The 142711-nt window shown below is 50.3% G+C and overlaps 2 protein-coding genes and 1 long non-coding RNA gene across 15 annotated transcripts; 2 read left to right on the top strand and 1 right to left on the bottom strand.

Moving 5' to 3' along the window:
* The first annotated feature begins 53090 nt into the window (after positions 1–53090).
* On the top strand, positions 53091–56126 carry LOC121005101. Of its 13 annotated transcripts, none has more exons than XM_040437651.1 (7): positions 53091–53683; positions 53734–54088; positions 54200–54369; positions 54456–54755; positions 54856–54905; positions 55017–55166; positions 55217–56126. In XM_040437651.1, exons 1-7 carry the CDS (start codon positions 53289–53291, stop codon positions 55354–55356), a joined length of 1560 nt encoding a protein of 519 aa, XP_040293585.1. In that variant the 5' UTR covers positions 53091–53288; the 3' UTR covers positions 55357–56126. The 13 variants fall into 13 exon arrangements, with proteins under 13 accessions (XP_040293585.1, XP_040293579.1, XP_040293581.1 ...); XM_040437645.1 differs by having other exon boundaries at positions 54200–54394; XM_040437647.1 differs by having other exon boundaries at positions 53734–54083; positions 54245–54394; positions 55017–56126.
* An 843-nt stretch (positions 56127–56969) lies between these two features.
* On the bottom strand, positions 56970–114315 carry HSPA12A (heat shock protein family A (Hsp70) member 12A). Its single transcript, XM_040435613.1, has 12 exons — positions 114276–114315; positions 91417–91505; positions 88410–88537; positions 87635–87821; positions 87412–87516; positions 76613–76729; positions 65079–65229; positions 61960–62046; positions 61633–61737; positions 60757–61015; positions 58109–58212; positions 56970–57758 (listed from the first exon to the last, which is right to left on the bottom strand). The coding sequence occupies exons 1-12, from the start codon at positions 114301–114303 to the stop codon at positions 57124–57126; spliced, it is 1995 nt and encodes a 664-aa protein (XP_040291547.1). The 5' UTR covers positions 114304–114315; the 3' UTR covers positions 56970–57123.
* On the top strand, positions 105022–126712 carry LOC121003739. Its single transcript, XR_005779595.1, has 4 exons — positions 105022–105033; positions 116482–116485; positions 124260–124265; positions 126559–126712. It is a non-coding gene; the product is annotated as an uncharacterized LOC121003739 (long non-coding RNA).
* The last annotated feature ends 15999 nt before the right edge of the window (positions 126713–142711 follow it).

The following is a 142711-nucleotide window of genomic DNA, read 5'->3' as shown; positions in this document are numbered from 1 at the left end:
TCTCTCTCTCTCTATCTGCGGAGTCCGTCTCTCTCTCTCTCTCTGCGGAGTCCGTCTCTCTCTCTCTCTCTGTGGAGTCCGTCTCTCTCTCTCTCTGTGGAGTCCGTCTCTCTCTCTCTGTGTGGAGTCCGTCTCTCTCTCTCTCTGTGGAGTCCGTCTCTCTCTCTCTCTCTCTCTCTCTGTGGAGTCCGTCTCTCTCTCTCTCTGTGGAGTCCGTCTCTCTCTCCCTCTCTCTGCATAGTCCGTCTCTCTCTCTCTCTCTGTGGAGTCCGTCTCTCTCTCTCTCTCTGTGGAGTCTGTCTCTCTCTCTCTCTGTGGAGTCCGTCTCTCTCTCTCTGTGGAGTCCGTCTATCTCCCTCTGTGGAGTCCGTCTCTCTCTCTCTCTCTGTGGAGTCCGTCTCTCTCTCTCTGTGGAGTCCGTCTCTCTCTCTCTGTGGAGTCCGTCTCTCTCTCTCTCTCTGTGGAGTCCGTCTCTCTCTCTCTCTCTCTGTGGAGTCCGTCTCTCTCTCTCTGTGGAGTCCGTCTCTCTCTCTCTCTCTGTGGAGTCCGTCTCTCTCTCTCTCTCTCTCTGCGGAGTCCCTCTCTCTCTCTCTCTCTCTGTGGAGTCCGTCTCTCTCTCTGTGGAGTCCGTCTCTCTCTCTCTCTGTGGAGTCCGTCTCTCTCTCTCTGTGTGGAGTCCGTCTCTCTCTCTCTCTGTGGAGTCCGTCTCTCTCTCTCTCTCTCTCTCTGCGGAGTCCGTCTCTCTCTCTCTCTCTCTGCGGAGTCCGTCTCTCTCTCTCTGTGGAGTCCGTCTCTCTCTCTCTGTGTGGAGTCCGTCTCTCTCTCTCTCTCTCTGTGGAGTCCGTCTCTCTCTCTCTCTGTGGAGTCCGTCTCTCTCTCCCTCTCTCTGCGGAGTCCGTCTCTCTCTCTCTGCGGAGTCCGTCTCTCTCTCTCTCCGTGGAGTCTGTCTCTTTCTCTCTCTCTGTGGAGTCCGTCTCTCTCTCTCTCTTTGGAGTCCGTCTCTCTCCCTCTGTGGAGTCCGTCTCTCTCTCTCTCTCTGTGGAGTCCGTCTCTCTCTCTCTGTGGAGTCCGTCTCTCTCTCTCTGTGGAGTCCGTCTCTCTCTCTCTCTCTGTGGAGTCCGTCTCTCTCTCTCTATCTGCGGAGTCCGTCTCTCTCTCTCTATCTGCGGAGTCCGTCTCTCTCTCTCTCTCTGCGGAGTCCGTCTCTCTCTCTCTCTCTGTGGAGTCCGTCTCTCTCTCTCTCTGTGGAGTCCGTCTCTCTCTCTCTGTGTGGAGTCCGTCTCTCTCTCTCTCTGTGGAGTCCGTCTCTCTCTCTCTCTCTCTCTCTCTCTCTGTGGAGTCCGTCTCTCTCTCTCTCTGTGGAGTCCGTCTCTCTCTCCCTCTCTCTGCGGAGTCCGTCTCTCTCTCTCTCTCTGTGGAGTCTGTCTCTCTCTCTCTCTGTGGAGTCCGTCTCTCTCTCTCTGTGGAGTCCGTCTATCTCCCTCTGTGGAGTCCGTCTCTCTCTCTCTCTCTGTGGAGTCCGTCTCTCTCTCTCTGTGGAGTCCGTCTCTCTCTCTCTGTGGAGTCCGTCTCTCTCTCTCTCTCTGTGGAGTCCGTCTCTCTCTCTCTCTCTGTGGAGTCCGTCTCTCTCTCTCTGTGGAGTCCGTCTCTCTCTCTCTCTCTGTGGAGTCCGTCTCTCTCTCTCTCTCTCTGCGGAGTCCCTCTCTCTCTCTCTGTGGAGTCCGTCTCTCTCTCTGTGGAGTCCGTCTCTCTCTCTCTCTGTGGAGTCCGTCTCTCTCTCTCTGTGTGGAGTCCGTCTCTCTCTCTCTCTGTGGAGTCCGTCTCTCTCTCTCTCTCTCTCTCTGCGGAGTCCGTCTCTCTCTCTCTCTCTCTGCGGAGTCCGTCTCTCTCTCTCTGTGGAGTCCGTCTCTCTCTCTCTGTGTGGAGTCCGTCTCTCTCTCTCTCTCTCTGTGGAGTCCGTCTCTCTCTCTCTCTGTGGAGTCCGTCTCTCTCTCCCTCTCTCTGCGGAGTCCGTCTCTCTCTCTCTGCGGAGTCCGTCTCTCTCTCTCTCCGTGGAGTCTGTCTCTTTCTCTCTCTCTGTGGAGTCCGTCTCTCTCTCTCTCTTTGGAGTCCGTCTCTCTCCCTCTGTGGAGTCCGTCTCTCTCTCTCTCTCTGTGGACTCCGTCTCTCTCTCTCTGTGGAGTCCGTCTCTCTCTGTGGAGTCCGTCTCTCTCTCTCTCTCTGTGGAGTCCGTCTCTCTCTCTCTATCTGCGGAGTCCGTCTCTCTCTCTCTCTCTGCGGAGTCCGTCTCTCTCTCTCTCTCTGTGGAGTCCGTCTCTCTCTCTCTCTGTGGAGTCCGTCTCTCTCTCTCTGTGTGGAGTCCGTCTCTCTCTCTCTGTGGAGTCCGTCTCTCTCTCTCTCTCTCTGTGGAGTCCGTCTCTCTCTCTCTGCGTAGTCTGTGTCTCTCTCTCTCTCTGTGGAGTCCGTCTCTCTCTCTCTCTGTGGAGTCCGTCTCTCTCTCTCTCTGTGGAGTCCGTCTCTCTCTCTCTCTGTGGAGTCCGTCTCTCTCTCTCTGTGGAGTCCTTCTCTCTCTCTCTCTCTCTCTGTGGAGTCCGTCTCTCTCTCTCTCTGGAGTCCGTCTCTCTCTCTCTGTGGAGTCCGTCTCTCTCTCTCTGTGGAGTCCGTCTCTCTCTCTCTGTGGAGTCCGTCTCTCTCTCTCTGTGGAGTCCGTCTCTCTCTCTCTCTCTGTGGAGTCCGTCTCTCTCTCTCTCTCTGTGGAGTCCGTCTCTCTCTTTCTCTGTGGAGTCCGTCTCTCTCTCTCTCTCTCTCTGTGGAGTCCGTCTCTCTCTCTCTCTCTCTCTGTGGAGTCCGTCTCTCTCTCTCTCTGTGGAGTCCGTCTCTCTCTCTGTGGAGTCCGTCTCTCTCTCTCTCTCTCTCTGTGGAGTCCGTCTCTCTCTCTCTCTCTGTGGAGTCCGTCTCTCTCTCTCTCTGTGGAGTCCGTCTCTCTCTCTCTCTCTCTCTCTGTGGAGTCCGTCTCTCTCTCTCTGTGGAGTCCTTCTCTCTCTCTCTCTCTCTCTCTCTGTGGAGTCCGTCTCTATCTCTCTCTCTCTCTCTCTGTGGAGTCCGTCTCTCTCTCTCTCTCTGCGGAGTCCGTCTCTCTCTCTCTCTCTGTGGAGTCCGTCTCTCTCTCTCTCTCTCTCACTGTGGAGTCCGTCTCTCTCTCTCTCTGTGGAGTCCGTCTCTCTCTCTCTCTGTGGAGTCCGTCTCTCTCTCCCTCTCTCTGCCGAGTCCGTCTCTCTCTCTCTCTCTGCGGAGTCCGTCTCTCTCTCTCTCCGTGGAGTCTGTCTCTTTCTCTCTCTCTGTGGAGTCCGTCTCTCTCTCTCTCTCTGTGGAGTCCGTCTCTCTCCCTCTGTGGAGTCCGTCTCTCTCTCTCTCTCTGTGGAGTCCGTCTCTCTCTCTCTGTGGAGTCCGTCTCTCTCTCTCTGTGGAGTCCGTCTCTCTCTCTCTGTGGAGTCCGTCTCTCTCTCTCTGTGGAGTCCGTCTCTCTCTCTCTCTCTCTCTGTGGAGTCCGTCTCTCTCTCTCTCTCTCTGCAGAGTCCGTCTCTCTCTCTCTGCGGAGTCTGTCTCTCTCTCTCTCTGTGGAGTCCGTCTCTCTCTCTCTCTCTGTGGAGTCCGTCTCTCTCTCTCTCTGTGGAGTCCGTCTCTCTCTCTCTCTCTCTGTGGAGTCCGTCTCTCTCTCTCTCTCTCTGTGGAGTCCGTCTCTCTCTCTCTGTGGAGTCCGTCTCTCTCTCTCTCTCTGTGGAGTCCGTCTCTCTCTCTCTCTCTGTGGAGTCCGTCTCTCTCTCTCTCTCTCTGTGGAGTCCGTCTCTCTCTCTCTCTCTCTGTGGAGTCCGTCTCTCTCTCTCTCTGTGGAGTCCTTCTCTCTCTCTCTCTCTCTCTGTGGAGTCCGTCTCTCTCTCTCTGTGGAGTCCGTCTCTATCTCTCTCTCTCTCTCTGTGGAGTCTGTCTCTCTCTCTCTCTGTGGAGTCCGTCTCTCTCTCTCTCTCTCTGTGGAGTCAGTCTCTCTCTCTCTCTCTGTGGAGTCCGTCTCTCTCTCTCTCTCTCTCTGTGGAGTCCGTCTCTCTCTCTGTCTCTCTGTGGAGTCCGTCTCTCTCTCTCTCTGTGGAGTCCGTCTCTCTCTCTCTCTCTGTGGAGTCCGTCTCTCTCTCTCTCTCTGTGGAGTCCGTCTCTCTCTCTCTCTCTGTGGAGTCCGTCTCTCTCTCTCTGTGGAGTCCGTCTCTCTCTCTCTCTGTGGAGTCCGTCTCTCTCTCTCTCTGTGGAGTCCGTCTCTCTCTCTCTCTGTGGAGTCCGTCTCTCTCTCTCTCTCTCTCTGTGGAGTCCGTCTCTCTCTCTGTCTCTCTGTGGAGTCCGTCTCTCTCTCTCTCTGTGGAGTCCGTCTCTCTCTCTGTCTCTCTGTGGAGTCCGTCTCTCTCTCTCTCTGTGGAGTCCGTCTCTCTCTCTCTCTCTCTCTGTGGAGTCCGTCTCTCTCTCTCTCTCTCTGTGGAGTCCGTCTCTCTCTCTCTGTGGAGTCCGTCTCTCTCTCTCTGTGGAGTCCGTCTCTCTCTCTCTCCGTGGAGTCTGTCTCTCTCTCTCTCTGTGGAGTCCGTCTCTCTCTCTCTCTCTCTCTGTGGAGTCCGTCTCTCTCTCTGTCTCTCTGTGGAGTCCGTCTCTCTCTCTCTCTGTGGAGTCCGTCTCTCTCTCTCTCTCTGTGGAGTCCGTCTCTCTCTCTCTGTGGAGTCCGTCTCTCTCTCTCTCTCTGTGGAGTCCGTCTCTCTCTCTCTCTGTGGAGTCCGTCTCTCTCTCTCTCTCTCTCTGTGGAGTCCGTCTCTCTCTCTCTCTCTCTGTGGAGTCCGTCTCTCTCTCTCTCTCTGTGGAGTCCGTCTCTCTCTCTCTCTCTGTGGAGTCCGTCTCTCTCTCTCTCTCTGTGGAGTCCGTCTCTCTCTCTCTCTCTGTGGAGTCCTTCTCTCTCTCTCTCTCTCTCTCTGTGGAGTTCGTCTCTCTCTCTCTGTGGAGTCCGTCTCTCTCTCTCTCTCTCTCTCTGTGGAGTCCGTCTCTCTCTCTCTGTGGAGTCCTTCTCTCTCTCTCTGTGGAGTCCGTCTCTCTCTCTCTCTCTCTGTGGAGTCCGTCTCTATCTCTCTCTCTCTCTCTCTCTGCGGAGTCCGTCTCTCTCTCTCTCTCTGGAGTCCGTCTCTCTCTCTCTCTCACTGTGGAGTCCGTCTGTCTCTCTCTCTGTGGAGTCCGTCTCTCTCTCTCTCTTTGGAGTCCGTCTCTCTCTCCCTCTCTCTGCGGAGTCCGTCTCTCTCTCTCTCTCTGTGGAGTCCGTCTCTCTCTCTCTCCGTGGAGTCTGTCTCTCTCTCTCTCTGTGGAGTCCGTCTCTCTCTCTCTCTCTCTCTCTGCGGAGTCCGTCTCTCTCTCTCTCTCTGCGGAGTCCGTCTCTCTCTCTCTGTGGAGTCCGTCTCTCTCTCTCTGTGTGGAGTCCGTCTCTCTCTCTCTCTCTCTGTGGAGTCCGTCTCTCTCTCTCTCTGTGGAGTCCGTCTCTCTCTCCCTCTCTCTGCGGAGTCCGTTTCTCTCTCTCTCTCTGCGGAGTCCGTCTCTCTCTCTCTCCGTGGAGTCTGTCTCTTTCTCTCTCTCTGTGGAGTCCGTCTCTCTCTCTCTCTGTGGAGTCCGTCTCTCTCCCTCTGTGGAGTCCGTCTCTCTCTCTCTCTCTGTGGAGTCCGTCTCTCTCTCTCTGTGGAGTCCGTCTCTCTCTCTCTGTGGAGTCCGTCTCTCTCTCTCTCTCTGTGGAGTCCGTCTCTCTCTCTCTATCTGCGGAGTCCGTCTCTCTCTCTCTCTCTGCGGAGTCCGTCTCTCTCTCTCTGTGGAGTCCGTCTCTCTCTCTCTCTGTGGAGTCCGTCTCTCTCTCTCTGTGTGGAGTCCGTCTCTCTCTCTCTCTGTGGAGTCCGTCTCTCTCTCTCTCTCTCTCTCTCTCTCTCTGTGGAGTCCGTCTCTCTCTCTCTGCGTAGTCTGTGTCTCTCTCTCTCTCTGTGGAGTCCGTCTCTCTCTCTCTCTGTGGAGTCCGTCTCTCTCTCTCTCTGTGGAGTCCGTCTCTCTCTCTCTCTGTGGAGTCCGTCTCTCTCTCTCTCTGTGGAGTCCTTCTCTCTCTCTCTCTCTCTCTCTCTCTCTCTCTCTCTGTGGAGTCCGTCTCTCTCTCTCTGGAGTCCGTCTCTCTCTCTCTGTGGACTCCGTCTCTCTCTCTCTGTGGAGTCCGTCTCTCCCTCTCTCTCTGTGGAGTCCGTCTCTCTCTCTCTGTGGAGTCCGTCTCTCTCTCTCTCTCTGTGGAGTCCGTCTCTCTCTCTCTCTGTGGAGTCCGTCTCTCTCTCTCTCTCTCTCTCTCTCTCTCTGTGGAGTTGTCTCTCTCTCTCTCTCTGTGGAGTCCGTCTCTCTCTCTCTCTCTGTGGAGTCTGTCTCTCTCTCTCTCTGTGCAGTCCGTCTCTCTCTCTCTGTGGAGTCCGTCTATCTCCCTCTGTGGAGTCCGTCTCTCTCTCTCTCTCTGTGGAGTCCGTCTCTCTCTCTCTGTGGAGTCCGTCTCTCTCTCTCTGTGGAGTCCGTCTCTCTCTCTCTGTGGAGTCCGTCTCTCTCTCTCTCTCTGTGGAGTCCGTCTCTCTCTCTCTGTGGAGTCCGTCTCTCTCTCTCTGTGGAGTCCGTCTCTCTCTCTCTCTCTCTCTGTGGAGTCCGTCTCTCTCTCTCTGCGGAGTCCCTCTCTCTCTCTCTCTCTCTGTGGAGTCCGTCTCTCTCTCTCTCTCTGTGGAGTCCGTCTCTCTCTCTCTCTCTGTGGAGTCCGTCTCTCTCTCTCTCTGTGGAGTCCGTCTCTCTCTCTCTGTGTGGAGTCCGTCTCTCTCTCTCTCTGTGGAGTCCGTCTCTCTCTCTCTCTCTCTCTCTCTCTCTCTGTGGAGTTGTCTCTCTCTCTCTCTCTGTGGAGTCCGTCTCTCTCTCTCTCTCTGTGGAGTCCGTCTCTCTCTCTCTCTCTCTGTGGAGTCCGTCTCTCTCTCTCTCTCTCTGTGGAGTCCGTCTCTCTCTCTCTCTGTGGAGTCCTTCTCTCTCTCTCTCTCTCTCTGTGGAGTCCGTCTCTCTCTCTCTGTGGAGTCCGTCTCTATCTCTCTCTCTCTCTCTGTGGAGTCTGTCTCTCTCTCTCTCTGTGGAGTCCGTCTCTCTCTCTCTCTCTCTCTGTGGAGTCCGTCTCTCTCTCTCTCTCTCTGTGGAGTCCGTCTCTCTCTCTCTGTGGAGTCCGTCTCTCTCTCTCTGTGGAGTCCGTCTCTCTCTCTCTCCGTGGAGTCTGTCTCTCTCTCTCTCTGTGGAGTCCGTCTCTCTCTCTCTCTCTCTCTGTGGAGTCCGTCTCTCTCTCTGTCTCTCTGTGGAGTCCGTCTCTCTCTCTCTCTGTGGAGTCCGTCTCTCTCTCTCTCTCTGTGGAGTCCGTCTCTCTCTCTCTGTGGAGTCCGTCTCTCTCTCTCTCTCTGTGGAGTCCGTCTCTCTCTCTCTCTGTGGAGTCCGTCTCTCTCTCTCTCTCTCTGTGGAGTCCGTCTCTCTCTCTCTCTCTCTCTGTGGAGTCCGTCTCTCTCTCTCTCTCTGTGGAGTCCGTCTCTCTCTCTCTCTCTGTGGAGTCCGTCTCTCTCTCTCTCTCTGTGGAGTCCGTCTCTCTCTCTCTCTCTGTGGAGTCCTTCTCTCTCTCTCTCTCTCTCTCTGTGGAGTTCGTCTCTCTCTCTCTGTGGAGTCCGTCTCTCTCTCTCTCTCTCTCTCTGTGGAGTCCGTCTCTCTCTCTCTGTGGAGTCCTTCTCTCTCTCTCTGTGGAGTCCGTCTCTCTCTCTCTCTCTCTGTGGAGTCCGTCTCTCTCTCTCTCTCTCTCTCTCTCTGCGGAGTCCGTCTCTCTCTCTCTCTCTGGAGTCCGTCTCTCTCTCTCTCTCACTGTGGAGTCCGTCTGTCTCTCTCTCTGTGGAGTCCGTCTCTCTCTCTCTCTTTGGAGTCCGTCTCTCTCTCCCTCTCTCTGCGGAGTCCGTCTCTCTCTCTCTCTCTGTGGAGTCCGTCTCTCTCTCTCTCCGTGGAGTCTGTCTCTCTCTCTCTCTGTGGAGTCCGTCTCTCTCTCTCTCTCTCTCTCTGCGGAGTCCGTCTCTCTCTCTCTCTCTGCGGAGTCCGTCTCTCTCTCTCTGTGGAGTCCGTCTCTCTCTCTCTGTGTGGAGTCCGTCTCTCTCTCTCTCTCTCTGTGGAGTCCGTCTCTCTCTCTCTCTGTGGAGTCCGTCTCTCTCTCCCTCTCTCTGCGGAGTCCGTTTCTCTCTCTCTCTCTGCGGAGTCCGTCTCTCTCTCTCTCCGTGGAGTCTGTCTCTTTCTCTCTCTCTGTGGAGTCCGTCTCTCTCTCTCTCTGTGGAGTCCGTCTCTCTCCCTCTGTGGAGTCCGTCTCTCTCTCTCTCTCTGTGGAGTCCGTCTCTCTCTCTCTGTGGAGTCCGTCTCTCTCTCTCTGTGGAGTCCGTCTCTCTCTCTCTCTCTGTGGAGTCCGTCTCTCTCTCTCTATCTGCGGAGTCCGTCTCTCTCTCTCTCTCTGCGGAGTCCGTCTCTCTCTCTCTGTGGAGTCCGTCTCTCTCTCTCTCTGTGGAGTCCGTCTCTCTCTCTCTGTGTGGAGTCCGTCTCTCTCTCTCTCTGTGGAGTCCGTCTCTCTCTCTCTCTCTCTCTCTCTCTCTCTGTGGAGTCCGTCTCTCTCTCTCTGCGTAGTCTGTGTCTCTCTCTCTCTCTGTGGAGTCCGTCTCTCTCTCTCTCTGTGGAGTCCGTCTCTCTCTCTCTCTGTGGAGTCCGTCTCTCTCTCTCTCTGTGGAGTCCGTCTCTCTCTCTCTCTGTGGAGTCCTTCTCTCTCTCTCTCTCTCTCTCTCTCTCTCTCTGTGGAGTCCGTCTCTCTCTCTCTGGAGTCCGTCTCTCTCTCTCTGTGGACTCCGTCTCTCTCTCTCTGTGGAGTCCGTCTCTCCCTCTCTCTCTGTGGAGTCCGTCTCTCTCTCTCTGTGGAGTCCGTCTCTCTCTCTCTCTCTGTGGAGTCCGTCTCTCTCTCTCTCTGTGGAGTCCGTCTCTCTCTCTCTCTCTCTCTCTCTCTCTCTGTGGAGTTGTCTCTCTCTCTCTCTCTGTGGAGTCCGTCTCTCTCTCTCTCTCTGTGGAGTCTGTCTCTCTCTCTCTCTGTGGAGTCCGTCTCTCTCTCTCTGTGGAGTCCGTCTATCTCCCTCTGTGGAGTCCGTCTCTCTCTCTCTCTCTGTGGAGTCCGTCTCTCTCTCTCTGTGGAGTCCGTCTCTCTCTCTCTGTGGAGTCCGTCTCTCTCTCTCTGTGGAGTCCGTCTCTCTCTCTCTCTCTGTGGAGTCCGTCTCTCTCTCTCTGTGGAGTCCGTCTCTCTCTCTCTGTGGAGTCCGTCTCTCTCTCTCTCTCTCTCTGTGGAGTCCGTCTCTCTCTCTCTGCGGAGTCCCTCTCTCTCTCTCTCTCTCTGTGGAGTCCGTCTCTCTCTCTCTCTCTGTGGAGTCCGTCTCTCTCTCTCTCTCTGTGGAGTCCGTCTCTCTCTCTCTCTGTGGAGTCCGTCTCTCTCTCTCTGTGTGGAGTCCGTCTCTCTCTCTCTCTGTGGAGTCCGTCTCTCTCTCTCTCTCTCTCTCTCTGCGGAGTCCGTCTCTCTCTCTCTCTCTCTGCGGAGTCCGTCTCTCTCTCTCTGTGGAGTCCGTCTCTCTCTCTCTGTGTGGAGTCCGTCTCTCTCTCTCTCTCTCTGTGGAGTCCGTCTCTCTCTCTCTCTGTGGAGTCCGTCTCTCTCTCCCTCTCTCTGCGGAGTCCGTCTCTCTCTCTCTGCGGAGTCCGTCTCTCTCTCTCTCCGTGGAGTCTGTCTCTTTCTCTCTCTCTGTGGAGTCCGTCTCTCTCTCTCTCTTTGGAGTCCGTCTCTCTCCCTCTGTGGAGTCCGTCTCTCTCTCTCTCTCTGTGGAGTCCGTCTCTCTCTCTCTGTGGAGTCCGTCTCTCTCTCTCTGTGGAGTCCGTCTCTCTCTCTCTCTCTGTGGAGTCCGTCTCTCTCTCTCTATCTGCGGAGTCCGTCTCTCTCTCTCTCTCTGCGGAGTCCGTCTCTCTCTCTCTCTCTGTGGAGTCCGTCTCTCTCTCTCTCTGTGGAGTCCGTCTCTCTCTCTCTCTGTGGAGTCCGTCTCTCTCTCTCTCTCTGTGGAGTCCGTCTCTCTCTCTCTCTCTCTCTCTCTCTCTGTGGAGTCCGTCTCTCTCTCTCTCTGTGGAGTCCGTCTCTCTCTCCCTCTCTCTGCGGAGTCCGTCTCTCTCTCTCTCTCTGTGGAGTCCGTCTCTCTCTCTCTCTCTGTGGAGTCTGTCTCTCTCTCTCTCTGTGGAGTCCGTCTCTCTCTCTCTGTGGAGTCCGTCTATCTCCCTCTGTGGAGTCCGTCTCTCTCTCTCTCTCTGTGGAGTCCGTCTCTCTCTCTCTGTGGAGTCCGTCTCTCTCTCTCTGTGGAGTCCGTCTCTCTCTCTCTCTCTGTGGAGTCCGTCTCTCTCTCTCTGTGGAGTCCGTCTCTCTCTCTCTGTGGAGTCCGTCTCTCTCTCTCTCTCTGTGGAGTCCGTCTCTCTCTCTCTCTCTGCGGAGTCCCTCTCTCTCTCTCTCTCTCTGTGGAGTCCGTCTCTCTCTCTGTGGAGTCCGTCTCTCTCTCTCTCTGTGGAGTCCGTCTCTCTCTCTCTGTGTGGAGTCCGTCTCTCTCTCTCTCTGTGGAGTCCGTCTCTCTCTCTCTCTCTCTCTCTCTCTCTCTGCGGAGTCCGTCTCTCTCTCTCTCTCTCTGCGGAGTCCGTCTCTCTCTCTCTGTGGAGTCCGTCTCTCTCTCTCTGTGTGGAGTCCGTCTCTCTCTCTCTCTCTCTGTGGAGTCCGTCTCTCTCTCTCTCTGTGGAGTCCGTCTCTCTCTCCCTCTCTCTGCGGAGTCCGTCTCTCTCTCTCTGCGGAGTCCGTCTCTCTCTCTCTCCGTGGAGTCTGTCTCTTTCTCTCTCTCTGTGGAGTCCGTCTCTCTCTCTCTCTTTGGAGTCCGTCTCTCTCCCTCTGTGGAGTCCGTCTCTCTCTCTCTCTCTGTGGAGTCCGTCTCTCTCTCTCTGTGGAGTCCGTCTCTCTCTGTGGAGTCCGTCTCTCTCTCTCTCTCTGTGGAGTCCGTCTCTCTCTCTCTATCTGCGGAGTCCGTCTCTCTCTCTCTCTCTGCGGAGTCCGTCTCTCTCTCTCTCTCTGTGGAGTCCGTCTCTCTCTCTCTCTGTGGAGTCCGTCTCTCTCTCTCTGTGTGGAGTCCGTCTCTCTCTCTCTCTGTGGAGTCCGTCTCTCTCTCTCTCTCTCTCTCTGTGGAGTCCGTCTCTCTCTCTCTGCGTAGTCTGTGTCTCTCTCTCTCTCTGTGGAGTCCGTCTCTCTCTCTCTCTGTGGAGTCCGTCTCTCTCTCTCTCTGTGGAGTCCGTCTCTCTCTCTCTCTGTGGAGTCCGTCTCTCTCTCTCTCTGTGGAGTCCGTCTCTCTCTCTCTGTGGAGTCCTTCTCTCTCTCTCTCTCTCTCTGTGGAGTCCGTCTCTCTCTCTCTGGAGTCCGTCTCTCTCTCTCTGTGGAGTCCGTCTCTCTCTCTCTGTGGAGTCCGTCTCTCTCTCTCTCTCTCTGTGGAGTCCGTCTCTCTCTCTCTGTGGAGTCCGTCTCTCTCTCTCTCTCTGTGGAGTCCGTCTCTCTCTCTATCTCTGTGGAGTCCGTCTCTCTCTTTCTCTGTGGAGTCCGTCTCTCTCTCTCTCTCTCTCTGTGGAGTCCGTCTCTCTCTCTCTCTCTCTGTGGAGTCCGTCGCTCTCTCTCTCTGTGGAGTCCGTCTCTCTCTCTGTGGAGTCCGTCTCTCTCTCTCTCTCTCTCTGTGGAGTCCGTCTCTCTCTCTCTCTCTGTGGAGTCCGTCTCTCTCTCTCTCTGTGGAGTCCGTCTCTCTCTCTCTCTCTCTGTGGAGTCCGTCTCTCTCTCTCTGTGGAGTCCTTCTCTCTCTCTCTCTCTCTCTCTCTGTGGAGTCCGTCTCTATCTCTCTCTCTCTCTCTCTGTGGAGTCCGTCTCTCTCTCTCTCTCTGCGGAGTCCGTCTCTCTCTCTCTCTCTGTGGAGTCCGTCTCTCTCTCTCTCTCTCTCTCTGTGGAGTCCGTCTCTCACTCTCTCTGTGGAGTCCGTCTCTCTCTCTCTCTGTGGAGTCCGTCTCTCTCTCCCTCTCTCTGCCGAGTCCGTCTCTCTCTCTCTCTCTGCGGAGTCCGTCTCTCTCTCTCTCCGTGGAGTCTGTCTCTTTCTCTCTCTCTGTGGAGTCCGTCTCTCTCTCTCTCTCTGTGGAGTCCGTCTCTCTCTCTCTGTGGAGTCCGTCTCTCTCCCTCTGTGGAGTCCGTCTCTCTCTCTCTCTCTGTGGAGTCCGTCTCTCTCTCTCTGTGGAGTCCGTCTCTCTCTCTCTGTGGAGTCCGTCTCTCTCTCTCTGTGGAGTCCGTCTCTCTCTCTCTGTGGAGTCCGTCTCTCTCTCTCTCTCTCTGTGGAGTCCGTCTCTCTCTCTCTCTCTCTGCAGAGTCCGTCTCTCTCTCTCTCTCTGCGGAGTCTGTCTCTCTCTCTCTCTGTGGAGTCCGTCTCTCTCTCTCTCTCTGTGGAGTCCGTCTCTCTCTCTCTCTGTGGAGTCCGTCTCTCTCTCTCTCTCTCTCTCTCTGTGGAGTCCGTCTCTCTCTCTCTCTCTCTCTCTGTGGAGTCCGTCTCTCTCTCTCTGTGGAGTCCGTCTCTCTCTCTCTCTCTCTGTGGAGTCCGTCTCTCTCTCTCTCTCTGTGGAGTCCGTCTCTCTCTCTCTCTCTCTGTGGAGTCCGTCTCTCTCTCTCTGTGGAGTCCTTCTCTCTCTCTCTCTCTCTCTGTGGAGTCTGTCTCTCTCTCTCTCTGTGGAGTCCGTCTCTCTCTCTCTCTCTCTCTCTGTGGAGTCAGTCTCTCTCTCTCTCTCTGTGGAGTCCGTCTCTCTCTCTCTCTCTCTCTGTGGAGTCCGTCTCTCTCTCTGTCTCTCTGTGGAGTCCGTCTCTCTCTCTCTCTGTGGAGTCCGTCTCTCTCTCTCTCTCTGTGGAGTCCGTCTCTCTCTCTCTCTCTGTGGAGTCCGTCTCTCTCTCTCTCTCTGTGGAGTCCGTCTCTCTCTCTCTCTCTGTGGAGTCCGTCTCTCTCTCTCTCTCTGTGGAGTCCGTCTCTCTCTCTCTGTGGAGTCCGTCTCTCTCTCTCTCTCTGTGGAGTCCGTCTCTCTCTCTCTCTGTGGAGTCCGTCTCTCTCTCTCTCTCTCTCTGTGGAGTCCGTCTCTCTCTCTGTCTCTCTGTGGAGTCCGTCTCTCTCTCTGTCTCTCTGTGGAGTCCGTCTCTCTCTCTCTCTGTGGAGTCCGTCTCTCTCTCTCTCTGTGGAGTCCGTCTCTCTCTCTCTCTCTCTGTGGAGTCCGTCTCTCTCTCTCTCTCTGTGGAGTCCGTCTCTCTCTCTCTGTGGAGTCCGTCTCTCTCTCTCTCCGTGGAGTCTGTCTCTCTCTCTCTCTGTGGAGTCCGTCTCTCTCTCTCTCTCTCTCTCTGTGGAGTCCGTCTCTCTCTCTGTCTCTCTGTGGAGTCCGTCTCTCTCTCTCTCTGTGGAGTCCGTCTCTCTCTCTCTCTCTGTGGAGTCCGTCTCTCTCTCTCTCTCTGTGGAGTCCGTCTCTCTCTCTCTCTCTGTGGAGTCCGTCTCTCTCTCTCTGTGGAGTCCGTCTCTCTCTCTCTCTCTCTGTGGAGTCCGTCTCTCTCTCTCTCTCTCTGTGGAGTCCGTCTCTCTCTCTCTCTCTGTGGAGTCCGTCTCTCTCTCTCTCTCTGTGGAGTCCGTCTCTCTCTCTCTCTGTGGAGTCCGTCTCTCTCTCTCTCTCTGTGGAGTCCGTCTCTCTCTCTCTCTCTCTCTCTGTGGAGTCCGTCTCTCTCTCTCTGTGGAGTCCGTCTCTCTCTCTCTCTCTCTCTCTGTGGAGTCCGTCTCTCTCTCTCTGTGGAGTCCTTCTCTCTCTCTCTGTGGAGTCCGTCTCTCTCTCTCTCTCTCTGTGGAGTCCGTCTCTATCTCTCTCTCTCTCTCTCTCTGCGGAGTCCGTCTCTCTCTCTCTCTCTGGAGTCCGTCTCTCTCTCTCTCTCACTGTGGAGTCCGTCTGTCTCTCTCTCTGTGGAGTCCGTCTCTCTCTCTCTCTTTGGAGTCCGTCTCTCTCTCCCTCTCTCTGCGGAGTCCGTCTCTCTCTCTCTCTCTGTGGAGTCCGTCTCTCTCTCTCTCCGTGGAGTCTGTCTCTCTCTCTCTCTGTGGAGTCCGTCTCTCTCTCTCTCTCTGCGGAGTCCGTCTCTCTCTCTCTCTCTGCGGAGTCCGTCTCTCTCTCTCTGTGGAGTCCGTCTCTCTCTCTCTGTGTGGAGTCCGTCTCTCTCTCTCTCTCTCTGTGGAGTCCGTCTCTCTCTCTCTCTGTGGAGTCCGTCTCTCTCTCCCTCTCTCTGCGGAGTCCGTCTCTCTCTCTCTCTCTGCGGAGTCCGTCTCTCTCTCTCTCCGTGGAGTCTGTCTCTTTCTCTCTCTCTGTGGAGTCCGTCTCTCTCTCTCTGTGGAGTCCTTCTCTCTCTCTCTGTGGAGTCCGTCTCTCTCTCTCTCTCTCTGTGGAGTCCGTCTCTATCTCTCTCTCTCTCTCTCTCTGCGGAGTCCGTCTCTCTCTCTCTCTCTGGAGTCCGTCTCTCTCTCTCTCTCACTGTGGAGTCCGTCTGTCTCTCTCTCTGTGGAGTCCGTCTCTCTCTCTCTCTTTGGAGTCCGTCTCTCTCTCCCTCTCTCTGCGGAGTCCGTCTCTCTCTCTCTCTCTGTGGAGTCCGTCTCTCTCTCTCTCCGTGGAGTCTGTCTCTCTCTCTCTCTGTGGAGTCCGTCTCTCTCTCTCTCTCTCTCTGCGGAGTCCGTCTCTCTCTCTCTCTCTGCGGAGTCCGTCTCTCTCTCTCTGTGGAGTCCGTCTCTCTCTCTCTGTGTGGAGTCCGTCTCTCTCTCTCTCTCTCTGTGGAGTCCGTCTCTCTCTCTCTCTGTGGAGTCCGTCTCTCTCTCCCTCTCTCTGCGGAGTCCGTCTCTCTCTCTCTCTCTGCGGAGTCCGTCTCTCTCTCTCTCCGTGGAGTCTGTCTCTTTCTCTCTCTCTGTGGAGTCCGTCTCTCTCTCTCTCTGTGGAGTCCGTCTCTCTCCCTCTGTGGAGTCCGTCTCTCTCTCTCTCTCTGTGGAGTCCGTCTCTCTCTCTCTGTGGAGTCCGTCTCTCTCTCTCTGTGGAGTCCGTCTCTCTCTCTCTCTCTGTGGAGTCCGTCTCTCTCTCTCTCTCTGCGGAGTCCGTCTCTCTCTCTCTCTCTGCGGAGTCCGTCTCTCTCTGTGGAGTCCGTCTCTCTCTCTCTCTGTGGAGTCCGTCTCTCTCTCTCTGTGTGGAGTCCGTCTCTCTCTCTCTCTCTGTGGAGTCCGTCTCTCTCTCTCTCTCTCTCTCTCTCTCTCTGTGGAGTCCGTCTCTCTCTCTCTGCGTAGTCTGTGTCTCTCTCTCTCTCTGTGGAGTCCGTCTCTCTCTCTCTCTGTGGAGTCCGTCTCTCTCTCTCTCTGTGGAGTCCGTCTCTCTCTCTCTCTGTGGAGTCCGTCTCTCTCTCTCTCTGTGGAGTCCTTCTCTCTCTCTCTCTCTCTCTCTCTGTGGAGTCCGTCTCTCTCTCTCTGGAGTCCGTCTCTCTCTCTCTGTGGAGTCCGTCTCTCTCTCTCTGTGGAGTCCGTCTCTCCCTCTCTCTCTGTGGAGTCCGTCTCTCTCTCTCTGTGGAGTCCGTCTCTCTCTCTCTCTTTGTGGAGTCCGTCTCTCTCTCTCTCTCTGTGGAGTCCGTCTCTCTCTCTCTCTGTGGAGTCCGTCTCTCTCTCTCTCTCTCTCTCTGTGGAGTTGTCTCTCTCTCTCTCTCTGTGGAGTCCGTCTCTCTCTCTCTCTCTGTGGAGTCCGTCTCTCTCTCTCTCTCTGTGGAGTCCGTCTCTCTCTCTCTCTTTGTGGAGTCCGTCTCTCTCTCTCTCTTTGTGGAGTCCGTCTCTCTCTCTGTGGAGTCCGTCTCTCTCTCTCTGTGGAGTCTGTCTCTCTCTCTCTCTGTGGAGTCCGTCTCTGTCTCTCTATCTCTGTGGAGTCCGTCTCTCTCTCTCTCTATCTCTCTGTGGAGTCCGTCTCTCTCTCTCTCTGTGGAGTCCGTCTCTCTCTCTCTCTCTGTGGAGTCCGTCTCTCTCTCTCTGTGGAGTCCGTCTCTCTCTCTCTGTGGAGTCCGTCTCTCTCTCTCTCTCTGTGGAGTCCGTCTCTCTCTCTCTCTCTGTGGAGTCCGTCTCTCTCTCTCTCTGTGGAGTCCGTCTCTCTCTCTCTCTCTCTGTGGAGTCCGTCTCTCTCTCTCTCTCTCTGTGGAGTCCGTCTCTCTCTCTCTCTCTCTGTGGAGTCCGTCTCTCTCTCTCTCTGTGGAGTCCATCTCTCTCTCTCTCTCTCTGTGGAGTCCGTCTCTCTCTCTCTGTGGAGTCCTTCTCTCTCTCTCTCTCTCTGTGGAGTCCGTCTCTCTCTCTCTCTGTGGAGTCCGTCTCTCTCTCTCTGTGGAGTCCGTCTCTCTCTCTCTGTGGAGTCCGTCTCTCTCTCTCTGTGGAGTCCGTCTCTCTCTCTCTGTGGAGTCCGTCTCTCTCTCTCTCTCTGTGGAGTCCGTCTCTCTCTTTCTCTGTGGAGTCCGTCTCTCTCTCTCTCTCTCTCTGTGGAGTCCGTCTCTCTCTCTCTCTCTGTGGAGTCCATCTCTCTCTCTCTCTGTGGAGTCCGTCTCTCTCTCTCTCTCTGTGGAGTCCGTCTCTCTCTCTCTCTCTCTGTGGAGTCCGTCTCTCTCTCTCTCTGTGGAGTCCGTCTCTCTCTCTCTCTCTGTGGAGTCCGTCTCTCTCTCTCTCTGTGGAGTCCGTCTCTCTCTCTCTCTCTCTCTCTCTGTGGAGTCCGTCTCTCTCTCTCTCTCTGTGGAGTCCGTCTCTCTCTCTCTCTGTGGAGTCCGTCTCTCTCTCTCTCTGTGGAGTCCGTCTCTCTCTCTCTCTCTCTCTGTGGAGTCCGTCTCTCTCTCTCTGTGGAGTCCTTCTCTCTCTCTCTCTCTCTCTCTCTCTGTGGAGTCCGTCTCTCTCTCTCTGTGGAGTCCGTCTCTATCTCTCTCTCTCTCTCTCTGTGGAGTCCGTCTCTCTCTCTCTCTTTGCGGAGTCCGTCTCTCTCTCTCTCTCTGTGGAGTCCGTCTCTCTCTCTCTCTCTCTCTCTCTCTGTGGAGTCCGTCTCTCTCTCTCTCTGTGGAGTCCGTCTCTCTCTCTCTCTGTGGAGTCCGTCTCTCTCTCCCTCTCTCTGCGGAGTCCGTCTCTTTCTCTCTCTCTGTGGAGTCCGTCTCTCTCTCTCTCTCTGTGGAGTCCGTCTCTCTCCCTCTGTGGAGTCCGTCTCTCTCTCTCTCTCTGTGGAGTCCGTCTCTCTCTCTCTGTGGAGTCCGTCTCTCTCTCTCTGTGGAGTCCGTCTCTCTCTCTCTGTGGAGTCCGTCTCTCTCTCTCTGTGGAGTCCGTCTCTCTCTCTCTGTGGAGTCCGTCTCTCTCTCTCTCTGTGGAGTCAGTCTCTCTCTCTCTCTCTCTCTGCAGAGTCCGTCTCTCTCTCTCTCTCTGCGGAGTCTGTCTCTCTCTCTCTCTGTGGAGTCCGTCTCTCTCTCTCTCTGTGGAGTCCGTCTCTCTCTCTCTCTCTCTCTGTGGAGTCCGTCTCTCTCTCTCTCTCTGTGGAGTCCGTCTCTCTCTCTCTCTCTGTGGAGTCCGTCTCTCTCTCTCTCTCTCTCTGTGGAGTCCGTCTCTCTCTCTCTCTCTGTGGAGTCCGTCTCTCTCTCTCTCTCTCTCTCTGTGGAGTCCGTCTCTCTCTCTCTGTGGAGTCCGTCTCTCTCTCTCTCTCTGTGGAGTCCGTCTCTCTCTCTCTCTCTGTGGAGTCCGTCTCTCTCTTTCTCTGTGGAGTCCGTCTCTCTCTCTCTCTCTCTCTGTGGAGTCCGTCTCTCTCTCTCTCTCTCTGTGGAGTCCGTCTCTCTCTCTCTCTGTGGAGTCCGTCTCTCTCTCTGTGGAGTCCGTCTCTCTCTCTCTCTCTCTCTGTGGAGTCCGTCTCTCTCTCTCTCTCTGTGGAGTCCGTCTCTCTCTCTCTCTGTGGAGTCCGTCTCTCTCTCTCTCTCTCTCTCTGTGGAGTCCGTCTCTCTCTCTCTGTGGAGTCCTTCTCTCTCTCTCTCTCTCTCTCTCTGTGGAGTCCGTCTCTATCTCTCTCTCTCTCTCTCTGTGGAGTCCGTCTCTCTCTCTCTCTCTGCGGAGTCCGTCTCTCTCTCTCTCTCTGTGGAGTCCGTCTCTCTCTCTCTCTCTCTCACTGTGGAGTCCGTCTCTCACTCTCTCTGTGGAGTCCGTCTCTCTCTCTCTCTGTGGAGTCCGTCTCTCTCTCCCTCTCTCTGCCGAGTCCGTCTCTCTCTCTCTCTCTGCGGAGTCCGTCTCTCTCTCTCTCCGTGGAGTCTGTCTCTTTCTCTCTCTCTGTGGAGTCCGTCTCTCTCTCTCTCTCTGTGGAGTCCGTCTCTCTCCCTCTGTGGAGTCCGTCTCTCTCCCTCTGTGGAGTCCGTCTCTCTCTCTCTCTCTGTGGAGTCCGTCTCTCTCTCTCTGTGGAGTCCGTCTCTCTCTCTCTGTGGAGTCCGTCTCTCTCTCTCTGTGGAGTCCGTCTCTCTCTCTCTGTGGAGTCCGTCTCTCTCTCTCTCTCTCTGTGGAGTCCGTCTCTCTCTCTCTCTCTCTGCAGAGTCCGTCTCTCTCTCTCTCTCTGCGGAGTCTGTCTCTCTCTCTCTCTGTGGAGTCCGTCTCTCTCTCTCTCTCTGTGGAGTCCGTCTCTCTCTCTCTCTGTGGAGTCCGTCTCTCTCTCTCTCTCTCTCTCTCTGTGGAGTCCGTCTCTCTCTCTCTCTCTCTCTCTGTGGAGTCCGTCTCTCTCTCTCTGTGGAGTCCGTCTCTCTCTCTCTCTCTCTGTGGAGTCCGTCTCTCTCTCTCTCTCTGTGGAGTCCGTCTCTCTCTCTCTCTCTCTGTGGAGTCCGTCTCTCTCTCTCTGTGGAGTCCTTCTCTCTCTCTCTCTCTCTCTGTGGAGTCTGTCTCTCTCTCTCTCTGTGGAGTCCGTCTCTCTCTCTCTCTCTCTCTCTGTGGAGTCAGTCTCTCTCTCTCTCTCTGTGGAGTCCGTCTCTCTCTCTCTCTCTCTCTGTGGAGTCCGTCTCTCTCTCTGTCTCTCTGTGGAGTCCGTCTCTCTCTCTCTCTGTGGAGTCCGTCTCTCTCTCTCTCTCTGTGGAGTCCGTCTCTCTCTCTCTCTCTGTGGAGTCCGTCTCTCTCTCTCTCTCTGTGGAGTCCGTCTCTCTCTCTCTCTCTGTGGAGTCCGTCTCTCTCTCTCTCTCTGTGGAGTCCGTCTCTCTCTCTCTGTGGAGTCCGTCTCTCTCTCTCTCTCTGTGGAGTCCGTCTCTCTCTCTCTCTGTGGAGTCCGTCTCTCTCTCTCTCTCTCTCTGTGGAGTCCGTCTCTCTCTCTGTCTCTCTGTGGAGTCCGTCTCTCTCTCTGTCTCTCTGTGGAGTCCGTCTCTCTCTCTCTCTGTGGAGTCCGTCTCTCTCTCTCTCTGTGGAGTCCGTCTCTCTCTCTCTCTCTCTGTGGAGTCCGTCTCTCTCTCTCTCTCTGTGGAGTCCGTCTCTCTCTCTCTGTGGAGTCCGTCTCTCTCTCTCTCCGTGGAGTCTGTCTCTCTCTCTCTCTGTGGAGTCCGTCTCTCTCTCTCTCTCTCTCTCTGTGGAGTCCGTCTCTCTCTCTCTCTCTCTGTGGAGTCCGTCTCTCTCTCTCTCTGTGGAGTCCGTCTCTCTCTCTCTCTCTGTGGAGTCCGTCTCTCTCTCTCTCTCTGTGGAGTCCGTCTCTCTCTCTCTCTCTGTGGAGTCCGTCTCTCTCTCTCTGTGGAGTCCGTCTCTCTCTCTCTCTCTCTGTGGAGTCCGTCTCTCTCTCTCTCTCTCTGTGGAGTCCGTCTCTCTCTCTCTCTCTGTGGAGTCCGTCTCTCTCTCTCTCTCTGTGGAGTCCGTCTCTCTCTCTCTCTGTGGAGTCCGTCTCTCTCTCTCTCTCTGTGGAGTCCGTCTCTCTCTCTCTCTCTCTCTCTGTGGAGTCCGTCTCTCTCTCTCTGTGGAGTCCGTCTCTCTCTCTCTCTCTCTCTCTGTGGAGTCCGTCTCTCTCTCTCTGTGGAGTCCTTCTCTCTCTCTCTGTGGAGTCCGTCTCTCTCTCTCTCTCTCTGTGGAGTCCGTCTCTATCTCTCTCTCTCTCTCTCTCTGCGGAGTCCGTCTCTCTCTCTCTCTCTGGAGTCCGTCTCTCTCTCTCTCTCACTGTGGAGTCCGTCTGTCTCTCTCTCTGTGGAGTCCGTCTCTCTCTCTCTCTGTGGAGTCCGTCTCTCTCTCCCTCTCTCTGCGGAGTCCGTCTCTCTCTCTCTCTCTGTGGAGTCCGTCTCTCTCTCTCTCCGTGGAGTCTGTCTCTCTCTCTCTCTGTGGAGTCCGTCTCTCTCTCTCTCTCTCTCTCTGCGGAGTCCGTCTCTCTCTCTCTCTCTGCGGAGTCCGTCTCTCTCTCTCTGTGGAGTCCGTCTCTCTCTCTCTGTGTGGAGTCCGTCTCTCTCTCTCTCTCTCTGTGGAGTCCGTCTCTCTCTCTCTCTGTGGAGTCCGTCTCTCTCTCCCTCTCTCTGCGGAGTCCGTCTCTCTCTCTCTCTCTGCGGAGTCCGTCTCTCTCTCTCTCCGTGGAGTCTGTCTCTTTCTCTCTCTCTGTGGAGTCCGTCTCTCTCTCTCTCTGTGGAGTCCGTCTCTCTCCCTCTGTGGAGTCCGTCTCTCTCTCTCTCTCTGTGGAGTCCGTCTCTCTCTCTCTGTGGAGTCCGTCTCTCTCTCTCTGTGGAGTCCGTCTCTCTCTCTCTCTCTGTGGAGTCCGTCTCTCTCTCTCTATCTGCGGAGTCCGTCTCTCTCTCTCTCTCTGCGGAGTCCGTCTCTCTCTGTGGAGTCCGTCTCTCTCTCTCTCTGTGGAGTCCGTCTCTCTCTCTCTGTGTGGAGTCCGTCTCTCTCTCTCTCTCTGTGGAGTCCGTCTCTCTCTCTCTCTCTCTCTCTCTCTCTCTGTGGAGTCCGTCTCTCTCTCTCTGCGTAGTCTGTGTCTCTCTCTCTCTCTGTGGAGTCCGTCTCTCTCTCTCTCTGTGGAGTCCGTCTCTCTCTCTCTCTGTGGAGTCCGTCTCTCTCTCTCTCTGTGGAGTCCGTCTCTCTCTCTCTCTGTGGAGTCCTTCTCTCTCTCTCTCTCTCTCTCTCTGTGGAGTCCGTCTCTCTCTCTCTGGAGTCCGTCTCTCTCTCTCTGTGGAGTCCGTCTCTCTCTCTCTGTGGAGTCCGTCTCTCCCTCTCTCTCTGTGGAGTCCGTCTCTCTCTCTCTGTGGAGTCCGTCTCTCTCTCTCTCTTTGTGGAGTCCGTCTCTCTCTCTCTCTCTGTGGAGTCCGTCTCTCTCTCTCTCTGTGGAGTCCGTCTCTCTCTCTCTCTCTCTCTCTGTGGAGTTGTCTCTCTCTCTCTCTCTGTGGAGTCCGTCTCTCTCTCTCTCTCTGTGGAGTCCGTCTCTCTCTCTCTCTCTGTGGAGTCCGTCTCTCTCTCTCTCTTTGTGGAGTCCGTCTCTCTCTCTCTCTTTGTGGAGTCCGTCTCTCTCTCTGTGGAGTCCGTCTCTCTCTCTCTGTGGAGTCTGTCTCTCTCTCTCTCTGTGGAGTCCGTCTCTGTCTCTCTATCTCTGTGGAGTCCGTCTCTCTCTCTCTCTATCTCTCTGTGGAGTCCGTCTCTCTCTCTCTCTGTGGAGTCCGTCTCTCTCTCTCTCTCTGTGGAGTCCGTCTCTCTCTCTCTGTGGAGTCCGTCTCTCTCTCTCTGTGGAGTCCGTCTCTCTCTCTCTCTCTGTGGAGTCCGTCTCTCTCTCTCTCTCTGTGGAGTCCGTCTCTCTCTCTCTCTGTGGAGTCCGTCTCTCTCTCTCTCTCTCTGTGGAGTCCGTCTCTCTCTCTCTCTCTCTGTGGAGTCCGTCTCTCTCTCTCTCTCTCTGTGGAGTCCGTCTCTCTCTCTCTCTGTGGAGTCCGTCTCTCTCTCTCTCTCTCTGTGGAGTCCGTCTCTCTCTCTCTGTGGAGTCCTTCTCTCTCTCTCTCTCTCTGTGGAGTCCGTCTCTCTCTCTCTCTGTGGAGTCCGTCTCTCTCTCTCTGTGGAGTCCGTCTCTCTCTCTCTGTGGAGTCCGTCTCTCTCTCTCTGTGGAGTCCGTCTCTCTCTCTCTGTGGAGTCCGTCTCTCTCTCTCTCTCTGTGGAGTCCGTCTCTCTCTCTCTCTGTGGAGTCCGTCTCTCTCTCTCTCTCTCTCTGTGGAGTCCGTCTCTCTCTCTCTCTCTGTGGAGTCCATCTCTCTCTCTCTCTGTGGAGTCCGTCTCTCTCTCTCTCTCTGTGGAGTCCGTCTCTCTCTCTCTCTCTCTGTGGAGTCCGTCTCTCTCTCTCTCTGTGGAGTCCGTCTCTCTCTCTCTCTCTGTGGAGTCCGTCTCTCTCTCTCTCTGTGGAGTCCGTCTCTCTCTCTCTCTCTCTCTCTCTGTGGAGTCCGTCTCTCTCTCTCTCTCTGTGGAGTCCGTCTCTCTCTCTCTCTGTGGAGTCCGTCTCTCTCTCTCTCTGTGGAGTCCGTCTCTCTCTCTCTCTCTCTCTGTGGAGTCCGTCTCTCTCTCTCTGTGGAGTCCTTCTCTCTCTCTCTCTCTCTCTCTCTCTGTGGAGTCCGTCTCTCTCTCTCTGTGGAGTCCGTCTCTATCTCTCTCTCTCTCTCTCTGTGGAGTCCGTCTCTCTCTCTCTCTCTGCGGAGTCCGTCTCTCTCTCTCTCTCTGTGGAGTCCGTCTCTCTCTCTCTCTCTCTCTCTCACTGTGGAGTCCGTCTCTCTCTCTCTCTGTGGAGTCCGTCTCTCTCTCTCTCTGTGGAGTCCGTCTCTCTCTCCCTCTCTCTGCGGAGTCCGTCTCTTTCTCTCTCTCTGTGGAGTCCGTCTCTCTCTCTCTCTCTGTGGAGTCCGTCTCTCTCCCTCTGTGGAGTCCGTCTCTCTCTCTCTCTCTGTGGAGTCCGTCTCTCTCTCTCTGTGGAGTCCGTCTCTCTCTCTCTGTGGAGTCCGTCTCTCTCTCTCTGTGGAGTCCGTCTCTCTCTCTCTGTGGAGTCCGTCTCTCTCTCTCTGTGGAGTCCGTCTCTCTCTCTCTCTGTGGAGTCAGTCTCTCTCTCTCTCTCTCTCTCTGCAGAGTCCGTCTCTCTCTCTCTCTCTGCGGAGTCTGTCTCTCTCTCTCTCTGTGGAGTCCGTCTCTCTCTCTCTCTGTGGAGTCCGTCTCTCTCTCTCTCTCTCTCTGTGGAGTCCGTCTCTCTCTCTCTCTCTGTGGAGTCCGTCTCTCTCTCTCTCTCTGTGGAGTCCGTCTCTCTCTCTCTCTCTCTCTGTGGAGTCCGTCTCTCTCTCTCTCTCTGTGGAGTCCGTCTCTCTCTCTCTCTCTCTCTCTGTGGAGTCCGTCTCTCTCTCTCTGTGGAGTCCGTCTCTCTCTCTCTCTCTCTGTGGAGTCTGTCTCTCTCTCTCTCTCTCTGTGGAGTCCGTCTCTCTCTCTCTCTCTGTGGAGTCCGTCTCTCTCTCTCTGTGGAGTCCGTCTCTCTCTCTCTGTGGAGTCCTTCTCTCTCTCTGTGGAGTCCTTCTCTCTCTCTATCTCTCTCTCTGTGGAGTCCGTCTCTCTCTCTCTGTGGAGTCCGTCTCTATCTCTCTCTCTCTCTCTGTGGAGTCCGTCTCTCTCTCTCTCTCTCTGTGGAGTCAGTCTCTCTCTCTCTCTCTCTCTCTGTGGAGTCCGTCTCTCTCTCTCTCTCTCTGTGGAGTCAGTCTCTCTCTCTCTCTCTGTGGAGTCCGTCTCTCTCTCTCTCTCTCTCTGTGGAGTCCGTCTCTCTCTCTGTCTCTCTGTGGAGTCCGTCTCTCTCTCTCTCTGTGGAGTCCGTCTCTCTCTCTCTCTCTGTGGAGTCCGTCTCTCTCTCTCTCTCTCTCTGTGGAGTCCGTCTCTCTCTCTCTCTCTGTGGAGTCCGTCTCTCTCTCTCTCTCTGTGGAGTCCGTCTCTCTCTCTCTGTGGAGTCCTTCTCTCTCTCTCTCTCTCTCTCTGTGGAGTCCGTCTCTCTCTCTCTGTGGAGTCCGTCTCTATCTCTCTCTCTCTCTCTGTGGAGTCTGTCTCTCTCTCTCTCTGTGGAGTCCGTCTCTCTCTCTCTCTCTCTCTGGAGTCCGTCTCTCTCTCTCTCTCTCTGTGGAGTCCGTCTCTCTCTCTCTCTCTCTGTGGAGTCCGTCTCTCTCTCTCTCTCTGTGGAGTCCGTCTCTCTCTCTCTCTGTGTAGTCCGTCTCTCTCTCTCTGTGGAGTCCGTCTTTCTCTCTCTCTCTGCGGAGTCCGTCTCTCTCTCTCTCTGTGGAGTCCGTCTTTTTCTCTCTCTCTGCGGAGTCCGTCTCTCTCTCTCTCTGTGGAGTCCGTCTCTCTCTCTCTGTGGAGTCCGTCTCTCTCTCTCTCTGTGGAGTCCGTCTCTCTCTCTCTCTGTGGAGTCCGTCTCTCTCTCCCTCTCTCTGCGGAGTCCGTCTCTCTCTCTCTCTCTGTGGAGTCCGTCTCTCTCTCTCTCTCTCTGTGGAGTCCGTCTCTCTCTCTCTCTCTCTGCAGAGTCCGTCTCTCTCTCTCTCTGTGGAGTCCGTCTCTCTCTCTCTCTCTGTGGAGTCCCTCTCTCTCTCTCTCTCTCTCTGCGGAGTCCGTCTCTCTCTCTCTCTCTGCGGAGTCCGTCTCTCTCTCTCTCCGTGGAGTCTGTCTCTTTCAAATTCAAATTCAAATTCAAAAAGCTTTATTGGCAGGACCAGATACATGTTAGCATTGCCAAAGCAGTTGAGTTTGCATAGGAAAAGGGGAAGGGGGTAATATAAAGGGGAAGGGGGTAATATAAAGGGGAAGGGGGTAATATAAAGGGGAAGGGGGTAATATAAAGGGGAATGGACATAAGTCTTTGAGAGTCCTCAGTTTCTCATGTCCCTCTCAGTCTGTGACACGCTGTCACATATTGGGCAGCTCTCTTCACCATTGGCTCCTCTTCTCCCAGTAGAATTTGGAGTTTCCTCTTCTCTTCTGTAGAATTGAAGTCCGGGATGAGAGCGGAGAGTCTCTGGAAGTGAGTGTCCCTCAGCGCTGAGTACTTGGGGCAATGTAGCAGGAAGTGTTCCTCATCCTCCGGGACCCCCTGGTCACATTGCTGGCACAGTCTCCTCTCTCTGGGCTTGTAGGTTTGTCTGTGCCGCCCTAATTCCATCTCCAGGCTGTGGGCGCTCAGTCTGTACAGGCTCATTGTCTGTCTGTCTTTGGGGTCTTGTAGCACCTCCAGGTACGGGGCCAGTTTGTAGTCTCTCTGCAGTGACTGGTAAATCAATAGTTTTTTGGAGTTTGTTATTTCGTATCTCCATTCTCCAACATGTTTTACTTTGGAGTTATAAATTATGATTTTTATTTGAGATTTTGTCAGGCCGCATTGTTGAGAGTTTTGGGGAGACAAGGTGTTGATAAGTTGATGCAGGCCACACGGCTTGGACTGGTTCTTACTGTCCAGTAAGGCTTTATGGTGGTAGGAGTTGGGACTGCTGTTTTGTAGGTGGTCCCAGTATGATAACGCCCTCTTCTGTACTGCGAGAAGTAAGGGAAATCTGCCCAACTCGGACCGGCAAGCACTGTTGGAGGTGCTCCGATGGACTTGGAGGAGGTGCTTGCAAAATTCCAGATGGAATGTTTCTGTTGGGCTGGGGTCCCATTTGGATGGGTCTGGGTAGGTGACAGGACCCCAAACTTCACTGCCATAAAGAAGAATTGGGGCGATGACGCTGTCAAATATTCTGAGCCACACTCTCACGGGTGGTTTTAGGTGGTACAGCCGTCTCCTGATGGCATAGTAGGCTCTGCATGCCTTGTCTTTTAGTGCCTCTATGGCTGGCTTGAAGCTTCCTGATTGGGTGATGTCTAGGCCGAGGTATGTGTAGCTGTTAGTTTCATCCACAGTGCAGTTGTTTATTGTGAAGGAAGGGCTCTTTGTTTGTTTTGTATTTTTCTTTTGGAACACCATGGTTTTTGTTTTGCTCGAGTTGATTGGTAGTGCCCATGTGGCGCTGTATTTCTCCAGAACTTCCAGGCTGTCTTGTAGGCCTTTCTCTGTTGGTGACAGAAGTAGGAGGTCATCCGCATACAGCAGGAACTTCACCTCGGTGTCATGTAGGGTCAGTCCTGGTGCTGGGGAGGATTCTAGAGCTGCCGCCAGTCCATTGATGTAGATGTTGAAGAGGGTTGGACTTAGGCTGCAGCCCTGTCTGACTCCTCGGGCCTGCCGGAAGGGTTCAGTTCTTTTCCCATTCACCTTTACGCTGCAGCTGTTCTCAGTGTATGAACTCTTGATGACGTCGTATGTTTTCCCTCCTATTCCGCTCTCCAATAGTTTGAGGAACAGGCCTGGGTGCCACACTGAGTCAAATGCCTTCTTAAAGTCCACAAAGCAGGCGAATATCTTCCCATGTTTTGTATGGTGGACATGGTTCTTGATGAGGCTGTGCAGGGTGTATATGTGGTCTGTAGTGCGATGGTTTGGCATGAACCCCGCCTGACTTCTGCTGAGGACATTGTGTTGTGTCAGGAAGTTGAGGATCCGTTTGTTGAGAATACTGTTGAATAGTTTCCCTAGTGTGCTGCTGACACATATCCCCCTGTAGTTGGATGGATCATACTGGTCTCCGCTCTTATGGATGGGTGTTATGAGGCCTTGGTTCCATACTGTAGGGTAGTAACCAGCACTCAGGACCAGATTGAACAGTTTACACATTGCAGCGTGTACCTCTGGGGAGCCGTGTTTAATCATCTCCGGCAGGATTCCATCCATCCCACTGCATTTTTTGGTTTGCAGGTTTTGGATTTTCTCCCCAATTTCTTGTGGTGTAATCGGTACATCTAGGGGGTTCTGGAAGTCCTTAATTTTTTCCTCCATGTCATTTAGTCTTTTGATGATGTCTTTTTGTTCTACAGTTAGAGCCTCCTCTGGAATATTTTTGTAGAGGTCCTTAAAGTAGTTGAGCCAGATGTCGCCATTTTGGATGTGGAGGTTGTTTTTCCTGGGTGCTGAGCCAATATTCTTCCATGTTTCCCAGAAAGAATTTTCCTGAAGTGCCTCTTCCAGCTGTTGCAGGTTTTTGGAGATGAGGTCTTGCTTTTTCTTTTTAAGGGTTTGTTTGTACTTTTTCTGTAGGGTGCTATGGGCTATCCTTAGGTCAGCGTTGTCAGGGTCTCTGTGTTTGTTATTGGAGACGGTCCGTAAGGTGTTCCTTAATGCTTTGCATTCTTTGTCGAACCATTTATTGGATTGTTTGTTGGATGGTTTCTTGTAGTTGGTTTTTCTCAGCTGGGCTGTTTCTGCAATAGTGTGTAGTATTTTATGGAAGTCCTTTGCTGCCTGGTTCACACCTGGTGGGCTTATCTCATAGGTGGTGTTTTGGAAGTTTTCAAGCAGTTTTTTAATGTCGGGTCTGTCAGTTACCTCTCTGTATTTTGTGGTAGACTGTTTGGACCATTTAAATGATGGTGGCAGGTTGCGGAGAGACGCCCGGTGGAGTTTTGGTGATGGTTTGCTAGAAGATTTGATGTATAGCAGTAGTTGGTTGTGGTCTGATAGGTGTGTTTGTGGGGTGACTGTAAAACCATTGATGAGTGTGGGGTTCATATCTGTGATGGCATAGTCTACCACACTGCTGCCTACATGGGAGCTAAATGTGTACCTTCCTAGAGAGTCTCCCTTGGTACGGCCGTTGAGGATGTAGAGGCCCAGACTGCGACACACATTCAGCAATTTTCTTCCGTTTCTGTTGGTTATACTGTCATAGCTGTTTCTTTGATTCTGTATGGACTCCTGGTCGTAATTTGCAAGGCCCAGTATGTGTGTGTTGCCATCAGAACTTGTATAGTCCTTTTCCCTTCCTGTCCTGGCATTGAGGTCTCCGCAGATGAGCACTTGTCCCAGGGATTGGAAGTGGATGACCTCATTTTGCAGGATCTCATAGGTGTCTGGTCTGAAATATAGAGACTCTGCTGGGGCAATGTATGCTGCACACAGGTAGATGTCAGACTGGGAGGTGAGGATGGAGCTGCTTATTCTTAGCCAGATGTGGCTCTCTCCTTTTTTGATTGCATTGATGTTCCCATGTAGCTCCTCCTTGTACCAGACTAGTATTCCTCCTGAACATCGGCCCTGTTTGATGTTTTTATCTTTCTGTGCGGGGACAGAGAATTCCCTATAGCCAGTAGGTACTGATGGTTCATCCTGTGTCCTGGTCCATGTTTCCAGGAGGATTTGTATGTCCGTCTCATATAGTCTTTGCTTGAAATCTGGATCATCTACTTTGGATCCGAAGGCTGAAGCATTCAGGCCCTGAATGTTCCAGCTACTGATTACTAATGATGTCATTTTTTGTTTGTATATTTATATACCTTGTAATGGGTGAATTTCTTGGGACCAACCGGTTTATAGGTGGTTGCCATTGTCTTGTCTTTTTTGCTTTTTTAGCTCAGTCACATCATTGCATAATGTGCTGAGGAGGGTTATTATCTCCTCCTCCTTTTCTCTGCTCTGTTGTGGTCTTGATATCCATCTTGAGGTGGGTGGTTTCCATTCTTGCCATCTTCGTGGACCAGTTCTTTGGCTGGGTGTATTGTTGTTGTATTGTATTCGTGGTGAGGTTTGGGGTCTTGCAGTTGTAATTCTGTCTGTCTGAGAATGGTTTGTGCCATGTTCAGGGTTGTGAGTTCTTTCAAGAACAATGTCTTTGAATTCTCTTGCCAGGTGACTGACCCCTTGTTTGTTCAGATGTTTGTTGTCATAGAGGTGTTGGGGCATTATAGAGTGGTGTTCTGCCAGGTGAATGGAAGGCTTTGACCTGGTTTTGTCTGCCAGCTCTGCATTGATTTGTTCGATTATGTTGTTTGGCATATCCCTCCTTGGAAGAAGGGAGGACAGAATTACTTTGGACTGTGGAAATTTTTGTTGGGCAGTCTCTGTTAGTTGCAATAATTTGTCCACAATGACTTCCGGTTGTTCCTGGATGTTGTTTGTGCCTGTGTGTATGATGATATGTTTGGGGTTAGTGAAATATGGATTGTTGATGACTCCTGTTGCCTGTTCAATTGTGAAACAGTGAATTTTGGAGACTCTTGTTCCTGGGAAGAGCCGTTTAGTGTTAAGGTATTTCCCGTTTGAGTCTATTATTAAGACAATTTCAGGAGTTTGTTGCCTGTTCTTGTGGTTTGATGGTTTGTTTGGATTTTTGCAGTTGTCTTGGCTGTTACTGGGCTTTGTAATATTAATTTTAGGAGGTTGATGGGTCTCTCTCTCTGTGGAGTCCGTCTCTCTCTCTCTCTCTGTGGAGTCCGTCTCTCTCCCTCTGTGGAGTCCGTCTCTCTCTCTCTCTCTGTGGAGTCCGTCTCTCTCTCTCTGTGGAGTCCGTCTCTCTCTCTCTGTGGAGTCCGTCTCTCTCTCTCTCTGTGGAGTCCGTCTCTCTCTCTCTCTCTGCGGAGTCCGTCTCTCTCTCTCTCTCTCTGCGGAGTCCGTCTCTCTCTCTCTCTCTGTGGAGTCCGTCTCTCTCTCTCTCTGTGGAGTCCGTCTCTCTCTCTCTGTGTGGAGTCCGTCTCTCTCTCTCTCTGTGGAGTCCGTCTCTCTCTCTCTGCGTAGTCTGTGTCTCTCTCTCTCTCTGTGGAGTCCGTCTCTCTCTCTCTCTGTGGAGTCCGTCTCTCTCTCTCTCTCTCTCTGTGGAGTCCGTCTCTCTCTCTCTGTGGAGTCCTTCTCTCTCTCTCTCTCTGTGGAGTCCGTCTCTCTCTCTCTGGAGTCCGTCTCTCTCTCTCTGTGGAGTCCGTCTCTCTCTCTCTGTGGAGTCCGTCTCTCTCTCTCTCTCTGTGGAGTCCGTCTCTCTCTCTCTCTCTGTGGAGTCCATCTCTCTCTCTCTCTGTGGAGTCCGTCTCTCTCTCTCTCTCTCTCTGTGGAGTCCGTCTCTCTCTCTCTCTCTGTGGAGTCCGTCTCTCTCCCTCTGTGGAGTCCGTCTCTCTCTCTCTCTCTCTGTGGAGTCCGTCTCTCTCTCTCTCTCTCTCTGTGGAGTCCGTCTCTCTCTCTCTGTGGAGTCCTTCTCTCTCTCTCTCTCTCTCTCTGTGGAGTCCGTCTCTCTCTCTCTCTCTCTGTGGAGTCCGTCTCTATCTCTCTCTCTCTCTGCGGAGTCCGTCTCTCTCTCTCTCTCTCTCTGTGGAGTCCGTCTCTCTCTCTCTCTCTGTGGAGTCCGTCTCTCTCTCTCTGTGGAGTCCGTCTCTCTCTCTCTCTTTGTGGATTCCGTCTCTCTCTCTCTCTTTGTGGAGTCCGTCTCTCTCTCTGTGGAGTCCGTCTCTCTCTCTCTGTGGAGTCTGTCTCTCTCTCTCTCTGTGGAGTCCGTCTCTGTCTCTCTCTCTCTGTGGAGTCCGTCTCTCTCTCTATCTCTCTGTGGAGTCCGTCTCTCTCTCTCTCTGTGGAGTCCGTCTCTCTCTCTCTCTCTCTCTGTGGAGTCCGTCTCTCTCTCTCTGTGGAGTCCGTCTCTCTCTCTCTGTGGAGTCCGTCTCTCTCTCTCTCTCTCTGTGGAGTCCGTCTCTCTCTCTCTCTCTGTGGAGTCCGTCTCTCTCTCTCTCTCTCTGTGGAGTCCGTCTCTCTCTCTCTCTGTGGAGTCCGTCTCTCTCTCTCTCTCTGTGGAGTCCGTCTCTCTCTCTCTCTCTGTGGAGTCCGTCTCTCTCTCTCTCTCTGTGGAGTCCGTCTCTCTCTCTCTCTCTGTGGAGTCCGTCTCTCTCTCTCTCTGTGGAGTCCGTCTCTCTCTCTCTGTGGAGTCCTTCTCTCTCTCTCTCTCTCTCTGTGGAGTCCGTCTCTCTCTCTCTCTGTGGAGTCCGTCTCTCTCTCTCTGTGGAGTCCGTCTATCTCTCTCTGTGGAGTCCGTCTCTCTCTCTCTGTGGAGTCCGTCTCTCGCTCTCTGTGGAGTCCGTCTCTCGCTCTCTGTGGAGTCCGTCTCTCTCTCTCTGTGGAGTCCGTCTCTCTCTCTCTCTCTCTGTGGAGTCCGTCTCTCTCTCTCTCTCTGTGGAGTCCGTCTCTCTCTCTCTCTCTGTGGAGTCCGTCTCTCTCTCTCTCTGTGGAGTCCGTCTCTCTCTCTCTCTCTGTGGAGTCCGTCTCTCTCTCTCTCTGTGGAGTCCGTCTCTCTCTCTCTCTCTCTCTCTGTGGAGTCCGTCTCTCTCTCTCTCTCTGTGGAGTCCGTCTCTCTCTCTCTCTGTGGAGTCCGTCTCTCTCTCTCTCTCTCTCTGTGGAGTCCGTCTCTCTCTCTCTGTGGAGTCCTTCTCTCTCTCTCTCTCTCTCTCTGTGGAGTCCGTCTCTCTCTCTCTCTCTGTGGAGTCCGTCTCTCTCTCTCTCTCTCTCTCTCTGTGGAGTCCGTCTCTCTCTCTCTCTCTGCGGAGTCCGTCTCTCTCTCTCTCTCTGTGGAGTCCGTCTCTCTCTCTCTCACTGTGGAGTCCGTCTCTCTCTCTCTCTGTGGAGTCCGTCTCTCTCTCTCTCTGTGGAGTCCGTCTCTCTCTCCCTCTCTCTGCGGAGTCCGTCTCTCTCTCTCTCTCTGCGGAGTCCGTCTCTCTCTCTCTCCGTGGAGTCTGTCTCTTTCTCTCTCTCTGTGGAGTCCGTCTCTCTCTCTGTGGAGTCCGTCTCTCTCCCTCTGTGGAGTCCGTCTCTCTCTCTCTCTCTGTGGAGTCCGTCTCTCTCTCTCTGTGGAGTCCGTCTCTCTCTCTCTGTGGAGTCCGTCTCTCTCTCTCTCTCTGTGGAGTCCGTCTCTCTCTCTCTCTCTCTGCAGAGTCCGTCTCTCTCTCTCTCTCTGCGGAGTCAGTCTCTCTCTCTCTCTGTGTAGTCCGTCTCTCTCTCTCTGTGTGGAGTCCGTCTCTCTCTCTCTGTGTGGAGTCCGTCTCTCTCTCTCTCTGTGGAGTCCGTCTCTCTCTCTCTCTCTGTGGAGTCCGTCTCTCTCTCTCTCTGTGGAGTCCGTCTCTCTCTCTCTCTGTGGAGTCCGTCTCTCTCTCTCTCTGTGGAGTCCGTCTCTCTCTCTCTCTGTGGAGTCCTTCTCTCTCTCTCTCTCTCTCTCTGTGGAGTCTGTCTCTCTCTCTCTCTCTCTGTGGAGTCCGTCTCTCTCTCTCTGTGGAGTCCTTCTCTCTCTCTCTCTCTCTCTCTGTGGAGTCCGTCTCTCTCTCTCTCTCTGTGGAGTCCGTCTTTCTCTCTCTCTCTGCGGAGTCCGTCTCTCTCTCTCTCTCTCTCTGTGGAGTCCGTCTTTTTCTCTCTCTCTGCGGAGTCCGTCTCTCTCTCTCTCTGTGGAGTCCGTCTCTCTCTCTCTCTCTCTCTGTGGAGTCCGTCTCTCTCTCTCTCTTTGTGGAGTCCGTCTCTCTCTCTCTCTTTGTGGAGTCCGTCTCTCTCTCTCTCTCTCTGTGGAGTCCGTCTCTCTCTCTCTCTCTGTGGAGTCTGTCTCTCTCTCTCTCTGTGGAGTCTGTCTCTGTCTCTCTCTCTCTCTCTCTCTGTGGAGTCCGTCTCTCTCTCTCTCTCTGTGGAGTCCGTCTCTCTCTCTCTGTGGAGTCCGTCTCTCTCTCTCTCTCTGTGGAGTCCGTCTCTCTCTCTCTCTCTGTGGAGTCCGTCTCTCTCTCTCTCTCTGTGGAGTCCGTCTCTCTCTCTCTCTCTGTGGAGTCCGTCTCTCTCTCTCTCTCTGTGGAGTCCGTCTCTCTCTCTCTCTCTGTGGAGTCCGTCTCTCTCTCTCTGTGGAGTCCGTCTCTCTCTCTCTGTGGAGTCCGTCTCTATCTCTCTCTCTCTCTCTGTGGAGTCTGTCTCTCTCTCTCTCTGTGGAGTCCGTCTCTCTCTCTCTCTCTCTCTGTGGAGTCCGTCTCTCTCTCTCTCTCTCTGTGGAGTCCGTCTCTCTCTCTCTCTCTCTGTGGAGTCTGTCTCTCTCTCTCTCTGTGGAGTCCGTCTCTCTCTCTCTCTCTCTCTGTGGAGTCCGTCTCTCTCTCTCTCTCTCTGTGGAGTCCGTCTCTCTCTCTCTCTCTCTGTGGAGTCCGTCTCTCTCTCTCTCTCTGTGGAGTCCGTCTCTCTCTCTCTCTGTGGAGTCCGTCTCTCTCTCTCTCTCTCTCTCTGTGGAGTCCGTCTCTCTCTCTCTCTCTGTGGAGTCCGTCTCTCTCTCTCTCTCTCTGTGGAGTCCGTCTCTCTCTCTCTCTCTGTGGAGTCCGTCTCTCTCTCTCTCTCTGTGGAGTCTGTCTCTCTCTCTCTGTGGAGTCCGTCTCTATCTCTCTGTGGAGTCCGTCTCTATCTCTCTCTCTCTCTCTGTGGAGTCTGTCTCTCTCTCTCTCTCTCTCTCTGTGGAGTCCGTCTCTCTCTCTCTCTCTCTGTGGAGTCCGTCTCTCTCTCTCTCTCTCTGTGGAGTCCGTCTCTCTCTCTCTGTGGAGTCCGTCTCTCTCTCTCTCTCTCTCTCTGTGGAGTCCGTCTCTCTCTCTCTCTCTCTGTGGAGTCCGTCTCTCTCTCTCTCTCTGTGGAGTCCGTCTCTCTCTCTCTCTCTGTGGAGTCCGTCTCTCTCTCTCTCTCTGTGTAGTCCGTCTCTCTCTCTCTGTGGAGTGCGTCTTTCTCTCTCTCTCTGCGGAGTCCGTCTCTCTCTCTCTCTCTCTGTGGAGTCCGTCTTTTTCTCTCTCTCTGCGGAGTCCGTCTCTCTCTCTCTCTGTGGAGTCCGTCTCTCTCTCTCTCTGTGGAGTCCGTCTCTCTCTCTCTCTCTGTGGAGTCCGTCTCTCTCTCTCTGTGGAGTCCGTCTCTCTCTCTCTCTGTGGAGTCCGTCTTTTTCTCTCTCTCTGCGGAGTCCGTCTCTCTCTCTCTCTGTGGAGTCCTTCTCTCTCTCTCTCTCTCTCTCTATGGAGTCTGTCTCTCTCTCTCTCTCTCTGTGGAGTCCGTCTCTCTCTCTCTCTGTGGAGTCCTTCTCTCTCTCTCTCTCTCTCTCTCTCTGTGGAGTCCGTCTCTCTCTCTCTCTCTCTGTGGAGTCCGTCTCTCTCTCTCTCTGTGGAGTCCGTCTCTCTCTCTCTCTCTGTGGAGTCCGTCTCTCTCTCTCTCTCTCTGTGGAGTCCGTCTCTCTCTCTCTCTGTGGAGTCCGTCTTTTTCTCTCTCTCTGCGGAGTCCGTCTCTCCCTCTCTCTGTGGAGTCCGTCTCTCTCTCCCTCTCTCTGCGGAGTCCGTCTCTCTCTCTCTCTGTGGAGTCCGTCTCTCTCTCTCTCTCTGTGGAGTCCGTCTCTCTCTCTCTCTCTCTGTGGAGTCCGTCTCTCTCTCTCTCTCTGCGGAGTCCGTCTCTCTCTCTCTCTGTGGAGTCCGTCTCTCTCTCTCTCTCTCTGTGGATTCCGTCTCTCTCCCTCTGTGGAGTCCGTCTCTCTCTCTCTGTGGAGTCCGTCTCTCTCTCTCTCTGTGGAGTCCGTCTCTCTCTCTCTCTGTGGAGTCCGTCTCTCTCTCTCTCTGTGGAGTCCTTCTCTCTCTCTCTCTCTCTCTATGGAGTCTGTCTCTCTCTCTCTCTGTGGAGTCCGTCTCTCTCTCTCTCTGTGGAGTCCTTCTCTCTCTCTCTCTCTCTCTGTGGAGTCCGTCTTTCTCTCTCTCTCTGCGGAGTCCGTCTCTCTCTCTCTCTCTCTGTGGAGTCCGTCTTTTTCTCTCTCTCTGCGGAGTCCGTCTCTCTCTCTCTCTGTGGAGTCCGTCTCTCTCTCTCTCTCTCTGTGGAGTCCGTCTCTCTCTCTCTCTTTGTGGAGTCCGTCTCTCTCTCTCTCTGTGGAGTCCGTCTCTCTCTCTCTCTCTGTGGAGTCCGTCTCTCTCTCTCTCTCTCTGTGGAGTCCGTCTCTCTCTCTCTCTGTGGAGTCCGTCTCTCTCTCTCTCTGTGGAGTCCGTCTCTCTCTCTCTCTCTCTCTCTGTGGAGTCCGTCTCTCTCTCTCTGTGGAGTCCGTCTCTCTCTCTCTGCGGAGTCCGTCTCTCTCTCTCTGCGGAGTCCGTCTCTCTCTCTCTGCGGAGTCCGTCTCTCTCTCTCTGTGGAGTCCGTCTCTCTCTCTCTCTGTGGAGTCCGTCTCTCTCTGTGGAGTCCGTCTCTCTCTCTCTCTCTGTGGAGTCCGTCTCTCTCTCTCTCTCTCTCTCTGTGGAGTCCGTCTCTCTCTCTCTCTCTCTCTCTCTGGAGATCTGCAGTCCTTTCTTCTCTATGACTTTACTCCTCACAGTCACAGCCGCGTCTTGTAATTGTGTGATTCCTCCAGTAATCCTATTATCAGTCAGTTGTGTGATTCCTGCAGTAATCCCATTATCAGTCAGTTGTGTGATTCCTCCAGTAATCCCATTATCAGTCAGTTGTGTGATTCCTCCAGTAATCCCATTATCAGTCAGTTGTGTGATTCCTCCAGTAATCCTATTATCAGTCAGTTGTGTGATTCCTCCAGTAATCCTATTATCAGTCAGTTGTGTGATTCCTCCAGTAATCCCATTATCAGTCAGTTGTGTGATTCCTCCAGTAATCCTATTATCAGTCAGTTGTGTGATTCCTCCAGTAATCCCATTATCAGTCAGTTGTGTGATTCCTCCAGTAATCCCATTATCAGTCAGTTGTGTGATTCCTCCAGTAATCCTATTATCAGTCAGTTGTGTGATTCCTCCAGTAATCCCATTATCAGTCAGTTGTGTGATTCCTCCAGTAATCCTATTATCAGTCAGTTGTGTGATTCCTCCAGTAATCCTATTATCAGTCAGTTGTGTGATTCCTCCAGTAATCCTATTATCAGTCAGTTGTGTGATTCCTCCAGTAATCCTATTATCAGTCAGTTGTGTGATTCCTCCAGTAATCCCATTATCAGTCAGTTGTGTGATTCCTGCAGTAATCCCATTATCAGTCAGTTGTGTGATTCCTCCAGTAATCCCATTATCAGTCAGTTGTGTGATTCCTCCAGTAATCCTATTATCAGTCAGTTGTGTGATTCCTCCAGTAATCCTATTATCAGTCAGTTGTGTGATTCCTCCAGTAATCCTATTATCAGTCAGTTGTGTGATTCCTCCAGTAATCCGGTCGTGTGAATGTACCCTTATTGTTATATTTTTTTCTTTCCCACTTCCCAAAAGTTGTTCTTACCTGTCCTTAGGATTCCTGGCTTCCTGGCTGCTCCAGTCAGTGCCCGTTGCCGCTTCTGACGACTTTCGTGCTCATCGCCATGGGAACGTCTCCATACTAGAATGTACTGTCGGATTTGAGAATTACGTTGAAATCGCAATTTGATTAATTCAAGTTATAATAATCGAATTGCGATTTCAACTTAGCACTGCTATATTCCATATTCGTTAATTCTAGCCTAATATGGAATATAGCAGTGCTAAGTTGAAATCGAAATTCGATTATTATAACTTGAATTAATCGCATTGCTATTTCAACTTGGACCTGGTTTACTATGGTTGGCTTGGTAGAATTAGCAAATATGACGAATGTATTCGTCATATTCCTCAAAACGAAGATAACGAAGTATTCTGCATCTTCGTTTTAGCTCCATATTCGTCAACTTCGCTAATTCTAGCAATCAAATAGGAAGGTTGACTATAGAGAGTTTAATTCGCTATGCGATTATATTACTTTGCTTTTTTTTTTTATAAATAGAATCATTATAATAATCAAGTATTTAACTATTCAATTAAAAAAAAAAAAAGCAAAGTAATATAATCGCATAGCGAATTAAACACAGCTGTCTCTATAGTCAACCTTCCTATTTGATTGCTAGAATTAGCGAAGTTGACGAATAGGTAGCTAAAATGAAGATGTAGAATACATTCGTCATATTCGTTATCTTCGCTAATTCTAGATATCAAACCAATAGGAAAGTAGCCTTAAGTTAAAATCGCAATACGCGATTATTTAAATCGCATAATAATCGCGTAAACTAGAATAATGACGAATATTCGATTTTGACGAATATGAAACGAATATTCTATCGAATATTCGCGAATTTCGTCAAAATCGAATATGGCACCTGCCGCTCATCACTAATAGCATACACTGTGCCCCACAATATACAGTATACCTCTACACTGTGCCCCACAATATACAGTAAACCTCTACACTGTGCCCCACAATATACAGTATACCTCTACACTGTGCCCCACAATATACAGTATACCTCTACACTGTGCCCCACAATATACAGTATACCTCTACACTGTGCCACACAATATACAGTATACCTCTACACTGTGCCACACAATATACAGTATACCGCTACACTGTGCCACACAATATACAGTATACCTCTACACTGTGCCACACAATATACAGTATACCGCTACACTGTGCCACACAATATACAGTATACCGCTACACTGTGCCACACAATATACAGTATACCTCTACACTGTGCCACACAATATACAGTATACCTCTACACTGTGCCACACAATATACAGTATACCTCTACACTGTGCCACACAATATACAGTATACCTCTACACTGTGCCCCACAATATACAGTATACCGCTACACTGTGCCACACAATATACAGTATACCTCTACACTGTGCCACACAATATACAGTATACCTCTACACTGTGCCACACAATATACAGTATACCTCTACACTGTGCCACACAATATACAGTATACCTCTACACTGTGCCACACAATATACAGTATACCTCTACACTGTGCCCCACAATATACAGTATACCGCTACACTGTGCCACACAATATACAGTATACCTCTACACGGTGCCCCACAATATACAGTATACCTCTACACTGTGCCACACAATATACAGTATACCTCTACACTGTGCCACACAATATACAGTATACCTCTACACTGTGCCCCGCAATATACAGTATACCTCTACACTGTGCCCCACAATATACAGTATACCTCTACACTGTGCCACACAATATACAGTATACCTCTACACTGTGCCCCACAATATACAGTATACCTCTACACTGTGCCACACAATATACAGTATACCTCTACACTGTGCCCCACAATATACAGTATACCTCTACACTGTGCCTCACAATATACAGTATACCGCTACACTGTGCCCCACAATATATAGTATACCGCTACACTGTGCCCCACAATATACAGTATACCTCTACACTGTGCCACACAATATACAGTATACCTCTACACTGTGCCCCACAATATACAGTATACATCTATACTGTGCCACACAATATACAGTATACATCTACACTGTGCCCCACAATATACAGTATACATCTACACTGTGCCACACAATATACAGTATACAGCTACACTGTGCCACACAATATACAGTATACCTCTACACTGTGCCCCACAATATACAGTATACCTCTACACTGTGCCCCACAATATACAGTATACCTCTACACTGTGCCACACAATATACAGTATACCTCTACACTGTGCCCCACAATATACAGTATACCTCTACACTGTGTAGTCTGTTCTTTAAGCACCCTTGTTCTGTGGCGGCGGACAGAAAATAATCGGGAAGTGCCCCTCCTGAGACCAGGCTCTGGATCCGCCACTGGTCTGGACCGCTCACAGGAGTGTACATTTTATTCTAAACTGTAATCCGTAGCCTCTGACCTGCAGAAATCAGCACTCGCTCGGTAACAACTAACAGGCAGTACCTGTAGGCTGTAGCCTGGCCCTGTTACCGAAGCTAGCCGAGTGGTGTAAGGTTAAGGTACTAGTAGAGATGAGCGGCCGCTTAATCACGATTTAAAGTTAAAGTTACTGCAGGATATGGATTACAGTTTAGAAATGTCAAATGTACACTCCTGTGAGAGGCGGGGAGGGGGATCTGTAGATGACACTGTTTTAGGGAGGGGGATCTGTGGATGACACTGTTATGGGGTGGATCTGTGGATGACACTGTCATGGGGTGGATCTGTGGATGACACTGTCATGGGGTGGATCTGGGGATGACACTGTTATAGGGAGGGGGATCTGTGGATGACACTGTCATGGGGTGGATCTGTGGATAACACTGTTATAGAGTGGGGGATCTGTGGATGACACTGTTATAGGGAGGGGGATCTGTGGATGACACTGTTATAGGGAGGGAGATCTGTGGATGACACTGTTATAGGGAGGGGGATCTGTGGATGACACTGTTATGGAGGGGGAAATGGGGATGACTGTCATGGGGTGGATCTGTGGATGACACATATAGCATAAGATGCTATATACGGTATGTGTCATCCACAGATCCCCCCCCATAGCAGTGTCAACCACAGATCCCCCTCCCTATAAAAGTGTCATCCACAGGACTTTTCTTCCCTGTTGCGGTTTTAGGTATTGGGTAAAGTATCGCAGCATTTCTAAGCATACTTGTGTAAATGTATCGTTGTTATAGCTGCCCCCCATACTTATGTCCTGGCCCCCAGTGTGCCCCCCCAAAATTTAAGCTAGAGATGCCACTGCCTATACCTATATATTGCAGTACATAGGTATAGGCTGTATATAGGTATAGGCATATTTATCTAGCTACCTTTCTCATATCTATCTATCCCACAGGGGTTCTATTGTTCGGCATGGTGTAACCTCCAAACATTTGCTGTACAATATACATTATAATCCATACACCATGCCATTCAATATACAGTATAACACCGCCTTCCCTGCGATAATCACACATGAAGCAGCCGCTGGAAGTTGAAGCACTGTGTGGAGTGAGCGCTTACTTCCGGCGGCTGCTTCATGAGTGATTATCGCAGGGAAGGCGGGTTAGTCAGTGTACCGGAGCATAGAAATAGTGAATATACATATTATTTTAACTCCTAAGACGACTGTGGCCACCGGGGGAGCACAGGAGGCAGAAGCACAGCGCCCGCAAAGCCCGTCTCCCCTTTTCAAATAGAAGACGGATGGCCCTTAGCAACGCTCTTTTGAAGAGTGCTGCTAAGGGCCATTTCAGCCCGGGTTTACTACTAAAATTAAACGTTTTGGCTAAATAAAGTATATTACAAAAATGTTACCTATCACTTGCCCTACACTTTAGCAAAAAGAAAAATTTGAATGGCAGTTACACTTTAAGCTTTACATGAATACGGTATACTTTACAGCTGTGTGAGGTTATGTACATGTGCATACCTCCCAACTCTTGCCCCTGGCAAATTGTGCAGAGGTAGAGCTTGGCAGGACAGCAGGAGGAGGTAGTGGGGGGGGGGGGGGGGGGGGGGGGCCCCATGGATTGTGTGGCCGCCACTGGGTTAAACCATGATAATGATCCAGATAGGAAGTTAATTAACCTGACACCTGTGCAGACCCTGCAGTCAGTAACAGCCTGGCCTCGTCTCCAGTCATCCCAGTAATACCAGTCCCAGACACTAAAGCCATTCCCAACAGTTCCATCCTTGACTCACAGCAGTTCACGGACTCCAGAGACAAGATGGAGGTCACTGAGTCGTCACCATCATAGAAGGCTAGCTCCAGACCCCAGCAGCCAGGGGCCACACTGACCCAAACACTGCCAGGCCACAGAGACAACATGAAGGTCACTGAGCCGTCACCATCAGCCACAGAGAAGATGGACACGATCAGCTCCCCTTGGCTGCAATTCTGGTTCCTGAAGGATGCTCTCACGCTTGGATGTTGAGAGTTTCTCCCCACACAGCTCCTGTATGCTTCTCCCAGGCTCACCCTAAGATGGCTGCTGCTTCACTTCCTTTCCCAGGCTCAGCTGAGCTTAGGAAACAGCGGCCTCGTGTGGCCAAACAGCAGAATGTCAGTTTCAAATCATTTATTTACACAAATAAAATGTTCACACAATGACAGCTGTTTCCCTATCTCACATGCCACCCCATTATCCCCATACAAACGTATCCTGTGCATAGTGCTGTGGGGGCACAGACACCAACACCGGGCTTGGTTGTCCTACGCAGTTATAGACTCAGGAGCACTGGAGGCATCAGGCACATCCAATGAAGGGGGGGGGAGGGGGAGCTGCTGGCTGCTCAACACTTTCCCTGGGTGACAAACTTGCCATGGCCAGAGCCTCTGTGGGGACCTGGGCAGGGACAACCCACCATTCCTCCTCCTCATTAGTGATGAGCGGCAGGGGCAATATTCGAATTCGCAATATTTTGCAAATATTTTATAGAATATTCGCGAATTCGAGATTATATTCTTGACTGCGAAAATCTGCAATGTATTACTCGCGTAATGCGTGCGAAATACCGGCATGGGGTAGGCAACTTTCCTATTGGTTGCGAGGGATGTTGCTAAGCTGTGACAAAGCCTTCTAATTGGCCCACAATCTAGAAGCAGGGAGGGATGATCACCTCATGTGAACGGTGTTAAAAAAACAAACAAAAAAAAACAAACGAATATTCGTCATTATGAATATATAGCACTATATTCTAAATATTTGCAAAATTCTCGAAGTGCTGATATTCGTGATAAAAATTCTCTTTTCGAATATTCGTGCTCAACACTACTCATCATCTAAGCGGATTGCCTCGGTACTCTGAGCAGGAGGAGGCATCCACGCACACGGGCTCATCAAAATTACAACGCTTCAGCATGTTACAGTGCAAGTTCTGCAAGGGCCCCCCAGTCCCTACCTCATAGACTGGGATGGCAGGGTCTACCCTCCTCTTCACCATGTATGGGACCGTCTCCCACCGCCCATCCAACCTCCCAGATGGCTGCTTGGCCCTGACCATCACTCGATTGCCCCAGGGCATAGCCATCCCTCTGCACGGGTCTTGGGTTAGGGTGCACCACTTGCCTCAGGTGCTCCCTTACAACCTCATGGAGCGCTCTCAGCTGGCGTTGGTGCTCTTGCACCCATGCGGTAGTAGGGCGTGTCAATTTAGAGGAGAAAAAAAATTGGATTTATGTAAATAAGGGGGTCCAAAAATGTGCCTTTTGATGTGTAATATCCTAATTTTAAAGGTTTTTCGTTAGTGATAAAAAATTAGCTTGATAAATTTGTGCATGATTATAATGTATATTGAAATTTCCAAAAAAAGGGAATAAATTAATATAAACTACACAAAAATTTGCTCAAAAAGTTGTTTAATTCTGTCTCTATTATCAAACACATTGTAAAAAAAAATTTAAAAGCTTCAACCAACAATATTCATCAAATCTTACTTCGTTCCTAGACATCATTCTTCTGCTTGCTTCCTGGCCTTTACACTTTGCCAGAAGCCCCTGTTACTTGTTTCACACACCTCTCTATGGACTGTCCATTTGGAACTTGCATTGGCGCTTGAAAAAACTTTCGTATTTCTGATATTTTGAGTTATACTTTTTCTGACCAGTCTATCAGTTCCAAAAGTGAAGTTGCATTTGGATTTACTGCAGGTGTTTTCCTAGGCCGAACAGATAGGTCTCCTGGTGTATCATCATCTTCATTCCTTACTTCAATTATCTTCTGGACCCCTGCTTTCCTTTTTTCTTGGTCTTCCAAGCATAAAAGTGTCTGAAGCACCAGTGTCTGAAGACAGTTTGCTGCAAATTTTACATAAAACGTCAAAATATCACAAAATTGAAGTAGCTATTTACCAAGCAAAACAATGTAATTGCCATTTCTTGTAAATATTATTGTGAATTGCTAACCAAAACACAACTTTTTGACCACCCTTATTTTTTGAAAAACAGTCAAAAAATTTGACACGCCCTAATGTGGTAGTATTTGCCAGTGGTGGCTCCATCGGATCGGGCATGTGGAGATCTTCAATGGCCAGCTTTCCCGAACATAAGCATATGTAGGGAGTAACTAGTTGTACTGTGTACCCCGTTGTTATAGGCCCACATCAGATAGGGTAGGTACTCCGACCACCAGGCATCTTGACTGTCCTCAAGAGTCTGTAGCATCTGGAGCAAGGTGCAGTTAAACCACTCACACGTTCCATTTCCCTGGGGGTGATACGGCGTGGTGCGGGAACATTCGATCCCATACAGTTGGTATAGCTCATTCTTTAGAGTTCCCTGAAAATATGCCCCCTGGTCTGAATGTATCCTCCGAGGACACACGAACACCTGTATAAAGTGTTTGCAGACCGCTTCAGTGGCCGACTCTGCTGTCTGGTCTCTGGTGGGCACAGCCACCGCATACTTTGTGAAATTATCTGTCATGACTAGACAGTACAAGTGTCCCGAGGCCAAGTACCCAATCTGTACATAATCCTCAAGATCTCTAGGGGCAGACGTCTGGATGGCCTGGACAGGAGCCCGCTATTCAGAAGACTTACTCAGCCCGCAGGGCCAACACTTGAGAAATTCCTCAGCCACCATGTCTGCCAAGTTGGAGCCACTTGTATGTTTTGTCGCTCCCGAAATTGGCACCCCTCATGGGATTCCCGGGTGGTCCTAATGACATGGGGATTACAATCTGTTGCAGGTACTGCAGCTACAATTGCAAGTATATGGTCCGACCCAGGAGGCCCTGGGAACTCAGCTTATCCCACTGCCTCAACAACTTCTGTCCCTCCGGAGTCAGACGGGCCCGCTCTTCTGGCCAGGGCCAGACCTTGGTCTGGACCTATTCTTTCACTTTCCACAGGTCTGCGCAGCAATTCTGGACCCTCTCCCAATCAGCCAACGTCTTTCCCAACACCAATCGGCATCCCGGACACCACCCCACTTGAATGTCCCAGGAACATGAGTAATTGACCAAGGTCAGGAGTTTCTTATTGGCACTCTGAGGCAGCAACCCTACAGGGACTCAGGAAAGTGCATCAGCGTTGCCATTCTCTCTCCCTGACCGGAACTTGATGCAGTATTGGTACTTAGAAAAGCGATCCATCCACCTCTGTTCAAGTGCTCCAAGGTTGGCATTCTCCACATGTGCTAATGGGTTGTTGCACGGTCACTTCTGCACCTGTCAGGTGCTCTGCAAACCTTTCAGTCATGGCCCACACCAGTGCCAGTAGTTTTCAATTTAAAGGAGCTATAGTTGTCAGGGTTGCACTCCTCCAGAGACCAGCTGCCGTAGGCAATTCGTCCGTCCTGGACTTGGGATAGCACAGCCCCCAGACCATGGAGACTTCAGTCAGTGTGCAGCAGGAATGGGGTATCGAACTGTGCATAAGCCAGAATTGGGGCACTGGTCAGCGCCTCCTTCACTGCTTCAAAGGCCTCTTGTTGCCGGGGTCCCCACTCGATGGGATGAATCTTTGGGCCCCTCAAGAACGCCTACTGAAATTTCCACAGGGTATCTTCCAGCAGCTTCTGTTGCCCTGGGTCAGGGTCTTGCAGTCAGTGCAGTTTCTAGGTAAAATTTCTCTCAGGGCGAGTGTCAAAAAATCTCCCCCCCGCCCCAAAAAAAAACTGCTCGATAAAATCATATCAGAAGAGTACTTGCAACCGTCTCACCATATATATATTATTATTTTTTTTTTTTTTATGCAAATTGTGGGTCCACAACACACCCGCCCGACACCCCTATAGAAATGCCTATTCTTGTCCGCAGCTGCGGACAAGAATAGGACATGCTCTATCTTTTGCGGAGCTGCGGACCCGAAGATCGGGGCCGCGCTCCGCAATTGCGGATGCAGACAGCACACTGTGTGCTGTCCGCATCCATTTCGTCCCCATAGAGAATGAATGGGTCCGCACCCGTTCCGCAAAATTGCGGAACGGATGCGGACCCATTTTGCGGACGTGTGAAATGGAGCCTAACCCCTACATAATGTAGAGGTATACTGTATATTGTGTGGCACAGTGTAGCGGTATACTGTATATTGTGTGGCACAGTGTAGAGGTATACTGTATATTGTGTGGCACAGTGTAGAGGTATACTGTATATTGTGGGGCACAGTGTAGAGGTATACTGTATATTGTGGGGCACAGTGTAGAGGTATACTGTATATTGTGGGGCACAGTGTAGAGGTATACTGTATATTGTGGGGCACAGTGTAGAGGTATACTGTATATTGTGGGGCACAGTGTAGAGGTATACTGTATATTGTGGGGCACAGTGTAGAGGTATACTGTATATTGTGGGGCACAGTGTAGAGGTATACTGTATATTGTGGGGCACAGTGTAGAGGTATACTGTATATTGTGGGGCACAGTGTAGAGGTATACTGTATATTGTGGGGCACAGTGTAGAGGTATACTGTATATTGTGGGGCACAGTGTAGAGGTATACTGTATATTGTGGGGCACAGTGTAGCGGTATACTGTATATTGTGTGGCACAGTGTAGCGGTATACTGTATATTGTGGGGCACAGTGTAGAGGTATACTGTATATTGTGGGGCACAGTGTAGAGGTATACTGTATATTGTGGGGCACAGTGTAGAGGTATACTGTATATTGTGGGGCACAGTGTAGCGGTATACTGTATATTGTGTGGCACAGTGTAGAGGTATACTGTATATTGTGGGGCACAGTGTAGAGGTATACTGTATATTGTGGGGCACAGTGTAGAGGTATACTGTATATTGTGGGGCACAGTGTAGAGGTATACTGTATATTGTGTGGCACAGTGTAGAGGTATACTGTATATTGTGGGGCACAGTGTAGAGGTATACTGTATATTGTGGGGCACAGTGTAGAGGTATACTGTATATTGTGGGGCACAGTGTAGAGGTATACTGTATATTGTGGGGCACAGTGTAGAGGTATACTGTATATTGTGGGGCACAGTGTAGCGGTATACTGTATATTGTGGGGCACAGTGTAGAGGTATACTGTATATTGTGGGGCACAGTGTAGAGGTATACTGTATATTGTGGGGCACAGTGTAGAGGTATACTGTATATTGTGGGGCACAGTGTAGCGGTATACTGTATATTGTGTGGCACAGTGTAGAGGTATACTGTATATTGTGGGGCACAGTGTAGAGGTATACTGTATATTGTGGGGCACAGTGTAGAGGTATACTGTATATTGTGGGGCACAGTGTAGAGGTATACTGTATATTGTGTGGCACAGTGTAGAGGTATACTGTATATTGTGGGGCACAGTGTAGAGGTATACTGTATATTGTGGGGCACAGTGTAGAGGTATACTGTATATTGTGGGGCACAGTGTAGAGGTATACTGTATATTGTGGGGCACAGTGTAGAGGTATACTGTATATTGTGGGGCACAGTGTAGAGGTATACTGTATATTGTGGGGCACAGTGTAGCGGTATACTGTATATTGTGGGGCACAGTGTAGAGGTATACTGTATATTGTGGGGCACAGTGTAGAGGTATACTGTATATTGTGGGGCACAGTGTAGCGGTATACTGTATATTGTGTGGCACAGTGGATGCTATGTGTGTATAACATAAATATATTTCACATGAACACTTACAGTTACTTGGCCCTTGGGGATCTCGGACGCCACTTCCACACTTTGGCCGGGGGCTCGGCGGAGCTGATGGGTTTTATCCTAATGAGAAAGATTTCATAATAAGGATTAAAGGGCAGAGGGATAGCAGAGCAGGGAGAGGCTGGTGCTGCTACTAGGGGGTCATACCATGGGGGAGTAATAAAGCCCACCATAATGCCCCCCCAGTAGTAATAATTCTCCTTATAATGTGCAAAACATACCCCCTTGTAATGCCCCCAGTTGAGCTAATGTTCCCATAATGTGCCAATATAAAATACCCCTTCTCAGTGCCCCCGTAGATGACCCCATAGTGCTCCTCTCCCCCCTTCCCCATAGTACCCACCATAATGTGTCCCAGTATAAAATGCCCCTATACAGAGCCCCCATATAAAATACCCCTTCTTTTCAGCCTATGTAGATGTCCCTATAGTGCCCACCAATAATGTGCCAGTAATAAGTGCCCCAATAGATGCCCCCCAATCATGTACCAGTAAGATGTGCCCCCAAATCATGTGCCAGTAAGATGTGCCCCCATAGATGCCCCCCAATCATGTGCCAGTAATAAGAGCCCCCCACCATCATGTGCCAGTAGCCTGAGTGCCCCCCTATCATGTGCCAGTAGTCCCCCTATCATGTGCCAGTAGCCCCCCTATCATGTGCCAGTAGCCCCCCTATCAAGTGCCAGTAGCCCCCCTATCATGTGCCAGTAGCCCCCCTATCAAGTGCCAGTAGCCCCCCCTTATGTGCCAGTAGCCTCCTATCATGTGCCAGTGGCCCCCCTTATGTGCCAGTAGCCCCCCTTATCCCTTATTTGCCAGTAGCCCCCCTTATGTGCCAGTAGCCCCCCTTATGTGCCAGCAGCCCCCCTTATGTCTGTGCCAGCAGCCTCCTGTCTGTGCCAGAAGCCCCCCTTATTTGCCAGTAGCCCCCCTTATGTGCCAGTAGCCAGTAGCCCCCCATATGTGCCAGAAGCCCCCCTTATGTCTGTTCCAGCCCAGCAGCCCCCCTTATGTGCCAGCAGCCCCCCTTATGTGCCAGTAGCCAGTATCCCCCCTTATGTGCCAGCAGCCCCCCTTATGTCTGTGCCAGCAGCCTCCTGTCTGTGCCAGAAGCCCCCCTTATGTGCCAGTAGCCCCCCTTATGTCTGTGCCAGCAGCCTCCTGTCTGTGCCAGAAGCCCCCCTTATTTGCCAGTAGTCCCCTTATGTGCCAGCAGCCCCCCTTATGTCTGTGCCAGCAGCCTCCTGTCTGTGCCAGAAGCCCCCCTTATTTGCCAGTAGCCCCCCTTATGTGCCAGTAGCCAGTAGCCCCCCATATGTGCCAGAAGCCCCCCTTATGTCTGTTCCAGCCCAGCAGCCCCCCTTATGTGCCAGCAGCCCCCCTTATGTCTGTGCCAGCCCAGCAGCCCCCCTTATGTGCCAGGATTGTGATTTTTACATATAAAAAAATAATAATAAACTTATACTTACCTCCTCCAGGATGCGATGCAGGCCTCTTCCGGGATGTGTCCCTCGCTGGCTCTGGCGGCGCGATGACGTCATCGCCGCCGCGACCGGCCTCTGATAGGCTGCTGGCCTAGTGCTGGCAGCCTATCAGAGGAACAGGGAGGGGACACACCTCTCCCTGCCCTGCCGCATTACAGACATTTGTATCGCCGTCCTGAGGACGGCGATACAGATGAGATGACTTTGGAGATGAGTGAGCACTTCCACAATGGAAGCGCAGCGCTCATCTCCTGCTGTGCTCGCCGGCGCCCCCCTTCTGACAGCGCCCCGGGCGTCTGCCCGGCCCGCCCGCCCCAAGAAACGGCCCTGCTTGCAGTTCACCCCCATCCGGGCCATGATCACTCAGCCATTCCACTAAATTGGGGTCTCCCTGTGCTTAACCTCTACGACATAGGTCCAGGCCAATCTCCTATCTGGTTGTAGCGGAAAGCTCCTTTGTCAAAGGATGTCCCCCTTGGACACATTAATTTTGGCCAGCAAGGTATTCCCATGATCAACTCGCAGTCTTCGACATTTCGGCATCATACAGGCACACATCCATCCTTCACAATAGCAAAGGTCTGGGCTATCAGTGGTCAGGTCTGCGTTTCCCCCTGATAAGCGGGCTCGATCAGGACCTCCAGCCCATTCAGTTGTTGTCCAGCTGCCACCAGCAGCATCAATATTTGTTCCTGTCATGACTGGATCTTCACCGGGTCCTCCGCAGCACCTTCACGTGTCCAATGGGCCGACTGGAACCTTCTGGGTCGGCCGGTGTGTGGTGGCCCCTTGCTAATACTTCTGCCCTTCTTTTGCATACAGATGATGGTCTAGGTCTCGCAGCACATTCATACCTAGCATCACGTCCATTTGTCTCTGGGAAGAATGGTCCACCAGCACAACCCCCGATCTGCATCCAGGACTATCCCTCGCACGTCCATCTCTCTGTTATTGGCAGCAGTCAGCTTGATGACTCTCTAGTCAACTGGCTCCCTCATGTGCCCAAAATGTTTCTCGAAGAACTCTAGAGGCATAAGGGTGCACCCCAACCCTGAATCTTCCTTCCACAACGGGGCTGCTGGCATACAGGTCGTGTTCCTCACACATGGGGCTTAGCTTCTGGTGTACCGCTGCAGGATGCCCAGCTACTGCAGCAGTCAGAAGTTTAACGTCGGCTCGGACTTCATCTGTACTAGCCACTGTCTGGCCATATGGATGTACTGTCTACAAGCCCAGCAGAGGGGCCCTCTTTCGGCACACCTCCACACCCGGCTTATTTTGGATGGAGTGGTGCGGGGTGCAAGGGTAATTTCCAGAGGCTGGGGGATCCTGCCTTCATCTGGCTACACAACTGCACTACTTTAGCATGTCCCCCCTGGGCTCTCTCCAGCAGGGAGAATATTTCCTCTAGGGTGTCCCTCTCGGATTCAGGCCTTAAAATCATTGTCGGTCGGACATCACCCTCTAGAGCCCCCAGCGCAACCTCCACCAGCAGCACGAGATTCAGGTTGCACATTTTAACGCACTCTGCACCCTTTCAGTCCAGTCCTGCAATGTCATGTTTTTACTAGGGTTGTCCCGATACCACTTTTTTAGTACCGAGTACAAGTACCGATACTTTTTTTCAAGTAGTCACCGATACCGAATACCGATACTTTTTTTAAATGTCATGTGACCGTTTTGGGGGATCTGTGGATCTGTGGATGACGCACTGTCATGTGGGGGATCTGTGGATGGCACTGTTATGGGGGATCTGTGGATGGCACTGTTATGGGGGATCTGTGGATGGCACTGTTATGGGGGATCTGTGGATGGCACTGTTATGGGGGATCTGTGGATGGCACTGTTATGGGGGATCTGTGGATGGTACTGCTATGGGGTGGGATATCTGTGGATGGCGCTGTTATGGGGGATCTGTGGATGGCGCTGTTATGGGGGATCTGTGGATGGCACTGTTATGGGGGATCTGTGGATGGCACTGTTATGGGGATCTGTGGATGGCACTGTTATGGGGGATCTGTGGATGGCACTGTTATGGGGATCTGTGGATGGCACTGTTATGGGGGATCTGTGGAGGACGCTGTTATGTGGGGGATCTGTGGAGGACGCTGTTATGTGGGGGATCTGTGGAGGACGCTGTTATGTGGGGGATCTGTGGAGGACGCTGCTATGTGGGGGATCTGTGGAGGACGCTGTTATGTGGGGGGATCTGTGGATGGCACTGTTATGGGGATTTGTGGATGGCACTGTTATGGGGATCTGTGGATGGTACTGCTATGGGGTGGGATATCTGTGGATGGCACTGTTATGGGGGATCTGTGGATGGTGCTGTTATAGGGGATCTGTGGATGGAACTGTTATGGGGGGAGGATCTGTGGATGACACTGCTATATGTCATCCACAGATCCCCCTCATAACAGTGTCCCCCAATACACCGGGCCCCGCCGCTCACCGAAGTATTTATAAACGTGAATCCTTATCCTGTTATTAAGTTGAACTAACGCTGCCCTCTCCCATGTTCCCCTGTATCCCCCTGTATCCCCACAGCACTTACTTAAGCTTCCATAGCAGGCAGAGCAGACGGCAGCAGTAACGTCACTCACTGACGTCGCGCGTCTGCTCCGCCTGCTTCATTCATAAAGTGGGCGGAGCAGACGCGTGACGTCAGTGAGTGACGTTACTGGTGCCGTCCGCTCTGCCTGCTATGGAAGCTTAAGTAAGTGCTGTGGGGATACAGGGGAACATGGGAACATGGGAGAGGGCAGCGTTAGTTCAACTTAATAACAGGATAAGGATTCACGTTTATAAATACTTTGGTGAGCGGCGGGGCCCGGTGTAAGAGTACAGTGACTGCACCGGGCCCCGCCCCTAGTTACGGACTCCAGCCCCTCCTCTCTCCCGATGCTGCATCTTTGCCGGGCCGCAAAAATATTCATTGCGGGAAAAAAAAAAAGTATTCTATTTATGTATCGGGGCGGGGTATCGGCGGCTGAGTACCACCGAGAAAACTCGGAATCGGTCCCGATACCGATACTAGTATCGGTATCGGGACAACCCTAGTTTTTACCATCAAATTTGGGCAGATATCATAATAGTGCCCCCATGGGAATGCACCCTACTCGGGCTGGCATGGCGGCGACAGGCTGTATCGGTGGCACTGGGGCTGGTTGTCCTGATGGTGTCAGGACAAGTTGGACTTGCACTAGCACACCCTAAACTGGGTTCCTGGGCCGATGCATTTGGCGCCAGTGGAAGGTCTCCTGCCGCATTACCGTCTATAATGGCCGCTGTATCCTGCCGACTACTCCAAGTTGTAAGCCGTGTGCGGGGGTGGGCTCTCCAGGATACAGCGAAGTCATGAACGAGGAAAGCAACTCCAACACCAGTTTTGCCAAAACCGTATTTTACTTAACCCCTTAAGAACCCGAGCGATAAATGCACGGCTCAAGGGCCGCCGGGTGCTGTGGGAGAATCGCGGGGGAATCAGGGCACCATGGCTGCTCTTACCGGTAGCCCGGCCGGATAACGGCAGCATGGTGCAGCACCGCCCCCCTGCAGCTCCGAGCGCTGCTATTGGCCGGTCAATGAAGACCGGCACATCGCAGCGCCGGAAGCTGTATACAGCTGCGGGGTGGATCGGGGGAGGTGGCCGGTGCTGGGGACACCAGGCAGGGGACACCAGTGTTTGACATCCTCTGCCAGCGCTGCGATTGGCTGGAACAACGCTCCAGCCAATGGCAGCGCTATAGCTGTACAGGAAAGGGCAGAACCTCCCTGCAGGAAGCTATTCTACCGGTGACTGCGTGCAGAGAGGTTCTGTGCTGCTGTTGACTTGCTGGGACTTGTGGTGCACACCACTGCGATTTAACCCTTTCCTGCTGAAAGCAAAAAAAAGAACATCTGGAATTGCTGCACAGTTTTATTTTTCATTTGCAGCTCTTCCCTAAACCACCCTCCGTCCCTGTCCCTTCCCGCCCCCCTCTCTCACCCGCAGCCCCCCCCCCCGTCCTTTCTTTACAGACGCCATTTGGTCTGTGCGCTTTTTAGTGTTTGTTTTTTACAATTTTCCAGCTCTGCATCACTTTTCCTGCGTGCGAGCTGTGACCGCCAAGTGCTGTTGAGTGCATACCTGCCTGATCAGCACCTGGGGATTATTCTTCACACTTTTTTATTCACATCTGTGTTGATTTCTTTTCCAATTTTCCCTTTTTTTGGTTCAAAAAATTGTAGTTAGGGCTATATATATATACTAACTTTTAGCCAGTGTTAATTTTTTTAACACTGTAGTGAATTTTTATACTACAGTTTTTGCACGCACGATCTGTAGTGTGCTCATTTACATCTGTACATTTTTTAGGTTGTTTTTTTTTTTTGTGCGAAAAAAGACCTGCAGTTAGTGGTAGTTAGATATTTATATATATAAATTTCAGTTACTGTCAATTTAGAATTTTTCTGCGTACGTGCATTTTGCAACCACTGAGCACCGATCTGTAGTGTCCATTACTGATCCCGTCGGCTCAGTTTGCATTACAAGTTTTGTTTTTGTTTTGTGCAGAAAAGACCTTTTTTTTTTTTTTTAAATTTTTTTCTGCTCCTTTTTTTTTCTTCTAAATTTAATTTCTCATTTATTACAGGCCCCTTCACGTGTGAAAACACAACATACACACCCTTCACACGAAATAAAGGTTTACACATTTCACACGTCACACCCCAATAAAATAAAAATGGCCGGTCCATCCCAACGAGTATACTCAGCTGAAGAAGTTGTAAAACTACAACTCCCACCATGCCCGGCTGTAGGCTATCCAGGCATGCTGGGAGTTGTAGTTTTGCAACAGCTGGAGGCCCTGATGCAAACGATCTCACCACATGGGGGCGCCAGGCAGCATGCACACTGAATCAGTCTTGGCCAGCACCCGGTTTTCAGGCTCCCATCTACATCATGCAGTTAGGAGGACAATGCAGTGGACAAGGCCCCTGGGTAAGATCCACAGGAGAAAACTTCTGGAAAAGCCTTATCAGCCATCTTTCCCTCTTGCACACCCGACCAATTTCGCCTTCACGGCTTTCTGACGGGTTACAGAGATGACGACGCACAGACCACACGAAGTCCAGACCGCTGTACGGTGTCTTTATTACTTGCAGACAGGTTTTGCGGGATCGGTCATTTGTAGAGTTTCAGGCACCATTTGACTAAAGGAGGTCTCCAGAGAATCGGTTACATGACGAGTCAATGGAACGGACTCGGTGGAAAATCCCTTCAAATCAACACGGCCAGTTTCAGACCAGAGAGTTGACTGCAGGAAGCACGATCTGAGTTGGGGCGTGAATTTCCAGCCTGAACTCTGCTCCTTTAATGGAACCTCGCAGCATTCCGTCAGTACAGTTCATTACAGCAGAGGTCGGGCAGGGACACTCAGCATTCCGTCAGTACAGTTCATTACAGCAGAGGTCGGGCAGGGACACTCAGCATTCCGTCAGTACAGTTCATTACAGCAGAGGTCGGGCAGGGACACTCAGCATTCCGTCAGTACAGTTCATTACAGCAGAGGTCGGGCAGGGACACTCAGCATTCAGTCAGTACAGTTCATTACAGCAGAGGTCGGGCAGGGACACTCAGCATTCCGTCAGTACAGTTCATTACAGCAGAGGTCGGGCAGGGACACTCAGCATTCCGTCAGTACAGTTCATTACAGCGGAGGTCGGGCAGGGACACTCAGCATTCCGTCAGTACAGTTCATTACAGCAGAGGTCGGGCAGGGACACTCAGCATTCAGTCTGTACAGTTCATTACAGCGGAGGTCAGGCAGGGACACTCAGCATTCCGTCAGTACAGTTCATTACAGCAGAGGTCGGGCAGGGACACTCAGCATTCCGTCAGTACAGTTCATTACAGCAGAGGTCGGGCAGGGACACTCAGCATTCAGTCAGTACAGTTCATTACAGCAGAGGTCGGGCAGGGACACTCAGCATTCCGTCAGTACAGTTCATTACAGCAGAGGTCGGGCAGGGACACTCAGCATTCCGTCAGTACAGTTCATTACAGCGGAGGTCGGGCAGGGACACTCAGCATTCCGTCAGTACAGTTCATTACAGCAGAGGTCGGGCAGGGACACTCAGCATTCCGTCAGTACAGTTCATTACAGCGGAGGTCGGGCAGGGACACTCAGCATTCCGTCAGTACAGTCTCAGTACAGTTCATTACAGCGGAGGTCGGGCAGGGCCACTCAGCATTCCGTCAGTACAGTTCATTACAGCAGAGGTCAGGCAGGGACACTCAGCATTCCGTCAGTACAGTTCATTACAGCAGAGGTCGGGCAGGGACACTCAGCATTCCGTCAGTACAGTTCATTACAGCGGAGGTCAGGCAGGGACACTCAGCATTCCGTCAGTACAGTTCATTACAGCAGAGGTCGGGCAGGGACACTCAGCATTCCGTCAGTACAGTTCATTACAGCGGAAGTCGGGCAGGGACACTCAGCATTCCGTCAGTACAGTCTCAGTACAGTTCATTACAGCGGAGGTCGGGCAGGGACACTCAGCATTCCGTCAGTACAGTTCATTACAGCGGAGGTCGGGCAGGGACACTCAGCATTCCGTCAGTACAGTTCATTACAGCGGAGGTCGGGCAGGGACACTCAGCATTCCGTCAGTACAGTTCATTACAGCGGAGGTCGGGCAGGGACACTCAGCATTCCGTCAGTACAGTTCATTACAGCGGAGGTCGGGCAGGGACACTCAGCATTCCGTCAGTACAGTTCATTACAGCGGAGGTCGGGCAGGGACACTCAGCATTCAGTCAGTACAGTTCATTACAGCAGAGGTCAGACTGGGACACTCAGCATTCCGTCTGTACAGTTCATTACAGCAGAGGTCAGGCAGGGACACTCAGCATTCCGTCAGTACAGTTCATTACAGCGGAGGTCGGGCAGGGACACTCAGCATTCCGTCAGTACAGTTCATTACAGCGGAGGTCGGGCAGGGACACTCAGCATTCCGTCAGTACAGTCTCAGTACAGTTCATTACAGCGGAGGTCCGGCAGGGACACTCAGCATTCCGTCAGTACAGTTCATTACAGCGGAGGTCGGGCAGGGACACTCAGCATTCCGTCAGTACAGTTCATTACAGCAGAGGTCGGGCAGGGACACTCAGCATTCCGTCAGTACAGTTCATTACAGCGGAGGTCGGGCAGGGACACTCAGCATTCCGTCAGTACAGTTCATTACAGCAGAGGTCAGACTGGGACACTCAGCATTCCGTCAGTACAGTTCATTACAGCGGAGGTCGGGCAGGGACACTCAGCATTACGAATCATTACAACGCCGGGGGGTTCCGTCACAGGAGCAGAGTTCAGGCCGGGAGATCATGCTCCCACACAACACATGCTTCCCACAGTCAACCTGCTGGTCTGAACCTGGCCTAAGAGAGAGAATATTGTGGCTTGTAACCCCGGGTGGTACGAGCCATCAGAGGAGACCGCGGTACAACTGCGTCTCCTTCATTTTTATAAAATTTCAAATTTCTGCGTTATAACTCGAGAAAAATCATCAGCAAACGATAATTTACAGCAAAAATCAGCAGAAAAAAACAGAAAGAAAGGTCTGTACATTATATATAAATCTACACAAAATGAGAGCGCCCCCAACTGGATACAGCAAGAAGCGCCTGCCAACTACTAATAAAGTTTAAATATTCAAAAGCCAAAAGGTAAATCACATTCCAGCAAATAATTGTGGACATTTCTGTGTAAAACTGAGTGTAAATCCTTTACTTGTCTGATACTGGTGGTATACTCCAGTCATAGCAAGAGCTGCAGCCACAAGTCTACTGTTATATCACGTCTTATACTCCAGTCATAGCAAGAGCTGCAGCCACAAGTCTACTGTTACAGCACGTCTTATACTCCAGTCATAGCAAGAGCTGCAGCCACAAGTCTACTGTTATAGCACGTCTTATACTCCAGTCACATCCAGAGCTGTAGCCACAGGTCTACTCTTAAAGCACGTCTTATACTCTAGTCGCATCCAGAGCTGCAGACACAGACTTATAGTCAGTCATGTGCACAGCTGCAGCTGTAATTTTGCTTACATTATGTCTCATACTCCAGTCACTACCAGAGCTGCAGCTACAATTCTATTACCTTATTCTCCAGTCACTACCGACTATTGCATCGTGTTTTATACTCCAGTTACATCCAGAGCTGTAGCCACAGGTCTACTCTTAAAGCACGTCTTATACTCTAGTCGCATCCAGAGCTGCAGACACAGACTTATAGTCAGTCATGTGCACAGCTGCAGCTGTAATTTTGCTTACATTATGTCTCATACTCCAGTCACTACCAGAGCTGCAGCTACAATTCTATTACCTTATTCTCAGGTCACTACTGACTATTGCATCGTGTTTTATACTCCAGTCACATCCAGAGCTGTATTCACCGCTGTTCCTATGTAGCGTAGCGCCCATGATAGTTCTGTGCTGTCTAACATTACATTTCCCACAATTCACTGCAGCAGAGCATGGGCTGTATGTGCAATGGGATGTTCTGCAGACAGAGCTAACAGAGGAATTGTTGCTGCAGCTCTGGATGTGACTGGAGTGTAGGATTAGTACATGAGAAGTAAAGGATTTGCAGCTTTGTCACAGCTGAAAAATTTAAATGGAGTAAAAATTCGGGGGCGTTTAAGGCAAGAGACGGAAGACTGGGATTGTACGTTTTTGCCCATTTTTGGTCGCTCGGTTTTCAGGGTGTCCTGTCCCTTTAATAATGTCTCGAATTCACTGATCCAATCAGCAGCCATAATACGTTCTCTCTTGGGCGTCCGGCTGGCGGGCGGGGGAGGAGCTGGAAGCTGCGCAGTAAGGCCCCAGTGTCGGGGAGGCGCCATGCGACGTGACAGCGCGCGGACATGCTCAGAGCCAGGTGTGCAATGGCGGCATCTTCTGGCCTGGACTCGTGCGTGTCGCTGGCTGCACGGGGAGCGGGATTCTGGGAAGTCGCCATTATGTGAACCGCCGCTCTGATGCCGCGGTGGACGTTTCCGTTGGCGCAGTCCGATGGACAGTACACTAGACCCGCCGCACGTCATTCACCACAACCGCTGCTGCTGCTGCTGCTAATGAAGGGCTCCTTTAAGAACAGAGGCCGGTGCCGGAGCGAAGTTGCAGGAAAGCGGTGGAGGAGGGGCGGAGTCTAATTTAAGAAATCAATGTTGACCTTCACACTCTTGGCAGTGGCAACGTCAGTGGCGGTGGCCTTGACCTCAGTGTCCCCAAACTGCAGGATGGTCTGGATCTCCCTGCGGCTCAGGGTGGGCGACCCCTCGGCCCCGGTCAGGTCCAGCCGCAGCGTGCCGCACTTGCGCACCCCGGGGTCGCTGATGAAGGCCACGTCCTCCTTCTCGGAGCTGTAGACGTTGATGATGATGAGGAGCTGCGAGGGCCTGGACGGGGTGTAGCTGCGTTTCACCGTCTCGCCCAGAGCCACCGACTGGTCCACCAGGATGAACTTGTCGAAGACATCGGTGCACCACCGCGTGCCGTCCTTCACCAGGAGCTTCTCCGCCGGATGCTTCCCGTCTACATAGCGGTTCAGGACCCCCACGCCGTACGTCATGGGGGAGCGGCGGACCTTAATGACAGCCGGATCCAGGCCGAAGAGCACCGCCCCTTTAAGGATGGTTAACCCCACGTCGTGGGGGATGATGACGCGACACTTGTCTCCGAAGGCGCTCTGCACCGCCTGCTGCAGCAAGGGCGACTCCGCAAAGCCCCCCACCAAGAAGAGGAACTTCACTCCGCTCACCTCCGGCTTCTGGAAAAGGCTCGCTGCGGGGAGAGAAAGAAAAGCCGTAAATACACGCGACACCGCCGTCTATCGCGGATGCGCAGCCCTGCAACTTTAGCTTTTCTATAATAAAGGTTTAACGCACAGTCATGTCTTCTACTCCAATCACAGCCAGAGCTGCAGTCACAAATCTGCCAGTTTCCTGGCAGCAATGCGTTATCACAGCTCTCGTTCTGAGGGGCGAGTGCAGCTCTGGGAGTGACTGGAGTATAAAGTAGTAACCCATGTACGACATTCACCAGCATTATCCTGTACATGGAGTAGAGCGCCCCCTCCCTGAGACCCTCCCCCACATCAGTCGCTATTCACACTGCAGGGCGCGGGGACTTACACAAGTGCTGGATTATGTGGTCCACGGTCGGCTTGAATAGAGCGTTCATTGCGTCAGGATTCATCCGCAGCATCCCCTGAGACGACCACTTGACAAAGTCCACACTGCGCGGGAGAGACGCCATGAGAGGCCGAGACCACCAAAGTATCACCCTGACCCCCGGAGCTCACAATCTAATCTCCCATCATGCCTGAGCCCCAGAGCTCACAATCTAATCTCCCATCATCCCTGAGCACCGGAGCTCACAATCTAATCTCCCATCAATCCTGAGCACCGGAGCTCACAATCTAATCTTCCATCATCCCTGAGCACCGGAGCTCACAATCTAATCTCCCATCATCCCTGAGCTCACAATCTAATCTCCCATCATCCCTGACCCCCGGAGCTCACAATCTAATCTCCCATCACCCCTGAGCTCACAATCTAATCTCCCATCATCCCTGAGCTCACAATCTAATCTTCCATCATCCCTGAGCACCGGAGCTCACAATCTAATCTCCCATCATCCCTGAGCCCCGGAGCTCACAATCTAATCTCCCATCATCCCTGAGCCCCGGAGCTCACAATCTAATCTCCCATCATCCCTGAGCTCACAATCTAATCTCCCATCATCCCTGAGCACCGGAGCTCACAATCTAATCTCCCATCATCCCTGAGCCCCAGAGCTCACAATCTAATCTCCCATCATCCCTGAGCCCCGGAGCTCACAATCTAATCTCCCATCATCCCTGAGCACCGGAGCTCACAATCTATTCTCCCATCATCCCTGAGCCCCACAGCTCACAATCTAATCTCCCATCATCCCTGACCCCCGGAGCTCACAATCTAATCTCCCATCATCCCTGAGCCCCAGAGCTCACAATCTAATCTCCCATCATCCCTGAGCCCCGGAGCTCACAATATAATCTCCCATCATCCCTGAGCCCCGGAGCTCACAATATAATCTCCCATCATCCCTGAGCCCCAGAGCTCACAATCTAATCTCCCATCATCCCTGACCCCCGGAGCTCACAATCTAATCTCCCATCATGCCTGACCCCCAGAGCTCACAATCTAATCTCCCATCATCCCTGACCCCCGGAGCTCACAATCTAATCTCCCATCATCCCTGACCCCCGGAGCTCACAATCTAATCTCCCATCATCCCTGAGCTCACAATCTAATCTCCCATCATCCCTGAGCACCGGAGCTCACAATCTAATCTCCCATCATCCCTGAGCCCCAGAGCTCACAATCTAATCTCCCATCATCCCTGAGCCCCGGAGCTCACAATCTAATCTCCCATCATCCCTGAGCCCCGGAGCTCACAATATAATCTCCCATCATCCCTGAGCCCCAGAGCTCACAATCTAATCTCCCATCATCCCTGACCCCCGGAGCTCACAATCTAATCTCCCATCATGCCTGACCCCCAGAGCTCACAATCTAATCTCTCATCATCCCTGAGCCCCGGAGCTCACAATCTAATCTCCCATCATCCCTGACCCCCGGAGCTCACAATCTAATCTCCCATCATCCCTGAGCTCACAATCTATTCTCCCATCATCCTTGACCCCCGGAGCTCACAATCTATTCTCCCATCATCCCTGACCCCCGGAGCTCACAATCCAATCTTCCATCATCCTTGACCCCCGGAGCTCACAATCCAATCTTCCATCATCCTTGACCCCCGGAGCTCACAATCTATTCTCCCATCATCCCTGACCCCCGGAGCTCACAATCTAATCTCCCATCATCCCTGAGCCCCAGAGCTCACAATCTAATCTCCCATCATCCCTGACCCCCGGAGCTCACAATCCAATCTTCCATCATCCTTGACCCCCGGAGCTCACAATCCAATCTTCCATCATCCTTGACCCCCGGAGCTCACAATCTATCCTCCCTTTCTCACGCAGGGTATCACTCCCATCATCCCTGACCCCCGGAGCTCACAATCCAATCTTCCATCATCCTTGACCCCCGGAGCTCACAATCTATCCTCCCTTTCTCACACAGGGTATCACTCCCATCATCCTTCACCCCCAGAGCTCACAATCTATCCTCCCTTTCTCACGCAGGGTATCACTCCCATCATCCCTGACCCCCAGAGCTCACAATCTATCTCCCTTTCTCACACAGGGTATCACTCCCATCATCCCTGACCCCCGGAGCTCACAATCTATCCTCCCTTTCTCACACAGGGTATCACTCCCATCATCCCTGACCCCCAGAGCTCACAATCTATCTCCCTTTCTCACGCAGGGTATCACTCCCATCATCCCTGACCCCCAGAGCTCACAATCTATCCTCCCTTTCTCACGCAGGGTATCACTCCCATCATCCCTGACCCCCAGAGCTCACAATCTATCCTCCCTTTCTCACACAGGGTATCACTCCCATCATCCCTGACCCCCGGAGCTCACAATCTATCCTCCCTTTCTCACGCAGGGTATCACTCCCATCATCCCTGACCCCCAGAGCTCACAATCTATCCTCCCTTTCTCACACAGGGTATCACTCCCATCATCCCTGACCCCCGGAGCTCACAATCTATCCTCCCTTTCTCACACAGGGTATCACTCCCATCATCCCTGACCCCCGGAGCTCACAATCTATCCTCCCTTTCTCACACAGGGTATCACTCCCATCATCCCTGGCTCTGGACTCACTTGCTCTTGCGGAGGGCGTGCTCCACACTGTGACCTCTGAACTTCTTGTAGTAGTCGATGAAGGAGAAGGGTAGGGTGATGTTCAGGGGGTTGGTCCTGTCGGGCGCCGCTGCTCTTTTTCGGGACTCAAAGGCGATCATGAGGTCGACCCAGGCGGCCGGACGCTTCAGCTTAAACTGGGCGATGAAGTCATCTCCGAATATTTTACAAAGAAGTTTCTCAAACTCGAAGTCAACCCCGAGAGAGCCATAGGGTCCCCCTGTGAGGGGCGAGAGAAGGGGGTTAGTACAGTCCGATCCCCCGCCAGGCCGCATTGTGAGAGATGGGGATCCATCCGAGTGGAAGAATACAGAATGCCGACACGGCGCGCGCCCCGACTATCCGCGTCCTGCTCCCTGAACATAACATTGGGTTTCAGTTTCATGTATAATAACTTTTCCTGACCAGATACGTGAGCGTCTTGTGCCGATAAACGGCGTCTGTGTCCGTTTTCTCGGTGCGCACATAAAACCTCACTGGATTTGGACCCCGGTAATCATAGAGGAAGGGGTAACAGCCTGAACAGTATCCAACACCACTGAGGGCGGATCCTCTCCTGAGAACTTGTTACATTGTATCAGTCTGGATGTTTACATCACACAGAGCTATGCAGATACAATTGTAACAAATGAGACAGAGAACTGGGAGGGCGGGGCTATGGCGGTGACATCCCCTCCAGGATCGGCCGTCTATAGGGACGCTGTCAGGGGAGCGTTGACCATGTGCACATCCTGGACACGCGGAGTGCCCCTTTAAAGGTCAGGGCACTCTCGGGGTTAATCCTCAATCATGTGATGTTTCAGAGGAGTCAAAGGTCACGAAAATCAGAAGTCCTACCTGACGCCTTGTAAAGCTCCTTCAGGTGTCCCTCCGGTAGGCGGATCTGGTGGACGGTCAGGTCCACGGTGCCTCCGCCGCAGTCCACCACCACGTACCGATCCCCTGCGAGATAAAGAACAGTGAGAAGGCTTCCCATGATCCTCTGGGGCGTGTCTGCCATATATGAGGGTGGGCGGTCACAGCTCCGTGACTGGTCAGGTGATTACGCAGCCACGCCTACTTTCACCAAAAAATCTGTCAGTAAAAAGCTATGCAGTAACTGACAGCAGCGCAGTACCTCAGTCTGCCCAGCAGAGGTCGCATCACAGAACTAGCCACGCCTACCTTCCTCCAGCTCCGCCCACAGCTCTCCAATTACATTTTCCACCAGAAATATTCGGCTCTGTCGGTTTCGACGACCGTGCTCCTTAGCTGGAAGGAAAGAGCGCAAAATTATGTCTGCACCAGTCTGCGTGCACCGCCACAATGGCAACTCGAACGTCGAGAATCATAATGGGCCACATGGGGTTAATGTATGAGGTACACGATGGGGGTCTCTTACTATTGGGAGGCACAAGGTTTAATCAGGTTGGGCCTCATATTAACAGTAAATAACCTGATTATGTACCTCACATTAACCCCATGTTGCCCACTGTGGGGGTCACTCACTATTGGTGTGAGGCACGTGGAGGTACAAAAATAACCTCCTGTGCCTCGCACTAACAGTAAGTGACCCCCATCCTTTATTTCATCGAATGGCTTGTAATAAGTCACATTAACCCCTTATATTCCTCTATGACCGCCGGGGCTGGATCACTTGGGGGGCTCAGTGAGGAGCGCCTGATCTCTCGGCTCCCACGTTAATAGCAGTCGCCTCTTCTGATCCCCTCCCCTCCCCCCGCTCTTAACTTAATGGTAAAAAAACAAAAAGGCTTAGGCGTTCGGAAGTGACGCTGACTGGCGGTCAGATGGAAGCCCGCTCTCGACGCTACGAGGTCCACATTGGTGGCAGTGGCCTGAACATCACCACGGGATGGAAGGGGCGCTTTCCATCCTTATCCACGTGCGGCGGCTGCGCATGCGCCAAATTCTCTAATCGGAAATTCTACTAATTACTGAAAAAATTACAAATGTCAGTATCGAAGCAAATAAGGCATCAAAAAAGTGTAAAAATAAAAAAGAATCAATACTTCGATTCCCAGTACAACCCCAACGGCCACGGCGGTCATCAACCACGACCGACCACATGGCGCCTAAACTCAGAAGGATAAAATACAATATAATATTATTCTACTGAAACTTCCCAAAAACTAAATGATCAATCTGCTCAGCTCCTTCTGCTCTATAACACACTGCCTGCAGATTACATGGTGACAGGTTCTCTTTATATATAATCTGCTCAGCTCCTCCTGCTCTATAACACTCTGCCTGCAGATTACACGGTGACAGGTCCTCTTTATATATAATCTGCTCAGCTCCTCCTGCTCTATAACACGCTGCCTGCAGATTACATGGTGACAGGTCCTCTTTATATATAATCTGCTCAGCTCCTCCTGCTCTATAACACGCTGCCTGCAGATTACATGGTGACAGGTTCTCTATATATAATCTGCTCAGCTCCTCCTGCTCTATAACACGCTGCCTGCAGATTACACGGTGACAGGTTCTCTATATATAATCTGCTCAGCTTCTCCTGCTCTATAACATGCTGCCTGCAGATTACATGGTGACAGGTTCTCTTTATATATAATCTGCTCAGCTCCTCCTGCTCTATAACACTCTGCCTGCAGATTACATGGTGACAGGTTCTCTTTATATATAATCTGCTCAGCTCCTCCTGCTCTATAACACACTGCCTGCAGATTACATGGTGACAGGATCTCTTTATATATAATCTGCTCAGCTCCTCCTGCTCTATAACACACTGCCTGCAGATTATACGGTGACAGGTTCTCTTTATATATAATCTGCTCAGCTCCTCCTGCTCTATAACACACTGCCTGCAGATTACATGGTGACAGGATCTCTTTATATATAATCTGCTCAGCTCCTCCTGCTCTATAACACACTGCCTGCAGATTATACGGTGACAGGTTCTCTGTATATATAATCTGCTCAGCTCCTCCTGCTCTATAACACACTGCCTGCAGATTACATGGTGACAGGTTCTCTTTATATATAATCTGCTCAGCTCCTGCTGCTCTATAACACACTGCCTGCAGATTACACGGTGACAGGTTCTCTTTATATATAATCTGCTCAGCTCCTCCTGCTCTATAACACACTGCCTGCAGATTACACGGTGACAGGTTCTCTTTATATATAATCTGCTCAGCTCCTCCTGCTCTATAACACACTGCCTGCAGATTACATGGTGACAGGTTCTCTTTATATATAATCTGCTCTGCTCCTCCTGCTCTATAACACACTGCCCGCAGATTACATGGTGACAGGTTCTCTTTATATATAATCTGCTCAGCTCCTCCTGCTCTATAACACACTGCCTGCAGATTACATGGTGACAGGTTCTCTGTATATATAATCTGCTCAGCTCCTCCTGCTCTATAACACACTGCCTGCAGATTACATGGTGACAGGTTCTCTGTATATATAATCTGCTCAGCTCCTCCTGCTCTATAACACACTGCCTGCAGATTACATGGTGACAGGTTCTCTGTATATATAATCTGCTCAGCTCCTCCTGCTCTATAACACACTGCCTGCAGATTACATGGTGACAGGTTCTCTGTATATATAATCTGCTCAGCTCCTCCTGCTCTATAACATGCTGCCTGCAGATTACACGGTGACAGGTTCTCTTTATGTATAATCTGCTCAGCTCCTCCTGCTCTATAACACGCTGCCTGCAGATTACACGGTGACAGGTTCTCTTTATATATAATCTGCTCAGCTCCTCCTGCTCTATAACACACTGCCTGCAGATTACATGGTGACAGGTTCTCTGTATATATAATCTGCTCAGCTCCTCCTGCTCTATAACATGCTGCCTGCAGATTACACGGTGACAGGTTCTCTTTATATATAATCTGCTCAGCTCCTCCTGCTCTATAACATGCTGCCTGCAGATTACATGGTGACAGGTTCTCTTTATATATAATCTGCTCAGCTCCTCCTGCTCTATAACACGCTGCCTGCAGATTACATGGTGACAGGTTCTCTTAATATATAATCTGCTCAGCTCCTCCTGCTCTATAACACGCTGCCTGCAGATTACACGGTGACAGGATCTCTTTATATATAATCTGCTCAGCTCCTCCTGCTCTATAACACGCTGCCTGCAGATTACATGGTGACAGGTTCTCTGTATATATAATCTGCTCAGCTCCTCCTGCTCTATAACACACTGCCTGCAGATTACACGGTGACAGGTTCTCTTTATATATTATCTGCTCAGCTCCTCCTGCTCTATAACACGCTGCCTGCAGATTACATGGGTATCAGACCTGGATCTGTGGGGCTGATCCCGTTGATTGCGGCTTTGTTGCTCAGGTCGATCATCTGGTGAAGTCGCAGCTTCCGACAGTAAATTGACGCCCCCTCTGGCTCTAGAGCGATGATCAGCTGCTCGGGGTTCTCAGGAGACACCATGCCGGCCTGTGAGACATAACAGTCATTATCAGGATTATTCTGCATCTTGAAGAATAATACAGAATTACAGAAGAATGTCTCAGAGCACCAGTAACCCTCAAAGTGACCAATGTTATAAGAGGAGTGGCTGTCCTACAGTCATCCTCTCCCCTGAAATGGCTGATAACAGGGAGCAATAGATTGTATTCTCCTGTCCTACAGTCATCCTCTCCCTGACCTGAAATGGCTGATAACAGGGAGCAATAGTCCTCCCCAGCACCAGGACTGACCCTACATGACACCGAGGTGAAGTTCCTGCTGTATGCGGATGACCTCCTACTTCTGTCACCAACAGAGAAAGGCCTACAAGACAGCCTGGAAGTTCTGGAGAAATACAGCGCCACATGGGCACTACCAATCAACTCGAGCAAAACAAAAACCATGGTGTTCCAAAAGAAAAATACAAAACAAACAAAGAGCCCTTCCTTCACAATAAACAACTGCACTGTGGATGAAACTAACAGCTACACATACCTCGGCCTAGACATCACCCAATCAGGAAGCTTCAAGCCAGCCATAGAGGCACTAAAAGACAAGGCATGCAGAGCCTACTATGCCATCAGGAGACGGCTGTACCACCTAAAACCACCCGTGAGAGTCTGGCTCAGAATATTTGACAGCGTCATCGCCCCAATTCTTCTTTATGGCAGTGAAGTTTGGGGTCCTGTCACCTACCCAGACCCATCCAAATGGGACCCCAGCCCAACAGAAACATTCCATCTGGAATTTTGCAAGCACCTCCTCCAAGTCCATCGGAGCACCTCCAACAGTGCTTGCCGGTCCGAGTTGGGCAGATTTCCCTTACTTCTCGCAGTACAGAAGAGGGCGTTATCATACTGGGACCACCTACAAAACAGCAGTCCCAACTCCTACCACCATAAAGCCTTACTGGACAGTAAGAACCAGTCCAAGCCGTGTGGCCTGCATCAACTTATCAACACCTTGTCTCCCCAAAACTCTCAACAATGCGGCCTGACAAAATCTCAAATAAAAATCATAATTTATAACTCCAAAGTAAAACATGTTGGAGAATGGAGATACGAAATAACAAACTCCAAAAAACTATTGATTTACCAGTCACTGCAGAGAGACTACAAACTGGCCCCGTACCTGGAGGTGCTACAAGACCCCAAAGACAGACAGACAATGAGCCTGTACAGACTGAGCGCCCACAGCCTGGAGATGGAAGTAGGGCGGCACAGACAAACCTACAAGCCCAGAGAGAGGAGACTGTGCCAGCAATGTGACCAGGGGGTCCCGGAGGATGAGGAACACTTCCTGCTACATTGCCCCAAGTACTCAGCGCTGAGGGACACTCACTTCCAGAGACTCTCCGCTCTCATCCCGGACTTCAATTCTACAGAAGAGAAGAGGAAACTCCAAATTCTACTGGGAGAAGAGGAGCCAATGGTGAAGAGAGCTGCCCAATATGTGACAGCGTGTCACAGACTGAGAGGGACATGAGAAACTGAGGACTCTCAAAGACTTATGTCCATTCCCCTTTATATTACCCCCTTCCCCTTTATATTACCCCCTTCCCCTTTTCCTATGCAAACTCAACTGCTTTGGCAATGCTAACATGTATCTGGTCCTGCCAATAAAGCTTTTTGAATTTGAATTTGAATTTGAATTTGACTGTATTGTCCTGTCCTACAGTCATCCTCTCCCCTGAAATGGCTGATAACAGGGGGTAATAGACTGTATTCTCCTGTCCTACAGTCATCCTCTCCCCTGAAATGGCTGATAACAGGGGGCAATAGACTGTATTCTCCTGTCCTACAGTCATCCTCTCCCCTAAAATGGCTGATAACAGGAGGCAATAGACTGTATTCTCCTGTCCTACAGTCATCCTCTCCCCTGAAATGGCTGATAACAGGGAGCAATAGACTGTATTCTCCTGTCCTACAGTCATCCTCTCCCCTGAAATGGCTGATAACAGGGAGTAATAGACTGTATTCTCCTGTCCTACAGTCATCCTCTCCCCTGAAATGGCTGATAACAGGGGGCAATAGACTGTATTCTCCTGTCCTACAGTCATCCTCTCCCCTGAAATGGCTGATAACAGGGAGCAATAGACTGTATTCTCCTGTCCTACAGTCATCCTCTTCCCTGAAATGGCTGATAACAGGGGGCAATAGATTGTATTCTCCTGTCCTACAGTCATCCTCTCCCCTGAAATGGCTGATAACAGGGAGCAATAGACTGTATTCTCCTGTCCTACAGTCATCCTCTCCCTGAAATGGCTGATAACAGGGGGCAATAGACTGTATTCTCCTGTCCTACAGTCATCCTCTCCCCTGAAATGGCTGATAACAGGGAGCAATAGATTGTATTCTCCTGTCCTACAGTCATCCTCTCCCCTGAAATGGCTGATAACAGGAGGCAATAGACTGTATTCTCCTGTCCACCAATCATCCTCTCCCTGAAATGGCTGATAACAGGGGGCAATAGATTGTATTCTCCTGTCCTACAGTCATCCTCTCCCCTGAAATGGCTGATAACAGGGAGCAATAGACTGTATTCTCCTGTCCTACAGTCATCCTCTCCCTGAAATGGCTGATAACAGGGGGCAATAGACTGTATTCTCCTGTCCTACAGTCATCCTCTCCCCTGAAATGGCTGATAACAGGGAGCAATAGATTGTATTCTCCTGTCCTACAGTCATCCTCTCCCCTGAAATGGCTGATAACAGGGAGCAATAGACTGTATTCTCCTGTCCTACAGTCATCCTCTCCCCTGAAATGGCTGATAACAGGAGGCAATAGACTGTATTCTTCTGTCCTACAGTCATCCTCCCCCCTGAAATGGCTGATAACAGGGAGCAATAGACTGTATTCTCCTGTCCTACAGTCATCCTCTCCCCTGAAATGGCTGATAACAGGGGGCAATAGACTGTATTCTCCTGTCCTACAGTCATCCTCTCCCCTGAAATGGCTGATAACAGGGGGGCAATAGATTGTATTCTCCTGTCCTACAGTCATCCTCTCCCCTGAAATGGCTGATAACAGGGGGCAATAGACTGTATTCTCCTGTCCTACAGTCATCCTCTCCCCTGAAATGGCTGATAACAGGGGGCAATAGACTGTATTCTCCTGTCCTACAGTCATCCTCTCCTCTGAAATGGCTGATAACAGGGGGCAATAGATTGTATTCTCCTGTCCTACAGTCATCGTCTCCCCTGAAATGGCTGATAACAGGGAGCAATAGACTGTGTTCTCCTGTCCTACAGTCATCGTCTCCCCTGAAATGGCTGATAACAGGGAGCAATAGACTGTATTCTCCTGTCCTACAGTCATCCTCTCCCCTGAAATGGCTGATAACAGGGGGCAATAGACTGTATTCTCCTGTCCTACAGTCATCCTCTCCTCTGAAATGGCTGATAACAGGGGGCAATAGACTGTATTCCCCTGTCCTACTGTCGTCCTCTCCCCTGAAATGGCTGATAACAGGAGGCAATAGACTGTATTCTCCTGTCCTACAGTCATCCTCTCCCCTGAAATGGCTGATAACAGGGGGCAATAGATTGTATTCTCCTGTCTTACAGTCATCCTCTCTCCTGAAATGGCTGATAATAGGGGGCAATAGACTGTATTCTCCTGTCCTACAGTCATCCTCTCCCCTGAAATGGCTGATAACAGGGGGCAATAGATTGTATTCTCCTGTCTTACAGTCATCCTCTCTCCTGAAATGGCTGATAACAGGGGGCAATAGACTGTATTCTCCTGTCTTACAGTCATCCTCTCCCCTGAAATGGCTGATAACAGGGGGCAATAGACTGTATTCTCCTGTCCTACAGTCATCCTTTCCCCTGAAATGGCTGATAACAGGGGGCAATAGACTGTATTCTCCTGTCCTACAGTCATCCTCTCCCCTGAAATGGCTGATAACAGGGGGCAATAGACTGTATTCTCCTGTCCTACAGTCATCCTCTCCCCTGAAATGGCTGATAACAGGGGGCAATAGACTGTATTCTCCTGTCCTACAGTCATCCTCTCCCCTGAAATGGCTGATAACAGGGAGCAATAGACTGTATTCTCCTGTCCTACAGTCATCCTTTCCCCTGAAATGGCTGATAACAGGGGGCAATAGACTGTATTCTCCTGTCCTACAGTCATCCTTTCCCCTGAAATGGCTGATAACAGGGGGCAATAGACTGTATTCTCCTGTCCTACAGTCATCCTCTCCCCTGAAATGGCTGATAACAGGGGGCAATAGACTGTATTCTCCTGTCCTACAGTCATCCTCTCCCCTGAAATGGCTGATAACAGGGGGCAATAGACTGTATTCTCCTGTCCTACAGTCATCCTCTCCCCTGAAATGGCTGATAACAGGGAGCAATAGACTGTATTCTCCTGTCCTACAGTCATCCTCTCCCCTGAAATGGCTAATAACAGGGGGCATTATACTGTATTCTCCTGTCCTACAGTCATCCTCTCCCCTGAAATGGCTGATAACAGAGGGCAATAGACTGTATTCTCCTGTCCTACAGTCATCCTCTCCCCTGAAATGGCTGATAACAGGGGGCAATAGACTATATTCTCCTGTCCTACAGTCATCCTCTCCCCTGAAATGGCTGATAACAGGGAGCAATAGATTGTATTCTCCTGTCCTACAGTCATCCTCTCCCCTGAAATGGCTGATAACAGGGAGTAATAGACTGTATTCTCCTGTCCTACAGTCATCCTCTCCCCTGAAATGGCTGATAACAGGGAGCAATAGATTGTATTCTCCTGTCCTACAGTCATCCTCTCCCCTGAAATGGCTGATAACAGGGGACAATAGACTGTATTCTCCTGTCCTACAGTCATCCTCTCCCCTGAAATGGCTGATAACAGGGGGCAATAGACTGTATTCTCCTGTCCTACAGTCATCCTCTCCCCTGAAATGGCTGATAACAAGGAGCAATAGACTGTATTCTCCTGTCCTACAGTCATCCTCTCCCCTGAAATGGCTGATAACAGGGAGCAATAGACTGTATTCTCCTGTCCTACAGTCATCCTCTCCCCTGAAATGGCTGATAACAGGGGCAATAGACTGTATTCTCCTGTCCTACAGTCATCCTCTCCCCTGAAATGGCCGATAACAGGGAGCAATAGACTGTATTCTCCTGTCCTACAGTCATCCTCTCCTCTGAAATGGCTGATAACAGGGGGCAATAGACTGTATTCTCCTGTCCTACAGTCATCCTCTCCCCTGAAATGGCTGATAACAGGGGGCAATAGACTGTATTCTCCTGTCCTACAGTCATCCTCTCCCCTGAAATGGCTGATAACAGGGGGCAATAGACTGTATTCTCCTGTCCTACAGTCATCCTCTCCCTGACCTGAAATGGCTGATAACAGGGAGCAATAGACTGTATTCTCCTGTCCTACAGTCATCCTCTCCCTGAAATGGCTGATAACAGGGGGCAATAGACTGTATTCTCCTGTCCTACAGTCATCCTCTCCCTGACCTGAAATGGCTGATAACAGGGGGCAATAGACTGTATTCTCCTGTCCTACAGTCATCCTCTCCACTGAAATGTCTGATAACAGGGGGCATCAGATTGTATTCTCCTGTCCTACAGTCATCCTCTCCCCGGTCAGGGATCAGTAACAGGTAAACAGAGACTGATCCCGGTTCTACTGATTATCTAGGTTCCCCGAGATGAGAATTTCTCCACCACCGTCAGTGTGATGGTTTTGCAGTAGTTACACTATCCGCTATATTACGCGCTGCGGTGTAGGGGAGGTCTGATAATTTTATTGATTCCACTTCACCGCGGTTCTGGGGGTCTCCTAGTGGCCGCCTCTCCATGAAAAGGTTTCTAGTGTCATATGTGACTGTGCGGGAAGTACAGCGTTTCCCCTCCGAGGATGCAGTGTATGGCGATGGCGGCGGCTGAGTGCTTTTTCTTCACATTACGAGGACTCTCAGGAGGAGCCATTGTCTCTGGATCCTTTCATTAGAGCCGGCGGCCATTGCTCGATCAAATTTTAGTGGCCATTAGTGCAAGATTTCCTGTAAAGAAGTCGTAAACAGAGAGGGGGAGGGGCGGCTAGACAGGGGAACGAGAGGTCATTGACCTCCCAGGAACGCACATAATGATCATCATGGCGTCTGTACATTATATAACTGCAGTATTATATACCGCCCCGGCCGATGGCGTCTGTACATTATATAACTGCAGTATTATATACCGCCCCGGCCGATGGCGTCTGTACATTATATAACTGCAGTATTATATACCGCCCCGGCCGATGGCGTCTGTACATTATATAACTGCTGTATCATATACCGCCCCGGCCGATAGCGTCTGTACATTATATAACTGCAGTATTATATACCGCCCCGGCCGATGGCGTCTGTACATTATATAACTGCAGTATTATATACAGTCCCGGCCGATGGCGTCTGTACATTATATAACTGCAGTATTATATACCGCCCCGGCCGATGGCGTCTGTACATTATATAACTGCTGTATTATATACAGTCCCAGCCGATGGCGTCTGTACATTATATAACTGCAGTATTATATACCGCCCCGGCCGATGCCGTCTGTACATTATATAACTGCTGTATTATATACCGCCCCGGCCGATAGCGTCTGTACATTATATAACTGCAGTATTATATACCGCCCCGGCCGATGGCGTCTGTACATTATATAACTGCTGTATTATATACCGCCCCGGCCGATGGCGTCTGTACATTATATAACTGCTGTATTATATACCGCCCCGGCCGATGGCGTCTGTACATTATATAACTGCTGTATCATATACCGCCCCGGCCGATGGCGTCTGTACATTATATAACTGCTGTATCATATACCGCCCCGGCCGATAGCGTCTGTACATTATATAACTGCAGTATTATATACCGCCCCGGCCGATGGCGTCTGTACATTATATAACTGCTGTATTATATACCGCCCCGGCCGATGGCGTCTGTACATTATATAACTGCTGTATTATATACCGCCCCGGCCGATGGCGTCTGTACATTATATAACTGCTGTATTATATACCGCCCCGGCCGATGGCGTCTGTACATTATATAACTGCTGTATCATATACCGCCCCGGCCGATAGCGTCTGTACATTATATAACTGCAGTATTATATACCGCCCCGGCCGATGGCGTCTGTACATTATATAACTGCTGTATTATATACAGTCCCGGCCGATGGCGTCTGTACATTATATAACTGCAGTATTATATACAGTCCCGGCCGATGGCGTCTGTACATTATATAACTGCAGTATTATATACCGCCCCGGCCGATGGCGTCTGTACATTATATAACTGCAGTATTATATACAGTCCCGGCCGATGGCGTCTGTACATTATATAACTGCAGTATTATATACCGCCCCGGCCGATGGCGTCTGTACATTATATAACTGCTGTATTATATACAGCCCCGGCCGATGGCGTCTGTACATTATATAACTGCTGTATTATATACCGCCCCGGCCGATGGCGTCTGTACATTATATAACTGCTGTATTATATACCGCCCCGGCCGATGGCGTCTGTACATTATATAACTGCTGTATTATATACAGCCCCGGCCGATGGCGTCTGTACATTATATAACTGCTGTATTATATACAGCCCCGGCCGATGGCGTCTGTACATTATATAACTGCTGTATTATATACAGTCCCGGCCGATTTCGTCTGTACATTATATAACTGCTGTATTATATACAGTCCCGGCCGATGCCGTCTGTACATTATATAACTGCTGTATTATATACCGCCCCGGCCGATGGCGTCTGTACATTATATAACTGCTGTATTATATACAGTCCCGGCCGATGGCGTCTGTACATTATATAACTGCTGTATTATATACCGCCCCGGCCGATGCCGTCTGTACATTATATAACTGCTGTATTATATACAGCCCCGGCCGATGGCGTCTGTACATTATATAACTGCTGTATTATATACCGCCCCGGCCGATGGCGTCTGTACATTATATAACTGCTGTATTATATACCGCCCCGGCCGATGGCGTCTGTACATTATATAACTGCTGTATTATATACAGCCCCGGCCGATGGCGTCTGTACATTATATAACTGCTGTATTATATACCGCCCCGGCCGATGGCGTCTGTACATTATATAACTGCAGTATTATATACAGCCCCGGCCGATGGCGTCTGTACATTATATAACTGCTGTATTATATACCGCCCCGGCCGATGGCGTCTGTACATTATATAACTGCTGTATTATATACAGCCCCGGCCGATGGCGTCTGTACATTATATAACTGCTGTATTATATACAGCCCCGGCCGATGGCGTCTGTACATTATATAACTGCAGTATTATATACCGCCCCGGCCGATGGCGTCTGTACATTATATAACTGCTGTATTATATACAGCCCCGGCCGATGGCGTCTGTACATTATATAACTGCTGTATTATATACCGCCCCGGCCGATGGCGTCTGTACATTATATAACTGCTGTATTATATACCGCCCCGGCCGATGGCGTCTGTACATTATATAACTGCTGTATTATATACCGCCCCGGCCGATGGCGTCTGTACATTATATAACTGCTGTATTATATACCGCCCCGGCCGATGGCGTCTGTACATTATATAACTGCTGTATTATATACAGTCCCGGCCGATGGCGTCTGTACATTATATAACTGCTGTATTATATACAGCCCCGGCCGATGGCGTCTGTACATTATATAACTGCAGTATTATATACCGCCCCGGCCGATGGCGTCTGTACATTATATAACTGCTGTATTATATACCGCCCCGGCCGATGGCGTCTGTACATTATATAACTGCTGTATTATATACAGTCCCGGCCGATGGCGTCTGTACATTATATAACTGCTGTATCATATACCGCCCCGGCCGATGGCGTCTGTACATTATATAACTGCTGTATTATATACCGCCCCGGCCGATGGCGTCTGTACATTATATAACTGCTGTATCATATACCGCCCCGGCCGATGGCGTCTGTACATTATATAACTGCTGTATTATATACCGCCCCGGCCGATGGCGTCTGTACATTATATAACTGCTGTATTATATACAGTCCCGGCCGATGGCGTCTGTACATTATATAACTGCTGTATTATATACCGCCCCGGCCGATGGCGTCTGTACATTATATAACTGCTGTATTATATACAGTCCCGGCCGATGGCGTCTGTACATTATATAACTGCTGTATTATATACAGTCCCGGCCGATGGCGTCTGTACATTATATAACTGCTGTATCATATACCGCCCCGGCCGATGGCGTCTGTACATTATATAACTGCTGTATTATATACAGTCCCGGCCGATGCCGTCTGTACATTATATAACTGCTGTATTATATACCGCCCCGGCCGATGGCGTCTGTACATTATATAACTGCTGTATCATATACCGCCCCGGCCGATGGCGTCTGTACATTATATAACTGCAGTATTATATACCGCCCCGGCCGATGGCGTCTGTACATTATATAACTGCTGTATTATATACCGCCCCGGCCGATGGCGTCTGTACATTATATAACTGCTGTATTATATACAGTCCCGGCCGATGGCGTCTGTACATTATATAACTGCTGTATTATATACCGCCCCGGCCGATGGCGTCTGTACATTATATAACTGCTGTATCATATACCGCCCCGGCCGATGGCGTCTGTACATTATATAACTGCTGTATCATATACCGCCCCGGCCGATGGCGTCTGTACATTATATAACTGCTGTATTATATACCGCCCCGGCCGATGGCGTCTGTACATTATATAACTGCTGTATTGTATACAGCCCCGGCCGATGGCGTCTGTACATTATATAACTGCTGTATTATATACCGCCCCGGCCGATGGCGTCTGTACATTATATAACTGCTGTATTATATACCGCCCCGGCCGATGGCGTCTGTACATTATATAACTGCTGTATTATATACCGCCCCGGCCGATGGCGTCTGTACATTATATAACTGCTGTATTATATACCGCCCCGGCCGATGGCGTCTGTACATTATATAACTGCTGTATTATATACCGCCCCGGCCGATGGCGTCTGTACATTATATAACTGCAGTATTATATACCGCCCCGGCCGATGGCGTCTGTACATTATATAACTGCTGTATTATATACAGTCCTGGCCGATAGCGTCTGAAGGTTTATAACTGCTTTTCTGTAATCTGCGTACCGCCATTGCGATAACCTGACAGGAGCGGGGCCCAGGGTCTGAGCGATGGTAAATCCCGCAGGTGATTTTTCCGGAAGCATCTAAACCGCGCCCTCATCCGGCCGAGCAGCGCAATAAATCTCTCTGATCAATGCCGATGAAACGACAAGTGCAGCCCCAGGGATGTGTGAGGAGACCCAGAGGACCATGGAATTAGAGGGTGAAGAAGACCATTACTGGGGTTAAAGTGGGTGGCAAGGTGAGTATAAGCTGGTGATGGGATACAGCATTTACCCATGGCACAGCGTGAAGGAAGTGGTGACCATGGGGCTGTTTTGAGCAGGTGACCACGACATGGGGTGGTGGAAGTGACAAGGGATGGTGAAGGTTCCATGGGATAAGAGGGTGAACGTGACCATGGGATGGCGTGGTGAAGATGACCACAGGGGTGGATGATGGCGGTTCAGTGGGATAGGATAGTGCAAATTGCTACGTGATGAAGGTGACCATGGGATGGGAAGGTGACCATGGGATGGGAAGGTGACTGATCAAAGGTGAGCATAAGCTATTAACTGGATGTGGCAGCTGACCATGGCACAGGATGACCGCGGGGTGGGGCGGCAAAGGTGACCACGGGGTGGGGCCGTGCAGTCGACAGCAAGATGGGGTGGCGAAGTTAACCTTGGAATGGCAAATGTGACTAAGGGATGGTGTGGTGGAGGTGAACATGGGAAGAGGGAAGTGACCATGTGACTGGATGGTGCAAATGGCCATGGCATGGACTGGTGAAGGTGGGCATGGGTGACGAAGGTGACCGTGGCATAGAGTGGTGACTGAGCAAAGGTGAGCGTATGCTGGTGATGGGGTGAGGCAGCTGACCATGGCATAGGGTGATGTAGGTGGTGACCATGGGGCAGTGTGGAGGTGGTGACCAAGGGCTGGTGGACGTTCCAAGGGATAGGATGGTGCAGGTGGCTTTGAGATGGTGGAAGTGACCATCAGATAGCATGGTGCAAGTGGCAATAGGATGGGGTGATACAGTTGACCATGGGATGAGGCGGTGAAGGTGACTATGGGATGGTGAAGGTGACCATGGGATGATGGAGGTCTAAGTGGAGCTTACGCTCTGTGGGGTCAGCGCCCTGCGGGCCGCGTTGGGGGCACTCACCTTGTAGGCCGCCTGCCTCATGAACTGCTTTGCCGGCTGCTTCCAGATGGCAGGGACGGTGATGACCCATCTGACCTCACTGTCGTCCATCGGTTCTCCGGCCTGGTCACTCAGCTCCTGAAACCCCAAAAATATGGATTCAGAGGAGGATGCAGCAAATTACAGGGGCCCGGGGCCCCACCTGACGTCGTCCCTGGAGGCTTTATATAGTAAAGCTGCATTGAAAGTTTGGTTGCCATTGGACTTTGATTAAATATCAAGGCTGCCAATCATCAGCTCCACTATATACAGTATCTCACAGAAGTGAGTGCACCCCTGTATACAGTATCTCACAGAAGTGAGTGCACCCCTGTATACAGTATCTGACAGAAGTACACCCCTGTATACAGTATCTCACAGAAGTGAGTGCACCCCTATATACAGTATCTCACAGAAGTCAGTGCACCCCTGTATACAGTATCTCACAGAAGTGAGTGCACCCCTGTATACAGTATCTGACAGAAGTACACCCCTGTATACAGTATCTCACAGAAGTGAGTGCACCCCTATATACAGTATCTCACAGAAGTCAGTGCACCCCTGTATACAGTATCTCACAGAAGTGAGTGCACCCCTATATACAGTATCTCACAGAAGTCAGTGCACCCCTATATACAGTATCTCACAGAAGTGAGTGCACCCCTGTATACAGTATCTCACAGAAGTCAGTGCACCCCTATATACAGTATCTCACAGAAGTGAGTGCACCCCTGTATACAGTATCTCACAGAAGTGAGTGCACCCCTGTATACAGTATCTCACAGAAGTGAGTGCACCCCTGTATACAGTATCTGACAGAAGTACACCCCTGTATACAGTATCTCACAGAAGTGAGTGCACCCCTATATACAGTATCTCACAGAAGTCAGTGCACCCCTGTATACAGTATCTCACAGAAGTGAGTGCACCCCTGTATACAGTATCTCAGAGAAGTACACCCCTGTATACAGTATCTCAGAGAAGTGAGTGCACCCCTGTATACAGTATCTCAGAGAAGTGAGTGAACCCCTGTAAACAGTATCTTACAGAAGCGAGTGCACCCCTGTATACAGTATCTCACAGAAGTGAGTGCACCCCTGTATACAGTATCTCACAGAAGTGAGTGCACCCCTGTATACAGTATCTCACAGGAGTGAGTGCACCCCTGTATACAGTATCTCACAGAAGTGAGTGCACCCCTGTATACAGTATCTCACAGAAGTGAGTGCACCCCTGAATACAGTATCTCACAGAAGCGAGTGCACCCCTGTATACAATATCTCACAGAAGCGAGTGCACCCCTGTATACAATATCTCACAGAAGCGAGTGCACCCCTATATACAGTATCTCACAGAAGCGAGTGCACCCCTGTATACAGTATCTGACAGAAGTACACCCCTGTATACAGTATCTCACAGAAGTGAGTGCACCCCTATATACAGTATCTCACAGAAGTCAGTGCACCCCTGTATACAGTATCTCACAGAAGTGAGTGCACCCCTGTATACAGTATCTCAGAGAAGTACACCCCTGTATACAGTATCTCAGAGAAGTGAGTGCACCCCTGTATACAGTATCTCAGAGAAGTGAGTGAACCCCTGTAAACAGTATCTTACAGAAGCGAGTGCACCCCTGTATACAGTATCTCACAGAAGTGAGTGCACCCCTGTATACAGTATCTCAGAGAAGTGAGTGAACCCCTGTATACAGTATCTCAGAGAAGTGAGTGAACCCCTGTATACAGTATCTCACAGAAGTGAGTGCACCCCTGTATACAGTATCTCACAGAAGTGAGTGCACCCCTGTATACAGTATCTCAGAGAAGTGAGTGCACCCCTGTATACAGTATCTCACAGAAGTGAGTGCACCCCTGTATACAGTATCTCACAGAAGTGAGTGCACCCCTGTATACAGTATCTCACAGAAGTGAGTGCACCCCTGTATACAGTATCTCACAGAAGTGAGTGCACCCCTGTATACAGTATCTCAGAGAAGTGAGTGAACCCCTGTATACAGTATCTCACAGAAGTGAGTGCACCCCTGTATACAGTATCTCAGAGAAGTGAGTGCACCCCTGTATACAGTATCTCACAGAAGTGAGTGCACCCCTGTATACAGTATCTCAGAGAAGTGAGTGCACCCCTGTATACAGTATCTGACAGAAGTACACCCCTGTATACAGTATCTCACAGAAGTGAGTGCACCCCTATATACAGTATCTCACAGAAGTCAGTGCACCCCTGTATACAGTATCTCACAGAAGTGAGTGCACCCCTGTATACAGTATCTCAGAGAAGTACACCCCTGTATACAGTATCTCAGAGAAGTGAGTGCACCCCTGTATACAGTATCTCACAGAAGTGAGTGCACCCCTGTATACAGTATCTCAGAGAAGTGAGTGCACCCCTGTATACAATATCTCACAGAAGCGAGTGCACCCCTGTATACAATATCTCACAGAAGCGAGTGCACCCCTATATACAGTATCTCACAGAAGCGAGTGCACCCCTGTAAACAGTATCTCACAGAAGCGAGTGCACCCCTGTATACAGTATCTGACAGAAGTACACCCCTGTATACAGTATCTCACAGAAGTGAGTGCACCCCTATATACAGTATCTCACAAAAGCGAGTGCACCCCTGTAAACAGTATCTCACAGAAGTGAGTGCACCCCTGTATACAGTATCTCACAGAAGCGAGTGTACCCCTGTATACAGTATCTCACAGAAGTGAGTGCACCCCTGTATACAGTATCTCACAGAAGTGAGTGCACCCCTGTATACAGTATCTCACAGAAGTGAGTGCACCCCTGTATACAGTATCTCACAGAAGTGAGTGCACCCCTGTATACAGTATCTCACAGAAGTGAGTGCACCCCTGTATACAGTATGTCACAGAAGTGAGTGCACCCCTGTATACAGTATCTCACAGAAGTGAGTGCACCCCTGTATACAGTATGTCACAGAAGTGAGGGCACCCCTGTATACAGTATCTCACAGAAGTGAGTGCACCCCTGTATACAGTATCTCACAGGAGTGAGTGCACCCCTGTATACAATATCTCACAGAAGTGAGTGCACCCCTGTATACAGTATCTCACAGAAGTGAGTGCACCCCTGTATACAGTATCTCACAGAAGTGAGTGCACCCCTGTATACAGTATCTCACAGAAGTGAGTGCACCCCTGTATACAGTATCTCACAGAAGTGAGTGCACCCCTGTATACAGTATCTCACAGAAGTGAGTGCACCCCTGTATACAGTATCTCACAGTGACTCCACCCCTGTATACAGTATCTCACAGAAGTGAGTGCACCCCTGTATACCGTATCTCACAGTGACTCCACCCCTCACTTTTCTGTAGATATTCTCTTCTACCTTTTCCTGGGACACTGAAGAGCTGACACTCTGATACAATGTACAGCAGTCAGTGCACGGCTTGTATAACAGTGTAAATTGGGCGTGTCCTCAAAATAACTCAACACACATTAATGTCTAACCCACTGGCAACAAAAGTGAGGTCACCTTAAGTGACAATGGCCAAATTGTGCCCAGTGTTAGTATCTTATGTGGCCACCATTATTTTCCAGCACGGCATTAACTCTCTTGGACATGGAGGTCACTGGACCTTCACAGGTTCCACTGGAATCCTCTTCCTCCTCCATGATGACATCACGTAGCTGGTGGACCTTGCGCTCCTCCATCTTCCGTTTGAGGAGGCCCCACAGATGCTCAATAAGGTTTAGGTCTGGAGACATGCCGGTCCAGCACCTTTACCCTCAAGTTCTTTACAAGGCAGTGGTCGTCTTGGAGGTGTTTGGGGTTGTCATGTTGGATACTGCCCTGCGGCCCAGAAGGATGGGGATCATGCTCTGCTTCAGTATGTCACAGGACATGGCGGCATTCATTGTTCCCTCAATGTAGCCCCCACAGCCGGCAGCACGCATGCTGCCCCAAACCATGACACCCCCACCACCATGCTGGACTGTAGGCAGGACACACTGGTCTTTGTGCTCCTCACCTGGTTGTCACCACATACGCCTGACACCATCTGAACCAACTACGTTTCTCTTGGTCTCATCAGACCCCAGGACGAGGTTCCAGTAACCGTGTCCTTACTCTGCTCGTCTTCAGCAGACCGTCTACGGCTTTCTTCTACATCATATTTAGAAGAGGCTCCTCCTGGGACGACGCCATGCAGACCAATGTGATGTAGTGTGCGGAGAATGGTCTGAGCGCGGACAGGCTGACCCCCACCCCTGTAACCTCTGCAGCAATGCTGGCAGCACTCATACAACCTCTGGATATGACGCTGAGCACTGGCAGGCTGACCCCCCACCCCTGTAACCTCTGCAGCAATGCTGGCAGCACTCATACATCCTCTGGATATGACGCTGAGCACTGACAGGCTGACCCCCCACCCCTGTAACCTCTGCAGCAATGCTGGCAGCACTCATACATCCTTGGATATGACACTGAGCACTGACAGGCTGACCCCCCCACCCCTGTAACCTCTGCAGCAATGCTGGCAGCACTCATACAACCTCTGGATATGACGCTGAGCACTGACAGGCTGACCCCCACCACTGTAACCTCTGCAGCAATGCTGGCAGCACTCATACAACCTCTGGATATGACGCTGAGCACTGACAGGCTGACCCCCCACCCCTGTAACCTCTGCAGCAATGCTGGCAGCACTCATACAACCTCTGGATATGACGCTGAGCACTGACAGGCTGACCCCCCACCCCTGTGAACTCTGCAGCAATGCTGGCAGCACTCATACAACCTCTGGATATGACGCTGAGCACTGACAGGCTGACCCCCCACCCCTGTAACCTCTGCAGCAATGCTGGCAGCACTCATACTACCTCTGGATATGACGCTGAGCACTGACAGTCTGACCCCCCCACCCCTGTAACCTCTGCAGCAATGCTGGCAGCACTCATACAGCCTCTGGATATGACGCTGAGCACTGACAGGCTGACCCCCCACCCCTGTAACCTCTGCAGCAATGCTGGCAGCACTCATACAACCTCTGGATATGATGCTGAGCACTGACAGGCTGACCCCCACCCCTGTAACCTCTGCAGCAATGCTGGCAGCACTCATACAACCTCTGGATATGACGCTGAGCACTGACAGGCTGACCCCCCCACCCCTGTAACCTCTGCAGCAATGCTGGCAGCACTCATACAACCTCTGGATATGACGCTGAGCACTGACAGGCTGACGCCCCACCCCTGTAACCTCTGCAGCAATGCTGGCAGCACTCATACAACCTCTGGATATGATGCTGAGCACTGACAGGCTGACCCCCACCCCTGTAACCTCTGCAGCAATGCTGGCAGCACTCATACAACCTCTGGATATGACGCTGAGCACTGACAGGCTGACCCCCCACCCCTGTAACCTCTGCAGCAATGCTGGCAGCACTCATACAACCTCTGGATATGACGCTGAGCACTGACAGGCTGACCCCCCCACCCCTGTAACCTCTGCAGCAATGCTGGCAGCACTCATGCAACCTCTGGATATGATGCTGAGCACTGACAGGCTGACCCCCCACCCCTGTAACCTCTGCAGCAATGCTGGCAGCACTCATACAACCTCTGGATATGACGCTGAGCACTGACAGGCTGACCCCCCACCCCTGTAACCTCTGCAGCAATGCTGGCAGCACTCATACAACCTCTGGATATGACGCTGAGCACTGACAGGCTGACCCCCCCACCCCTGTAACCTCTGCAGCAATGCTGGCAGCACTCATACAACCTCTGGATATGACGCTGAGCACTGACAGGCTGATCCCCCACCCCTGTAACCTCTGCAGCAATGCTGGCAGCACTCATACAACCTCTGGATATGACGCTGAGCACTGACAGGCTGACCTCCCACCCCTGTAACCTCTGCAGCAATGCTGGCAGCACTCATACAACCTCTGGATATGACGCTGAGCACTGACAGGCTGACCCCCCACCCCTGTAACCTCTGCAGCAATGCTGGCAGCACTCATACAACCTCTGGATATGACGCTGAGCACTGACAGGCTGACCCCCCCACCCCTGTAACCTCTGCAGCAATGCTGGCAGCACTCATACAACCTCTGGATATGACGCTGAGCACTGACAGGCTGACGCCCCACCCCTGTAACCTCTGCAGCAATGCTGGCAGCACTCATACAACCTCTGGATATGATGCTGAGCACTGACAGGCTGACCCCCACCCCTGTAACCTCTGCAGCAATGCTGGCAGCACTCATACAACCTCTGGATATGACGCTGAGCACTGACAGGCTGACCCCCCACCCCTGTAACCTCTGCAGCAATGCTGGCAGCACTCATACAACCTCTGGATATGACGCTGAGCACTGACAGGCTGACCCCCCCACCCCTGTAACCTCTGCAGCAATGCTGGCAGCACTCATGCAACCTCTGGATATGATGCTGAGCACTGACAGGCTGACCCCCCACCCCTGTAACCTCTGCAGCAATGCTGGCAGCACTCATACAACCTCTGGATATGACGCTGAGCACTGACAGGCTGACCCCCCACCCCTGTAACCTCTGCAGCAATGCTGGCAGCACTCATACAACCTCTGGATATGACGCTGAGCACTGACAGGCTGACCCCCCCACCCCTGTAACCTCTGCAGCAATGCTGGCAGCACTCATACAACCTCTGGATATGACGCTGAGCACTGACAGGCTGATCCCCCACCCCTGTAACCTCTGCAGCAATGCTGGCAGCACTCATACAACCTCTGGATATGACGCTGAGCACTGACAGGCTGACCTCCCACCCCTGTAACCTCTGCAGCAATGCTGGCAGCACTCATACAACCTCTGGATATGACGCTGAGCACTGACAGGCTGACCCCCCACCCCTGTAACCTCTGCAGCAATGCTGGCAGCACTCATACAACCTCTGGATATGACGCTGAGCACTGACAGGCTGACCCCCCCACCCCTGTAACCTCTGCAGCAATGCTGGCAGCACTCATACAACCTCTGGATATGACGCTGAGCACTGACAGGCCGACCCCCCACCCCTGTAACCTCTGCAGCAATGCTGGCAGCACTCATACAACCTCTGGATATGACGCTGAGCACTGACAGGCTGACCCCCCCACCCCTGTAACCTCTGCAGCAATGCTGGCAGCACTCATACAACCTCTGGATATGACGCTGAGCACTGACAGGCTGACCCCGCACCCCTGTAACCTCTGAAGCAATGCTGGCAGCACTCATACAGCCTCTGGATATGACGCTGAGCACTGACAGGCTGACCTCCCACCCCTGTAACCTCTGCAGCAATGCTGGCAGCACTCATAAAACCTCTGGATATGACGCTGAGCACTGACAGGCTGACCTCCCACCCCTGTAACCTCTGCAGCAATGCTGGCAGCACTCATACATCCTCTGGATATGACGCTGAGCACTGACAGTCTGACCCCCCCACCCCTGTAACCTCTGCAGCAATGCTGGCAGCACTCATAAAACCTCTGGATATGACACTGAGCACTGACAGTCTGACCCCCCCACCCCTGTAACCTCTGCAGCAATGCTGGCAGCACTCATACATCCTCTGGATATAACACTGAGCACTGACAGGCTGACCCCCCCCACCCCTGTAACCTCTGCAGCAATGCTGGCAGCACTCATATCACCTCTGGATATGACGCTGAGCACTGACAGGCTGACCCCACACCCCTGTAACCTCTGCAGCAATTCTGGCAGCACTCATACAACCTCTGGATATGACACTGAGCACTGACTGGCTGACCCCCCACCCCTGTAACCTCTGCAGCAATGCTGGCAGCACTCATACAACCTCTGGATATGACGCTGAGCACTGACAGGCTGACCCCCCACCACTGTAACCTCTGCAGCAATGCTGGCAGCACTCATACAGCCTCTGGATATGACGCTGAGCACTGACAGTCTGACCCCCCCACCCCTGTAACCTCTGCAGCAATGCTGGCAGCACTCATACATCCTCTGGATATAACACTGAGCACTGACAGGCTGCCCCCACCTCTGTAACCTCTGCAGCAATGCTGGCAGCACTCATACAACCTCTGGATATGACGCTGAGCACTGACAGGCTGACCCCCCACCCCTGTAACCTCTGCAGCAATGCTGGCAGCACTCATACAGACTCTGGATATGACGCTGAGCACTGACAGGCTGGCCCCCCACCCCTGTAACCTCTGCAGCAATGCTGGCAGCACTCATACAGACTCTGGATATGACGCTGAGCACTGACAGGCTGACCCCCACCCCTGTAACCTCTGCAGCAATGCTGGCAGCACTCATACAACCTCTGGATATGACGCTGAGCACTGACAGTCTGACCCCCCCACCCCTGTAACCTCTGCAGCAATGCTGGCAGCACTCATACAACCTCTGGATATGACGCTGAGCACTGACAGGCTGACCCCCCACCCCTGTAACCTCTGCAGCAATGCTGGCAGCACTCATACAACCTCTGGATATGACGCTGAGCACTGACAGTCTGACCCCCCCACCCCTGTAAGCTCTGCAGCAATGCTGGCAGCACTCATACAGCCTCTGGATATGATGCTGAGCACTGACAGGCTGACCCCCACCCCTGTAACCTCTGCAGCAATGCTGGCAGTACTCATACAACCTCTGGATATGACGCTGAGCACTGACAGTCTGACCCCCCCACCCCTGTAACCTCTGCAGCAATGCTGGCAGCACTCATACAACCTCTGGATATGACGCTGAGCACTGACAGGCTGACCCCCCACCCCTGTAACCTCTGCAGCAATGCTGGCAGCACTCATACAACCTCTGGATATGACGCTGAGCACTGACAGGCTGACCCCCCCACCCCTGTAACCTCTGCAGCAATGCTAGCAGCACTCATACAACCTCTGGATATGATGCTGAGCACTGACAGGCTGACCCCCCACCCCTGTAACCTCTGCAGCAATGCTGGCAGCACTCATACATCCTCTGGATATAACACTGAGCACTGACAGTCTGACCCCCCCACCCCTGTAAGCTCTGCAGCAATGCTGGCAGCACTCATACAACCTCTAGATATGATGCTGAGCACGCGCACTCAGCTTCTTTGGTCGACCAAAGTGATTCCTGTTCTCAGTGGAACCTGTCTTGTTAATACGCCGGATGGCCATTGTCACTTAGGGGTGTCCTCACTTTTGTTGCCAGCGGTTTAGACATTAATGGCGGTGTGTGGAGTTATTTTGAGGACACGCCCAATTTACACTGTTATACCAGCCGTACACTGACTACTGTACATTTTATCAAAGTGTCAGATCTTCAGTGTCCCAGGAAAATATAGAAGTAAATATTTATAAAAATGTGAGGGGTGGACTGACGTGTGTGAGATACTGTACATTATATGACACGTCCTCCCCCTCCGGTATATACAGCATATGGTACGTCCCCCCCCTCCGGTGTATACGGCATATGGTACGTCCTCCCCTCTGGTATATACATCATATGGTACGTCCTCCCCTCCGGTATATACATCATATGGTACGTCCTCCCCCTCCGGTATATATGGCATATGGTACGTCCCCCCCTCTGGTGTATACGGCATATGGTACGTCCTCCCCTCCGGTATATACGGCATATGGTACGTCCCCCCCTCCGGTATATACGGCATATGGTACGTCCTCTCCTCCGGTATATACATCATATGGTACGTCCTCCCCTCCGGTATATACGGCATATGGTACGTCCCCCCCCTCCGGTGTATACGGCATATGGTACGTCCTCCCCTCTGGTATATACATCATATGGTACGTCCTCCCCTCCGGTATATACATCATATGGTACGTCCTCCCCCTCCGGTATATATGGCATATGGTACGTCCCCCCCTCTGGTGTATACGGCATATGGTACGTCCTCTCCTCCGGTATATACATCATATGGTACGTCCTCCCCTCCGGTATATACGGCATATGGTACGTCCTCCCCTCCGGTGTATACAGCATATGGTACGTCCCCCCCCTCCGGTGTATACGGCATATGGTACGTCCTCCCCTCTGGTATATACATCATATGGTACGTCCTCCCCTCCGGTATATACATCATATGGTACGTCCTCCCCCTCCGGTATATATGGCATATGGTACGTCCCCCCCTCTGGTGTATACGGCATATGGTACGTCCTCTCCTCCGGTATATACATCATATGGTACGTCCTCCCCTCCGGTATATACGGCATATGGTACGTCCTCCCCTCCGGTGTATACAGCATATCGTCCTCCCCTCCGGTGTATACAGCATATCGTCCTCCCCTCCGGTGTATACAGCATATCGTCCTCCCCTCCGGTGTATACAGCATATCGTCCTCCCCTCCGGTGTATACAGCATATCGTCCTCCCCTCCGGTGTATACAGCATATCGTCCTCCCCTCCGGTGTATACAGCATATGGTACGTCCTCCCCTCCGGTGTATACAGCATATCGTCCTCCCCTCCGGTGTATACAGCATATGGTACGTCCTCCCCTCCGGTGTATACAGCATATCGTCCTCCCCTCCGGTGTATACAGCATATCGTCCTCCCCTCCGGTGTATACAGCATATGGTACGTCCTCCCCTCCGGTGTATACAGCATATCGTCCTCCCCTCCGGTGTATACAGCATATCGTCCTCCCCTCCGGTGTATACAGCATATCGTCCTCCCCTCCGGTGTATACAGCATATCGTCCTCCCCTCCGGTGTATACAGCATATCGTATGTCCCCCCCCTGCTGTATATATCATATGTCTCCTCCTCACCTTTAGCGCCTGCTCCTTGAAGTACTGCAGAGCGTAGGCAAAAACCTCCAGCGCCTTCACCTTCTTCCCGTTAGCCGCCATCAGATCCGTCTCCAGCGTCAGGTCCTGGTGAAACACGGAAATGATCTGTGTGTGACATGTGTTACAGGGGACGGCGGGCGCTCCTGCAGAGTATTGCACCGTTGCACCCATCCTCCGCACTCATACAATGATGACTACTCACCGGGCTGCTGTGCAGCTTCATCTTGAACTTCTCGAAGTACAGCCATTGTTTGGACTCGTTCGGCTCCAGGTCGTGATAAAAGTCCCGGGCGGCGAATCCGAAGCTGTGGAACTTCTTGTCGGGCATGAGGAGCATGGTGGTGGGGGTCTTCTGGGTGGACACTCCGGGGTCCCCCCCTTCCCATCTCCTGCACAATGACAAACCCCGGACACAGGCTCAGCCCGCGGCTAACTCTTCGCTGCCTTACCAAAATCTCTGCTTGCTGTCAATGAACAGGAACATTCTTTTTCTCATCTAGAAGACCTCATACGTCCTACAGCTGAGGGTTTGTTACAGTTGTATCCAGCTTGGAACATTCTGTGAGGTAAACGGCCTGGACTGATACATTGCAACAAACTCTCAGGACAGGAGGGAGGGTTGTGCTGCGGTTCTGGACTGGATGCAACTGTAACACACCCTCAGCTGCGAGGAGTCGGAATGAATATTATGGTTGCCATTCACAGACAGTAAGCAGAGATCTTGAAACTGCTAATGAAATGAAGCTCAAGTGCATTAGAGAGACGCCCCGCGGTACGAGCACCGGAGATGCTGGCTCTGCGGAGCGGGTGACCCCTGCAGACCATCGCTCCCATAAACACTGCGCAATTCCTTCCAGTAAAAGACATGCACCCTGCGCGACCCATCACCGCAGGCCCCTCCCGTCCGCCATGTGGCGGCAGTGCCCACCGCAGAGGGTATAAATTATCTGCCCCTCCCCCCGCGCTGCAGATATTACCTCATGATGTGGATGCATTCCGGCTCTTTGGAGAAGGCGAAGGCGTAACCGCTGGACGTGGTGCCAAAATCAATGGCCACGACCACCGAGAAGTTCTGCTCCTCCGCCGAGCCGCCCCCCGAGTCCTTCTGGAAGAGGAGGGACAAGAGTTAACCCCTGTGTGACCGCCGCGGGAAAGCAATATGGCCACCACCCAAGAACTTTCCCAATTATCATGCTCCACTCACCCTCAAAGCTGCATCAGCAATCCTCCAGGTCGTCACTGAGCTGTCAGACACAACCACTGCACCCGCAACTAACCAGCAGAATGTGACTGGAGTATGAGGCAATTAAACACCAAGACGGCGGCTACAGCTTTAGGTGTGACTGGAGTATAAGGCAATAAAACATCAGGACGGCGGCTACAGCTTTAGGTGTGACTGGAGTATGAGGCAATAAAACATCAGGACAGCGGCTACAGCTTTAGGTGTGACTGGAGTATAAGGCAATAAAACAGGACAGCAGCTACAGCTTTAGGTGTGACTGGAGTATAAGGCAATAAAACATCAGGACAGCAGCTACAGATTTAGGTGTGACTGGAGTATAAGGCAATAAAACATCAGGAGAGCGGCTACAGATTTAGATGTGACTGGAGTATGAAGCTATAACATATCAGGACAGTGTCTACAGCTTTGGCAGTGACTGGAGTATGAAGCTATAACATATCAGGACAGTGACTACAGCTTTGGCAGTGACTGGAGCATCAGCACCATAGGTCACTTTGGCGACACATATGATGTGTATCTGGTTAAAGGGCCGATGTCCTCTCCTGTAAGTTATGGTTCAGATACGCGGTGATATGCGCCATATTGAGGAGGGTGTGATACAATGTATCAGTGTAGCCAATCCTCTGTGCAGTCCTGTTCTGGACTCCAGACTGAAACACTGTAACAACACCGCCCTCACGCCCAGCCCCTCGGCACCTACCGCAGTCACAGGAGGCCCCAGAGGTCAGACCCCATCAATGATGGCTTGTACTGCGGAGGGCCCCTTTAAATCTGCCAAAATAAGAAGCAGCCTGTTCAGTGCGATGACTGGAGCCGAGGTACAGCGAGGATTCTGGGTCATGTGACCTGTGGGGACCCTCATGACGCCCGGAGTCCCCCCCACCCCAAACCACAGTGACCCCCACCCTCACAGGAGAAAGCTGCATATATACTCCAATCACATCCAGAGCTGCAGTCACTATTCTGCTGTGACCTCATGTCTTATACTCCAATCACACCCAGAGCTGCAGTCACTTTTACATCATTACTCAAGTCGCCTCCTGCTCTTTGCCCCTTGATACAAATTGTAGTTCATCTCGTATCCATTATAATAAGGCCGTCAGTTGAGTCATGTGACCACCATCTGGGCTCCCATAATGCATCTTTGGTCACCGCACAAGTGTGAAGGCAGCTTTAGAAGTGACTGGAGTATAATGTAACAAATTATCACAATTCTCTGAGCTGTAAAACATTTCCATTAAACTGTTCACACAATGCAGGTGAGGAAACGCCCCGACCTTCGGCCATCAGAGCGCCTCCTGCAGGTGAGGAAACGCCCCGACCTCCGGACATCAGAGGGCCTCCTGCAGGTGAGGAAACGCCCCGACCTTCGGCCATCAGAGGGCCTCCTGCAGGTGAGGAAACGCCCCGACCTCCGGACATCAGAGCGCCTCCTGCAGGTGAGGGGACGCCCTGACCACCGGACATCTGAGCGCCTCCTGCAGGTGAGGAAACGCCCCGACCTCCGGACATCAGAGGGCCTCCTGCAGGTGAGGAAACGCCCCGACCTCCGGACATCAGAGGGCCTCCTGCAGGTGAGGAAACGCCCCGACCTCCGGACATCAGAGGGCCTCCTGCAGGTGAGGAAACGCCCCAACCTCCGAACATCAGAGGGCATCCTGCAGGTGAGGAAACGCCCCGACCTCCGGACATCAGAGGGCCTCCTGCAGGTGAGGGGACGCCCTGACCGCCGGACATCCAAGCGCCTCTTACAGGTGAGGGGACGCCCTGACCTCCGGACATCCGAGCGCCTCCTGCAGGTAAGGGGATGCCCTGACCATCAGCCAACAGAGCACCTCCTGCAGGTGAGGGGACGCCCTGACCTCCGGACATCAGAGGGCCTCCTGCAGGTGAGGGAACGCCCTGACCTCCGGACATCAGAGAGCCTCCTGCAGGTGAGGGGACACCCTGACCTCCGGACATCAGAGAGCCTCCTGCAGGTGAGGGGACACCCTGACCTCCAGCCAACAGAGCGCCTCCTGCAGGTGAGGGGACACCCTGACCTCCGGCCATCTGAGCGCCTCCTGCAGGTGAGGGGACACCCTGACCTCCGGCCATCTGAGCGCCTCCTGCAGGTGAGGTGACGCCCTGACCGCCGGCCATCTTAGCGCCTCCTGCAGGTGAGGGGACACCCTGACATCTGGCCATTCCAGTGCCTCCTGCAGGTGAGGGGACACCCTGACCGCCAGACATCAGAGCGCCTCCGGCAGGTGAGGGGACACCCTGACCTCCGGCCATTCCAGTGCCTCCTGCAGGTGAGGGGACACCCTGACCTCCGGCCATCTGAGCGCCTCCTGCAGGTGAGAGGACACCCTGACCTCCGGCCATCTGAGCGCCTCCGGCAGGTGAGGGGACACCCTGACCTCCGGCCATCTTAGCGCCTCCTGCAGGTGAGGGGACACCCTGACCTCCGGCCATCTGAGCTCCTCCTGCAGGTGAGGGGACACCCTGACCTCCGGCCATCAGAGGGCCTCCGGCAGGTGAGGGGACGCCCTGACCGCCGGCCATCTGAGCGCCTCCGGCAGGTGAGGGGGCGCCCTGACCGCCGGCCATCTGAGCGCCTCCTGCAGGTGAGGAGACGTCCTGACCACTGGCCATTCCAGTGCCTCCTGCAGTTGGGGGGATGCCCTGATGGCAGTTATACTCCTCCCTCCAGACATCCCACCACAATATCTGATAGCAGCTGAAGAATCGCCACTTACCGCGAGAACATGTGAGGGTGACAGCGGAGTTATCCCTGGATCCCCCAAACTCCGGGCTGGTGATGAGTAGGCGGATGTGGAGACCCTCTCTGCAAGACAGAAGAAAAAGCGTCAGCTCCTGTGTCAAATCAAATTCTGGCTCCAACCACCTGTCAATCATATCAAGATAGGATAATGAGCGCCAATAATGGAGGTATTCACCAGAGATGCTTAACAGGCATGGTGGTGCCACCGCCAGGACCTAATCTGTGACCCATACCCATAGGAGACCAACAGGTGAGGGATCACAGTCATCCTCTACCGGGCCTAAAATGGCTGATAACAGGGGGTAATAGACTGTATTCTCCTGTCCTGCAGTCATCCTCTCCCCTGAAATGTCTGATAACAGGGGGCAATAGACTGTATTCTCCTGTCCTACAGTCATCCTCTCCCCTGAAATGGCTGATAACAGGGAGCAATAGACTGTATTCTCCTGTCCTACAGTCATCCTCTCCTCTGAAATGGCTGATAACAGGGGGCAATAGATTGTATTCTCCTGTCCTACAGTCATCCTCTCCCCTGAAATGGCTGATAACAGGGGGCAATAGACTGTATTCTCCTGTCCTACAGTCATCCTCTTCCCTGAAATGGCTGATAACAGGGGGCAATAGACTGTATTCTCCTGTCCTACAGTCATCCTCTCCTCTGAAATGGCTGATAACAGGGGGCAATAGACTGTATTCTCCTGTCCTACAGTCATCCTCTCCCCTGAAATGGCTGATAACAGGGGGCAATAGACTGTATTCTCCTGTCCTACAGTCATCCTCTCCCCTGAAATGGCTGATAACAGGGAGCAATAGACTGTATTCTCCTGTCCTACAGTCATCCTCTCCCCTGACATGGCTGATAACAGGGGGCAATAGACTGTATTCTCCTGTCCTACAGTCATCCTCTCCTCTGAAATGGCTGATAACAGGGGGCAATAGACTGTATTCTCCTGTCCTACAGTCATCCTCTCCCCTGAAATGGCTGATAACAGGGAGCAATAGACTGTATTCTCCTGTCCTACAGTCATCCTCTCCCCTGAAATGGCTGATAACAGGGAGCAATAGACTGTATTCTCCTGTCCTACAGTCATCCTCTCCCCTGAAATGGCTGATAACAGGGGGCAATAGACTGTATTCTCCTGTCCTACAGTCATCCTCTCCCCTGAAATGGCTGATAACAGGGGGCAATAGACTGTATTCTCCTGTCCTACAGTCATCCTCTCCTCTGAAATGGCTGATAACAGGGGGCAATAGACTGTATTCTCCTGTCCTACAGTCATCCTCTCCCCTGAAATGGCTGATAACAGGGAGCAATAGACTGTATTCTCCTGTCCTACAGTCATCCTCTCCCCTGAAATGGCTGATAACAGGGAGCAATAGACTGTATTCTCCTGTCCTACAGTCATCCTCTCCCCTGAAATGGCTGATAACAGGGAGCAATAGATTGTATTCTCCTGTCCTACAGTCATCCTCTCCCCTGAAATGGCTGATAACAGGGGGCAATAGACTGTATTCTCCTGTCCTACAGTCATCCTCTCCCCTGAAATGGCTGATAACAGGGAGCAATAGACTGTAATCTCCTGTCCTACAGTCATCCTCTCCCCTGAAATGGCTGATAACAGGGGGCAATAGACTGTATTCTCCTGTCCTACAGTCATCCTCTCCCCTGAAATGGCTGATAACAGGGGGCAATAGACTGTATTCTCCTGTCCTACAGTCATCCTCTCCCCTGAAATGGCTGATAACAGGAAGCAATAGACTGTATTCTCCTGTCCTACAGTCATCCTCTCCCCTGAAATGGCTGATAACAGGGAGCAATAGACTGTATTCTCCTGTCCTACAGTCATCCTCTCCCCTGAAATGGCTGATAACAGGGGGCAATAGATTGTATTCACCTGTCCTACAGTCATCCTCTCCCCTGAAATGGCTGATAACAGGGAGCAATAGACTGTATTCTCCTGTCCTACAGTCATCCTCTCCCCTGAAATGGCTGATAACAGAGGGCAATAGACTGTATTCGCCTGTCCTACAGTCATCCTCTCCCCTGACATGGCTGATAACAGGGGGCAATAGACTGTATTCTCCTGTCCTTCAGTCATCCTCTCCCCTGAAATGGCTGATAACAGGGAGCAATAGACTGTATTCTCCTGTCCTACAGTCATCCTCTCCCCTGAAATGGCTGATAACAGGGGGCAATAGACTGTATTCTCCTGTCCTACAGTCATCCTCTCCCCTGAAATGGCTGATAACAGGGAGCAATAGACTGTATTCTCCTGTCCTACAGTCATCCTCTCCCCTGAAATGGCTGATAACAGGGGGCAATAGACTGTATTCTCCTGTCCTACAGTCATCCTCTGCCCTGAAATGGCTGATAACAGGGAGCAATAGACTGTATTCTCCTGTCCTACAGTCATCCTCTCTCCTGAAATGGCTGATAACAGGGGGCAATAGACTGTATTCTCCTGTCCTACAGTCATCCTCTCCCCTGAAATGGCTGATAACAGGGGGTAATAGACTGTATTCTCCTGTCCTACAGTCATCCTCTCCTCTGAAATGGCTGATAACAGGGGTCAATAGACTGTATTCTCCTGTCCTACAGTCATCCTCTCCCCTGAAATGGCTGATAACAGGAAGCAATAGACTGTATTCTCCTGTCCTACAGTCATCCTCTCCCCTGAAATGGCTGATAACAGGGGGTAATAGACTGTATTCTCTGTATTCTCCTGTCCTACAGTCATCCTCCCCCCTGAAATGGCTGATAACAGGGAGCAATAGACTGTATTCTCCTGTCCTACAGTCATCCTCTCCCCTGAAATGGCTGATAACAGGGGGCAATAGATTGTATTCTCCTGTCCTACAGTCATCCTCTCCCCTGAAATGGCTGATAACAGGAAGCAATAGACTGTATTCTCCTGTCCTACAGTCATCCTCTCCCCTGAAATGGCTGATAACAGGGGGCAATAGATTGTATTCTCCTGTCCTACAGTCATCCTCTCCCCTGAAATGGCTGATAACAGGGAGCAATAGACTGTATTCTCCTGTCCTACAGTCATCCTCTCCCCTGAAATGGCTGATAACAGGGAGCAATAGACTGTATTCTCCTGTCCTACAGTCATCCTCTCCCCTGAAATGGCTGATAACAGAGGGCAATAGACTGTATTCGCCTGTCCTACAGTCATCCTCTCCCCTGACATGGCTGATAACAGGGGGCAATAGACTGTATTCTCCTGTCCTACAGTCATCCTCTCCCCTGAAATGGCTGATAACAGGGGGCAATAGACTGTATTCTCCTGTCCTTCAGTCATCCTCTCCCCTGAAATGGCTGATAACAGGGAGCAATAGACTGTATTCTCCTGTCCTACAGTCATCCTCTCCCCTGAAATGGCTGATAACAGGGGGCAATAGACTGTATTCTCCTGTCCTACAGTCATCCTCTCCCCTGAAATGGCTGATAACAGGGAGCAATAGACTGTATTCTCCTGTCCTACAGTCATCCTCTCCCCTGAAATGGCTGATAACAGGGGGCAATAGACTGTATTCTCCTGTCCTACAGTCATCCTCTGCCCTGAAATGGCTGATAACAGGGAGCAATAGACTGTATTCTCCTGTCCTACAGTCATCCTCTCTCCTGAAATGGCTGATAACAGGGGGCAATAGACTGTATTCTCCTGTCCTACAGTCATCCTCTCCCCTGAAATGGCTGATAACAGGGGGTAATAGACTGTATTCTCCTGTCCTACAGTCATCCTCTCCTCTGAAATGGCTGATAACAGGGGTCAATAGACTGTATTCTCCTGTCCTACAGTCATCCTCTCCCCTGAAATGGCTGATAACAGGAAGCAATAGACTGTATTCTCCTGTCCTACAGTCATCCTCTCCCCTGAAATGGCTGATAACAGGGGGTAATAGACTGTATTCTCTGTATTCTCCTGTCCTACAGTCATCCTCCCCCCTGAAATGGCTGATAACAGGGAGCAATAGACTGTATTCTCCTGTCCTACAGTCATCCTCTCCCCTGAAATGGCTGATAACAGGGGGCAATAGACTGTATTCTCCTGTCCTACAGTCATCCTCTCCCCTGAAATGGCTGATAGTGGGAAATAGACTGTATTCTCCTGTCCTACAGTCATCCTCTCCACTGAAATGTCTGATAACAGGAGGCAATAGACTGTATTCTCCTGTCCTACATTCATCCTCTCCCCTGAAATGGCTGATAACAGGAGGCAATAGATTGTATTCTCCTGTCCTACACTCATCCTCTCCCCTGAAATGGCTGATAACAGTGGGCAATAGACTGTATTCTCCTGTTCTACAGTCATCCTCTCCACTGAAATGGCTGATAACAGGGGGCAATAGATTGTATTCTCCTGTCCTACAGTCACGTCACCCCCCTGAAATGGCTGATAACAGGGAGCAATAGACTGTATTCTCCTGTCCTACAGTCATCCTCTCCCCTGAAATGGCTGATAACAGTGGGCAATAGACTGTATTCTCCTGTTCTACAGTCGTCCTCTCCCCTGAAATGGCTGATAACAGGGAGCAATAGACTGTATTCTCCTGTTCTACAGTCGTCCTCTCCCCTGAAATGGCTGATAACAGGGAGCAATAGACTGTATTCTCCTGTTCTACAGTCGTCCTCTCCCCTGAAATGGCTGATAACAGGGAGCAATAGACTGTATTCTCCTGTTCTACAGTCGTCCTCTCCCCTGAAATGGCTGATAACAGGGGGCAATAGACTGTATTCTCCTGTCCTACAGTCATCCTCTCCCCTGAAATGGCTGATAACAGGGGGCAATAGACTGTATTCTCCTGTCCTACGGTCATCCTCTCCCCTGAAATGGCTGATAACAGGGGGCAATAGACTGTATTCTCCTGTCCTACAGTCATCCTCTCCCCTGAAATGGCTGATAACAGGGGGCAATAGACTGTATTCTCCTGTCCTACAGTCATCCTCTCCCCTGAAATTGCTGATAACAGGGGGCAATAGACTGTATTCTCCTGTCCTACAGTCATCCTCTCCCCTGAAATGGCTGATAACAGGGAGCAATAGACTGTATTCTCCTGTCCTACAGTCATACTCTCCCCTGAAATGGCTGATAACAGGAGGCAATAGACTGTATTCTCCTGTCCTACAGTAATCCTCTCCCCTGAAATGGCTGATAACAGGGGCAATAGACTGTATTCTCCTGTCCTACAGTCATCCTCCCCCTGAAATGACTGATAACAGGAGCAATAGACTGTATTCTCCTGTCCTACAGTCATCCTCCCCTGAAATGGCTGATAACAGGGGGCAATAGACTGTATTCTCCTGTCCTACAGTCATCCTCTCTCCTGAAATGGCTGATAACAGGGGGCAATAGACTGTATTCTCCTGTCCTACAGTCATCCTCTCCCCTGAAATGGCTGATAACAGGGGGCAATAGACTGTATTCTCATGTCCTACAGTCATCCTCTCTCCTGAAATGGCTGATAACAGGGAGCAATAGACTGTATTCTCCTGTCCTACAGTCATCCTCTCCCCTGAAATGGCTGATAACAGGGGGCAATAGACTATTCTCCTGTCCTACAGTCATCCTCTCCCCTGAAATGGCTGATAACAGGGGGCAATAGACTGTATTCTCCTGTCCTACAGTCATCCTCTCCCCTGAAATGGCTGATAACAGGGGGTAATAGACTGTATTCTCTGTATTCTCCTGTCCTACAGTCATCCTCCCCCCTGAAATGGCTGATAACAGGGAGCAATAGACTGTATTCTCCTGTCCTACAGTCATCCTCTCCCCTGAAATGGCTGATAACAGGGGTCAATAGACTGTATTCTCCTGTCCTACAGTCATCCTCTCCATGAAATGTCTGATAACAGGGAGTAATAGACTGTATTCTCCTGTCCTACAGTCATCCTCTCCCCTGAAATGGCTGATAACAGGAGGCAATAGATTGTATTCTCCTGTCCTACACTCATCCTCTCCCCTGAAATGGCTGATAACAGTGGGCAATAGACGGTATTCTCCTGTCCTACACTCATCCTCTCCCCTGAAATGGCTGATAATAGTGGGCAATAGACTGTATTCTCCTGTTCTACAGTCGTCCTCTCCCCTGAAATGGCTGATAACAGGGGGCAATAGACTGTATTCTCCTGTCCTACAGTCATCCTCTCCCCTGAAATGGCTGATTACAGGGGGCAATAGATTGTATTCTCCAGTCCTACAGTCATCCTCTCCCCTGAAATGGCTGATAACAGGGGGCAATAGATTGCATTCTCCTGTCCTACAGTCATCCACTCCCCTGAAATGGCTGATAACAGGGGGCAATAGACTGTATTCTCCTGTCCTACAGTCATCCTCTGTCCTGAAATGGCTGATAACAGGGGGCAATAGATTGTATTCTCCTGTCCTACAGTCACGTCACCCCCCTGAAATGGCTGATAACAGGGAGCAATAGACTGTATTCTCCTGTCCTACAGTCATCCTCTCCCCTGAAATGGCTGATTACAGGGGGCAATAGATTGTATTCTCCAGTCCTACAGTCATCCTCTCCCCTGAAATGGCTGATAACAGGGGGCAATAGATTGCATTCTCCTGTCCTACAGTCATCCTCTCCCCTGAAATGGCTGATAACAGTGGGCAATAGACTGTATTCTCCTGTTCTACAGTCGTCCTCTCCCCTGAAATGGCTGATAACAGGGAGCAATAGACTGTATTCTCCTGTTCTACAGTCGTCCTCTCCCCTGAAATGGCTGATAACAGGGGGCAATAGACTGTATTCTCCTGTCCTACAGTCATCCTCTCCCCTGAAATGGCTGATAACAGGGGGCAATAGACTGTATTCTCCTGTCCTACGGTCATCCTCTCCCCTGAAATGGCTGATAACAGGGGGCAATAGACTGTATTCTCCTGTCCTACAGTCATCCTCTCCCCTGAAATGGCTGATAACAGGGGGCAATAGACTGTATTCTCCTGTCCTACAGTCATCCTCTCCCCTGAAATGGCTGATAACAGGGAGCAATAGACTGTATTCTCCTGTCCTACAGTCATACTCTCCCCTGAAATGGCTGATAACAGGAGGCAATAGACTGTATTCTCCTGTCCTACAGTAATCCTCTCCCCTGAAATGGCTGATAACAGGGGCAATAGACTGTATTCTCCTGTCCTACAGTCATCCTCCCCCTGAAATGACTGATAACAGGGGGCAATAGACTGTATTCTCCTGTCCTACAGTCATCCTCTCTCCTGAAATGGCTGATAACAGGGGGCAATAGATTGTATTCACCTGTCCTACAGTCATCCTCTCCCCTGAAATGGCTGATAACAGGGAGCAATAGACTGTATTCTCCTGTCCTACAGTCATCCTCTCCCCTGAAATGGCTGATAACAGGGGGCAATAGACTGTATTCTCCTGTCCTACAGTCATCCTCTCCCCTGAAATGGCTGATAACAGGGGGCAATAGACTGTATTCTCCTGTCCTACAGTCATCCTCTCCCCTGAAATGGCTGATAACAGGGGGCAATAGACTGTATTCTCCTGTCCTACAGTCATCCTCTCCCCTGAAATGGCTGATAACAGGGAGCAATAGACTGTATTCTCCTGTCCTACAGTCATCCTCTCCCCTGAAATGGCTGATAACAGGGGGCAATAGACTGTATTCTCCTGTCCTACAGTCATCCTCTGCCCTGAAATGGCTGATAACAGGGAGCAATAGATTGTATTGTCCTGTCCTACAGTCATCCTCTCTCCTGAAATGGCTGATAACAGGGAGCAATAGACTGTATTCTCCTGTCCTACAGTCATCCTCTCCCCTGAAATGGCTGATAACAGGGGGCAATAGACTGTATTCTCCTGTCCTACAGTCATCCTCTCCCCTGAAATGGCTGATAACAGGGAGCAATAGACTGTATTCTCCTGTCCTACAGTCATCCTCTCCCCTGAAATGGCTGATAACAGGGGGCAATAGACTGTATTCTCCTGTCCTACAGTCATCCTCTGCCCTGAAATGGCTGATAACAGGGAGCAATAGATTGTATTGTCCTGTCCTACAGTCATCCTCTCCCCTGAAATGGCTGATAACAGGAAGCAATAGACTGTATTCTCCTGTCCTACAGTCATCCTCTCCCCTGAAATGGCTGATAACAGGGGGTAATAGACTGTATTCTCCTGTCCTACAGTCATCCTCCCCCCTGAAATGGCTGATAACAGGGAGCAATAGACTGTATTCTCCTGTCCTACATTCATCCTCACCCCTGAAATGGCTGATAACAGGGGGCAATAGAATGTATTCTCCTGTCCTACAGTCATCCTCTCCCCTGAAATGGCTGATAACAGTGGGAAATAGACTGTATTCTCCTGTCCTACAGTCATCCTCTCCCCTGAAATGGCTGATAACAGTGGGCAATAGACTGTATTCTCCTGTTCTACAGTCATCCTCTCCACTGAAATGGCTGATAACAGGAGGCAATAGACTGTATTCTCCTGTCCTACACTCATCCTCTCCCCTGAAATGGCTGATAACAGTGGGCAATAGACTGTATTCTCCTGTTCTACAGTCGTCCTCTCCCCTGAAATGGCTGATAACAGGGGGCAATAGACTGTATTCTCCTGTCCTACAGTCGTCCTCTCCCCTGAAATGGCTGATAACAGGGGGCAATAGACTGTATTCTCCTGTTCTACAGTCGTCCTCTCCCCTGAAATGGCTGATAACAGGGAGCAATAGATTGTATTCTCCTGTCCTACAGTCACGTCACCCCCCTGAAATGGCTGATAACAGGGAGCAATAGACTGTATTCTCCTGTTCTACAGTCGTCCTCTCCCCTGAAATGGCTGATAACAGGGGGCAATAGACTGTATTCTCCTGTTCTACAGTCGTCCTCTCCCCTGAAATGGCTGATAACAGGGAGCAATAGACTGTATTCTCCTGTTCTACAGTCGTCCTCTCCCCTGAAATGGCTGATAACAGGGGGCAATAGACTGTATTCTCCTGTCCTACAGTCATCCTCTCCCCTGAAATGGCTGATAACAGGGGGCAATAGACTGTATTCTCCTGTCCTACAGTCATCCTCTCCCCTGAAATGGCTGATAACAGGGAGCAATAGACTGTATTCTCCTGTCCTACAGTCATCCTCTCCCCTGAAATGGCTGATAACAGGGGGCAATAGACTGTATTCTCCTGTCCTACAGTCATCCTCTGCCCTGAAATGGCTGATAACAGGGAGCAATAGATTGTATTGTCCTGTCCTACAGTCATCCTCTCTCCTGAAATGGCTGATAACAGGGAGCAATAGACTGTATTCTCCTGTCCTACAGTCATCCTCTCCCCTGAAATGGCTGATAACAGGGGGCAATAGACTGTATTCTCCTGTCCTACAGTCATCCTCTCCCCTGAAATGGCTGATAACAGGGAGCAATAGACTGTATTCTCCTGTCCTACAGTCATCCTCTCCCCTGAAATGGCTGATAACAGGGGGCAATAGACTGTATTCTCCTGTCCTACAGTCATCCTCTGCCCTGAAATGGCTGATAACAGGGAGCAATAGATTGTATTGTCCTGTCCTACAGTCATCCTCTCCCCTGAAATGGCTGATAACAGGAAGCAATAGACTGTATTCTCCTGTCCTACAGTCATCCTCTCCCCTGAAATGGCTGATAACAGGGGGTAATAGACTGTATTCTCTGTATTCTCCTGTCCTACAGTCATCCTCCCCCCTGAAATGGCTGATAACAGGGAGCAATAGACTGTATTCTCCTGTCCTACATTCATCCTCACCCCTGAAATGGCTGATAACAGGGGGCAATAGAATGTATTCTCCTGTCCTACAGTCATCCTCTCCCCTGAAATGGCTGATAACAGTGGGAAATAGACTGTATTCTCCTGTCCTACAGTCATCCTCTCCCCTGAAATGGCTGATAACAGTGGGCAATAGACTGTATTCTCCTGTTCTACAGTCATCCTCTCCACTGAAATGGCTGATAACAGGGGGCAATAGACTGTATTCTCCTGTCCTACAGTCATCCTCTCCCCTGAAATGGCTGATAACAGTGGGCAATAGACTGTATTCTCCTGTTCTACAGTCATCCTCTCCACTGAAATGGCTGATAACAGGGGGCAATAGACTGTATTCTCCTGTCCTACAGTCGTCCTCTCCCCTGAAATGGCTGATAACAGGGGGCAATAGACTGTATTCTCCTGTTCTACAGTCGTCCTCTCCCCTGAAATGGCTGATAACAGGGAGCAATAGATTGTATTCTCCTGTCCTACAGTCACGTCACCCCCCTGAAATGGCTGATAACAGGGAGCAATAGACTGTATTCTCCTGTTCTACAGTCGTCCTCTCCCCTGAAATGGCTGATAACAGGGGGCAATAGACTGTATTCTCCTGTTCTACAGTCGTCCTCTCCCCTGAAATGGCTGATAACAGGGAGCAATAGACTGTATTCTCCTGTTCTACAGTCGTCCTCTCCCCTGAAATGGCTGATAACAGGGGGCAATAGACTGTATTCTCCTGTCCTACAGTCATCCTCTCCCCTGAAATGGCTGATAACAGGGGGCAATAGACTGTATTCTCCTGTCCTACGGTCATCCTCTCCCCTGAAATGGCTGATAACAGGGGGCAATAGACTGTATTCTCCTGTCCTACGGTCATCCTCTCCCCTGAAATGGCTGATAATAGGGGGCAATAGACTGTATTCTCCTGTCCTACAGTCATCCTCTCCCCTGAAATGGCTGATAACAGGGAGCAATAGACTGTATTCTCCTGTCCTACAGTCATCCTCTCCCCTGAAATGGCTGATAACAGGGAGCAATAGACTGTATTCTCCTGTCCTACAGTCATACTCTCCCCTGAAATGGCTGATAACAGGAGGCAATAGACTGTATTCTCCTGTCCTACAGTCATCCTCTCCCCTGAAATGGCTGATAACAGGGGCAATAGACTGTATTCTCCTGTCCTACAGTCATCCTCCCCCTGAAATGACTGATAACAGGAGCAATAGACTGTATTCTCCTGTCCTACAGTCATCCTCCCCTGAAATGGCTGATAACAGGGGCAATAGCCTGTATTCTCCTGTCCTACAGTCATCCTCTCCCCTGAAATGGCTGATAACAGGGGGGCAATAGACTGTATTCTCCTGTCCTACAGTCATCCTCTCCCCTGAAATGGCTGATAACAGGGGGCAATAGACTGTATTCTCCTGTCCTACAGTCATCCTCTCCCCTGAAATGGCTGATAACAGGGGGCAATAGACTGTATTCTCCTGTCCTACAGTCATCCTCCCCCCTGAAATGGCTGATAACAGGGGGCAATAGACTGTATTCTCCTGTCCTACAGTCATCCTCTCCTCTGAAATGGCTGATAACAGGGGGCAATAGACTGTATTCTCCTGTCCTACAGTCATCCTCCCCCCTGACATGGCTGATAACAGGGGGCAATAGACTGTATTATCCTGTCGTACAGTCATCCTCTCCCCTGAAATGGCTGATAACAGGGAGCAATACACTGTATTCTCCTGTCCTACAGTCATCCTCTCCCCTGAAATGGCTGATAACAGGGGGCAATAGATTGTATTCTCCTGTCCTACAGTCATCCTCTCCCCTGAAATGGCTGATAACAGGAGTCAATGGATTGTATTCTCCTGTCCTACAGTCATCCTCTCCCCTGAAATGGCTGATAACAGGGGGCAATAGACAGTATTCTCCTGTCCTACAGTCATCCTCTTCCCTGAAATGGCTGATAACAGGGAGCAATAGACTGTATTCTCCTGTCCTACAGTCATCCTCTCCCCTGAAATGGCTGATAACAGGGGGCAATAGACTGTATTCTCCTGCCCTACAGTCATCCTCTCCCCTGAAATGGCTGATAACAGGGAGCAATAGACTGTATTCTCCTGTCCTACAGTCATCCTCACCCCTGAAATGGCTGATAACAGGGAGCAATAGACGGTATTCTCCTGTCCTGCAGTCATCCTCTCCCCTGAAATGTCTGATAACAGGGGGCAATAGACTGTATTCTCCTGTCCTACGGTCATCCTCTCCCCTGAAATGGCTGATAACAGGGGGCAATAGACTGTATTCTCCTGTCCTACAGTCATCCTCTCCCCTGAAATGGCTGATAACAGGGGGCAATAGACTGTATTCTCCTGTCCTACGGTCATCCTCTCCCCTGAAATGGCTGATAACAGGGGGCAATAGACTGTATTCTCCTGTCCTACAGTCATCCTCTCCCCTGAAATGGCTGATAACAGGGGGCAATAGACTGTATTCTCCTGTCCTACAGTCATCCTCTCCCCTGAAATGGCTGATAACAGGAGTCAATGGATTGTATTCTCCTGTCCTACAGTCATCCTCTCCCCTGAAATGGCTGATAACAGGGGGCAATAGACTGTATTCTCCTGTCCTACAGTCATCCTCTCCTCTGAAATGGCTGATAACAGGATGCAATAGACTATTCTCCTGTCCTACAGTCATCCTCTACCCTGAAATGTCTGATAACAGGGGGCAATAGACTGTATTCTCCTGTCCTACAGTCATCCTCTCCCCTGAAATGGCTGATAACAGGGGGCAATAGATTGTATTCTCCTGTCCTACAGTCATCCTCTCCCCTGAAATGGCTGATAACAGGGAGCAATAGTCTGTATTCTCCTGTCCTACAGTCATCCTCTCCCCTGAAATGGCTGATAACAGGGAGCAATAGATTGTATTCTCCTGTCCTACAGTCATCCTCTCCCCTGAAATGGCTGATAACAGGGGGCAATAGACTGTATTCTCCTGTCCTACAGTCATCCTCCCCCCTGAAATGGCTGATAACAGGGGGCAATAGACTGTATTCTCCTGTCCTACAGTCATCCTCTCCCCTGAAATGGCTGATAACAGGAGGCAATAGACTGTATTCTCCTGTCCTACAGTCATCCTCTCCCCTTAAATGGCTGATAACAGGGGACAATAGACTGTATTCTCCTGTCCTACAGTCATCCTCCCCCCTGAAATGGCTGATAACAGGGGGCAATAGACTGTATTCTCCTGTCCTACAGTCATCCTCTCCCCTGAAATGGCTGATAACAGGAGGCAATAGACTGTATTCTCCTGTCCTACAGTCATCCTCTCCCCTTAAATGGCTGATAACAGGGGGCAATAGACTGTATTCTCCTGTCCTACAGTCATCCTCTCCTCTGAAATGGCTGATAACAGGGAGCAATAGACTGTAATCTCCTGTCCTACAGTCATCCTCTCCCCTGAAATGGCTGATAACAGGGGGCAATAGACTGTATTCTCCTGTCCTACAGTCATCCTCTCCCCTGAAATGGCTGATAACAGGGAGCAATAGATTGTATTCTCCTGTCCTACAGTTATCCTCTCCCCTGAAATGGCTGATAACAGGGGGCAATAGACTGTATTCTCCTGTCCTACAGTCATCCTCTCCCCTGAAATGGCTGATAACAGGGGGGCAATAGATTGTATTTTAGTCATTTATTTCTTGTTATTTTTCTGTGGTTTTCATAATTCTGACATAACTGCGACGTTTCTGTAAAAGCCGCCTCAATAAGTAGCAGTGCTGGGGTCGCGCTATCCTAGCAGAGCGTGGTCCGGCAGCTGGTACAGGCAGAGCTGGTCACTGACCCCCCCCCCCCCTCCCTTGGGCCTCAGCATCCGGGGTCCCATGAGAATGAGGTTTAGTCTCCATCTGTCAGTGACCCTCCTCACCTCTTCTCAGCTCGTCCCATCCTCATGTGCTCAGCATTAACCCTCTATGTACATGAAATGTAAGCTCTTCTGCTGAGTCCTGACAGGTCTGTGCTCCAGAGAGAAAACCTACAGAGACGGCTGACACCAGATAACAATAGACCCCATTATTTGGTGCCCAGCCGAGAATGCCAGTCTATGGTGTGAGATACTATTCTCGGGTATCTAAGCCTATTGTGTGACACTGTCCGGATGTATCTAAGGCTATGACGTGTGATACAGCATGGTCCCCGGATCAGATGGTTCTAGCAGAGGAGAAAATGGAGAAAAGAGCTTGGATATTAACCCCTCACAGGACACGTGGCCACATGTTGTGAAAGAAGGAGACAGTCCCACAATGTTCTAACTACTCCCATCATCCCACCGTCCTGTAGCCGCCTCCATACGGACACACAGATGGAGCAGAATATGTGCTGACATGAACCCCCGGCTGTCTCCTCCGTCATGGCTGCCACCCAGCTCTCCAGGCCCTGGAAAGCTAAGGCTGCCCAGTCATGTGCCCCTCTTCTGGAGCGACAGTCCCTTTTTCGGCCTGTCTGGTTCCTACCTGTAGATTAGACCAGAACTTTATTATTTGGTGCAATTTCTACCTTAAAATATCTATAATCTGATGATTTCTCAGCTAATGTTTAACTGGATAACTCCCCCGGGGGCTCCACATGCTGTAACTTACACTCATCTAACCCATCCCCGGCTGCAGCGGAGTCAGGAATTATGCTTTGGGCGGAGTTAGAGGCGTGGCCTAGTATGAAAAAAATTGTCGCGATGCGTCCCGGCATATATCGTCCTTCTTTACGATTTTCAAAAGTTAGGAGTTATGTTACTGTCTCCCTCTTCAGGGCTCTGGGAAAGCTGGGTGACCACAGTGAGTGGAAGATTTCACACCTTGTCCCAGAGCCTGATGTCTAAACCACATGAATCACTGCGGAAGGTTCTCCAGAGCCAGAAAATCCCAGTATACAGACGGACTGCAGCAGGGGGGACTCACCTATATGTCCCCTACACAGACTGCTCCTCCATTACATCCTGTATTATACTCCAGAGCTGCACTCACTATTCTGCTGGTGCAGTCACTGTGTACATACATTACTTATCCTGTACTGATCCTGAGTTACATCCTGTATTATACTCCAGAGCTGCACTCACTATTCTGCTGGTGCAGTCACTGTGTACATACATTACTTATCCTGTATTTCTCCTGAGTTACATCCTGTATTATACTCCAGAGCTGCACTCATTATTCTGCTGGTGCAGTCACTGTGTACATACATTACTTATCCTGTCCTGAGTTACATCCTGTATTATACTCCAGAGCTGCACTCACTATTCTGCTGGTGCAGTCACTGTGTACATACATTACTTATCCTGTATTTCTCCTGAGTTACATCCTGTATTATACTCCAGAGCTGCACTCACTATTCTGCTGGTGCAGTCACTGTGCACATACATTACTTATCCTGTACTGATCCTGAGTTACATCCTGTATTATACTCCAGAGCTGCACTCACTATTCTGCTGGTGCAGTCACTGTGTACATACATTACTTATCCTGTACTGATCCTGAGTTACATCCTGTATTATACTCCAGAGCTGCACTCACTATTCTGCTGGTGCAGTCACTGTGCACATACATTACTTATCCTGTACTGATCCTGAGTTACATCCTGTATTATACTCCAGAGCTGCACTCACTATTCTGCTGGTGCAGTCACTGTGTACATACATTACTTATCCTCTACTGATCCTGAGTTACATCCTGTATTATACTCCAGAGCTGCACTCACTATTCTGCTGGTGCAGTCACTGTGTACATACATTACTTATCCTGTACTGATCCTGAGTTACATCCTGTATTATACTCCAGAGCTGCACTCACTATTCTGCTGGTGCAGTCACTGTGTACATACATTACTTATCCTGTCCTGAGTTACATCCTGTATTATACTCCAGAGCTGCACTCACTATTCTGCTGGTGCAGTCACTGTGTACATACATTACTTATCCTGTATTATACTCCAGAGCTGCACTCACTATTCTGCTGGTGCAGTCACTGTGTACATACATTACTTATCCTGTACTGATCCTGAGTTACATCCTGTATTATACTCCAGAGCTGCACTCACTATTCTGCTGGTGCAGTCACTGTGTACATACATTACTTATCCTCTACTGATCCTGAGTTACATCCTGTATTATACTCCAGAGCTGCACTCACTATTCTGCTGGTGCAGTCACTATGTACATACATTACTTGTCCTGTACTGATCCTGAGTGAAGAAATAAATGTACACAGTGACTACACCAGCAGAATAGGGAGTACAGCTCCGGAGTATAATACAGGATGTAACTCAGGATCAGTACAGAATAAGTAATGTATGTACACAGAGACTGCACCAACAGAATAGTGAGTGCAGCTCTGGAGTATAATACAGGATGTAACTCAGGATCAGTACAGGATAAGTCATGTATGTACACAGTGACTGCACCATCAGAATAGTGAGTACAGCTCTGGAGTATAATACAGGATGTAACTCAGGATCAGTACAGGATAAGTAATGTATGTACACAGTGACTGCACCAGCAGAATAGTGAGTGCAGCTCTGGAGTATAATACAGGATGTAACTCAGGATCAGTACAGGATAAGTAATGTATGTACACAGTGAGTGCACCAGCAGAATAGTGAGTGCAGCTCTGGAGTATAATGCAGGATGTAACTCAGGATCAGTACAGGATAATAATGTATGTACACAGTGACCGCACCAGCAGAATAGTGAGTACAGCTCTGGAGTATAATACACGATGTAACTCAGGATCAGTACAGGATAAGTAATGTATGTACACAGTGACTGCACCAGCAGAATAGTGAGTGCAGCTCTGGAGTATAATACAGGATGTAACTCAGGATCAGTACAGGATAAGTCATGTGTGTACACAGTGACTGCACCAGCAGAATAGTGAGTGCAGCTCTGGAGTATAATACAGGATGTAACTCAGGATCAGTACAGGATAAGTAATGTATGTACACAGTGACTGCACCAGCAGAATAGTGAGTGCAGCTCTGGAGTATAATACAGGATGTAACTCAGGATCATGCCACTGTTTGGCATACTGGTATGCTGGCTGATTATTTGATGCTGAGGTTTCCACCTGAAACTTGTAGGACTTCTTTATGGTTTATGCCGGCCCGGTGCTGGAACCATGGACTTTAGCAGGTGGCTGACCCCGCACTCGCCCTGGCGATGGAAATGTGGGCGACTCCACCTCAGCTGCCAGAGACAGAACTCTGGTTTCTGAATCATTAGAATTCTCCACTTCTTTATACTGACAGAGCGGGTCGGCATGTAGTTAGAGCTCTGAGCCCACCACAGCACAAACAGCCCCCCAACCCCCACAGCAGATGGCAGCGTGGGAGAGTCAGTACTCTAAAGAGGAGCAGCAGAGAAAAGGAGGAAGGAAAGATGTAGTGCGGCAGTATGCAGGAAGAAAAGATGGGGAGAAAGAAAGAGGAAAAGAAGGGGAGAGAAGAAGGAGATAAGGAAAAGAGAAAACAAGAGAGGCAGCAGACAAAAGAACGGGGAAGAGAAGAGCAAGAAATCGGATGTAGAAGAAGAGAGGAAGCAGGAAATAGGAAGAGAAAAGGCAAAGCTTGCAGAATGAAAAGACAAGCAGGGAAGAGGAAGAAAGAGAAATGGGGCAGTGAATATAAAGAAGAGGAGGACATGGGAAAGAAAAAACAAAAGTATGGAAAAAGTAGAGCAGAAAAGAGGCAGAATAGGTTAAGGAGGAAAAAGGAAGAGCACAGAAAACAATCACGAAAGAAGAAAAAGAGGGGAAGTAGGGGAGAGGAGGAGTAGAGAAGAGAGGGAGCAGGAAAGAGTAGGAGTAGAGAAGAGGAAGTAAATAGGGGTAGCAGGGAAGAGTAGGAGCAAGGAAGAGGAAGAAAAGAGAAGGAGCAGGATATGAGGAAGAAAAGAGAGGAGGAAGAACAGCGGGGAAGCGGGGAAGAGGAAGAAAAGAGGAGGAAGAAAAGCGGGGAAGAGGAAGAAAAGCGGGGAAGAGGAAGAAAAGCGGGGAAGAGGAAGAAAAGCGGGGAAGCGGGGAAGAGGAAGAAAAGCGGGGAAGAGGAAGAAAATAGGGAAAGAGGAAGAAAAGAGGGGAAGAGGAAGAAAAGAGGGGAAGAGGAAGAAAAGAGGGGAAGAGGAAGAAAAGAGGGGAAGAGGAAGAAAAGAGGGGAAGAGGAAGAAAAGAGGGGAAGAGGAAGAAAAGAGGGGAAGCGGGGAAGAGGAAGAAAAGAGGGGAAGCGGGGAAGAGGAAGGAAAGAGGGGAAGAGGAAAAAAAGGGGAAGCAGGGAAGAGGAAAAAAAGAGGGGAAGAGGAAAAAAAGAGGGGAAGCAGGGAAGAGGAAGAAAAGAGGGGAAGCAGGGAAGAGGAAGAGTAGAAAAGGCAAAAAAAAAAAAAAGAAAGATGAGCAGAAGTTGTGGAGCGATATGAAGTTATAGAAGATGGAGAAAAGTAAATAGGATGAGAAAAGAAAAGGAAGAGACAAAGAGCAGGAAGAGAAAAGGGGGAATGGAAGCAGAAAAAGAGAGAGAGAAGAGGAAGAGAAGAGGAGGAGCAGGTAGTAAGGTTGAGTAAGAGAAGTGTCAGAAACAGGAGACGGAAGAGAGGAAGGGCAAAGGGAAAGCATGGAAAAGGAAAAGCAGCAAAAAGGAAGCAAAGACCAGAGAAACAGGAACACAGAAGGGGGGCAAAGAAGAAGAAAAGATGGGGAACAGGAAAGAGAAAGTGGAAGAATAGAGAAAAAGGGGAGCACAAAAGAAAAGATTAGAAAAGAGAGGGAGCTGGGGGGGAAAAAATAAAGAATTGAGAAGAGGATATGTGAGGAAGAAGAAAACCATAGAAGAGGACCAGCAGAGAAAAAGTGGAGAAGAGGGGAGCAGAGAAGACAAACAGTAGAGGGGAGGATGAGCAGGAACGAGAAACAGTAAAAAAGAGGGGAAGCAGGGAAGAGGAAGAAAAGAGGGGAAGCAGGGAAGAGGAAGAAAAGAGGGGAAGCAGGGAAGAGGAAGAGTAGAAAAGGCAAAAAAAAAAAAAGAAAGATGAGCAGAAGTTGTGGAGCGATATGAAGTTATAGAAGATGAAGAAAAGTAAATAGGATGAGAAAAGAAAAGGAAGAGACAAAGAGCAGGAAGAGAAAAGGGGGAATGGAAGCAGAAAAAGAGAGAGAGAAGAGGAAGAGAAGAGGAGGAGCAGGTAGAAGGTTGAGTAAAAAAAGTGTCAGAAAGAGGAGACGGAAGAGAGGAAGCGCAAAGGGAAAGCATGGAGAAGGAAAAGCAGCAAAAAGGAAGCAAAGACCAGAGAAACAGGAACACAGAAGGGGGGCAAAGAAGAAGAAAAGATGGGGAACAGGAAAGAGAAAGAGGAAGAATAGAGAAAAAGGGGAGCACAAAAGAAAAGATTAGAAAAGAGAGGGAGCTGGGGGGGAAATAAAGAATTGAGAAGAGGATACGTGAGGAAGAAGAAAACCATAGAAGAGGACCAGCAGAGAAAAAGTGGAGAAGAGGGGAGCAGAGAAGACAAACAGTAGAGGGGAGGGTGAGCAGGAAAGAGAAACAGTAAAAAAGAGGGGAAGCAGGGAAGAAGAGGAAAAAAAGAGGGGAAGCAGGGAAGAAGAGGAAAAAAAGAGGGGAAGCAGGGAAGAGTGAAAACAAAGGGGGAGCAGGGAAGAGAAAAAATAAATAGGTTTGGCTTGGGCATAAAAAGGGAAAAGAGGGGCGCTGCGGGGCCTATCTCTCACCATCCTAATCATGGTCATTACAGGCTGTAGGCTCAGACTCATGGGTGGTGCTGAGGTCCGGGGAGGTGGCCGCAGTCCGGGCAGAGTGAGATGGGACCACGCTCTGACCTGAGCAGGGAGGGGCCGCATCAAATGCGACATTTAACACATGAAGACACTGAAGCCGCCACGGCCACCACGTGCTCCTGCTCTGGTCCTCCAGCAGAAAAGACTCCTGCATGTACAATCACATATCCCAGCATAACCAGTCCGGCTGTCCAAACTATATCCAGTGACAACAGCATGAAAGGAAAGATGGTACAAATCCCCTCCCCCTGCTATGATTGAGGACGATGAGGGTCGTAGTTCAGCATAATCTCTGGAGAAGGAAGTTCCCATCCCCCTACAGTGTATAACCTCATACTGTGTCATAATGGAGATGTCTGGAATGTGAGAGGCAATGACCTTCATGTTATAAGAGAGGAGAATGAGGAAGGGTATCATGTCCTGCCTGGATGTACAGGACAGAGGAGGGGGTATCGTGTCCTGCCTGGATGTACAGGACAGAGGAGGGGGTATCGTGTCCTGCCTGGATGTACAGGACAGAGGAGGGGGTATCATGTCCTGCCTGGATGTACAGGACAGAGGAGGGGGTATCATGTCCTGCCTGGATGTACAGGACAGAGGAGGGGGTATCGTGTCCTGCCTGGATGTACAGGACAGAGGAGGGGGTATCGTGTCCTGCCTGGATGTACAGGACAGAGGAGGGGGTATCGTGTCCTGCCTGGATGTACAGGACAGAGGAGGGGGTATCGTGTCCTGCCTGGATGTACAGGACAGAGGAGGGGGTATCGTGTCCTGCCTGGATGTACAGGACAGAGGAGGGGGTATCGTGTCCTGCCTGGATGTACAGGACAGAGGAGGGGGTATCGTGTCCTGCCTGGATGTACAGGACAGAGGAGGGGGTATCGTGTCCTGCCTGGATGTACAGGACAGAGGAGGGGGTATCGTGTCCTGCCTGGATGTACAGGAGAGATGAGGGGGTATAATGTCCTGCCTGGATGTACAGGACAGAGGAGGGGGTATCATGTCCTGCCTGGATGTACAGGACAGAGGAGGGGGTATCATGTCCTGCCTGGATGTACAGGACAGAGGAGGGGGTATCATGTCCTGCCTGGATGTACAGGACAGAGGAGGGGGTATCATGTCCTGCCTGGATGTACAGGACAGAGGAGGGGGTATCATGTCCTGCCTGGATGTACAGGACAGAGGAGGGGGTATCGTGTCCTGCCTGGATGTACAGGACAGAGGAGGGGGTATCGTGTCCTGCCTGGATGTACAGGACAGAGGAGGGGGTATCGTGTCCTGCCTGGATGTACAGGACAGAGGAGGGGGTATAGTGTCCTGCCTGGATGTACAGGACAGAGGAGGGGGTATCATGTCCTGCCTGGATGTACAGGACAGAGGAGGGGGTATCATGTCCTGCCTGGATGTACAGGACAGAGGAGGGGGTATCATGTCCTGCCTGGATGTACAGGACAGAGGAGGGGGTATCGTGTCCTGCCTGGATGTACAGGACAGAGGAGGGGGTATCATGTCCTGCCTGGATGTACAGGACAGAGGAGGGGGTATCGTGTCCTGCCTGGATGTACAGGACAGAGGAGGGGGTATCGTGTCCTGCCTGGATGTACAGGACAGAGGAGGGGGTATAGTGTCCTGCCTGGATGTACAGGACAGAGGAGGGGGTATCGTGTCCTGCCTGGATGTACAGGACAGAGGAGGGGGTATCATGTCCTGCCTGGATGTACAGGACAGAGGAGGGGGTATCATGTCCTGCCTGGATGTACAGGACAGAGGAGGGGGTATCATGTCCTGCCTGGATGTACAGGACAGAGGAGGGGGTATCGTGTCCTGCCTGGATGTACAGGAGAGATGAGGGGGTATCGTGTCCTGCCTGGATGTACAGGACAGAGGAGGGGGTATCGTGTCCTGCCTGGATGTACAGGACAGAGGAGGGGGTATCGTGTCCTGCCTGGATGTACAGGACAGAGGGGGGGGTATCGTGTCCTGCCTGGATGTACAGGACAGAGGAGGGGGTATCGTGTCCTGCCTGGATGTACAGGACAGAGGAGGGGGTATCGTGTCCTGCCTGGATGTACAGGACAGAGGAGGGGGTATCGTGTCCTGCCTGGATGTACAGGACAGAGGAGGGGGTATCGTGTCCTGCCTGGATGTACAGGACAGAGGAGGGGGTATCGTGTCCTGCCTGGATGTACAGGACAGAGGAGGGGGTATCGTGTCCTGCCTGGATGTACAGGACAGAGGAGGGGGTATCATGTCCTGCCTGGATGTACAGGACAGAGGAGGGGGTATCGTGTCCTGCCTGGATGTACAGGACAGAGGAGGGGGTATCGTGTCCTGCCTGGATGTACAGGACAGAGGAGGGCGTATCATGTCCTGCCTGGATGTTCAGGACAGAGGAGGGGGTATCGTGTCCTGCCTGGATGTACAGGACAGAGGAGGGGGTATCATGTCCTGCCTGGATGTTCAGGACAGAGGAGGGGGTATCGTGTCCTGCCTGGATGTACAGGACAGAGGAGGGGGTATCGTGTCCTGCCTGGATGTACAGGACAGAGGAGGGGGTATTGTGTCCTGCCTGGATGTACAGGACAGAGGAGGGGGTGCGCACCGTCCTGCCTGACGTATTCTGGGGGTGCGCAGTGTTTGCTCCATTCTGGGGGTGCACCCTTCAGTCTTCACTGTCTGGCAGCCGTACTGCCGGTAGCAGACAGCCAGCAGGTTGGGCAGTGACAGGAGGTCTGCAGGCACGTGTCGGCAGACGGACGGCACCGGACAGTACAGAGCGGATACGTTATTATAACCATATTACAGTCAGAGCTCTCAAAACAGATGTAATGCCGTCCAAATCCTGACCACAAGAGCTGACAATCGTCTAAAATCCCGGGCTGCACCCTCTGCACACAATGCGGCTTTAGCTTCCCAGGCGCCTTCATGCATCCTCGACCTACCTGCAGCCTGGACCCCCGCACCTACCTGCAGCCTGGACCCCCGACCTCCCTGCAGCCTGGACCCCCGCACCTACCTGCAGCCTGGACCCCCGACCTCCCTGCAGCCTGGACCCCCGCACCCCCGATCTACCTGCAGCCTGGACCCCCGCACCCCCGATCTACCTGCAGCCTGGACCCCCGACCTCCCTGCAGCCTGGACCCCGCACCCCCGATCTACCTGCAGCCTGGACCCCCGCACCCCCGATCTACCTGCAGCCTGGACCCCCGCACCCCAGATCTACCTGCAGCTCGGACCCCCGACCTACCTGCAGCCTGGACCTCCCGCACGGACATGCTGATCCTCTCCTGCAGACACTGCGGCTGGAGCAGCTGATCACCATGCAGCAGAGCTGGAGGGAGGGGCGTGACGTCATCGACAGAGCCTCACACCCCCTGAGCATCCAGCTCTGAGGTCAGGACTGCGGATATCTCACTGCACCGACCCCAAAATACTAAGCCCTGTAGATCATCACACACATGGTAAAGTGATGTCACCTCCTGTATAATATAACTGATATCTGGAGGGTAGTGATGTCACCTCCTGTGTAATATAACTGATATCTGCAGAGCAGTGATGTCACCTCCTGTATAATATAACTGATATCTGGAGGGTAGTGATGTCACATCCTGTGTAATATAACTGATATCTGCAGAGCAGTGATGTCACCTCCTGTATAATATAACTGATATCTGGAGGGTAGTGATGTCACCTCCTGTGTAATATAACTGATATCTGCAGAGCGGTGATGTCACCTCCTGTATAATATAACTGATATCTGGAGAGCAGTGATGTCACCTCCTGTATAATATCACTGATATCTGGAGAGCGGTGATGTCACCTCCTGTATAATATAACTGATATCTGCAGAGCGGTGATGTCACCTCCTGTATAATATAACTGATATCTGGAGTGGAGAGCGGTGATGTCACCTCCTATATAATATAACTGATATCTAGAGGGAGGTGATGTCACCTCCTGTATAATATAACTGATATCTGGAGAGCGGTGATGTCACCTCCTGTATAATATAACTGATATCTGGAGAGCGGTGATGTCACCTCCTGTATAATATAACTGATATCTGGAGAGCGGAGATGTCACCTCCTGTATAATATAGCATATATCTGGAGAGCGGTGATGTCACCTCCTGTATAATATAACTGATATCTGGAGAGCAGTGATGTCACCTCCTGTATAATATAACTGATATCTGGAGAGCAGTGATGTCACCTCCTGTATAATATCACTGATATCTGGAGAGCGGTGATGTCACCTCCTGTATAATATAACTGATATCTGCAGAGCGGTGATGTCACCTCCTGTATAATATAACTGATATCTGGAGTGGAGAGCGGTGATGTCACCTCCTATATAATATAACTGATATCTAGAGGGAGGTGATGTCACCTCCTGTATAATATAACTGATATCTGGAGAGCGGTGATGTCACCTCCTGTATAATATCACTGATATCTGCAGAGCGGTGATGTCACCTCCTGTATAATATAACTGATATCTGGAGAGCGGTGATGTCACCTCCTGTATAATATAACTGATATCTGGAGAGCGGTGATGTCACCTCCTGTATAATATAACTAATATCTGGAGTGGAGAGCGGTGATGTCACCTCCTGTATAATATAACTGATATCTGGAGAGCGGTGATGTCACCTCCTGTATAATATAACTGATATCTAGAGAGCAGTGATGTCACCTCCTGTGTAATATAATTGATATCTGGAGGGTGGTAATGTCACCTCCTGTATAATATAACTGATATCTGGAGAGCGGTGATGTCACCTCCTGTATAATATAACTGATATCTGGAGAGCAGTGATGTCACCTCCTGTATAATAAAACTGATATCTGCAGAGCGGTGATGTCACCTCCTGTATAATATAACTGATATCTGCAGACCGGTGATTTTTACCTGTATAATATAACTGATATCTGCAGAGCGGTGATGTCACCTCCTGTATAATATAACTGATATCTGTACAGCGGTGATGTCACCTCCTGTATAATATAACTGATATCTGGAGAGCGGTGATGTCACCTCCTGTATAATATAACTGATATCTGGAGAGCGGTGATGTCACCTCCTGTATAATATAACTGATATCTGGAGAGCGGTGATGTCACCTCCTGTATAATATAACTGATATCTGGAGAGCGGTGATGTCACCTCCTGTATAATATAACTGATATCTAGAGAGCAGTGATGTCACCTCCTGTGTAATATAATTGATATCTGGAGGGTGGTAATGTCACCTCCTGTATAATATAACTGATATCTGCAGAGCGGTGATGTCACCTCCTGTATAATATAACTGATATCTGGAGAGCGGTGATGTCACCTCCTGTATAATATAACTGATATCTGGAGAGCAGTGATGTCACCTCCTGTATAATAAAACTGATATCTGCAGAGCGGTGATGTCACCTCCTGTATAATATAACTGATATCTGCAGAGTGGTGATGTCACCTCCTGTATAATATAACTGATATCTAGAGAGAGGTGATGTCACCTCCTGTGTAATATAACTGATATATGGAGAGCGGTAATGTCACCTCCTGTATAATGTAACTGATATCTGGAGAGCAGTGATGTCACCTCCTGTATAATATAGCTGATATCTGCAGAGCAGTGACGTCACCTCCTGTATAATATAACTGATATCTGGAGAGCGGTGATGTCACCTCCTGTATAATATAACTGATATCTGCAGAGCAGTGACGTCACCTCCTGTATTATATCACTTATATCTGGTGGGTGGTAATGTCACCTCCTGTATAATATAACTAATATCTGGAGAGCGGTGATGTCAACTCCTGTATAATATAACTAATATCTGGAGTGGAGAGCAGTGATGTCACCTCCTGTATAATATACCTGATATCTGGAGAGCGGTGATGTCACCTCCTGTATAATATAACTAATATCTGGAGTGGAGAGTGGTGATGTCACCTCCTGTATAATATACCTGATATCTGCAGAGCGGTAATGTCACCTCCTGTATAATAAAAATAGGAATCTGGAGGGCGGTAATGTCACCTCCTGTATAATGCGTTAATTTCTTAACGATAATTTGTTTTCCCTTAGTCCTAACAGCAGCACATGTGGGGTTTATCCGCCCCAGTGAAACTGGTGGGACAGATGGAATATTTAATGAAGTAAAGTAATCAAGTAAATTAACGCCCCCATTAACTCACTATAGGAGGCCAAACCCCCCATAAACCAGTGTGTTATAACAAGAAACTCTCAAAAAACAAAAGGGAGGGATATTTGTGTGCTGCTGTTAGGACTAAGGGAAAACAAATTATCATTAAGAAATTAACACTTCCCTTACGTCCAAACCAGCAGCACATGTGGGGACTTAGCAAGAAGTTAACCTAAAGGGTAGGGACTTCAATGCTGAATGGGACATTTCGGCCCAACTAGTAGAGGCTGTTCGGGTGGAGTGAGCAGTGACAAAGGCAGGAGGAGGTCTACTTTGGGAAGCAAAAGATTCTCTGATGGCCTCTCTGACCCATCTACTTAGAGTAGGCTAAGAGGCCTTCTTCCCTCTATTCCTGCCAAAGAACAGGATAAGAAGATTCTCTGACCTTCTGAACTCCCAGGATCTCTCAATGTAGATTCTCAAACATCTGGCAACATCCAGAGTATGGAGGGAACTTTCTTCTGGAGAGGAAGAAGAGGAACATAACACAGGCAAAAACACAACTTGATTAATGTTGTGCACAGAGGGCACCTTGGGCAAAAAGGTGGGTAAAAAACGTAAAAGTACTCTGTCCGGTAAAAATAAAGTGTATGGCTTATACGCCGAAAAGGCCTGAAGCTCTGAAATGCGTTTGGCCGAAGTTACGGCCAACAAAGCATTTAAACATTCTTTTGCACCTGGTAACCTCCATCACACGGTCTGATACGGGGGTGGCTTACAGTCTTGATTTATTCACATTGCATTAGTTGTCCTGCTATGCGGTTGTGTGGAAGCTTGGCTGTGAGCTGGATTTCATCACCTTCAGACCGTGTTCACACCATAGTTAGCGTAGTGGTAGGACCCTTGCCATGCTGAGAGACCGTGACGTGGTGCATGATGGGCTCCGATATTTTCCTGACAGGAATATATTGGCAAAAGTCTCAGCTTTTAATATCTGCTTGTATCACTAGCTAGTATAGTCAGTGGCATATCCGTTTGGTGCATTTTTTTCTGTGATTTATATAATTATATTTTCATCCGCACAGTGCTCCCTTTTGTGTAGGATGCCTTTGTGGTGCATGTGGGCCGCGCCGGCATCCTCCATTGTACGCATTTTTTGCTGGGGATGGTCGTTTGCTACGGTCCACATGCGGTGGGACTGCTCCCCCAATGAGAAACACGCTACAGTGTTTGGGGTTTGAGCAGTTCCCCCATATTTGCCACTATATTTCTGTGATTTTGCAACAAAAAAGTTACCTTCATGGATAAAAACTTAAAGTCCACTACTTCCATGGGTTCAAAAGGAGGACCACTCAATCCTTTAAGCACCACTGAGAGATCCCACTGTAATTACCGGCGTCACGCAAAGGGAGGGAAATGGGAAGGCCCTGTCCAAGGGAAAGGTGGTGACCCCTGACTCACCTTGCGGCTGGCACCTGACTGCCCTGACGTCCCTAGACGGGTTCCTCACCCGTACGCCGATCACGTGCCTAAACCCTGGCTTTCCCTAAGATGAGCCCTGTGTAGTGAACGGGGCGGTGGGATCGCTAGTCCGCACCACTGACACTAAGAGGGAAACACCAGGGAGAGGACAGACAATACAGACAAACATATAATCCCAGGTGGGCGACAACAGCAGACACAAAAGTCCAACAGGGATCCGGAGGGTAACGTTCTGGAACAACAACCAGGGAACACAGCTACACAGCTCCAGAGGGTCAGTATAGAAGTCCAGGCAGGAAGCTCTATATCTGGCAACCAGAGAAGTGTGAGAGGGGAATATAAGGAGGTTAGAAGTGCTGGACAAGAAACAGCTGAGGAGAAGAAGCTACGGATCCCTGAGTGAGCCAAAAAGGGTTGCAAGGCCAACCCAGAAAGCTACCAATACGAAACAGCACTGTCTTTGTACATAGAGCGCGCAGCCACCTGCTGCAACTTCCTGACCCCGGGTATAACGGAGTCAGACGTGACTCTTGACACCCTCGTGACAGTACCCCTCTCTCTACGAGGGGCCTCCGGACACTCAGGACTAGGTCTCTCAGGATGAGAGGCATGAAAAGCCTGAACTAACCTGTCGGCGTTTACCTCAGACGCTGGAACCCACATTCTTTCCTCGGGACCGTAACCCATCCAATGCACCAGATATTGAAGAGAACGGCGGACCCGACGAGAATCAACAATTTTGGATATCTGAAACTCTAGATTACCATCCACAACAACAGGAGGGGGTGGCAGCGGTGACGGTTCTAGAGGTGGAACATACTTCTTGAGTAACGATTTATGGAAGACGTTATGAATTTTAAAAGTCTGAGGTAGCTCCAGGCGAAAAGCCACGGGGTTAATGATGGCTACTATTTTGTAAGGACCAATAAACCTAGGACCCAGTTTCCAAGAGGGAACCTTTAATTTAATATTGCTAGTAGACAACCACACATAGTCATTCACTCCTAGGTCCGGACCTGGCGACCGTCTCTTATCAGCCATGCATTTATATTTACCTCCCATATTTTTCAAATTAGCTTGCACTTTCTGCCATACAGAAGAAAGAGATGACGAAAACTGTTCCTCTTCGGGAACCCCAGAATTGGGGATGAAAACCATATGCACCAAGAAATGGTGACTTGCCAGTAGATTCCTGACGGCGATTATTTATGGCAAACTCGGCTAACGGTAAATTTGATGACCACAACTCTTGTTTTTCAGACACAAAACATCTTAGATATGTCTCAAGGTTTTGGTTGGTACGCTCAGTCTGTCCATTCGACTGAGGATGGAAAGCTGAGGAAAAGGACAAGTGTACCCCCGAACGGGAACAAAAAGCTTTTCAAATTTTAGAAATAAACTGGGTTCCCCGATCCGAAACAACATCGGAAGGGACCCCGTGAAGCTTCACGATTTCACTGATGAATACCTGAGCAAGAGTCTTAGCATTAGGAAGTGCGGGTAACGCAATGAAGTGTACCATTTTGCTAATCCTGTCCACTACTACCAAGATAACTGTTTTACCCGCCGACAAAGGTAAGTCAGTGATAAAATCCATTGACAGATGTGTCCATGACCTATTGGGAATGACAAGTGGCAATAAAGACCCTGCAGGACGTGTATGAGAGACTTTCGCGCGCGCACAAGTAGAACAAGAAGACACAAAATCCATTACATCCTGACGCAACCTTGGCCACCAAAAACGACGAGACAATAGCTCCAAGGTTGCTTTACTACCCGGGTGCCCAGCAAGTGCCGAATTATGATGTTCCTTTAATAATTTGAGACGCAGGTTCAACGGTACAAACAATGGCCCAGATTCAGGTAGATTTGCCCATTACTTACACCTGAGCCGCTCAGCTGAATTTCTCTGCGCTGGAGCAATTTTGCCAAATTGCCACCTGATTCAGGAATCGTTTGTTCATTTAATTTGCTCCTGTTTAAGGCAAAGCTGAGGGCGCAAGGCCGTGCAAGTCAAAGTGGGTGTGCCCCTATGTAAATGAGGAATTTTCGGCTCAGCAGAGGTTTGCTAGCATAATTTCAGGGCAAATCCTGCTCAGCAGCTTGCACTGAGCAAATAAATAGGAGCAGACTTGCGCAGGTTCTTTGCTGAATTTCATCCTGCTTTTTCCTCCCCCCCCCCTCCTCCCCCCACCCCTCCATCCCCACCCCATGCCTCCTCCGCACCACGGAGATTGAGGAGCCAGAGCCGGGGCACCCTTGGCCCAAAGAAAAAAACTAAAAAATAATTTTATGTCGACATTTTTTTGCTCAACACAATATGATTTTTTTATTATTTTTCTATATGCTCAGGATTTGGGATTTGGATTTGGGTTGGGCTGCTGATGTCATCCTGCAGGATTGTTACCAACTCAAGGATGACTTCAGGGCTAAAGCGAAACATGCGATACACCTCAGTATCAGGCCTCATGCACACGACCGGTTTTTTTTGCGGTCCGCAAAACGGATTTCCGTTGTTCCGTGATCCGTGACCGTTTTTTCTTCCGTGGGTCTTCCTTGATTTTTGGAGGATCCACGGACATGAAAAGTGAAAAAAAAAACGAAGTCAAGTTTCCATTGAAAATGATAGGAAAAACGGACACGGATCACGGACACGGATCACGGACGCGGATGACTATCTTGTGTGCATCCGTGATTTTTCACGGACCCATTGACTTGAATGGGTCCGTGAACCGTTGTCCGTGAAAAAAATTGGACAGGTCATATTTTTTTCACGGACTGGAAAAACGGATCACGGACGCGGAAGCCAAACGGTGCATTTTCCGATTTTTCCACGGACCCATTGAAAGTCAATGGGTCCGCGAAAAAAAACAGAAAACGGAACAACGGCCGCGGATGTACACAACGGTCGTGTGCATGAGGCCTCAGTCATCTGAAAAAGGTTGTAGCGCCCTCTGTAAATCCTCTCCCGTGCCCTCCTACGAGTCGGCTCAGTCAATAGAATATCAAGAACCATAGCTGCCCCTGGCATGTTGGTGCACAGATGTGAGGTCCCGAAAATGTGGGTGCTCTGCTTGTTCAGATCGTCTGTCTAGGTGCTGCTGAAGTTGCGCGCTCCTTCAGATGACATTTGGCCATCTTTTGCTAACTTGCCCCTGCTTTTAACAGGAGCAAGTTTGCCCAGGGAAAAAAGCTTGCACGCTTCCAGCGCAAGATGCGCATCACACGCGCATGTTTCTGAATCATCGGCAGTACCTAATTTGCATATTCGCTGAGGGAATTCCATGAAGGCGCAACTTACACCCCGCGCAAAATTGCGCAGGAACAGCTAGGCTGCGTGCGCGGGAAAATGGCCGCATTTCAGGCTTAACTGGTTTACAGAATCAGCCGCAAATTTGCATAGGAGCAAATCAGTACTTGCGCGGCGCAAATCACACTTGTTCCCGCGCAAGTGCTTCTTGAATCTGGGCCAATTTCTCTGAGGGGCAAGAGACCGGGGCGTCCCCCTGGGCCTCTAACACCTTACCCTCCAGAACAGAGTGTACCGCAGAGACAACCACTCCTCTTTGTAGAATAGGTACCGGATCACTCACATTACCCCCTCCAGGGAAACAACGAGATAATGCATTTGCCTTGGTATTTTTTGCCCCAGGACGATAGGTAATAACAAAGTTAAACCTGGTAAAAAATAGCGACCACCTAGCTTGTCTAGGGGTTAGACGCTTAGCTGATTCGAGGTACAGAAGGTTTTTGTGGTCCATAATCACAGTGACGGGGTGGATTGCCCCCTCTAAAAAGTGACGCCATTCTTCAAACGCTAGTTTAATAGCTAATAGTTCCCTATTGCCAATATCATAGTTCTTCTCTGCTGCAGATAGTTTTTTAGAAAAGAAAGCACAAGGACGCCATTTGCCAGGAGACGGACCCTGAGACAGCACAGCCCCCACTCCCACCTCTGACGCATCTACTTCAACAATAAAAGGCTGGGAGACATCCGGTTAAATTAGTACAGGTGCCGAGGTAAACCTCTCTTTTAGAGAGGAAAAAGCAATTTTAGCGGCGTCAGACCATTTAGAAAAATCAGTCCCCTTCCTAGTCATGTCAGTAAGGGGTTTGACAATCACCAAATAATTTTTTATGAATTTTCTATAGAAATTTGCGAAGCCCAAGAACCGTTGCAGTGCTTTGAGGTTCTCAGGAAGATCCCAATCTAAAATTGCCTGGACCTTCCTAGGACCCATACGGAAACCTGAAGCAGATAATAAATAACCTAGGAATTGTATCTCCTGAACGGCGAAGACACACTTTTCAATTTTAGCATATAATTTATTCGTCCGTAGGACCTGCAGTACCTGTCTGACATGCACCTCATGTGTCTTCAGATCCGACGAATAAATTTAAATATCATCTAGGTATATCACCACAAACCTGCCGATAAGATGACTAAAAATGTCCTTAACGAAATGTTGGAAGACAGCAGAAGCATTGGTCAGACCGAAAGGCATGACTAGATTTTCATAATGCCCCTCAGGGGTGTTAAACGCTGTCTTCCACTCATCCCCTTCCTTGATACGAATCAGATTGTAGGCCCCCCTGTAACGGATCTCCTAGCACCCCGACCGGGTACCTCCGTTGATAAATGCTCCCAGTGCCTCCCGAGGACTCCAAGCACTCTGCTTGACACCGATACCACCACAGGAACCAGGAAAAGGAACAGCTCTTACAAGAGCTAGGAGTAATAGCCAGGGGAGTATACAAGTATAGCAATCCCCACACACATGAGACGAGGCTCTATGTTGAGTGTAAAAAACAGGAACTCTTTATTGAGGGCTACCCGCCCGTATTTATGCAGGTCCCCATCTGGTGTACACGCTGCTAGGGGACCAGAAGGAAGACTGTGACACAGGACAGATACGTAGCACTCAGGATACACAGACACAACACATCCCCACAATGCATCATGGTTTCCTCCTCTCTGCCCTGGAGACACCCGAGGAGCAATTCAATTATCTCTCAGGACAAAGGGAAATCACCAATACACATGTGGGAACAACAGGACAGGAATCACCACCCAAACACACAATGTCACCCCCTCACAGCAAACACAGACATTTAACATATCCACAGATAGCTCAAGTCTGAGTGCATATCATTAGGTGAATGGCACTCAGAATACACAAATACAATAACATTAGCTATCTGGGTATCCTTACATAACATACAATACAATTACACAGACAGATGGTTCTGTCACACACCTCAAAACCCCACATGTCCCCATATGGCTTGGATCTGAGCGCTCAGATGCCACAAACACAGTCAAATCGCCATGGGGTTTAAGTTTTGCATGGGCTGATGAGAGGGCCCATAATCCTGGGGCAAGAGGCTGGCAACCAGGCCCCTCCAAAACCCAGTGGCGAGGTTGGTTTCGCCACACCCCCTAAGATCAAGTTTGGAGAACCACCTAGCACCCGCAATCTGATTAAACAGGTCAGGAATGAGAGGAAGAGGGTATGGGTCTCGGATGGTTATCCGGTTTAATTCGCGAAAATCTAGGCAAGGACGCAGGCCCCCATCTTTCTTTTTAACGAGGAAAAACCCTGCAGCCACGGGTGAAGAAGAGGGTCTGATGTGTCCCTTAGCCAAGCTCTCGGAGATATAATCTTTCATGGCTTGTCTCTCCGGACCCGAAAGATTATATAACCTGGTCTTGGGTAATTTTGCACCGGGAATCAGGTTAACCGGGCAATCATAAGGATGGTGAGGTGGGAACTTCTGACAACCCTTTTCAGAAAAAACGTCCTCAAAGTCTGAAACAAATGTGGGTAGGGTAGCTATGGAGGCGACTAAGCAATTGCTATTTAAGCAATTTTCTCTGCACTGCTCACTCCACTCAAATATCTCCCTGGCCTGCCAAACCACCACTGGATTGTGCGCTACCAACCAGGGAAGACCCAACACCACCGGAGTGGGAAGCCCCTCCAGAACATAACATGAAAGCAACTCGTTATGGTGGTCCCCTACACGAAGGTGTAAGTTATGGACAATGTGAGTGAGGTTTCTCTGAGACAGAGGAGCAGAATCAATAGCGAATATGGAGCACGGACCTGACGAGTAGTTCCTCCTAGCTGCATAGGCTCGTCTAAGTCCGTACAGACTAACTGCTGCTTGAGAGGGGTTACCAATTGCTCCGGATTTTTCAATCTGTCCCTAAGACGTCTATCTATTCTGATAGAAAGGGACATCACCGCATCAAGGGAAAAGGGAGTCTCATACAGCGCAAGCGCATCCTTAACCCTTTCGGATAACCCAGAGCAGAACTGACTCCTGAGAGCCGGGTCGTTCCACTGGGTATCCGTAGCCCACCTACGGAACTCTGCGCAATACTCCTCTACCGGCCCCTCTACCTGTAGGAGTCTCCGTAATTTTGATTCAGCCAGTGCGACTCGGTCAGGGTCGTCATATATGAGACCCAAGGCCCCAAAAAATTCATCCACTGACTGGAGAGCCTGGGAATCAGTGGGTAAAGAGAACGCCCAGGATTGGGGGTGCCCCTGCAGCAGGGAAATAACAACCCCCACCCGCTGTTCTTCATTACCAGAGGAGTAAGGGCGCAGTTTAAAATATAATTTACAGGCCTCACGGAACGTCACAAATTTGTCCCTTCCCCCAGAAAATCTGTCAGGAAGAGCAACCTTGGGTTCCGCAACAACCTGGTTACCTGTAGCAACCGCTGGGATTGCGGTCTGTTGCAATTCCTGCTGTTGCTGGAGGACCGACGCCTTCAATCCTGCCAACTCCAAAGACAGGCCTTGAAGTTGCTTTGACAAAGCAGCAATTGGATCCATACTGGATTCTAAGTAGGTAGAAAGAATTTTTTTTTTTTTTACCTACACAAAATAAGGGCCAGATATAATGTAATGACCGGCGTCACGCAAAGGGAGGGAAATGGGAAGGCCCTGTCCAAGGGAGAGGGAAAGGTGGTAACCCCTGACTCACCTTGCGGCTGGCACCTGACTGCCCTGACGTCCCTAGACGGGTTCCTCACCCGTACGCCGATCACGTGCCTAAACCCTGGCTTTCCCTAAGATGAGCCCTGTGTAGTGAACGGGGCGGTGGGATCACTAGTCCGCACCACTGACACTAAGAGGAAAACACCAAGGAGAGGACAGACAATACAGACAAACATATAATCCCAGGTGGGCGACAACAGCAGACACAAAAGTCCAACAGGGATCCGGAGGGTAACGTTCTGGAACAACAACCAGGGAACACAGCTACACAGCTCCAGTGGGTCAGTATAGAAGTCCAGGCAGGAAGCTCTATATCTGGCAACCAGAGAAGTGAGAGATGGGAATATAAGGAGGTTGGGAGTGACGGACAAGAAACAGCTGAGGAGAAGCAGCTACGGATCCCTAAGTGAGCCAAAAAGGGTTGCAAGGCAAACCCAGAAAGCTACCATTACGAAACAGGACTGTCTTTGTACCTAGAATGCGCAGCTACCCGCTGCGACTTCCTGACCCCGGGTATAACGGAGTCAGACGTGACTCTTGACACCCTCGTGACATCCACTGCGGTATAGGTCTAAAAGTGCTATGCTTAAGAAGTACGGCTCCTTTAAGGAACCTCTTAATCAGAGGGTCTTGATGTAAAGATCTGCCAAAGGCAGCAGACAGAGCTGAGATCTGTACCTTGAGTGTAGAAGGGCTGAGGCCCTTATCTAGTCCATCCTGTATGAACTGGAGAATAGCAAATACTGGAGGATCTTGAGATGGTATTTGATGAGATGCACACTATAGAAGAAAAATACGCTTTACCTTGGCGTAGGCCTTGACTGTCGCAGGAGCTCTGGAATGAGACATCGTTCTTAAGACCGCTGCTGATAGCCCTTCAGGCTCTAGAAAGGACACCAGGTTCTGCATTGGGGAAGCTTCCAATATTGCCCTCGGCTCATCTGCATGAGCAGGGTAAACCAAGACCTCCTGGGCCAGAATGGAATCACGGCTATTAATGAGGCTTGGTCCTGCCGAATCTTCATCAATACCCTGGGTATCATGGCGATGGGAGGAAAGATGTAGGCCAGCCTGAACTCCGATGGAATTGACAGAGCGTCTACTGCCAAGGGATTGTCCTCCCGATACAGGGAACAGAACGTTTTCACTTTGGCATTGAATCTTGTCGCCATGAGATCTATGTCCGGAGAGTGATCTGATGAAAGATCTCCTGATTCAGAGACATTTCTCCTAGAGCTGGGACTCCTCTGCTGAGCTGGTCCGCAACCACATTCAGGGACCTCCGAATGTGGACTGCTCAGAGGTGGGAAAGATTCTGCTCTGCCCAAGACAGAATTTGACCTACTTCTGAGAGTAGACACTGAGACCTGGTGCCTCCCTGTTTGTTGATGTAAGATACCGCAGTAGAATTGTCCGAGCGAACCCTTACAGCCTTGTTTCTGATAATGGGGAAAAAATGAAAGAGAGCCATCCGGATTGTTCTGAGTTCTCTCAGATTGGATGACATCAAACGCTCCTGAGGGCTCCAGGATCCTTGAACTTGAAGTTCCTCTAGATGGGCACCCCAGCCTAGAAGGGATGCATCTGTTGTCAACAGGATCCAACAAGGTTGGATCAAGGACCTCCCATCTTTGCCCTGCTTCCACCACTTCAGTGAGCGGCGAGCTTGAGATGACAGGGAGCACTTTGTCTCTAGCCCTCTGGGAGTTCGATCCCATAGACTCAGAACTTCAGCTTGAAGAGGGCGAATATGCCACAAGGCCCAAGGAACCGCATCCACGGCTGCTGACATTAGGCTTAACATCCTCATCAATACTCTGATAGTTACCCGGCGGGAAACCATGAGTTGATCTGCAGTCTTGGAAATGCGTGACTTCCTTTCCGTCATGTTGGCAGAATCTATTATGAACCCTAGAAACCTCCTGGTAGTGGAGGGAGAAATCTCTGACTTCTGCCAATTGATAATCCAGACCAAACGCTGGAGGAAGGACTGAGCCTGCAGAAGATGAAGATGAAGAGTCTTTATCGAGTGGGCTTTTAGGAGCCAATCGTCCAGATATGGAATGATCTCCAGGCCTCTCAATCTGAGGGGAGCTACTATAGCTATTACCACCTTAGTAAAGATATAGGGGGCGGTTGTGATGCCAAAGGGAAGAGCGGCAAACTGAAAATGTTTCACCGTCCCCCTGAGACTCACTGCCACTCGTAAATACTTCCTGTGGGCCTGGCACACAGAGATGTGAAGATAGGCATCCTTTAGATCCAGTGTAACCTTCAGGTCCCCAGGGCTTAGGATGCTGATTACCCATTTGATGGATTCCATCCGGAATCGCCTCTTCTTTATGAATCGGTTGAGGTAGCGGAGATCCATGATAATGCGCCAACCTCCTGTGGCCTTGGAAACAAGAAAAACTGGCGAATAAACGCCGGACCCAATGTCTTGTGAAGGAACCTCCTCTAAGGCCCCTTTCTGCCTGTAACATAGTAACGTAGTACATAAAGCCGAAAAAAGACATTTGTCCATCCAGTTCGGCCTGTCATCCTGCAAGATGATCCAGAGGAAGGCAAAAAAAACTGTGAGGTAGAAGCCAATTTTCCCCACTTTAGGCAGGGCCGTCTTTAATATTGATTGGACCCTGGGCAAAAATTTACTTGGGCCCCCTGGATCCCGCCTTCCCACACCTTAGCAGGCAATCATGCCCTCCACAAACAACAGACACACAAAAAATCCACATCTGGTAGAGTACAGGGAATGACTGTAAATACTTCCAGTTCTGAAGACTCCAGCGGCTCAGGATCAGTGCTCTGGGCAGCTGGGCTCAGGCTGCAAGTGGGCACCGCTCTGCAGGAAGGAGACCAGGGCTCGGCTCACCCTAGTGTTACAGTGCACCCCAGCACCCCACAGTATGAAGTATAGCACCCTATAGTATACAGCAACCCACAGTATGCAGTTTAGCACCCTATAGTATACAGTAACCCACAGTATGCAGTATAGCACCCTATAGTATAAAGCAGTGGTCCCCAACCTTTTTTGCACCAAGGATCGGTTTCATGCAAGACAATTTTCCCAGGGACCGGGTGGGGGGGGGGGAGGGGGCGGGGGTTCTGGGGGGGGCTTAGGGGGTGGGCGGGGATGACTGATTCACGCGCATAACAAAACACAAGGTGCATATTAAAATATATAACACTATATAATGACTATATAAACTGAATATGGTCTCTGCTGCACTGGTCTCTGCTGCACTGGTCTCTGCTGCACTGGTCTCTGCTGCACTGGTCTCTGCTGCACTGGTCTCTGCTGCACTGGTCTCTGCTGCACTGGTCTCTGCTGCACTGGTCTCTGCTGCACTGGTCTCTGCTGCACTGGTCTCTGCTGCACTGGTCTCTGCTGCACTGGTCTCTGCTGCACTGGTCTCTGCTGCACTGGTCTCTGCTGTACTGTACCGTATTTTTCGCCCTATAAGATGCACCTAGTTTTAGAGGAAAACAATAAGAAAAAAATATTTTTCATTACACCTCAGGTCAGACCAGCAATCAGACCCCCAATGTTAATCAGATCAGACCCCCAATGGCTCAGATCAACCCCCAAACCTTTAGCCATCTATCAGCCCCCAATGTCAGCCATAAACCCCCCCCAATGTCAGCCATAAACCCCCCCAATGTCAGCCATAAGCCCCCCAATGTCAGCCATAAGCCCCCCAATGTCAGCCATAAGCCCCCCATTAGCCCCTCATGTCAGCCATAAGCCCCCCATTAGCCCCTCATGTCAGCCATAAGCCCCCCATTAGCCCCTCATGTCAGCCATAAGCCCCCCATTAGCCCCTCATGTCAGCCATAAGCCCCCCATGTCAACCATAAGCCCCCCATTAGCCCCTCGTGTCAGCCATTAGCCCCTCATGTCAGCCATTAGCCCCTCATGTCAGCCATAAGCCCCCCATTAGCCCCTCATGTCAGCCCCATGTCCCTCATGTCAGCCCCATGTCCCCCAGGTCAGCCATCAGCCCCCAGTGCAAATAAAATAAAAATAAAAAAAACACTTACCTCTCCTGCTCCTGGTCACCATCGCGATCCTCTTCATTCTGCTGTCGGCTGGCTGTGTATAGCGGCGCACAGCATGAGGTCACAGAGAGACCTCACGCTGTGCGCAGCCCTGCACAGCCGATAGCCGAGGACCAGGAAGCGGTGAGTGCAGATCCTTCACCGCTCCCTGGTCCTTCTGTACTAATGAAGCGCTTCCATAATGGAAGCGCTTCATTAGTACAGAGTTAAAAACTGCTCTGATCGCCGCGGCCCGGCTAACAATCCTCCACGGCCCGGTCCTGGGCAGCGGCCCGGCGGTTGGGGACCGCTGGTATAAAGCACCACACAGTATGCAGTATAGCACTCCACACTATACAGTACCCCACAGTATATAGTAGAGCAGTATAGCAGCCCACAGTATACAGCACCCCACAGTATACAACACCTCACAGTATACAGTAGAGCAGTATAGCACCTCACCGTATACAGCACCCCACACTATACAGCACCCCACACTATACAATACAGCAGTATAGCACTCCACAATATACAGCACCCACAGTATACAGTATACAGCCCCCCACAGTATACAGCCCCCCACAGTATACAGTACAGCAGTATAGCACTCCAAAATATACAGCCCCCCACAGTATACAGTACAACAGTATAGCACTCCAGAATATACATCACCCACAGTATACAGCCCCCCACAGTATACAGTACAGCAGTATAGCACTCCACAATATACAGCACCCACAGTATACAGCCCCCCACACTATACAGCACCCACAGTATACAGCCCCCACAGTATACAGTACAGCAGTATAGCACTCCACAATATACAGCACCCACAGTATACAGTATACAGCCCCCCACAGTATACCGTACAGCAGTATAGCACTCCACAATATACAGCACCTACAGTATACAGACCCCCACAGTATGCAGCCCCCCACAGTATACAGTACAGCAGTATAGCACTACACAATATACAGCACCCACAGTATACAGTATACAGCCCCCCACAGTATACCGTACAGCAGTATAGCACTCCACAATATACAGCACCTACAGTATACAGACCCCCACAGTATGCAGCCCCCCACAGTATACAGTACAGCAGTATAGCACTACACAATATACAGCACCCACAGTATACAGTATACAGCCCCCCACAGTATACAGTACAGCAGTATAGCACTCCACAATATACAGCACCCACAGTATACAGTGTTACAGTGCACCCCAGTACCCCACAGTATGCAGTATAGCACCCTATAGTATACAGCAACCCACAGTATGCAGTATAGCACCCTATAGTATAAAGCACCACACAGTATGCAGTATAGCACCCCACACTATACAGTACCCCACAGTATATAGTAGAGCAGTATAGCAGCCCACAGTATACAGCACCCCACAGTATACAACACCTCACAGTATACAGTAGAGCAGTATAGCACCCCACACTATACAGCACCCCACACTATACAGTACAGCAGTATAGCACTCCACAATATACAGCACCCACAGTATACAGTATACAGCCCCCCACAGTATAAAGCCCCCAACAGTATACAGTACAGCAGTATAGCACTCCACAATATACAGCACCCACAGTATACAGTATACAGCCCCCCACAGTATACAGTACAGCAGTATAGCACTCCACAATATACATCACCCACAGTATACAGCCCCCCACAGTATACAGTACAGCAGTATAGCACTCCACAATATACAGCACCCACAGTATACAGTATACAGCCCCCCACAGTATACAGTACAGCAGTATAGCACTCCACAATATACAGCACCTCCAGTATACAATATACAGCCCCCCACAGTATACAGTACAGCAGTATAGCACTCCACAATATACAGCACCTACAGTATACAGTATACAGCCCCCCACAGTATTCAGCCCCCCACAGTATACAGTACAGCAGTATAGCACTAGACAATATACAGCATCCACAGTATACAGTATACAGACCCCCACAGTATACAGTACAGCAGTATAGCACTCCACAATATACAGCACCCACAGTATACAGTACAGCAGTATAGCACTCCACAATATACATCACCCACAGTATACAGTGTACAGCCCCCCACAGTATACAGTACAGCAGTATAGCACTCCACAATATACAGCACCCACAGTATACAGCCCCCCTCACTATACAGCACCCACAGTATACAGCCCCCACAGTATACAGTAAAGCAGTATAGCACTCCACAATATACAGCACCCACAGTATACAGTATACAGCCCCCCACAGTATACAGTACAGCAGTATAGAACTCCACAATATACAGCACCTACAGTATACAGTATACAGACCCCCACAGTATGCAGCCCCCCACAGTATACAGTACAGCAGTATAGCACTACACAATATACAGCACCCACAGTATACAGTATACAGCCCCCCACAGTATACAGTACAGGAGTATAGCACTCCACAATATACAGCACCAACAGTATACAGCCCCCCACAGTATACAGTACAGCAGTATAGCACTCCACAATATATAGCACCCACAGTATACAGTATACAGCCCCCCACAGTATACAGTACAGCAGTATAGCACTCCACAATATACAGCACCCACAGTATACAGTGTTACAGTGTTACAGTGCACCCCAGCACCCCACAGTATGCAGTATAGCACCCTATAGTATACAGCAACCCACAGTATGCAGTATAGCACCCTATAGTATAAAGCACCACACAGTATGCAGTATAGCACCCCACACTATACAGTACCCCACAGTATATAGTAGAGCAGTATAGCAGCCCACAGTATACAGCACCCCACAGTATACAACACCTCACAGTATACAGTAGAGCAGTATAGCACCTCACCGTATACAGCACCCCACACTATACAGCTCCCCACACTATACAGTACAGCAGTATAGCACTCCACAATATACAGCACCCACAGTATACAGTATACAGCCCCCCACAGTATACAGTACAGCAGTATAGCACTCCACAATATACAGCACCCACAGTATACAGCCCACACAGTATGCAGTATAGCACTCCACAATATACAGCACCCACAGTATACAGTATACAGCCCCCCACAGTATACAGTACAACAGTATAGCACTCCACAATATACAGCACCCACAGTATAAAGTATACAGCCCCCCACAGTATACAGTATACAGCCCCCCACAGTATACAGTACAGCAGTATAGCACTCCACAATATACAGCACCCCCAGTATACAGTATACAGCCCCCCACAGTATACAGTACAGCAGTATAGCACTCCACAATATACAGCACCCCCAGTATACAGTATACAGCCCCCCACAGTATACAGTTCAGCAGTATAGCACTCCACAATATACAGCACCCACAGTATACAGTACAGCAGTATAGCACTCCACAATATACAGCACCCACAGTATACAGTATACAGCCCCCCACAGTATACAGTACAGCAGTATAGCACTACACAATATACAGCACCCACAGTATACAGCCCCCACAGTATACAGTACAGCAGTATAGTACTCCACAATATACAGCACCCACAGTATACAGTATATAGCCCCCCACACTATACAGTACAGCAGCATAGCACTCCACAATATACAGCACACACAGTATACAGTATACAGCCCCCACAGTATACAGTACAGCAGTATAGCACTCCACAATATACAACACCTACAGTATACAGTATACAGCCCCCCACAGTATGCAGCCCCCCACAGTATACAGTACAGCAGTATAGCACTACACAATATACAGCACCCACAGTATACAGTATACAGCCCCCCACAGTATACAGTACAGCAGTATAGCACTCCACAATATACAGCACCAACAGTATACAGCCCCCCACAGTATACAGTACAGCAGTATAGCACTCCACAATATACAGCACCCACAGTATACAGTATACAGCCCCCCACAGTATACAGTACAGCAGTATAGCACTCCACAATATACAGCACCCACAGTATACAGCCCCCCACAGTATACAGTACAGCAGTATAGCATTCCACAATATACAGCACCCACAGTATACAGTATACAGCCCCCCACACTATACAGTACAGCAGTATTCACTCCACAATATACAGCACCCACAGTATACAGTATACAGGCTCCGACAGTATACAGCCCCCCACAGTATACAGGCCCCCACAGTATACAAGCCCCCACTATACAGTAGTTTACAGTATATTAGCATAACAGCCCCTGTCACCTTTTTCTGATGTAATCTTCGCAAAAAAAGCTCCACAGTTAAGGCAAACTTCTCCGGTAACACTCCTGGTAGAAAGGACCTTGATGACCTCATAGCCATGTGACCAGTAATATTGCTAGGTTACTGGTCACATGGTGATGATGTCATCTAAAGTCCTTGAGAATCACAGCTCTCACAGTACGCTGCCTGGAGTGCTGGCAGGCATGGCAGCACCCCCTGTGTAGCTGACAGCCTGACACCCGGGGCAGTGGCTAGCAGGGCTCAAGAGGCAGCTGCCTTGGGCCCCCCAGGAACAACTGGGCCCGGGGCAGCTGCCCCTTTTGCCCCTTGTTAAAGACGGCCCTGACTTTAGGGGAATAAAAAATTCAAGGCAATCAGAATGACTTCCTGGATCAACGACCCCTCTCTAGTAGCTATAGCCTGTAATATTATTACACTCCAGAAATACATCCAGGCCCCTCCTGAATTCCTTTATTGTACTCACCATCACCACCTCCTCAGGCAGAGAGTTCCATAGTCTCACTGCTCTTACCGTAAAGAATCCTCTTCTATGTTTGTGTACAAACCTTCTTTCCTCCAGACGCAGAGGATGTCCCCTCGTCACAGTCACAGTCCTGGGGATAAATAGCTGATGGGAGTGATCTCTGTACTGACCCCTGATATATTTATTCATAGTTATTAGATCTCCCCTCAGTCGTCTTTTTTCTAAAGTGAATAGCCTTAATTTTGATAATCTTTCAGGGTCCTGTAGTTGCCCCATTCCAGTTATTACTTTAGTTGCCCTCCTCTGGACCCTCTCCAGCTCTGCTATGTCTGCCTTGTTCACAGGAGCCCAGACCTGTACACAGTACTCCATGTGTTGTCTGACCAGTGATGTGTAAAGTGGCAGGACTATGTTCTTATCACCGCCATCTATGCCCCTTTTGATGCAACCCATTATCTTATTGGCCTTGGCAGCAGCTGCCTGACACTGGTTTTTGCAGCTTAGTTTGCTGTTTATTAAAATTCCTAGATCCTTTTCCATGTCAGTGTTACCCAGTGTTTTACCATTTAGTATGTACGGGTGACTTGCATTATTCCTTCCCATGTGCATAACCTTACATTTGTCAGTGTTAAACCTCATCTGCCACTTATCTGCCCAAGCCTCCAATCTATCCAGATCCCTCTGTAGCAGTATACTGTCCTCTGTAGTATATATACCGTATACTGTCCTCTGTAATATATATATATACAGTATACTGTCCTCTGTAGTATATATACTGTACACTGTCCTCTGTAGTATATACACAGTATACTGTCCTCTGTAGTATATATATATATATATACACACACAGTATACTGTCTTTCGTGTTAATTAGTTTACACAGCTTAGTGTCATCTGCGAAAATAGATTTTTTACTATGCAAGCCTTCCACAAGATCATTAGTGACAGTGACCCCTCCAGTACTGACCCCTGAGGTACCCCACTAGTGACAGTGTCCCCTCCAGTACTGACCCCTGAGGTACCCCACTGGTGACAGTGACCCAATCTGAGTGTGTACCGTTAATAACCACCCTCTGTTTTCTATCCCTCAGCCAGTTACTTACCCACATACAGACGTTTTCTCCCAGTCCGAGCATTCTCATTTTATATACTAACCTTTTATGTGGTACAGTGTCAGATGCTTTGGAGAAGTCCAGATATACGACATCCATTGATTCGCCGCTGTCAAGTCTAGAACTTACCTCCTCATAGAAACTGATTAAATTAGTTTGGCATGACCGATCCCTCGTGAAGCCATGCTGATATGGCGTTTTTTGCTTATTTCCGTTGAGATGCTCTAAGATAGCATCTCTCAGAAAACCTTCAAACAGTTTACCTACGACAGATGTTACACTTACCGGCCTATAGTTTCCAGGCTCTGTTTTTGGACCCTTTTTTAATATTGGCACCACATTTGCCATGCGCCAATCCTGTGGGACATTCCCTGTCAGTATAGAGTCCGCAAATATCAGAAATAAGGGTCCGGCTATGACATTACTTAATTCTCTTAGGATACGGGGGTGTATGCCATCCGGTCCTGGCGATTTGTCTATTTTAATCTTTTTAAGTCGCTGTTGTACTTCTTCCTGGGTCAGACAGGACACTTTTATACTGTATTCCAGTATAGACTCCTCCAACACCGCTTGCTTCTCACAGGGAATTAATTTTGTCAAACCAGATTTTTCTGGGGGAACAGAAAGAAATTCTATCCTGTACCCTGTCCTTATTATATTCAGGACCCAGACATCTGAAACAAACTCTGTCCAGGTATTTAGAAAAAAAGTTAAATGGCCTCCGACTGGGAGGTCTGAAAGAATAGGAGTCAAATTTATGACTGGATCTGGCGGATGGCTGTCACTGGTCAGCCTTATTGCTTTTGTTCCCACAGGAACGATATGATCCTCCCCTCCTGGATCCACGTCCTCGCTGAGGCCTGGATTGGCCATGAAAGGATCTGGACCCTCTACCCTGCCTACCCCTACCCCTAGGGGTTTGAGGTAGGCATTTACCTTTTTTATCGGCAAGACCCTCCATAATGCGGTCCAGTTCGGCCCCAAAAAGCCTTCCTGGCTCGTAAGGGAGGCTGCATAAATTATACTTGGAGGCATTATCTGCCACCCAAGGTTTTAGCCACAATGGCCTCCTACCCGCTGAAGAAAGGGCCATAGCCTTAGAGGCTAACTTTAACTGCTGTGGGCCGGAGTCACACAGAAAATCCATGGCAAGTAGAATGTACTTAAACTGCGCCAGGATGTCATCACGGGATATGCCATAGTCGATATCCGACTGCACCTGCCGGAGGCGTCTTTGAAGGAAGACGGCTACCTCCGTAGAGGATATAGTCACAGATGCAGCAGCACTAGTGGTGGAGTAAGATCTTCTCAAGGTGCATTCTACCTGCCTGTCCATTGGGTCCTGAAAGTTGGAACCGTCATCAGCCGGGACAAGGGTCCTCTTAGACAATTTTGCGATTGCCAAATCAACTTTGGGCTCAGTGCCCCACTGGTTTAATTGGGATGACACAATTGGGAACATGGACTTGAAGCGCTTTGAGATGACCGGTGCCTTCTCAGGATGCTTCCATTCTAGCTTCATTAACCGAGATAGAGTCTCGTCCACTTTGAAGGCCCTTGGCCCCCTAGAGGTGGACTCTGAAGCTTCCCCGGGATCAACATCCTGGTCCCCCGACCGGATGGATCTAAGTAACCTCTGGGACTTCTCTACAGGAAAAAAGTACCTTACGGCCTCTTCTTCCTCTCCGCTTCGTCCATGGTATGATAGGCTTCCTCCTGCATGGGAGTAGACCTCTGAGGAGATTGGGCACGGGGTCTTCTGGACAACAAGGAATCCTTTAGTGTGTTCATTGAGGACTCCACAAAGTCCTTTACCCAGTCTACTACCTCCTGTATGGTAGGCTCCGTATCAGGAGGCAGAGGAGGAGGACGGCAAGAAGGACACCTATTAAATTCATAGGTGTCTGCTAGACGGGTGTCACAATCCCTACACGCCAGATGTCTGCGCTTGGATGTTCCTTTGCGCCCAGACTGATCACCATCACCGGCAGAAGACATTATCTGCGGAAAAAGTAATAATGAATGAACAATGCTTATTCATTAGAGAAAGAGAAGAACCAGACATACCCAAAGCACAATAAGTTGCTAACTACAATACTTTCTCTAAGTAACCAAACCAGGCTGCAAACAGAAACAGCCTGGATGGACGGAGGCTTTTTATAATACAGTTTGCTATAATTGCACAAAATAACCACTAGAGGGCGCAGGAGCACCAGCTCCACACAGAGCAGCAGGTGACTGGAGGCTGAATATACACAAGAGCAACAAAGGTTAGAGAAATGTAAAATATAAGGCAGCCAAATAGCTGCCCCCGTCTGTCCTGCAGTCCCAAGGACAGAAAAAAACACACTGGTTTATGGGGGGTTTGGCCTCCTATAGCGAGGTAACGGGGGCGTTAATTTACTTGATTACTTGACTTCATTAAATATTCCGTCTGTCCTACCAGTTTCACTGGGGCGGAAAAACCCCACATGTGCTGCTGGTTAGGACATAAAGGAAATAACTGATATCTGGAGAGCGGTGATGTCACCTCCTGTATGATATCACTGATATCTGGAGAGCAGTGATGTCACCTCCTGTATGATATCACTGATATCTGGAGAGCGGTGATGTCACCTCCTGTATGATATCACTGATATCTGGAGAGCAGTGATGTCACCTCCTGTATGATATCACTGATATCTGCAGAGCAGTAATGTCACCTCCTGTACAATATAACGGATATCTGGAGGGTGGTGATGTCACCACCTGTATAATATAACTGATATCTGCAGAGCGGTGATGTCACCTCCTGTATAATATAACTGATATCTGGAGAGCGGTGATGTCACCTCCTGTATAATATAACTGATATCTGCAGAGCAGTGATGTCACCTCCTGTACAATATAACGGATATCTGGAGGGTGGTGATGTCACCACCTGTATAATATAACTGATATCTGTAAAGCGGTGATGTCACCTCCTGTATAATATAACTGATATCTGGAGAGCAGTGATGTCACCTCCTGTATAATATAACATGTCTGGAAAGTGGTGATGTCACCTCCTGTATAATATAACTGATATCTGGAGAGCAGTGATGTCACCTCCTGTATAATATAACTGATATCTAGAGAGCAGTGATGTCACATTCTGTATAATATCACTTATATCTGGAGGGGGGTAATGTCACCTCCTGTATAATATAACTGATATCTGGAGAGCAGTGATGTCACCTCCTGTATAATATAACATGTCTGGAAAGTGGTGATGTCACCTCCTGTATAATATAACGGATATCTGGAGGGTGGTGATGTCACCTCCTGTATAATATAACTGATATCTGGAGGGTGGTGATGTCACCTCCTGTATAATATAACTGATATCTAGAGAGCAGTGATGTCACATTCTGTATAATATCACTTATATCTGGAGGGGGGTAATGTCACCTCCTGTATAATATAACTGATATCTGGAGAGCGGTGATGTCACCTCCTGTATAATATAACTGATATCTTCAGAGCAGTGATGTCACCTCCTGTACAATATAACGGATATCTGGTGGGTGGTGATGTCACCACCTGTATAATATAACTGATATCTGGAGAGCGGTGATGTCACCTTCTGTATAATATAACTGATATCTGGAGACCGGTGATGTCACATCCTGTATAATATAACTGATATCTGGAGGGTGGTGATGTCACCACCTGTATAATATAACTGATATCTGTTAAGCGGTGATGTCACCTCCTGTGTAATATAACTGATATCTGGAGAGCGGTGATGTCACCTCCTGTATAATATAACTAATATCTGGAGAGCGGTGATGTCACATCCTGTATAATATAAATGATATCTGAAGAGCGATGATGTCACATCCTGCATAATATAACATGTCTGGAAAGTGGTGATGTCACCTCCTGTATAATATAACTAATATCTGGAGACCGGTGATGTCACCTCCTGTATATAATTTTCGGGTTCGTACCGAACTTTAGGATTTTTGGAACCCGGACCTGAACCCAAACATTTCAGTAAAAGTTTTGGTTCAGTGTTCGACGAGTTAATGGCGCTTTTTGAAAGGCTGCAGAGCAGCCAATCAACAAGCGTTTAACTCTGTGCCCTTAGAAGCCATCACAGCCATGCCTACTAATGGCACGGCTGTGATTGGCCAGAGCAGCATGTGACCCGGCCTCTATATAAGCTGCAGTCACGTAGCGCTGCACGTCACTCTGCTGTGCTTAGTGTACGGAGAGGATGCTGCTGGACTGGGATTGAATAGGAGAGAATCTGTGATCAGAACTCCAATTGAACTCAGCGATCTACATACAATTAGTTGTGTGGGTGCAGGGCACAATCTTTTTACCCTGCTCTGAGTCCAGTGACAGAGAAAAATGGCGGCGGCCATTTTATGCAAGCTCAGTGCACCAGCACTGCATCTGTGCTTTTGTGACATTGAAATCCAAGCTTGAAATACTGCAATAATAATATGGTTTTTAAAAAAAACACCCTTTTTTGGCAATATACAACATCTGTGGCCTTTGCAGGATTAGTCAGTGTGCAATTTAAGCTAGAAATACAGCTCTAATTTTCTGGGTTTTAAATAACACCCTTTTTGGGCAAAATACTTAATTTGCGGCCTTGTCTGCATCTGTCAGTGTGAAATTCAAGCGTTATATACTGCTGTCATATTCTGTTAGTTAAAAAAACACCCTTTTTGGGAAAAGTACTTTATATTGCATCCTTTGATGAATCTGTTTTTGTTAAAACAAGCTTTGAATACTTCAATAATTTTCTGGGTTTTAAAAAACACCCATTTTTTTCAATACCCTCCATCTGGGCCTCTGCCGCATTAGTCAGTGTGCAATTTAAGCTAGAAATACAGCAATATTTTTCTGGGTTTGAAAAAACACCCATTTAGGGCAAAAATCTTAATTTGTATGTGTGAGATTGACGCTTTAGATACTGCTGTTATATTCTGTTATTAAAAGAACACCCATTTTGGGCAAGATCCTAAATTTGAGAAATATGAGGAGATCGTCAAATAATGGACGTGGCCCAGGTCGTGGTGCTGCTGGTGGAGCTCCTGTTGCAGGGAGAGGACGTGGTCGATCTGTGCCAGCTACACGCACAAGTGAAACCCCTTCCTCAGGTGCGAGTAGGCGACAAAACCTGCAGCCGTATTTGGTCGGGCCTAATGCTGCTCTACGAATGGTGAGGCCTGAACAAGTACAGGCGATAGTAGATTGGGTTGCTGACAGTGCCTCCAGTTCCTTCACATTGTCTCCCACCCAGTCTCCTGCTGAAAGATCAGAGTTGGCACCTGCAGCCGATGTCCATCAGTCTTTTACCTCACCCTCTTGCAAATCAGCCAAGCAGTCTGAGCCCCAAGTCATGCAGCAGTCTCTTCTGCTTTTTGATGACTCTGCTGATGAGGGTTCCCAGGGCCATCCACCTAGCCCTGCCCCAGAAGTGGAAGAGATTGAGTGCACCGATGCCCAACCACTTATGTTTCAAGATGAGTACATGGGAGGACCATCGCAGCACGTCTCGGATGATGACGAAACACAGGTGCCAACTGCTGGGGCTTTCTTCAGTGTGCAGACCGACATGGAGAGCAGGGGTGAAGACTGGGTGGAAGATGATGTGGAGGACGATGAGGTCCTCAACCCCACATTGAATCAAGGTCATGCGAGTGACCTATGTAGTTCGGAGGAAGAGGCGGTGGTCGCACAGAGCCACCAGCACAGCAGAAGAGAGAGCAGGGTGCAAAAGCGGAGCGGACGTCCCCTAGACAGTACGCCTGCTACTGCCCAACGCACCGAGGGACCGAGCACACCAAAGCCAGCTCCAAGGAGTACCCTGGCGTGGCAGTTCTTCAGACAAAGTGCTGACGACATGACACGAGTTGTTTGCATGCTGTGCAATCAGAGCCTGAAGCGAGACATAAACGTTCTCAACCTGAGCACAACCTGCATGACCAGGCATCTAAGTGCAAAGCACGAGCTGCAGTGGAGTGTAAGCCATGTATCGGGGTGGGCTCCCCAGAATACAGCGAAGTCACAGACAAGGAAAGCGACACTGACACCAACTTAATATGCAAGAACAGAAAACTTTACTTAAACGACAATTAATAACATAAGCATCACCAAAGCAATACAAACATGCATAGAAACGCTATATCCCGGACCCACAGTAAATGTCCCTGTCTAATGGACAGGCCTAGCCGATGGCGGACACAGCAGAGCCTGCAAGTCGTGCTGTGCCGCTACAGAGGACACCCCTAGCCGGTGGCAAAAGCAGCAGAGCCTGCAAGTCAATAACTGCGCTGCAATTCAGTACAGTACAGCCTAGCAAAAACGATATAAATCCTAACTGACTAACTAATGCTAGGCCTAGGCTAGTCTCTGTAACTTCAGGCGCCACACAATATATTGCAATCAGTAACCAGGTGTACTGACCTGTGTCCGTTCTGGGCCCGAGGATGCAGCCTACCAGAGATGGCCACTAACTTCTCAGCAACCGTGCGGCCCTGCTTGATAGTGAGGCCTTCTGTCCACACACTGGACTGGTCTTCCTGGGACAACCTCTCTTTCAAAAGAGCTGGATACAGAAAGGATATTACAGCTACTCTCCTTCTTCTGAGTGTCCATTAACTGCCGGACATCTGCGAGCCAGGATGGAATCGGATTCAGTCCCTCACAGCACAATCCTTCCACCATGCCAGATCAACACACTTCCTGGTTCACTCACTGGCAGCAGCATGAGTCATCATCTGTTTTGCATATTTAAATCTCAGAGTGTGCTGCTGTAGCTGCAAAACAGTGGCCTCTAGTGCCCGGAATGCCAAATGACAGTTTGAGTACATACATTATGCAGAAATAGCTGTTTCACAATCTCACATGCCACCCCACTAGAAGTTGTCGCTTTCGGCAACCCTCCCCATACAAACTCATCCTGAGCATAACGCTGTGGAGGCACACCAGCATTGGGCCTCGCTGACCTTCTCAGATTGGGGGTTTCAGAAATACTGGGGACATCAGGCATATTTGACAAGAGAGGAGCTGTTGATTGCTCAACATTGCATTTGAGTGGCAAACCTGCCACGGCCGGAACCTCTGCGGACACTTGAGCAGGGACGGCCCACCATTCCTCCTCTTCCTCATCTGAGGGACTTTCCTCCATACCCTGAGCATGAGGAGGCACCT

The sequence above is a fragment of the Bufo bufo genome, chromosome 6 (genome assembly GCF_905171765.1).
Source record: "Bufo bufo chromosome 6, aBufBuf1.1, whole genome shotgun sequence".
NCBI lineage: Eukaryota > Metazoa > Chordata > Amphibia > Anura > Bufonidae > Bufo > Bufo bufo.
Note: the sequence above shows the minus strand (reverse complement) of the source record. Positions and strands in the feature narration are given on the sequence as shown.

What these genes read in the sequence shown, in the direction of transcription:
- HSPA12A (XM_040435613.1), bottom strand. Translation starts at nt 114,303, where the DNA reads ATGTCCGTGCGGGAGGTCCAGGCTGCAG. An exon ending in GTGGGCGGAGCTGGAGGAAG is followed by an intron (nt 61,738 to 61,959) that starts GTAGGCGTGGCT and finishes TTTATCTCGCAG; the next exon opens with GGGATCGGTACGTGGTGGTG. An exon ending in CCACATAATCCAGCACTTGT is followed by an intron (nt 57,759 to 58,108) that starts GTAAGTCCCCGC and finishes CTCTCCCCGCAG; the next exon opens with CGAGCCTTTTCCAGAAGCCG.
- LOC121005101 (XM_040437647.1), top strand. Translation starts at nt 53,289, where the DNA reads ATGGAACCTCGCAGCATTCCGTCAGTACAGTTCATTACAGCAGAGGTC. An exon ending in TACAGTTCATTACAGCGGAG is followed by an intron (nt 54,084 to 54,244) that starts GTCGGGCAGGGA and finishes ATTACAGCAGAG; the next exon opens with GTCGGGCAGGGACACTCAGC. An exon ending in TACAGTTCATTACAGCAGAG is followed by an intron (nt 54,756 to 54,855) that starts GTCAGACTGGGA and finishes ATTACAGCGGAG; the next exon opens with GTCGGGCAGGGACACTCAGC.